The sequence below is a fragment of the Hyperolius riggenbachi genome, chromosome 3 (assembly GCF_040937935.1).
Source record: "Hyperolius riggenbachi isolate aHypRig1 chromosome 3, aHypRig1.pri, whole genome shotgun sequence".
NCBI classification, from domain to species: Eukaryota; Metazoa; Chordata; class Amphibia; order Anura; family Hyperoliidae; genus Hyperolius; species Hyperolius riggenbachi.
In genome coordinates this window covers 145,171,627-145,309,684 of record NC_090648.1, presented here as the reverse complement: position 1 = coordinate 145,309,684, position 138,058 = coordinate 145,171,627, and the positions used below count along the sequence as shown (strand labels likewise).

The following is a 138,058-nucleotide window of genomic DNA, read 5'->3' as shown; positions in this document are numbered from 1 at the left end:
ACCTCTTCTCTCCCTAAATCTAACCTCCCCTCTCTAATGCCTAGCACTAACCTCCGCTCTCCTCTCCCTAACATTAATCTCCCCTCTCCCTAATATTAACCTCTCCTCTCCAAAGGATAGAACTACCCTCCCCAGCCACTGTTAGGTCATATAAGTAACAAAAAAATACCTTTCTTTGTACACACTTACAAGACATTTTTAAAAATGTTAGTTAAATTGTTTAGCTGCGTCCTGACAAATGGTGAATCCTCAGAGCACATCAATTTCTAGGCACACTGTTGGTGGATTCCTCCTCTTCTGCATATTCCCTCTAAGCTGCAGGAAGCTCACTAAACTGGGTCTTCTGCTACCAGCCACCATGTAAAGTGGCCAGAGGAAGAAGCATGCCCCCCTGAGCTGGCACAAAGAACAATACTGTAGTGCTTTAAAGGGAACCAGAGATGAAGCACCCTCATGTATTTTACAATATATGAATGGGAACATGACAGTAAACACCTACCCTGCTCTCTGTTTCATTCTTCTCTGCTAAATCTGCCTGTTAAGCAGCAAAGCAGAGCCACAAGGGGGCAGACTTGGGCTTGAAAAGACATCACAGAAGACTGACTCAGCTATAATCATTCCGGGAAAAGCTAGACTGAATGCTCAGTCGGGAATTCTTATCAGGGCTGATAACGGGCAGATTTAGCAGAGAAGAATGAAACAGAGAGCAGGGTAGGTGTTCACTGTCATGTTCCCATTGATATTTATGGTAAAATACATGAGGGTGCTTCATCTCTGGTTCTCTTTAAAGAGAACCCGAGGCGGGGTTCTTGCAACTCAATCCGCACACAGAGGCTGGGTCTGCCTATAGAGCCCAGCCTCTGTTGCTATTTAGCTTCCTCCAAAGCCCCCCCCCCCCCTGCGCGCTGTGAGATCCCATAAATCACAGCCGCACTGTCGACACGCAGCGTGTCGCAGCGGGCTGTTTTTCTCTCTAATGTCAGTCTCCACTCTCCCCCGCCTCCTGAATCGCTCCGGTCCCCGCCCACGTCCCTTACCTCACCGCTGATTGGAGGGAAGGGACGTGGGCGGGGACCGGAGGGATGCAGGAGGCGGGGGAGAGCGGAGACTGACATTAGAGAGGTAAACACAGCCGCACAGCGCGGCTGTGATTTATGGGGTCTGACAGCGCGCAGGGGAGGTTTTGGAGGAAGCTAAATAGCAACAGAGGCTGGGCTCTATAGGCAGACCCAGCCTCTGTATGGGGATTGCGTTGTAAGAACCCTGCCTCGGGTTCTCTTTAAAGAGACTCTGTAAAGAAAAAAAAATCCCTCTGGGGGATACTTAGCTCAGGAGTGGGAAGCCTCAGGGTCCCAATGAGGCTTCCCCGACCTCTGAAGCTAGCAGGAATCCAGTGCTGGCTCCCCCGAATCCTCCCCTGTCAAGCTTGACAAGCGAGGATTTATTTACCTCTCTGGGATCCAGCACAGGATACGATGGGGCTAGGTGAGCCCCATCGTATCCGCTCTACTGCGCAGGTGCAAAGGACTTGTGTCTGCACAGTAAAGCAGATACGATCAGGTTCGGCTATTTCCGCCTTACCCTAATGAAGAGCCGCTGGTGCGCTTGCGCAGGATCGCGGAAGGTAAATATTTTGCCGCACTTCGTGGGGGGGGGGGGGGGGGGGGGCGGAGGACACACGGCACTGGATTGCTGGCCCACGGAAGGACGGGGGAAACTTCATTAGGAACCAGCGGCTTCCCCCTCCAGAGGTAAGTATCCCACAGAGGGTTTTTTTTCATTACAGATCCACTTTAACCAGTTCACCCCCAAGGGTTTTTACCAGAGAAATTTTCACCTGTCAGTGCTCCTCCCTTTTATTCCCTAATAACTCTATTACTACTTATCACAACAAAATGATCTATACCTCGTTTTTGTCGCCACCAATTAGGCTTTCTAAGGGTAGTACATTTTGCTAAGAATTTTTTTTATTCTAAATGCGTTTTAACGGGAAAAATAAGTAATTAATGGAAAAAAATTAATCAGTTTTCGGCCATTATGCTTTTAAAATTAAACGTTCTCTTGCGGATAAAACTGACACATTTTATTTGCCCAGTTGTCCCGATTATTAAACTGTTTAAATTATGTCCCTATCACAATGTATGGAGACAATATATTATTTAGAAATATAGGTCTTTTTTTTTTTTTTGGTCGGGTAAATAATTACAAGCCCCTATGTAGTAAAGTAAAATTAATTTTCCCTCATAAAATATAGATTAAAAACGCTCACTAAGGCAAATATTTATGTATTTTTTTAAAACCTTTTTTTATTGTACAAGTTTTTTTTTTGGGGGGGGGGGGGGGGGCAGGGCTTTGGAAGTGTAAGTTACTAATGTTATTAATATTATGTATGTGTCTGTATGTGTAATTATACTTTTTGGCTACAAGATGGCGCTAGTAAACACTTTCCCGTTTGATAGGAAGTGTTTACTTTTTTTTTTACATTTAACTACACTGTGACGGCTTCCTGTTTAATGAATGGACTTGGCCACTGATCGCGGTCACGTCCATTCATTCCAGGCATTGCGATTGGGTATCCAGACATGGTATCCCGATGGAAATGGCGGCGGGAGTGGCGCGCACGCGTGCGGAGGGGGGAACGAGCGACTTATTAAAACGTCCTGTTGCCATTAACAGGTTAAAACAGGATGTTTTAATAAGTCAGGATGCCATTAACTGGTTAAAGAAGAGAGCAGTGGGGGGGGCATGTTATGGAAGAGAGGCAACCCTCCTCCACCGGTCGCTGCTGATTAGGGATGATCAAGAGATGCTCTGCTTCCATTCGAGTTTATCAGCGGCAGATCTCCGCCTCTCCCCTGCACCTCTCAGTGAAGGAAGACTGAGGGCGGGGGAGAGGCAGCGATCTGGTCTGATAGACGTACTGAGAGGTAGAGCTGCAGCTGAAAGCTCTGCCTCTCACAGAAGCGCTGCCCAAATTGCCCCCCCCCCCCCCCCCGGGAGTTTGGGGGGATTTAGTTAGACTGCAGCCGTGGGGATGCAGCGTTTTAGGTAGGGCAGGTATGAGAAACAGATTTTTGAAGTAAAAAGTTGATTTTTAAGAGACTTTAAAGTCTCTTTAATGCAGGAAGAAGTGAAGGCAAGACTGAATAAATTAAAAATAGACAAGGCACCTGGCCCGGATGGCATACATCCTCCAGTCCTAAGCGAATAATGTTCAGTTATCGATTAACCCCTTTATCTTATTTTTTGTTATTCCCTTTCAACTGGCAGAGTTCCAGTAGATTGGTGTACAGCCCACATTTTCCCATTATTTAAAAAGGGAAAAAATCAGATCTGGGAAATTATAGACCTGTAAGCTTGACATCAGTTGTGTGCAAACTATTTGAGGGGTTACTAAGAGATACTATACAAGATTTCATAGTAGAAAATAATCTTATTTCTCAGCCTGAGCATGGGTTTACTAAAGACAGGTCCTGTTTGACTAACATGTTCAGCTTTTATGAGATAGTGAACGCTAATGTGGACATTAAGAATGCTGTAGATGTGAGATACTTGGACTTTGCAAAGGCCTTTGACACTGTTCACCACAAAAGTTGAGGATGCAAGGACTGGGGAAGAGTCTGTGTGCATGGATAGGAAACTGGCTAATGGACAGAAAACAAAGAGTTGTGGTCAATGAATCATATTCAAAATGGGTGACTGTTAGCAGTGGAGTCCCAGTGCTCTTCAATTTATTTATTAATGATTTAGTAGATGCAGTAGAAAGCAATGTTGCTATTTTTGCAGATGATACAAAATTGTGCAGAATCATCAACTCTCAGGAAGATAGTGTCATATTGCAACAGGATCTGGATAGGATGGCTATATGGGCACATACATGGCAGATGAAATTCAATGTTGAAAAATGTAAAGTCATGCATTTTGGTCGTACCAATGGTCTAGCACCATACAAAATAAACGGAATACAGATGGGGACATCAAACTTGGAGAAGGACTTTAGAGGATTTATCGACAACAAGTTAAATAATCGTATTCAATGCCAAGCAGCTAAAGCTAATAACATTTTGGGATGCATTAAAAGGGAAATAAAGACTTGAGATGCTAGCATAATATTGCCCCTGTTTAACTCTCTAGTAAGGCCACATCTGGAATATGGAATTCAGTTCTAGGTACCACATTACAGGAAAGATATTGCAGTTTTAGAGCAGGTGCAGAGACGAGCAATTAAATTGATACGAGGGATGGAAAGTCTTACTTACCAAGAAAGGTTACATAAACTGGGTTTATTTAGTCTAGAGAAAAGACTCTTTAGAGAGGATCTAATTAACATGTATAAATACATCAGAGGGCAATATAAAAGCTTGGTAGATGAGCTATTCATCCCTAGGCCTTCACAAAGGACTAGAGGACATGATCTGTGCATGGAGGAAAAACATTTTAGCCATTTATTTAGGAAAGGGTTCTTTACAGTAAGAGTGATTAAGATGGGGAATGCATTGCCACAGGAAGTAGTTATGGCAAACTATATCTGCATTTAAAGGGGGCTTAGATGCTTTCCTTGCATTGAAAGACATCCATGGCTACAATTACTAGGTAATGCCTAATGATGTTGATCCAGGGATTTTATCTAATTGCCACCTGGAGTCGGGAAGGAATTTTTTCCCTTTTGTGGCTAATTGGACCATGCCTTGTAAGGGTATTTCACCTTCCTCTGGATCAACAGGGATATGTGAGGGAGCAGGCTGGTGGTGTACTTTGTTTTCTGTTTGAACTTGATGGACGTATGTCTTTTTTCAACCCAAAAATAACTAACTATGTAATACTATGGATGATGATCGCAACGCTAAAAATAGCCTTTGGGATTACCTTGGCAATGCACGGTAATCTCCCTTCTGGCTGCAAGCCAAGCAGGAAGTGAGGCTCTCTAGTGCTCACTTCCTGTGGGTGAGATTAGAATTGCGTGGAAGTGTATTGAACAAAAATATGCTTCCGCGCATGCGCACCGCAAAGTGAACGCATAAACATTTTTAAAAGCTGTGTCACCATAAAGTTACATGACTTCTGGTCACTGCACATCACCGCACATGTTGCCCAACAACGCTCTGTTGCTTTTGTGTTAAATCGGGCACTTCTGGCAGATCGCATCGCGCTGTGCCAGGTATGAAATGCCCCATAGAATTTCATTGGTGTAGCGTTACCCTGCAGCAAAACACTGTAACGCAACACATCGGTGTGATAGGGTCCTTTAAGTAGAAGTGTCAGTTTACAAACACTAAGAGTCCCAACTTAGCAGACACAGAAAACAAAAGCCAATAAAATGGCTACTGACCAAAAGTGAAAGAAAAGTAAACCCGTTTCTATTATAAAGGCCCCCTAAGAGCCTGTGTACACAAAGCGCAGTTAAAATGCGCTACAAATGTGATGTGCAAATGCATCATGTTTCTAGAGCATTGTTGTGTCAGCAGAGATCTATGTCAACAGTCACAGGCAGACCCAACCCAATGAAAATCATAGTGTCCTCCTAGAGTGCAACACACAGCTTTACAGTGGCCACCATGCTGGATTCCAGTTTCCCACTCCTCCCAAAGTTGTGTCCCAGCATCCCAGTACTTCTGAAGTCTCAGATTTCCTCCTCAATGCATCCCAAATAATGTGTTTTGTGTTCTTGCTTTCCAGTTCCCCAAAACTGTGTTCCAGTCGTAATGCTGAATGTATAGAGAATGCTACCATAATGTCCTCCGTCATACTTGCCTTCCATGCCCTGTCTCTTGTTGTGCCCCTATGTGTGAGCTTACGTGCGGTGCATGCCTATGTATGTGTGCCTCTCTGTCTGGGTTTTTACACAGAAGCTGTATGAAATATGCATGTTCAGCGCAAATATGTACATGACAAAAAGACGATCCCTGCACATAAAAGGCCCCAGTGATAGCACTCACTGAAAAAAAGCCAGGAGCAGCACACAGCTTTGCTCAGTGTTTGCAGATGTTATCAGTTTAGGGGGTCAGTTTAACCCTTTGAGGTGAATTTTAGTTGGGAGTATTTTAATGATCAGCTCTACAGAAAATCCTATGCAAGTGTGGGCTGTCATATTTGCTTGATGGGGCTAGTTTCTAGTTCTAGTTTATCAATGGTTACTATACAGCTTCGCAGAGTGAATTGTTATGTGTGATGTTCATTTCTACATCCAGTGCAGATGTGTCATGGGGCTGGCAGAAGGCAGTCATGAGCAGGTCAGGCTTATATCATGATCATTTCCCTGAGCTATCTTAATATATACATCTACTGTTTGGGGAATAATGCCGTAATGTTTTGCTAGTCAGCAAGTTGAATTACATGGTGACTCATTATATTTCTTGAGAGCTGCTATAATTTTTTACTTTTCTCCAGCAGCCAAGAATGCTAAATTATGGTCTTATGATCTCCTGATGGGCATTATGGAACAGGTTGCTTTCCTTTGAGGCCTGGGACACACTAGAGTGATTTTGGGCGTGTTTTTGAAACTCTGACAATCGTCGGCTCTTTTAAAAATGCTTTGCTAATGTAAGTCTATGGTGTTGAGCCCACTAGAGCGCTGTGATTTTGGAAATCGCAAACGCAGGACATGCAGCATTTTGTGAGCTTTTGGACTCCAATACATAGTTACATAGTTATTTTTATTTTGGTTGAAAAAAGACATACGTCCATCGAGTTCCACCAGTACAAAGTATAGTATAGTATATTAGTTAGCTTAATCGCCAGAAAACGCAGCTCAAATTGCTACCAGAATGCTGACACAAAGCGCTTTCAGTGTTTCCCATCTATTAGAAATTACTTTTGGTCATTTCCTCCACAATGGCCCAGTGCAAACCATCTGAGGTCAAGTAGACTCATAAATGAGTTCATAAAATCAACAGGTATTGAGTTTGGACCAACCGTATTTACCAGCATCCTGGACATCCAAAACGATCCAGCACTTCTCTTTTATCAGAAAATTGCTTTATTGAATCTTACAAAACATACATAAAAGCTGCATAGTGGCACTATGCCACTCTGCAGCTTTTATGTATGTTTTGTAAGATTCAATAAAGCAATTTTCTGATAAAAGAGCAGTGCTGGATCGTTTTGGATGTCTTGGATCGCATACCTGGATGATACACTGGTGGATCCGTTGCATGCTTGACCCCTAAATCATTGGAGTTCTGTCCTATCTTCCTTTTGGGCTATTTACCAGCATCCTGGAACATCTTTTTGTAGATAATAGTTGGCAGTTCCTTTTTTGTAAAAAAAAAAAAAAAAAAATAATATACTCACAAGTCTTAAGAAGATTATACAAAATAGTGAAATATGTTCAAGGATAAATAGATGTCTCAATTAAAGGGGGCCCGAACGGTTCGCCGGCGCACGGTTCCCGGCGAACTTCTGTGGTTCGCGATCGCGGAGAACTGCTAACTTTTTCGGAAGTTTGATTCACCCCCATAGTGCATCACGAGGATCAACTTTGACCCTCTACATCACAGTCAGCAGGCACATTGTAGCCAATCAGGCTACACTCCCTCCTGGAGCCCCACCCCCCCTTATAAAAGGCAGGCAGCGTCACCCCTCAACAGCTCTTTTGAGAGCTAATCTTGTTCTTTTGATCTTTTTTGTGTGTGTGTGTGTCCCACAGACACTTCTGTTGCATAGACAGCCTTGGTAATTCCTACTGTGTGTGCCACTGCCAGGCCCAGCACATTAAGTGACTACCTGTATGTGTGACAGGTGCACATTGTAATACCCATCACTGCATATACCTACCTGTTTTTCACTTCAGTGCACCCACCTACCTACGTGAGCGCACGCAGTGTCACTGTGCCTGTCCGGTACCTGTCTGTGTGTGACAGGTGCACATTGTAATACCCATAACTGCATGTACCTACCTGTTGTTTACAGTGCACCCACCTACCTACGTGAGCGCACGCAGTGTCACTGTGCCTGTCCGGTACCTGTCTGTGTGTGAAAGGTGCACATTGTAATACCCATCACTGCATATACCTACCTGTTGTTCACTTCAGTGCACCCACCTACCTACGTGAGCGCACGCAGTGTCACTGTGCCTGTCCAATACCTGTCTGTGTGTGACAGGTGCACATTGTAATACCCATCACTGCATATACCTACCTGTTGTTCACAGTGTACCCACCTTCCTACGCGAGCGCACGCAGTGTCACTGTGCCTGTCCGGTACCTGTCTGTGTGTGACAGGTGCACATTGTAATACCCATCACTGCATATACCTACCTGTTGTTCAGTGCACCGACCTACCTACGTGAGCGCACGCAGTGTGATATTTAATACCACTAGTCACTGTACCTGTTCACGGTACGTGTGTGTGTGTGTGACAGCTGCACATTTAATACTTATCACTGCATATACCTACCTGTTGTTCAGTGCACCCACCTACCTACGTGAGCGCACGCAATGTCACTGTGCCTGTCAAGTACCTGTCTGTGCGTGAAGGCGCTAAGCAAGTTACACCACCTCATATGTCTGAGTAAGGCGACACTATGGATGTAACGTGTGAGGAAGAGGATGATGAAGTACCTGCTGTTGGAGCAGTTTTGAAGGTGTCTGAGGCAAGCGAAGCTGGGCAGGATGATTATGATGATGACGATGATATGGATGCCACGTGGGTTCCTAAGAGACGATATGACCAAGGGGACAGTTCAGAGGGGATGTCAGTCAGAGAGGAGTAGGAGGAGACGAGTTGCTGAAAGAAGCAGGGGGAGCTCGTCATCAGAAACAGCTGGTGGCAGTGTCCGGTGCCATGTATCGCGCCTATGGACAGCCAGCCAACATGCCCTTCAACATCAGCTGCTGATGCCACCATAGTGCCATCACCCCAGGCGGGCTCAGCAGTTTGGGCATTTTTTTATGTGTCTGCCTCAGATCAGAGTAATGCCATCTGTTCTCTCTGCCTCCAAAAATTGAGCCGTGGAAAGGCCAACACCCACGTAGGGACAACTGCCTTACGAAAGTCACATGCAAAAAAGGCACAAACTGCAATGGGAAGAGCACCGGAGGAAAAGCAGCACACAAAAGAAAAGCCACCCTCCTTTTCCTCTTCCTCCTTTCAAGTGCAGCATCTTCAGCCGCTTTCTCCCTTGCACCTTCACAGCCACCCTCCTCCACCTGGCCTCTGACCTTGAGCGGTTCCTGCTCCTCTGCCCACAGCAGCCAGGTGTCTGTGAAGGAAATATTTGAGTGGAAAAAGCCAATTTCTGCCAGTCACCCCCTTGCCCGGCGTCTGACAGCTGGCTTGGCGGAACTGTTAGCTCGCCAGCTGTTACCATACCAGCTGGTGGACTCTGAGGCCTTCCGTAAATTTGTGGCCATTGAGACACTGCAGCGGAAGATACCAGGCCGCAATTATTTCTCTAAAAAGGCGATACCCAAACTGTACCGTGAAGTTGAGAGGCAAGTGGTGTCATCTCTGGCACACAGCGTTGGGTCAAGGGTCCACCTGACCACGGATGCCTGGTCTGCCAAGCACGGTCAGGGCAGGTACATTACTTACACAGCCCATTGGGTCAACCTGGTGACTGATGACAAGCAGGGAGTACGTGGCTGTGCAGCGGACCAACTTGTGACACCTCCATGGCTTGCAGGCAGGCCTCCTGCCATCTCCTCTCCTTAGGGGGAGGAGGATGAGGACTTGCCTGACGTCACTGAGGAAGAGCAAGAGGAGATGGATAGTACGTCTGCATCCAACTTTGTGCAGATGGCATCTTTCATGCTGTCCAGCCTGTTGAGGGACCCCCGTATAAAAAAAACCTCAAGGGGAATAATGAGTGTCTCGGGGGGGCACACCCAAGGTAATAAGGTCGTTGCTTCATTGTGGACAGACCAAATTCGATCCGCTGGACAATTACTGTTGTTCTATCATTGAGCTACCATAGCCCGGCGACCATATGGGGTTGAAAACCACCACGGCCTGCACTCTCGTCATGGTGCGCACCAGTCCAGCATGGCCGTCACTACACAAACAGCTGTTTGTGGTGTGTTACACAGTGAGTTTGGTGTCAGTGTGAAGCAGTACTCTAATTACACTCCCTGATTGATGTATACACATGCAAGATGTTTTAAAGCACTTTAGGCCTGCAATTTAGCATTCAATGTGATTTCTGCCCTTAAAACGCTGCTGCTTTGCATCAAATCCAGATTTTTCCCCAGGACTTTTGGCGTCTATCCCACTCATCCATGCAAGAACTCAGATGTTAGACCCCTTGAAACATCTTTTGTGGCCAGCATAAGTGTTTCTAGTTTTCAAAGTTCGCCTCCCCATTGAAGTCTATTGCGGTTCGTGGAAGTTCGCGCGAACTGAACTTTTGCGGAGTCTCAATACTCAGAATTCACAATGTAACTTTGCCTTCTTAAAACAGGAGGTATTTGCAACAAACGTGGATCCACTGGCATATCTTTCTGGAATCTGATGATTATTAAAACGCACCTATGGGTGCACCTTGAACCCTATGACTAGTGTAATGCTAGGTACACACTATGAGATTTTCTGGCAGATTTACTGTCAGATCGATTATTTCCAACATTATTTCCAACATGTCTGATCTGATTTCCGAGCATTTTCCTGATCGATTTCCTATTGAAGTGAATGGAAAACGGACAGAAATTGATGGGGCAAATGCTCTGAAATGGATCAGAAATCAGATTGGACATGTTGGAAATAATCGATCTGACAGTAAATCTGCCTGAAAATCTCATAGTGTATACCTAGCATAAGGTCCCTGATGTGTTCAGTTTTTTATTCTCTTTCACTGTCAAACCATTGCTTTTTATTAGCAGGTTGTTCTGGAAGGGTTCCTAGCAGGTGATATGCTTCTCTTTTTCCGTCTTCTATCTCTTTTTCTTCTTTTCCCCTCTCAATCTTTCTTAGGCCTTGTTCACATTACGTTCAGCTCATCTTGGACTTATTTTGCGCCGTTTTTTCTTTCCGATTCCCAGTGCTTGGGTGGGCAGTTCTTTTTTGTGGTTATCAGTTTCCGACGCGTTTTTCCCGAGCGTTTTGGTAATTCACTCCCTGACGCAAGTCAGGAAGTGAACTCTTTGATCCAGAAAAGAATAAATACAATGTATTTATTCTTACAAAAACTCAAAGCGGTTTTGTGAGCGTTTTTCCTATACCTTCTGTTGAAGCGGAATCACCTCAAAAATGGCTCAAGCACCGCTTATCTAAACGGATCGGAAACGAACCGCTTAGATATGAACTATCTCATAGAGAATCATTGCGTATGCGCTTTTAGGGCGATTTTGAAAAATCACCAGCGCTTAAAAAATAACAAAAACGCCTGCAGTGTGAACAAGCCCTCACTCTGTTTCCTTCCTCTCTTTTGTCAAAACGCCTATGGAACATCTCATTGCATTTTAGCTTGCAATTGGTCAACCTACTGATCCTTTGGACTGAGATCTCAATAGTTGAGCTTTGTTTTTATATACCTACAAATTACTATAACATTCTTTGTCCCAACATGTGTTATTTGATTGGTACATTCTTCTATACTGTACATACACATGTGTGCGTTGTTTCTGATATCTTCTTTATAAATAAAGGACAGTAGGTAGTTGTGATAATTTAGCTTTAAACAAGCAAATGTGGCTTCCCATGATGCATCACTCCTGAATATGCAAATCATCTCTTTTTGCCACTTTAGGCAAAGCTGTACATCCAGAACTGCTGATGTATAGTAAGCCTGTAGCTGTCTGAGTATTGCATAGTACTTATAATTCTTCATAAAAACCTATCTATGGCAAACCGTACTGTCAATCCAAAAAAGTACTGTATATTTATATGATAAATTGTCACTTCAAAACAAGCCTGAAGTGATTTTGAAAAAAAAAAACAGATACTTACCTAAGGAGAGGGAAGGCTTTGGGTCCTATTGAGCCTTTCTGTTCCTCACGGTCTCCAGCACTGACTTCAGGATTCAGGGGTGTACTTATGCGAACGCAGAATCCTAAAGTGGTTAAAAGTCTCTGGGAGCCTGAGTGCTCCCGAAGACGGTCGGCTCCGTCCGCATGCGTACTACGGAGCCGCCTGTCTTCGGGAACGCTTAGGCTCCTGAAGACTTCCAAAAGCCTCCCATGGCAGAAGAGGGCAGTCTTTGACCCATCGGTCGTAAACTGCTAACGGGTGACAGCGCTGAAATGCGGGAACCAGGAGAGGAATGGGAAGGCTCTACAGGACCCAGAGTCTTCCCTCTCCTTAGTTATCTGTTTTTTATTTAAAATTTGCTTCAGGCTCAGTTCAAGTCTCAGTTTCCAGGACTGTGGAACAGATTTATTAATACCAGGGCAGGGAAATTGGAGCAAAACTGGTGCAAAAGTAGAGCAGATGTCAAAATCAAGGATTCTGATTGGTTGGTATTAGCAATTGCTCCACTTTTGCTGCGATTTTTCTTATACTGGTTTAGATAAATCTACCCCAGTATTAACAGACATAAAAATAAAATAGTTTGAGGCCCCGTTCACATTACAAACGCGGGTGGCCACGCATGCGGAACGCAACGCATGCAAACGCACGCCATCCGCGTTTGTGTGCGTTGCGTTTCTGATCCCATCACTGAAAAGTGAATGGGACAGCCAAGCGTTTTTACAAAAAATGCGTGCAGCATGCGTTCCCGGACCGCACAGGTCCGGAACGCATGCAGTGTGAACATCAGACATTGCACTCTATGCAATGTCTGATGTCGTGCATTTCGACCACCTGCACGCGTTTCCAAAACGCGGCTGGAAACGCCTGCAGTCTGAACGGGCCCTAAGTTGTGAAATTTTTGTGTCAATAATCAGGGGAAGACGGTTACCAAAAAGTCTACCAGTCATATATCACTGCTGAGAGATCATTTTATTTCTTTGTCGATCCAAGTCATTGACTTGAGACAGGATTGTCATTCACAAAATTATGGCAACATACGCTCTGAGACATCTTCTATCAAACATTTGCCTTGATATTCATGAAGGATGATACAGAATGCTCATGTTTTTTGGCCTTTTTTGTTTTCTTTTTATGAACTGGATAACTGTAATTTGGGAGCCAGTCACGGAGCTCATGCTTGATGGAACCTAGACATTAAAGGGAACCTGAAGTCAGAGGGATATGGAGGCTGACACATTTATTTAGTTTTAAACAATTCACTTTGCCTGGCTGTCCTGATGATCATCTGCCTCTTGAACTTGTAGCCAAAAACCCCAAACACAAAAATCGAACAAGATTAGCGGCATGCTTGTTTCAGGTGCGTGATCCAGACATTACTGAAGTCAGTACGATCAGCAGGAAGCCGGGCAACAGGTATTGTTTAAAAGGAAATAAATATGGCAGCCTTTATATCCCTCTCACTTAAAGTTCCCTTTAAGTGAACCAGAACCAGCAGTTTTCAAACCTTAAAGGGAACCTGAAGTGAGTAAAATTATTTAAAATAAACACATCACGTAGATGCAAATGGTTACATACATACCTCGCCGTCAGTTCCTCTCAGAAGCTCACCATTTTCTTCTTACAGTGATCCCTTCCAGTTCTGACAACATTTTCTCAGAACTGAAATATACCAGTTGCTGTCAGTTATATATCAGCAGCTGTCAGTTACAACTGAAAGTGTAAGGTAATGTCCATGTTTCCCTATGGCTCAAGTGCGTGATATTACAGTTTAACTGTGCTGACCAGGAAGCTGTTATGGGGTAATGGCCATTTTTAAAATGCGGGTCAGATAATTCTGTTGATCACCGTGTACAAATGGGACGCAGGAGAGGAGAAAGAGATTGAGGAGTAGACTACACATGAGGTAAGTATGACCTGTGTATAGTTAATAGTTATTTTGACTTTTTACTTTCAGTTCAGGTTCTCTTTAAAATTAAGCTGTCTAAATGTGTGCTGAGGAACACAGTCATGTTCATATATATATATATATATATATATATAGTGAGTAATAAAAGGGCTACTAATACATTTATGCCACAATTGTCAGGCTCTGTGAAGCAAGCATTATATACAGTATTATAAAGTACTGCATATACCACATTCTTTGTGTAGCTCCCACTCTATATAATGGCTCTTTTGTTCTTGTTATACTACTATATATATTGTCCATCTAGGCTTTGATTTGTGTTTGCATTAGTGCACTATATTTGTATATCCAGTGCTGCTCTTTAAATATATACATTTTCTGCATCATAACATTTTCTGTTTGTGCTGTGTTCATTTATTTTAATACTAGTAACATAGGTAGGTCAGTTTGCTGTTTTCTTATTTTGTGCTATGTAGGTTACTGAGAGTCCATGTTTGAAATCCCTAAACTATGCGTGTGGTCCAGAAAACAATGCCCCCTTCACTTGTTCTGTTGGAGCTGTGAAAATTCTATTTAGTATCATCAGTTTGACAACTTTACAAAACATTGTGCTGGAGGAACAGAATACGGTAGTTTGGATAAATTCACACTGAATATGTTGCGATGCATATGCGGCACTGCTACAATGGAATGCGGTGCCCCTGCACAGTCTAAACAACAATGTGAATGCTCTGATTGTAGAATCATTGCATCTATGTTATACCACAACGTACATAGTGTGATAGTATGCTTTCTGTTTCTCTGTTATGCTAGATAATGTAAAAAAGCCCATGTAACCTGTAATTTCCTGCTTTATGTGCTAAAAGCTGTGTAAGGTCTGGAATGTGAAACTGTTACATCTCCCACAGTAGTTCCTGGAAGTGTATAGTTGTTGCTACTGAATAAAGTCATACAAATGTACAAAGGGGAAAAAAGTGGAACTACAAAGAGACAAACAAATCAAAGAAACTAAGAAAACCTCTGATGTAGGCGGTCTCTTCTTCCTGACCAAATACAGTGGTATGCTGTTTAAAATATGAAAGATGTACAAGCCATAACAACAGAAAAGCAACAGGTAAATCCACATTTTCTGCCATTAAATCAGTACATTACTTAACCTGAAACACATTTTTTAGGTTCATTTTAATTGTTCTAGGCAACAAAATGAGATAGGAGTTTATTAACATGTACTTTCTGTGCTCCTAAATGAATATTTTGACAATATGAAATGCTTGTACCTCTTTATTTTTTTTAGCTTGTACATCAAAAAGTAATCGCTAACATAGTTATAAATATTATATTGATCACCTTCATTGGAATTCTATAGATGAATACGGTAAATACTGTACATTATATGGCTTTCCAGTTGTGGTCTATGCTATTTGCTTATGTCTTGATTTATAGATAGCCCACTGTTTACCTGTACTGTTACCATCATGTACACTATACACTGCAGCTTGTGGTACCTGTCTGTGTATATGTGGGACTTATCAGACATGAGCAGTGTGCAGTAACTCTTAGTGACTAACAAGAATCCATCTTCTACTCATCTGATTGCAGAAAAAGTAAGTCTGAATTGCTAAAAGTAAAGGGGCCCACTAATACTACAATCGTGGTTGTACAATCTTACAAAATTTATGTAGTAGAAGGGCAAATTGAGTGAATATACTGCAAATTAATACTTTGAGTCGTCCTTCATATTAAATAGAAATTATAAGATTGTACAATCAAGATTGTATCATCAGGGCCGGTCCCCCCATGAGGCGGGTTCCTCATGCGGCAAAGTTGGGGGACTCGGGGAGTTCACCCGCCTGGCTGTGGGGGGCCACCGAGCAGGAGGGGATAGTGGGCAAGAAGGGTGTATTGGGCACAGTGGTGGGGAGGGGGGGTCAGACCCCCCACCTGGGTCCCCTGATCTGTGCTCCCCCTCCAGCTATTAAGCGCAGCAGCAACGTAGTAATATCAGGTAGCGGGTGGGAATTACTCCACTCTTCCACGTTTCAGCATGCATTCCACTCTCGTCACTTCCTGCAATGCAGCTCACTGTACTGTAAGTGGACGGCACAGCAGGAAGTGACGAGAGTGGAATGCATGCTGGAACGTGGAAGAGGGGAGTCAGCAGGAAGAGGTGAGTCATCCCACTCGCTACCTGATATTACTACGCTGCTGCTGTGCTTAATAGCTGGAGGGAGAGGGCAGATCGGGGGACTCAGGTGAGGGGGGGTCCGACCCCCCCTCCACGCCTCTGTGCCCAATACCCCTTTTCTGCCCGCTTCCTCTTCCAGCTCGGCTTTCATAAGTTTTCCTCAGGTGGCAAAAAGTCTAGATCCGGCCCTGGGTATCATTGATGGACGCGTTTATGCAGCCGGAAAGACATACCTACACGCATAGTTTTAGCACACTCTGTCTTCTGTATTTGCTGGGTGCTTAATTATCATGAATCATGTATACTAGGCTCAGCTAAGCATTGTTGTCTATATCTTTCTGGGAAAGGGGAGGAGCTTAAAGAGGAACTTTAGTGGAAATAAAATAATGAATAAAATTCTACAATTATCATTTATAAATTATTTAGTCTATGTTTCTCCATTGTAAAATCTTTCTTCTCCAATTTTCATTCTGAAAAGGTGGTGACATCTTTAGTCCTGTCTGGTGATTGCTGTGGAATGTTTGTTTACTGAGAGTGCTAAATCCAGTAGAAAATATACCTGGCCTCCCTGGGTGGGGAAGGGAGATGGGTGAAAGAATTCAGTGTAATACACAGCCAAGGATAAGCATTAGTGGGGAGTTGGGGTTACAATTGACAGTTTTAGGCAGTGTTTACAAACAAAAAACATGGCTGCTAACCAGCATGTGATAGGCTGAGAGAAGCTCAGTCTGTGACTCATACAGAGCCTGCAGGGGGAGTGGAGAAGGTGTGTATAGCTTCTACCTATCACAAGCAGAGCAGCACATTCCTGCCTGAGTGCCTGAGCCCGACAAAGCTGTCAAAGGAAAGAAGATTATATAACAGAGATAATACAGCCACTGTGCAACTAGGAAAGGCTGCAGTAAGACAGACCACATTAGAACAGGTATAGGAACTTATAGGATAGAAGAAATAAGGCTGAAAATTTTGTTACAGAGTCTCTTTAAGGCTCAATTTACGGTGCAATTTACCCATCAGATCGACAGGTCGATGGATAATGTTCAGCATGTCTAATCTGCTCCCGAATGAGGAAGGGATCAATTTTCAGATCAGTACTGTACAAAATCAATCCATTTTTTGATCAGGAACAGATTGGACGCTCCTTCAGGGAATAAAAAAATGTACTGATTTCATACAAGGTACAATTGCTCTTTTAGTATCCAGGCCCTTTAAAGAAATCTGAAACATGCCATACTACATGATTTCCTCCAGTGGAGCCTATGGGCTCCATCGCCCACCGCTCCATTATCCCATGTTCAGCTCTGTTCATTTGGCAAGTCGTGGCCAGCCATGCTCTTCTGCCTATGCTGGACTGCACATACACAGAAGGGTCCCCATGTGTTGCCAGGAGACCTGGAGTGCCAGATTATCCCCGCCGAGCGTAGGCAGAGCACATTGTTCTCCACTGTGCTGTTGTCCCTCCTTCCCTCTGTATTGCAACACAACGTAAAGCATTCGGCCCTGAACTGTCTCCCAAAGGATTGAGTTCCAAACACAGCAAGTGCCAATAATTGTGTGTATGCACCTCTAGTGACACAAGCATATACTCTGTAAAGCGCTGAGGGAGATATCAGCACAATATACATACAAAATAATTACAAAATGACACCACACAAATATTTGTCAACAAGGTAATATTTCACTTTAACACCTGCTTCTTTTGTTAGTCATCGTGTAGTAGAAACATACTGTCAGCAGCCCCAAATCCTTTTACCTGATTCATATAAAAGCACAGCCAACCTTTGGCTGAAGCAGGAACAAGGTGGGAAAGAGTGGACATCACTGCTGCTCATCTGCCTTACTTACATTACCAAAAAAAGATTACTGCAGGTACCGGGTTTTCGTATCTTGTATGGCGGAAACAGAAAATTCCATCTAATAAAGCTTCATGCTCAGTCTCAGATGTTAATGATTTTAATATTCCACTTTGCATAGGACGTATTAGCAATAAATAAAATGCTGAGAGGGGTCCTCCATATTTAAAGTGCTGCTGGATATGGGAACATGGCTGGCCAGCTCTCATATATGCATGAAAACCAATGGAAGAGGAGAAGATGTTATGAGGGAAAGAGGAATGCACTGGAATGTGTGCAGGTATGAGAGTGAGGGGGGGGGGGGGGGGTACCTAGTGCTTTAGGTCTTCATAGTATACCTCATATGTTCTGTATGTTATGGCTTTATGGTCTTACCCGCTGATCCTATAACCTGGAGACTGTCTCCCCTTTCTGCACAAAGGCTGAGCTACTGGATGTGGACCTGCACAGAGGCCAGAAGAGTGCTTGCACACAGGACAATTAAAGCGGAATATAACCCTGCATTTCAACTTTGCTCTAAAACATTATTTACAGCATATTATATGCAACCAGCATTTTTTTTTTTACTAGACCAGCATTGGAAGGGTTAAACACAGAGGTTTAAAGTTCCATGGAGAGGTATGCAGAAGTTTAGATAGATACATTTAACTAAATAGAATGTAACAAGTGATACATGTTACACACTCTTTGGCTGTCCTCCAGCTCCTTCTCAGTCAGAGAGAGTGAGTCACATACCACACTTAGATACATTTATGTAAACAAAATGTATCTATGTAAGCTTCGGATGCGTCTGCAGTTCTCTCTAGGAACTTTAAAGCTCTGTGTAACCCTTCCAATGCTGGTCTAGTAAAAAAAATTCTGGTTGCATATAATATACTGTAAATAATGTTTTAGAGCAAAGTTAAAATGCAGGGTTATATTCCGCTTTAAGGAAAACTGCAGTCGGTTATAAATAATATTAGCAATGTTGTTCATCTGTCAGGATTTTTTTTGTCTGTGCCCTACCTAGCTGGAGAGATTTTTTTCTGTTTCCTGTTCTCAGTAGAAACACAGAAAACAGTGTCTAAACAGTGTCTAAACCGAACCTAAATATCAACAAAAACAACAGATGGTCTAGTCTTCCCCACTAGAGAACAGGTTAGACTGGAGAATGGAGATCCACAGCAGTGCTTGGTGCAGCTATGCAGCATAGATACACGTCAGCACATGCTGCATTCATCCCATTGACAGCAGATGCACTCTGCATTCCGGCATAGACAATCTACAGGAACAGCGTTCCTGTGCTTGGTAATATGCATTGTGCGCTCAAACCTGCATTTGCAACAGACAGTTAAGCAATTGTATGCAACTATGCATGCGCTGAGAAGCACCTACAGTATATGGTATGTACTACAGTACTAATTGTGTAATGCATCAGTAAATAAGCATACATTTGATTTGCCTACCATAAAGGACAAAAATGAGGTTCCTAAGAACTGGAAGAGAGGAGCTATTTGTAATGGAGAAAATCTGCACACACCTTGCACAATAGTCAAATAAGGTACTGGAGACCTTAAAGGACATCTGACCTGAGACAACGCTAACTTAGGTAAGCACAGTGGTATGTTCATGCTGGATCCACATCTCTGTGTTTTCCATCCCTATCTGTGTTCCCCCAGGTGCCCTTAATCACTCCTAGAAAAAATTGACTAAAGTTAAATTTCAGACAGGAAGAGGTGGGCTTTCTGTGCTGTGGGAGGAATCCTTAGCCAATAGTCCGATTTTTCATGTAGTAATTAACGGGACCAGGGTGTACAAAGAGAGGAACAAACAATGCACAGATGTATGTGGAGTCAGCATTAACATCTTATCTACCATACAATTCTTATGGGCTGAGTCCCACCACACATGGCATGGCACCAAACTCTATGTCATGATGTAGGTAGCACGGTTGGCATCAGTGTCACACTTGCGTGCCTGACTGGATAGCATCTAGTGACATCAGCAACCATGCTGGCTAAGTCATGACATCACGATTAGTACTATGCCCCATGAGCATTGAAAGACATGGGGTCACATGATAACTTTCTCTTGGCAATTAATTCACCACACCATGGCCAACTCCATTAGCCTTGTAGGCACCATACAGTGTCTGAAAATCCAATACTGTGCACCACCCATTCTGCAAGGTCTCAGGGGGAAGTACAAATTCACTATGTTTCTATGATCATTTTATGACCTAGTTATAATGCAAATCATACTATTCTTCACTTTCTTGTGATGGATCGGGGACTAATATTGGCAACAATATAATGATATGGTCTTATTTACCACACAACCATATTACAGTATATGCTTTTTGTCCTTTGATGAAGGGAGGCGTAATTACAATTCTTCCCTTGCCTACCGTAGGTGCCCTTCACAGCCTTGTGGCCCATCTTATAGGAGTCATAAAACAAGTGTGGTGGCCATGATGATTTAACACCCGTGCAGCCACAAAACAGCTGATCTGAAGTATAGTTCCCTGTATCGGAGGAAGGGAGGGTTAGAAGTTGGGGCCCCCCACAGCTCTAGGCCCCCTGCGTTCGCATGGGCTGCTTCCCTCTAGTTATGCCCTTGGATTCTGTGCAACGCTAAAGTTAACATCTGTTTTTTCCGCAGCTCACATGATGAAATAAAAGCTACGGTTTGAAGATGCAGCAAGTGAGCAGACTCGTCTTAGAATCCATGCTGAATAGTGTCATCCTAAATGATTGTAGATTGCTTTGGGTTATATGGAATGGAAAAACGATGTGCCGACATGCAAGCGGCCTGTTCTGTTTGCAGAGAGAAGCACTGGGCAATAAACAGCGTGCTGCAGCAGGAAGAACAATATGAGACAAAAGCTTCATATGTTGTTCAGCGATCCATCATGACAATCTCTAAATGATGTTATTGGGACAGCTGCATTGTCACTCAGCGATCAGAAATGTTCAGCGCTAACAACATGAATCTTGTGTGTAAGTCTGCAGCTCCCTGCTGCCTCTAGCTATTATTGATCTTGTATGATGTGGACTGATTTGTAGCTCTCACCTCACCTAGTCAACAGAAGCAAATCCAAACACTGGCTGTTCACAGATAGGACAATAAGGGTGGTCGGTGCATCACTGATGTATCACTTCATATTTTGTCCATGTGTTTCATAGCCTACATTGCTGCCTGGGGGAAAGAACTGCTGCTTCCATCGTATCTGCTATAAAATTCAATGAAGCCCTAGGCAAGGTAGTAGCTTTGGCTCTCCCTTGTGATATTCTTAGTAACCCAAGATGAGTGAGAGGTTAGAGGAAGTGGCAGTTGGGCCCCCTGACACCCATTAGGCCCCAAACACTTGCCTGGGTTGCCTTGTGAATAATCTTGCTCTGGTTGTATCGTGCAGCAATAAACAGTGAAAAAGGCAAACCATTCATACTATCATTGGCCTCATATAACAACTGGCCTGAATTACTATGACTCTTTTAAGCTGGAAAACAGGGCCAGTGCTACCATAGAGGGAAAGGGGGCAATTGCCCAGGCCCCCAGAGCCTGTAGGGGCCCCCAAGGTGTCCCCCTCCAACTTAATTGTTGTTCCCTGTGGGTCCCTGCAAAGTCTTCAGCAAAGTAGCATCTCGCCTGGCCCGGCTCAGGGGCCCTGGGGGGAAATTTGGCTGCAACAAAGAGCTTCTACTGTGGCTTTTTGGTTGGGAGGGTGTCTATTGAGGGGCCCCAGGTTAATTTTGCCCGGGGGCCCCATTGTTACTACAACTGGCCCTGCTGGAAAACATAAGAAAACATAAGTGATCAAGAAAACCTGAACTGGACTTTTTTTTTAAAATTGTCTACTATTAGATAGGTTTTCAACTCTTGTCTGGGTTACATCAGAACCTAATTGGGTTGGTGTCAGGTTACTGAATTAGTGGTTGGGTTATGTGCAGTGATAGGTAACTTCACTAAGCTTTTAGCAAACCACTCTGTATTCCTATATGACCCAGTGAGGTTTACAAACTTTTTTCCACCTAAAATCAGACCCTTTTTTAAGTTCAGTCTGGTGTTTCTGGGTGACTTAAAGTGTACCTGAGACCAGGGCTGTGGAGTCGGTAAAAAAATCATCTGACTCAGACCCCTCAGTTTATGAAACCTTCCGACTCCAGGTACCCAAAATCGTTCCGACTCTCTAGTCTAATTTTTCTTTTTTTTGGGGGGGGGGGGGGGGGGGGGGACTGAACACACCATGAACCATGCATAATTTTTTAACAATTAAAATATAGTATTTGCAAAAAAAAGTCTTATAGAGTTCTAAATAATAAAAGAATCACTGTTTCCAAATGTCTCAACTGTTACTTGGCTCAAACCTCTAGAGTTTGTACACCTGTAATTGATGGCTTTGGAGTTTCTCCAGTATCACATTTGGTATTATTACACTGCAAGTCAAAATGGGAGCTAAGTATGTAGAAACCCATGGAGAGCTCCTTATGAGCCAGAGCTGGTTAACTTCACTTAACTTCAATAATTGCTGACTGACAAAATACACTAGCCTGAAAAAGTCTGATTTTTCATGGGGTATGGATTTGTTTCAAAAATCATCCGACTCCTCAGTTTATTGAAACCACCAACTCCTACTCCAGACACCCAAAATTTCTCTGACTTCTCAACTCCACAGCCCTGCCTGAGACCAATGAAATACAAGAATTTATACTTACCTGGGGCTTCCTCCAGCTCAGTGTCTGTTTCGTCCCGTCCGTTCTCCTGCAGTGAGCTCCGTTTCAGTCCTCGACTAAGCCAGTTGGGGGCTACTGCGCAAGCGTGGCACTGGTCGTGCAGGTGCAGGACTCTACCGGTCATGGACGTGCAACCAAGGTCTACCGGGGCTGACAGCAGAATGGAGGGGACTGGATGGACACCGAGGGGGCCCACAGACTACAGGGCGCTGGAGGAAGCTTCAGGTAAGTATAAATCCTCATATTACATAGAAGAAATAAAATTGTACATTCAAGATTAAATCATTAATAGACACCTTCGTGTTCTCCAGTCTTCTCCAACCCTAATATATCAACCTCAGTTTCTTGTTAAGGAAGTTATTTCCCAACATCTAGAAGTCGCTTTCAGTGAATTTGATTTGCTGCTGAGGAGATGGAACTGCAGTACTTAGTAAGACGATGTTATACATCAGACGTTAGGGATCCTCAACTGCCCTTCCAGTATCCTTCGTTGAGACATTCATGCTCAACGTGGTAAGATGTATGCACAGCTGCACCAAAACACTTTCTGTTGTGCCAGAATTGCTTCTGGTGTACAGCCAGTCTAGCTCCTGAAAGCAGACAAGTTAAAAATGCCCTCCTCTTCCCCATGATATCATCACATAACATTCAGAACTAGGGCTCAGATATTGGCGTTCAATAGAAACCTGACGTTTTGGAGAACTGCAGGAAGGTTTAGTCACATCTACCTGTATGCAAGACCCTTGTTGGATAGAATGAAGGTTTGGGTAATTAGTGCAGATCTGTACACATTCCCAGTTGCCCGTGCGAGGCACTAAGGTCCAGTTAGTCTTTACCCCCACTTGGTCACGTACATGGGGAAGGCATTTGTCACTGTAACAACATATGGCCACTATAATGGGACAGCTAGCTCTCTTTAGAACTGTTTTTCAGGTTCCTGAGCTCCAATTCCAGTTGTCGGATGAGGAGGTCTCTCTGCCCCAGCTGCTCCTTCATACGTCGAATCTCATCTTGCTGGCGGTAGAACATGCGCAGCAGCTGCAGGGAAGGGAGCAGGTGAAAGATACAGTAAGAATACAGGCAGTGCAGTCGCATGCAGATCACACATTGCAATTGTTGGAAAGTACTGAATGTGAATGGTGAGGTGCTTAGCATGACAATAAAGGGAAAATTAGGAAGACAGCACTAGATGCTGGTCTTGGCAGGTCCCCGGGGGAAGTGGTGACTCACTGTGCCTCCAGAATATACATAGAGTGTATGCAGCCTGACAGCCATTTAGTGAGCGCCTCTCACAAAACTGCTGTCAGGTGCATAAACTCTGTATCTTTTGTACCTGGGTTAAAATAAATTGGTGTTATGCTTACTAACTCATCTGGTGACCAGAAACTTTTGTCTTTCTGCTAGACAAGTGCTTAGCATGAGACTGCTTCATGTGCTCAAAGTCCTAGTGTTTTTTCATAACCTAACTCGGTACCCTATATAGCACTTCCCACAATCTTTCTATATACAAGTTCACATCAAAATCATTAGTGATGGAGTAAAAATACCCTTAAAAAAAAGATGCATTAAAGTTGATGTACATGACTCCAAGACTTAAGGTAGTGGTTAACGATACCATTCCCAAGGCGACTGATTGTTCAATTCCATCTTTATGATCGATCAGAAACTTTAACAATTCCAAACAGATTGATAGAATTCAATCAGAAAAACAAATCAATTCCAATAATCTGATTTGATTGTTAACAGTTTTCCTGCCATTGATGGGCCCGAATAATTGCTCATCCAGGGGAAGATCGATAATGGCCACCTTAAGGCTAAAGATGTGCTATAAACCTTCTGTTCTGAGTGCATGCTGGCTCTGCAAGAGCAAAATGTATTATTAAAAATTCCTGCCACTGTTCTGAATTCCAGCAGTACCTTCCATTCTTGACGAATGCTGTAAGCTCAAGGGAGGACCTTCATATACCTTGTTATTTAAGAAAGCAACACTACTTTACATACATAAAAAGGTTGCAAACTGTTGAATTTTGACCATATAAATTATGCTACCGGTATGTATAGATGTTCATACTCCAGTTCCCTCAACATACTATTGAATTTCAAACAGTAGTGTAAGAAGCAACTGGCTAAGAACTAGCAAAGGGCCTGTATTTCAAAAGCACCAATTGTGCCAAGTAACTATGATAGCAATCATTTCACATAGCCAGAGATGCAATATTAAACATACACAATTGTTAAATACAGGAACTCGCTAATGTACAGTGAATCCAGAAAGTATTCACAGCAAATCACCTTTTCCAAAACATTTTTTGTTACAGCCTTGTTCTAAATGCCAGTGTTCTAAATGTTGTCAGTATACATGAATCAGTCTGAGGAAGGATTCATAGCCGAAAGCTTACACCTTTTCTTCTAAGTTAGCCAATAAATGGAATCATCCTGATTCAAAACTTATTCAGAACGAACTATTGCTGGCTTTTCCAGGTGAGATGTGTGCAGAACTCTACTTAGCTGTGACAATAATTCCAGTGGCTTATCTGACATTTATACTCACTTCATTCTCAGTGCGAGGTGGCACGTTCTCAAGCAGATCAATGCCGTTTACCACCAAACTCTTCTTGTCTCTCACTGGGGCTTTGAATGTCATTTTGTACTCCTTACGGTATCCTTCTTTCAGGCTCATCAGAACAGGGTCTAAAGACAGACATTGGATTAGTCATTGCTGCAATCATACAAGGGCACACTTGTTGAGAGAAGGCAAATAGCTACCCTCAAACAGCTGGCTGCAGGGTGGCACTCAGTGACTGGCATTTGTTTCTCTTCTGGACAAAGGAGGCAGTGAGAGGAGACACTGATGAATTACCTAGTCTATTCTTGCCGATTCTATACCCTGTTTATGCAAAAACTTGCAATGCTCATCCAGCACTTTAACCATACAGAAAGAATTAGCAAATGAGAGCAATTGAGTCGAAGTCATTCAGTACCGGTTTCTAACTTATTAGTCAAACAATACTAAACTTACAGTACATATTGGTTTTGACTTGCAGCACTGGATTCCCAGGTGAAAACTTCAGCCAGTACACTATCTCAAGGGTGGGCAAACGTCTTGAGTCGGGGGGCCACAAAGCAATCCTAAATTTGGCAGAGGGGCCGGACCATTGTATGTAATTGACGCGTCACACAAGAGAGAGGGAAGGCAGCACACACATAGGAGATAGGCAGGCAGCACAAACGCAGGCAGTATGAAACAAGCTGACACAGAAGAGAAGGAAGGCAGTACACACACAGGCAGTACAGAACATGCACACACAGGAGAGAGGGAAGGCAGCACGCACACACACACAGGCAGTACAGAACATGCACACACAGGAGAGATGGAAGGCAGCACACGCACACAAGCAGTACAGAACATGCATACACTGGAGAGAGGGAAGACAGCACACACACACACAGGCAGTATGAAACATGCACACACAGGAGAGGGAAGGTAGCACACACACAGGAGAAAGGACCGGCAGCACACACGCACGCACGCACGCAGTATGAAACACATTCATACAGTAGAGAGGGTAGGCAGTGCACACACTTCCTGTGTATAAAATGCACACACACAGAAGAGGGGTCAGGCAGAACACACACAGGCAGTATGAAACACACACACAGAAGATAGGGCAGACAGTATGAAACACACAGACAGGCACTACAAAACATACACACACAGAAGAGAGGGCAGGGAGCACACACAAAGGAGAGAGGGCAGGCAGCACACATATACACAGGCAGTACGAAACACGCACACACAGAACAGAGGGAAGGCAGTACACACAGGCAGTATGAAACAGACACACACACAGAAGAGAGGGCAAGCAACTGATAAGAAATTAGAGGTTGTAAACTCGTTGTGGCATAAAAAACCCACATTTGAGCACAAGGAACAGATAACAAGTTCAATAGTTCATAGCTTGTCTGTATGGGAGAAGAATAACATTTACAAACTACCCTCTTGTACCTGAGGCAGCCATACCTTTAAACATAGATTCTAACCATTAAAAACAAAAAAATGGGACTACAGGATTCAGGAAAATCCTTTTTAGGATTCGGGCCATAAGTATATTTGCTTATCTCATCAGTTTACTTTCACTTCAGGTTTGCTTTAATGAAAGTACAGTTTCAGTCATGCTGCTGCCCACTCCATGACTGCACATCTCTTACCTTTGTTGATGCCACTTAGCCATTCTTTAGCACTTAGAGCTGGCTCTATACCTGGGGTCATGGGGTATATATCTTCCTGGTAGGTTTCTGACTGCAACAAGAAAAAAACTTATGTTATTCTACAGGGATATCTGACATCTCCCTCTGCCCACAAAAACAATTATTATTATTGATTTATAAAACGCCAACATATTCCGAGGCGCTGTACAAAGTAAGAAACAAACATGGGGTACATAATACAGACAATGGTGTACACCAATATACAAGATACATAATTAGTGACAAAATACAAAAAATGATACAGCATACAGAATACAAAATACAGAAGTGGTGATGACAGTGATAAAAATAACATGATGAATAAAATGTACAATGATTTCCAAGACACAAAAAGGGGAGAGAGCCCTGCCCTTGCAAGCTTACAATCTAATCTGTATATATCTATATATCTATATATATATATATATATATATATATATACACACAGTGGGTTGCAAAAGCACTCGGCCCCCCCAAAACAATGCACCTAATGGGAACTCACCCTTCTTGGAACTATCATAGATATTGGCTCTATTAGATTCTTCAAGGTGACCAGCTTGTAAAAACGGAACACTTCACATGCTGATACATCTAAGCCATGCTTTGGCATTACCCCTATGAAAAAAATAACATCCTACCGTGAGAACTGTCTGATAAATAATACAGCTAAATAATCATTATTTATTGTTCCTTAGGGCTGGTTCACACTTGCTTTAAAAACGTATGCATGCGATGCATTTTTAAAGCCCTGCTTAAACACAGGAAGCGGATCCTATGTTAAATATAGGATCCACTTCCACTTGTTCCAAAACACGAATCCTACATGGATCCTCTGAATGTGAGATGGAATGCAGAGTCCCAACTTGGCACATTTTCCCGAACTGGACGGGAAACCGTGTCCAATGAAAGCCTATGAGAACAGACACTGTCCATTCTCACTAGGCTAGTCGCTGCATCACCTGTTTCTCCCACATCCGGGACACAACCGTGATGCCATACTCACGTGTCCAACCGCCCATCGCTGCCGAACGGTCCATTCAAAACAGCTGGTAGCCGGGGGAATCTCCATTGGGCTGCAAAATGGGAATCCTTAGCAACAGCAAGAATTCTCAGTGGTTCATGTTGGACCAATGAAAACTCGCCCTGTTGCTTGGGGGAATTGGCCTGCTGCAGCCTATGAAGAGTCGTAAGTTTCAGCTGGCCTTCGGTGACTTCGCTTGTTGAAGGCGACTGAGCAGCGGCAGGACAGGTGAGCGGACAGGTGGACGTGCATTGGCGGAACGGTCGGGTGTTTTTGTTGCAAGTGGATGCAGAACGGATGCGCTTACGTCTCTGTTCTGCATCCTCTCAAGTGTGTACCAGCCCTTCCCCATGATTTCACCTAAATGGGAAGTTACTCTTTCACTTGTAATTTTCTTCTCCTTTTGTATTTATATAGTCTTCAGAGATTACCTACATATTATGGTAGGATTTTGAATCTCACCGAGTCCTTTTTGGGGAGCCGCTGATCGGAATTCCATGAGGTACGTCACATATGGTTTCTCTGCTGTAATCTCATAATATCGGATATTTCCATCCCCCTTCATAGAAAAAAGAGAATTAGAAATATAGAAGAAGTCAGAAGGCGTTCTTAAAGTAACCTTTACAACTATTGTTGTAAGAAGCACCATATTGACATATAGTATAATGTTGTACATTGTTCAGGACACCCTTTGTTATTCTGGTTTCCACATCAGAAACAATCCCTACAACTATATATTGCTGTATATTGGCATGTAGCCTTTCCCTCCCAGTGATGCTGTTTATTATTCTCTTCCCAGAGCATTCTGGGAGACCAGATATTTTTTTCTACTGGCTTAGGAACACTGATTATACAAACATTCTGCAGAGATGTACCTGCAGTAAATATGTCACCACTGGTGATACATTTCAGAATGTAGAGGGTAAGGAAATATTTGACAATAGGCAAACACTGTTTTAATATACTGTATAAAGTAATATTGACAAAAAGAAGCAATTCGATTTATTATGTTATTTTCAGCACAGAAATACTCTATCTAAAATACAATTTAACAATAAATTTTAATGATAGTGAGACCTGAAATTTGTGTACAAATTCTCTATCAGGGGCGTAACAATAGACCCTGCAAGGGATGCATCTGCAGGGAGAGGGCAGAAGCCACAATGGGTTGTTTTTTTTCCTGTCCTGGGAGATTGGCAACTAAGGGCACAGAGAGAAATTGACTGCATGTGCTCAGCCACTGATAGTGAATCATACAAACTTTTATAGACAGTCCCTATTCAGTGTGCAGCAGGCTCTTGAGTACAGTGGCGTGCCCCCAACCTCTCTACCCCACCCCAAGTGCTCTGTATTGTAGTGATGCTGGAGGAGTCTGCAGAGCCAGTTCAGCTCCATCAGAGAAGGACATAGTGAGTGTAATAAGCTAAGGCTGGGAGCACACTCATCTGTCAGTTTTCTTTATGAGTTTTCTGCACACCATGGGTTTGATTCACTAAACCGTGATGTGACAAATAGCATACCTTATCAAAGATAGCACACCTTATCAAAGATAGCACACCTTATCAGAGTAGCATAGTGAGTGCTACGAACCCGTAGGGGCTCAGGGCAGGACGAGTGCCATTGCCAATTAGCAGGCATAAGTTCGTAGTACTCGCTATGCTACTCTGATAAGGTGTGTTAACTTTGATAAGGTTTGCTATCTTTGATAAGATGTGATATCTTTGATAAGGGTCTTGATTCACAAAAGCATGATAACTGATAGCACATTGGCTTCTGTGATAAAATGTGAATGTTTTCATGCATACAGACACATATGGGGCTTGATTCACTAAACCGTGATATGACGAATAGCACACCTTATCAAAGATATCACACCTGGAGCTTGATTCACAATCACGTGATAACTGATAGCACTGTTTACTATTCTCTTCCCAGAGCATTCTGGGAGACCAGATATTTTTTCTACTGGCTTAGGAACACTGATTATACAAACATCGGTGTTTGTGCTATCAGTTATCATGCTTTTGTGAATCAAGCCCCTTGTGTTCTACATTTATTGGACCAGTGAATTTTAGTTAATAAATGGCACATAGCAATGTAAAGTGTATGACAAGCAGGGGCAATGAAGCAGTGGTTGGGGTACAGTGTGATCTAAGAGAAAAAAGCATCCATACCTTTCCAGCTAGATACAGCATGTGCGTGTCCATGTCATAGAAAGGGAAAAGCATCCCCGACAACCCATCTATCTCTTCTTCTATCACTGGCTGGGACAGATCTTCCTGTAGATACAAGTCACATTATATACATATAGTGTTTAGGTGCAGCGATACACAGGTGTACAACTGCTTATTTATTCTGTTATCTGATTAGCACTGCAGTATAATATCAGTCAAGACTCAGTAGCTTCAGCAAATATTCATCTCTAAAGGTGCCCATCAAAGAGGAGCTGTAACCAAGGATTGGGCTTAATTTCAATCATCAGGGGGGTCTGTATGGCTGATATTGTGGTAAACCGCCTCCCACAGTATGATGTCAGGGACCACGGTCCTGACAGTTTCCTGTCTGTAAACCTTGTTGCATTGTGGTAAATAACAGCTGTTTCCAACTGCCAAGCAGCCAGTATCCCCCTCTCTGCATATGAAGATCTATGAAAAAGCAACCTTTTAGCCTATAGCAATGTTAGTGGGTGTGGTTATAGATAATGGCAGTTGGTGCTGTCTCTTTTTTTATTTTTTTCATGTGTGCCAGTAGTAAAGATGATGAAGTGCAGGCTCGTTGTGAATCAAACAATATGAGCAAATTACATGGTCAATATAAATTATTTCTTGACTTCTCACTATGCAATGTACAGTATTGTTTTCCCCACCTTTTCGCTAAAGTTTCTCTTTAACAATATAATCTCCCAAACAATTAACCATGCAATCGATTGGATTGGGTGCCATTAATGTCGCTGATTAACTTAAAATGATTGTGCTATCCATGGTTCCGTCTATCTGAATTTTGGATGGATTCTTTTAGTCTGATCAGATTGCTTATCATTTTTCGCTCAGTTGGTGGGGCCCAATGATCATTTCCCATCAATCGCAACAATCGGATCCTACAGTCGATCGGTCGAGAGATTATACGTTAATAGGCACCTTAACAGGGAGGAAAATATGTGATTTCAATTATTCTGATTTTTACCATTACTGTTGGTGCCCTACGATGCCGATTTGGATATTTCTGTAACTGCTGATTATAAAGTATTCTCACATTCAGTGGTCTTCAGAGTTTACTCAGAATGATGTAAATGAGTGTAGTTCTGTTAATGAGAGAGACAAAAAAAGAATATGCAGACTGATGTGAACTGACAGAAAGTCAGTTAGATAACCACTCTTTACAAATGTGGTGAGCAGATATTAAACTGAACATGCACCACATGATGAACCATGGCAGGTACCACTCCTGTCAGCAAAGAACAGAAAGCCAAAGCTGCAGGAAGCAAAGGCTCACCAAAACTGGACAGCTGAAGACTGAAAACACTCAACCACCTGATGTGATGAATTCCACTTTTTAGAGAAGTACACAAGTGGTTGGGTCTCATCTACTAAGAACAGAATGAAGTCATTCATCCATCCAACCAAAGGATTGTTAGTAGACCAAGCTGCTGGTGGTGGAGGATTGGGATATGGCAGAACAAGAGATCTGTGCAGCTGAAAAATCTCCAGAAATTGAGGTTGTGTCAACATGGCCATAATCTTAAGGGAATGTTTACAAAATCTTGTGGAACCTTCAAAGGGGACTTATGCTTTCCTTGCGTTGAAAGACATCCATAGCTATTATTACTCACTGGTGCATTCAGCCGGGGGTTACCGATGTCTGGAATACCCCCTTGAGACTCCTGTACCTTTAAAAAAAATTCCCTGAAATCGCTGAGGCGGGCAAGCTGGTAAATATACAGAGGCTTGCCTCCTGCAGGGTCTGTGGGAAAAACTCAGCTCTCTCACCATTGTAAAGACTGCATGTGGACAGCTACATAAGGTATTTCACAGGTGGAAAAGTTTTTTGACAGTCCCTAAACTTCAGGAGGGCTGCCTGCAGCTTGTGTGAGAGGCTGGCAGGGACATGAGACACATAACAGGCAAGTAGCCTCTGTGTGATGTGGGATTGCAATACAGATACGCTCTCTGCTCTATCTCAGTCTCTCTACTCCTCCTCTCTCCCTCATTCACCCTTGTTTCATTCACCCTTCCCCTAGTGCTGGATGGATGTATCCGTGCTGCCATGAATTGCACCTTTGTGACAAAAAGTGTGTCTTCTGATTTGAACATTAAGGCCCCGTTCACATCACAAACGCGGATGGCCATGCATGCGAACGCACGCCATCTGCGTTTGTGTGCGTTGCGTGGCTGATCCCATCACTGAAAAGTGAATGGGACAGCCACGCATTTTGGCAAAAAATGCGTGCAGCATGCACAGGTCCGGAACGCATGCAGTGTGAACATCAGACAGTGCACTCTATGCATTGTCTGATGTCATGCGTGTCGGCCACCTGCACGCGTTTCCAAAACGCGGCTGGAAACGCGTGCAGAGTGAACGGGGCCTTAATGTGGAGATATGTTTGCTTTCTATGCTGTGTTGTAAAGTAAGTTGTTAAAAGGCCCAGCACAACTGCAAGTTGTTGTTTGTCTATTCATTGCTGAAGATACTATTTAGATGGCAGTTGGTATTGGTATTGTTTTAGGGCTCATTCACACTATGTGCAGTGAGTCATGACAGACAGCACCACACATAATGCCTGCAATGCAGGTAGCATGAAAGTCTATAGACTTTCATGTTGCCATTCACACTACAGTTTGCTTTCCCGTGTGTTGCGTTGTAACTAAGTCGGGAACATTATCGCACACGACATATGCATTGTCATGCATTTTTTTTATAGAATGGAAGCTGCAGATCTATGCTATTTAGCACATTGCAATGCATGTATGAAATTGCGTTCATGCATGCGTTGCCTAGTGTGAATGAGCCTTTTGTATCACTTTGAGGCCTCTTGCACACTGCAAGCGATTCCGATTCAGATTCCGCTTTTTAATCAGTTTTTACATCCGATTCAGATTCCGATTTGCAGTTTGCTCCCTGCACACTGCAAATTGGAATCTGAATCGGATGTAAAAACTGATTAAAAAGCGGAATCTGAATCGGAATCACTTGCAGTGTGCAAGAGGCCTGAGAGTTTTGTAAAAACTGGGTACTAGCTGTTCCTTTTACAGAGGAACAGGTCTTTTGGTGCCAAATTCTTTTGTCCCTCTTCAAGCCTTGGAACTGATGTACTGATCTATACACTGACAATAGATGTACCCTTCTACTGGAATTGGTTTGTAAAACTTGAAATTTGTTTCTATCCTCAGAATTGATATGTAGCTTATTTACAGATGATAATATTATTATTATTTAGTATTTATATAGCGCCGACATCTTCCGCAGATGCATATATCCCTAAATCATATGGCTATCGCTTGCGCTATGTGACACTATGTGGCATATTCCACTGAATTGTCCAAACTAAGTCTATCTCCCGTTCCTCTCTCTGGGAGTTGTTCCAGCGCTGTCCCTCATTCAAATTTGCTGCTTCCAGAAGCCCTCAGAAACACTTGTGTCCTTGAGTACTTCTAAAGATAGGCAGCTCCGTAATACGCTAACGCACTTTTGTGCATGGGCAGTATGGAGCCACCTGTCTTCGGAAGCACTCGGGGGACATAAGTACTTCTGGACCTTCCAGGAAACCCCCCCTTAAAAATCCTGCATTTGCCCGATTACTAGGTAATGCCCAGTGGTTTTGATCCAGGGATTTTATCTGATTACCATCTGGAGTCGGAAAGCAATTCTTTTCCCTTTTGGGGCTAATTGGACCATGCCTTGTAAGGGTTTTTCGCCTTCCTCTGGATCAACAGGGATATGCGAGGGAGCAGGCTAGTGTTGTACTTGTTCTCTGGTTGAACTCGATGTAATTATTTAAATAGCCTACTTTGAGGGCAAATGGAAGGAGTATCTAGCTTTTGGTGTTCCTTATAAACCCTATAAAGTGCTCAGTAAGTATGCATCCTGAACAGTTTGACTATCACAGTATTAATATTTTTCATTGCATTTCAGCTCATATTTCTTTTAACCCTCTGGGCGATACAATTATATCGGCCAAGAGGTGGCGCAGCACTATTTTTTAATTTTTTTTATTTTTTAAATCATGTAGCGAGCCCAGGGCTCGCTACATGATAGCCGCAGCGCAGCGGCATCCCCCCACCCACTCCGATCGCCTTCGGCGATCAGAGTAAGCAGGAAATCCCGTTCAGAACGGGATTTCCTGCTGGGCTTCCCTGGTCGCCATGGCGACGGGGCGGGATGACGTCACCGACGTCATGGACGTCGTGACGTCATAGGGAGTTCCGATTCACCCCTCAGCGCTGCCTGGCACTGATTGGCCAGGCTGCGCAAGGGGTTGGGGAGGGGGGGGGCTGCGCGGAACGGCGGGTAGCGGCGGATCGGCGGCGAGCGGCGGCGATCGGAAGTTACACGCAGCTAGCAAAGTGCTAGCTGCGTGTAACAAAAAAAAAATTATGCAAATCGGCCCAGCGGGGCCTGAGAAATCCTCCTGCGCGACATACCCCGAGCTCAGCTCGGGATTATCGCTCAGGAGGTTAAGCATATTACACTTTAGGAAGAAACACGGAGTTCTGAATATAATGTGCATTTGAAAGAGTAACTCCATTTTACTACATTCATCTACAGTATATAACTAACACCATTACGGCACAAGCCATTTTGTAACATGCCATTAATATTATCTTACAACATCAGCCTGCAGCTCATACAACTTTCTGGTAAACTTGCTGGGAACGGTTACAACTGTATATGACATAGTGTGAAAGATTAGCTGGCACTTTCCTCTTTTGGTTTGTTTTGTTGGTTCAGATGTCTGCACAAATCCGGATGTAATATTTCACATATGCCTTCCCTTACTGCAATAACACATTGAACAAAACGGTCCTGCTTCTTTGAGGGCATAAAAGACATGTGTACACAGGGGTTGGAATAATCACTCCCATCTCAGCAGCAGCTGACAGCGATACTAAGCAGCTGTTGCACTTGAGCACATGAAAGGCTATAGAGTTGTCACCTGAGATTTATCACAGCAATCATGTGTTAGGGCTGATGCACACCAGAGCGGTTTTGAAGCGTTTTTTAAAACGCTTGCAGGGGGAAAACCGCTTGGCTAATGAAAGTGAATGGGACAGTGCACACCAGAGCGGGTCGTTTTTTCCACAAACGCAAACTCAGGGGCTGCAGCATTTTTTAGATTTCTGAGGTGTTTCTGCCTCAATGTAAGAGTATAGGAAAGTGGAAAACAGCTCTGAAAATCGTTAGATCAGAGCGGTTTTCCAGGCGTTTTTGTTACAGGAGCTGTTTAGTAACAGCTTTTACTGTAACAATATTTGTAATCTGCTACACAAACGCTCCAAAAAACGCTAGGCAGGTTTAGAAAACGTCTCTAAACATGCCTAGAATTGCTCTGAAATCTGCTTCAAAAACCTCTAGCGTTTTGCAGATCTGCTAGAGGTTTTTGGTGTGCACTGGGCCTTAGAATTACACAAGCCCAACTATCTTCCAACAGACCATATTTTGAAGATAGTTGGGCAGATTGTTAGGACGTGTGTAAGAGCCATATTTAGAATATTTGAAGATATAGAGATGAATTCATAAGCATTTTTTTATAGGTAAAGCTGAACTACAGTTTAAAGGACAACTGCAGTGAGAAGAATATGGAGACTACCATATTTATTTCCTCTTAAACAATACCAGTTGCCTGGCTACCCTGCTAATCTATTTGGCTGCAGCAGTGTTTGAATAACACCAGAAACAAGCATGCAGCTAATCTTATCAGATCTGACAATAATGTCAGAAACACCTGATCTGCTGCATACTTGTTCAGGGTCTGTAGCTAAAGGTATCAGAGGCAGAGGATCAGCCAGGATTGACAGGCAACTGGTATTGCAAATAAGGAAATAAATATGGCAGCCTCCATATACCTCCCACTTCAGTTGTCCTTTAAGACAGCATTATTTTTATTCAGCAAAGCCCTCATCTTGTGATTATACAAAAGAGTAATGATGTAACCATGAATCTCACCTACTAAAATAAATGCTATAGAGTATGCTGAAGGTGTGCTAATACTTAGTGCAGTCTAGAGATGCCAGGAAAGCTGTCAGGTGCATTGTGCCCTACCTCATGCCAATATAGCATTCATCCTCACCTGATCCCACAGCGCTATCTGCCGTGTATTCCACCTAGAAACGCCCGTTGTAAGAAGACGCTTCATGTCTGTCAGGAAGACCACACGGTTCACTTTGTGATTTTTACAGGATGCTGCCTACAAACAGAGATATAATAAATGTTATTATGTACATAAGGGATGATGTGATCGTACAAGCATTAGTGAGGTCTGTATACAGTAAACTCTATTGTGTATCCAGCTCTATAAATACTAAATAAACTATTCTGTGTACCCAACTCTTGTGGTAATTTACAAGAACTGTCTTTGTAAGCGCCACTTTAAAGTGAACCAGAGATGAAAATAAACTGACAAGATAAACAATTGTATCTAACCTGCTACTCCTAAAAATGACTTTTTTTTAGATACCTTATATACTCGCGTATAAGCCTAATTTTTCAGCACAAATAATCTACTGAAAAGTTATCCCTTGGCTTATATGCGAGTCAGTGCAGCAGAACAGATGGAGCAGGTTTTGTTACTGGCAGAGGAGCATAAGGATCGTGCAGTGGTGATCCTGTTCTTGCCAGGTGGCTCCCTTCCTTGTCCATGCCCCCAATCCCCCGCAACATGGTGTGCAAAGTGCGCTGCTCAAGACTACCTGTGTCCCCAGGCTTGTGGAATGGAGCGTGCAAGCAATGTGTCAGTGGTGCAATGATCGGGGATTCTTCCTGTGTGGCAATAGCTGTGTCTTATATCTATGACGCCATTTAATGGCATCTTGAGGCACAGCTGTACCATCCTTGGGTCATAACTGACTATGAGTAGGGTGGCTGACTTGTAATGGGGGCACATCTAGCTACTGTGGAGGGGGCTATACTGGTTAGGGGCTTCTAAGGGAAAAGTGGGTACCTCGGGTTTTATGCGGGTCAGCTTATATGCGAGTATATACGTTATCCCATAGTTTCATTTTATAGTTACCCATTTACAGAGTAGATTGCATGTTTTATTGTCTCAATGGTGGTTTATGGAGTGTCCCAAAGTTGTAAACCATGAACTGTTGACCTATCTCTATCTCTCCCCTGCACTCAGAAGTTGTATTCTGCCAGGAAAACTTTTATGGCTGTAATTAGCTTATCAATGAGGATTACTATATTCCTGACAAGGTAGCAACAAGGCAGAAGCTGTCTCTTTCAGGCAGCAAAATAAAAAACAACCTTGTTATTGTTTTGCACTGTACATGCACATAATTTTTTTTTAACAATAAAGTACATACACATGTTTATCTCATCATGTCACATTGGATACACTTTAAGGTCCATTTTTACAATCTATAGGGTTGATAAGAGAATGCTGTATTCCTAAAGAAGACACTACTGTATTTTACAATGAGCAATTTATCATTCTGGATTGTATTTGTAAAGCTCATTCAATATATTCTGTTTATGAAGGCTAATGCTATAACTCCATAGTAGAAAGGGTAAAAAATACATGCAACAAAATTGTACAAAACAAAAATATAAACTGGCAGCCAGTGATGACATTGTTTAGTAAAATACATTGAAGAACATTAAACATATAGCGTCTCTAGAGTATGTTGGTATCCTGATGAAACGTGAATCAAAATTCTGCTAACCTTATAAAATTGTAATAGAACCTATAGTTTTGTACTCTATGCTAGCGGCTCTCGTTACTTTATGGGAGTTTGCTGAATGTTATTATTGTTTGTACTGCTATGCTACTAGAGTTCAGTAAACTTTTTTTAACTAAAAATGTAATAGAATTGATGGGTGCTACTGATGTGCCTTTTGTAGTAAAATCAACATGAGACATAATGCTCAAATTGCACCTCTTTGCAATCCTGACAACAGTAGTCTATTTGGAGTATTGTTGCCAAAAGACTGATGAGAAATGCCCACCTTACTGTATGAGTAATCAGATGCACAGATCTATAGCCCGTTACTGGTTTAGAGTAGGTGATGAAAATGGGTAACTGGCAGCAAACCTACGTATATGCTCCTATCTGCCAGTTTCCATCAGAGCTGGGGCCCCCAGGATTGATATGAGCTGCGCTTAGGGATCACCGGCAATTCCAAAACACACAATGCTAATGAAAGTGCATGGAGGTGAATCCACAGGAGGAATTGCAATTTGGTCAAATTACAATCATGGTGCTTGCAGCACTTTTGGAACGTTTTGCGCTCCAATGCAAAGTATAGCAATGCTGCAAAACCCCTTTGAATTGCTGTTCAAAAGCATTTCTCCCAGAGGTCCATGTCTGCCTGCTTCTGGCACATTGCCCTGCCCCATCACCAAAAAGGCAATCAACACTTATGTATTGAGAGACAGAGAAGAGCCGATGACCTCTTTTGCAAAGCAGTTGGGCTACACGCCTGAGCCTGGCGGACACGGAGAGACCTGGCAGGTAGTTAAAACTTTAATTAAAACAGAGTATTGCTTGCAAAATCATTTTTGAACAGTGATTCAATAGTGGTTTTACAGCATTGGTAAACTTTACATTGGAAAATTTGAAAAATAAAATGCAAATGGTAAACGCTGTACAATCGCAGGCAGTACAGTGCTTGAGAAAGCAATCGCATTTCCGCCAGAAAATGTGGCAAAAAACACTCCACAAAGCAATAGCGCTTTCTCAACCTCTTCTCATAGTAGGCACCAGGCCTTAGAAGTACTGTGGAATAACCATGTTTATATGCACACAAAACACAGTAAGAAAGCAAAATAATGTTTACCATAAATCCTTGCAAGTTTGCAGCTGTACTAGAAGCATTGAATTTTTCTCCACAAAAGTAGAGTTTCCTTTTACCATAATCAGAAATTATTAAGCAAAAAGTCTAACATGTAAACCTCCACTGAATCTGAAAATGAAAGAAACTGAGCCAATCAAAGCCAGCAGCTGCCAATCAATAGGCTGGTGGCTTGTTAGTTACCCAGCAGCTAGAGGAGTCTATTGACTATATTACGATTTCCTCTGTGGATCACTGGAGCATTGCACATTACAAGAATTCTCTGGTGTGCAGTGCTGGTCATGTATGCGCTCAGTGATCACCTGCAGCACACGCCCTGAGCGAGGTTCCAACACACGCAGTTTCTTGTCTTTGCAAGTGGTGGCCAGTAGACTTCCATCTGTGTTAAATGACATGCATAGGATGACGTCTGTGTGACAGTCGATCATCTTCACTGCCTCCCCTTCATCCAGATTCCAGATTAGTATCTGTGTATGAAAAATCCCATTAAAGCGGTATGAAACTCAGCATTTCCTCTTTGTTCTAAAAGATGATTTACAGCATAAAATCTACTACCACAGAAAAAAAAATAGTAGCAAAACACCATTCAAACAGTTAAACACAGCACTTTGTTCTTTAGTGGGCAGCTTCTGGCCGTATCTGAAGAGGTGGTATCATTATATTTTGTTTACATACCTTTGTCAGACACATTTAGTAAACATTAGCAACCTGCCGAAACTGAGCTGTACTGAGCTGAAAAGCAGAAAGAGCTGAGAAGTGATCACTAGGTGGACATTAATATATAAATACAGCAGCTATGCAATAAAATGCAAAGGCAGCTTTCAGAGCAGATAAAATGTACTTTTGGCATTTGTAAACAGACAATATTACTTGTGCACAAAAGCAGATATGATAACCAATGGTCGTACCAATGGTCTAGCACCATACAAAATAAATGGGATACAGTTGGGGACATCAAACTTGGAGAAGGACTTAGGAGTACTCATCGACAACAAGTTAAATAATCACACTCAATGCCAAGCCACTGCAGCTAAAGCTAAAAAAAATTTGGGATGCATTAAAAGGGAAATAAAAACTTGAGATGCTAGCATAATATTGCCCCTGTTTAACTCTCTAGTAAGGCCACATCTGGAATATGGAATTCAGTTCTGGGCACCACATTATAGGAAAGATATTTCAGTTTTAGAGCAGGTGCAGAGACGAGCAACAAAATTGATACGTGGGATGGAAGGTCTTACTTACCAAGAAAGGTTAGATAAACTGGGTTTATTAAGTCTAGAGAAAAGACGCCTTAGAGGGGATCTAATTAACATGTATAAATACATCAGAGGGCAATATAATTGCATGGCGGATGAGCTTTTTGTCCCTAGGCCTTCTCAAAGGACAAGAGGACATGATCTGCGCATGCAGGAAAAACGTTTTAGTTATTTATTTAGGAAAGGGTTCTTTACAGTAAGAGTGATTAAGATGTGGAATGCATTGCCACAGGAAGCCGTTATGGCAAACTCTATACCTGCATTTAAAGGGGGCTTAGATGCTTTCCTTGCGTTCAAAGACATCCATGGCTACAATTACTAGGTAATGCCTAATGATGTTGATCCAGGGATTTTATCTGATTGCCATCTGGAGTCGGGAAGGAATTTTTCCCTTTTGGTGCTAATTGGACATGCCTTGTAAGGGTTTTTTCGCCTTCCTCTGGATCAACAGGGATATGTGAGGGAGCAGGCTGGTGTTGTACTTTGTTCTCTGTTTGAACTCGATGGACGTATGTCTTTTTTCGACCAAAATAACTATGTAACTGTACGGGTAGGGAAACGCATTTTTATTGAATGTTATGTCAGAGTTTTACCCCACTTTAATACATTTATCTGCCCCAGAAGCATTAGAGCAACTGTATTTGCACACCAAGAGCGCTTCTGAGCGCTTTTTAAAATGCTTGCGCTTTAAAAAGCGCTTGGCTCATGTATTTGAATGGGATGGAGCACACCAGAGCGATGCGCTTTTTTCCCAAACACAAACGCGGGTCCTGCAGCATTTTTGCTGATTTCTGAGGCGATTCAGCCTCAATGTTAAGTAGAGGACAGTGGAAAATCTCTCTGAAAAAAGCGCTAGATCAGAGTGATTTTCCAAGAGTTTGTGTTACATAAGCTGTTTAGTTACAGCTCTACTGTAACAAAATATAAAAAACCGCTACACCAAAACGCTCAAAAAATCAATAGGCATGCTTAGAAAATCGCTAGGCACATGCCTAGAATCGCCTTAAAAAAATCACTTAAAAAAGCGCTAAGCGTTTGCTTTTACGCTAGTGCTTTTTGGTGTGCACTGGCCTGGCCCATATTCATAATAATGTGAGATTACTGTCCCAAGTAAAAATTCTTACTCACAGGCCTGCTAATAATTATATCTCAGTACATGATAATAAGTCCAGGTTTGGCTTTCTTTTCTATTATTGTAGCTTATTAGAATATATTTTTGGAAAGAAAAAACAAAAAACAATTTTTGTACCTGGTTACAGTGTATCACAGGTGCTTATCTCCTCACTGCCAACAGACCCGTATCTCCTCATGCTCTCTCTCTTTGCCAGTAGTTAGAACTCAGCTCCACATAGTAGAAGATAGACCCCAGTTACTAACCACCTACGCTATGCACGCAAATTGTAAATGCTTTTTTTCTATATTGCGTCCTAAACCTCCTAAAAGAAAGCTGAAACAGGACTTTATAGGGCAGTACATTTTCATCAATTAGCAAAGCAAATTGTTTTGTGTAGTACATCTCTGTGTTTTTTTTCTGTAAATATATTTAGAGTACTTGGCTGATTAGGTCCTGTAGTTCCTTTTCTTGCTGAGATGTCAATGCACTTTTGCTGAATAAATCTGGTCATTGGTTGCTGTCTAAACATTGTGCTCCTGTCCCATCACCTCTATGACCAGAGATCACCTAATCCCACCCACCTCCTCTCTCTGCTGCTGAGAGATTTACTCTTTGCGCCAAGCACTACAGTTCAGCAGAGCCTTATCTTCCTTTCCCTGTATTTAACCCTTCCCATAGCATTTCCAGTAGCTTTATGTAAAGGTTAACTAAGAAACATGGAGAAAGTTTCTTATTGCAGGCAGAGGAGGGTGATGAGGGGTATTCATGTGTCTCATAAACACATTGGCAAGGGTGTAGGAAGCGTTATTGCTTGTTATACACAATGAGGAGAGAGGAACTGGGCAGGAAGATAATGAGAGTGCTGGGCACAAACGGTTGCCATAGCAACAGCAGAAGAAGGAGGTGGGTGGAGTCATATGGTGCTGAGGAGTGAAAGCTGATCATTATCTAGGGAATACCCACTCTCCTTGCAGCAGCAATTTTTGCGACAGGCTCCACCATAGTCACATGATTTACTTCTCCAAAAATAATTTCTCTAGAATGGCTGCATCAAATATGAATATTATGTGAGTGAGTAGGGCATAATATTGTGCGAATCAGGAGAAAAGGGCGCAGGAGCCCTTACTGAAAAAAGGGCAGCACTATAGGTACCTAATATAAAAGCCACGATTTGCGGCAAAGAGTGCAAATTTGGGCGTACTGCGGCACCTGCTGTTGGGCGTCTCCGGGCCGCAAATCATGCCTCAGCGCCCGATATCAGGCGCCTCCGGGCAGCCAAGTTTACCTTCTTTGATGCAAATTGCAGGTTTTCTAATGTTTGCGAGGCATATGGATATGCAATTTGTGGGTGGATGGTTAAGTGTTGGGGGGAGGGGGGGGTAAGGGTTAGGCATTGGTAGAGGGAAGTCTTATGGTTAGGCTTCGGTAAAGGGAGGTCTTAGGGTTAGGCATCGGTAGAGGGAGGTCTTAGGGTCAGGCATCGGTAGACAGAAGTCTTAGGGTTAGGCTTCGGTAGAGGGAGGTCTTAGGGTTAGGTATCGGTAGAGGGAGGTCTAAGGGTTAGGCATTAGTAAAGGGAGGTCTTAGGGTCAGGCATCAGTACAGGTAGGTCTTGGGGTTAGGTATCGGTAGAGGGAGGTCTTAGGGTTAGGTATCGGTAGAGGGAGGTCTTAGGGTTAGGTATCGGTAGAGGGAGGTCTAAGGGTTAGGCATTAGTAAAGGGAGGTCTTAGGGTTAGGCATCGGTAGAGGCGAGTCTTACCGCCCGTTTCCACCAGGAGCGGTGCGATGCGGCCATATCGCACCGCAGGTGTGCTGAAACACATGCACGGCAATGGAAGAGTTTCCACTGCGTGCATGTTGTGCGGAGCGATCCGATAATCTGCAGCATGCTGCAGATTCTCGCACGGTCGCATCCGCCCGCAGCTGCATCCCATCTCCTCAATTGGCTCACGGTTCGTGAGATGCGGAAGTGACATGGCCGGTGGCGGAAGTGATGCAATGCAGCTAGATAGCCGCATTCACATCACTTTGTAGTGGAAACCGCCCCTTAGGGTTAGGCATCGGTAGAGAAAGGTCTTAGGTTTAGGCATCGGTAGAGAAAGGTCTTAGGGTTAGACATCGGTAGAGGGAGGGTTCTGTGTGAGAGTAGGGTTAGGTTAAGACATGGTAAAATATCGGTTGAGGTATCAAAATTTTACTATTGGAATGAAGTAGTAGAATATCAGTAATTTTACTGATATTCTGCTAGTGGCAATCCCCTGGGCCCTTTTTTCCAGGCGCCTTTTTTTTTACATGTATGCAATATAGTGCCCTATACAGCTTACTAACAATAACAAACCAGCGAGGGTGAAACAGAATCTAAACATCTGACAGTCTACCAAGAAGGATTCAGCTAACAGGGTGTGGCTCAGTGAAGGCTTCTCATTCCAATGGTGCTCACACAGTGTTGGGCGGTATAGAGCAGATCAGCTATTCCATCTAAATGTAACACAGTATTATCCGCAGAGCAGTGTGTGTACCATTCCCAGCACAAGTCCTCACTGCAGGCAGTGCACACCCAGAGACCTACACAAGAGATTGCATTCCAGAGACGCTTGGATGCTGGAAGCTCATGCTGATAACACATGACTGAACCATGTAAAATATTCCCTCTCTAATCCATCTGAATCTAGAAACTAAATCCAAAGACTCACAAAATTTCATCTGCATCTCTATATTTTGCAATTGGCTGTATCTATAAACTAACCATATACTGACCTTGTAGTCATAGCCTGCACTGAACAATACATTGTTAGCTGTCGGATGCCATTCTATGAGTCCCACTCTTCTGCTGTGCCCGTACAGCTCCAGAACTGCTTCAGATATGTTCCTCTTCAGTCCGCCATCTGGAATTTCCCATATACGCACCTTGGAAATGCGCAGATTATTATTCTACATTGTTAATGCCATATTACACATATCAACATACTATTTGGACAGAAACAGAAGGAAAACAACTAACATGGTAGAGGATGCTTACTAGTTGTATATATGTATATATAATACTTTGATATAGATTTCACCATTGTGTACAAGGCCTCGTTTTCATGTCTGTGGTGTGGACAACACAAGTGGCCAATGCAATGCACGGCACTATACTGCTCTGCAATGATACCTGATGCGATTGTGATCCTATTATTTTGTAATGAATTGGATCTCAATTGCACATGCGCAGAAATGCAGGCAGTCTTGCGATTCTGCGGTAAATATGAATGGAAATATCAGATAGTGCAGTCTATGCACTTTCTGATGTCCCTGCAGATCGCCGATCGTTGCCAAAAATGTGGCCAAAATCAAGCAGGTGGAAATGAGGCCTAACCAACTAATTGTATAACCCTCCCCACTGAAGATGGAGCTGCACAGAGAGTAAAGAGAACAATAAGGTGAAAGATATATGGAGGCTTCTATATTTATTTCCTTTTAAACAATACCAGTTGCCTAGCATTCCTGTTGATCTTCTAGCATAAGTAGTGTCTGAAACAAAACCCTGGAACAAGCATATGGCTAAACCAGTAAAACCAGCTGACTCAGAGTACCTGATTTGCTGCCTGCCTGTTCAGGGTCTATGGCTAAACGTATTAGAGACACGGGGTCAGCAGGACTGCCAGGCAACTGGTATTGTTTAAAAAATAAATATGGCAGCCTCCATATATCTTTCACCTTGGGTACCCTTTAAGTGCAGTGCCAGGGGTGGATATAAATACACAGTAGCGTTTAGGGGAGATCCTCTGGGAATGGTTGTCCCAATAGTGGCATCTTTAGACAAGAGCCTCCAACAAGCACCCCTATAGGGATATCTGGCCCTGAGTATTGAAACAGGAAAGAAGGGTGCAGGAGCCCTTATGGGAAAAAAAACTGCCGCCATAGGTGCCCATTATAAAAGCGTTGTGGTAATGCAGGTAGGCAGAGCGCTGGTTATGCAATGCTGCAAATTGCATATCTGCATGCCTTGGCACCTGCAATTTTATTGGGCTTCCCCGTGGGGGGGCAAATTTATCTGCTTTGTGGCAAAACGCGGTGCTTCCGTTTACATTCTTTGCTGCAAATTTTCAGCCTCGCGACAGTGACTTCAGGTGCCCAAATAGAGGTAGGTTAAAGTTAGGAAGGGGGTTAAGTGTTGGGCATGGGGGGGGGGGGGTGTTAAGGGTGTTAAGTGTAAGTCACCACCTGGGGGGCTAAGGGTTAGGCATGGGTAGAGGGAGGTCTTAGAATTAGGCATCGGTAGAGGAAGGTCTTGGGGTTAGGCATTGATTGAGGTAGGTCTTAGGGTTAGGCATTAGTAGAGGGTGGTCTTAGGGTTAGGCATCAATAGAGCGTGGTCTTACAGTTAGGCATTGGTAGAGGGAGGTTTTAGGGTTAAGCATCGGTAGAGGGAGGTCTTAGGGTTAATCATTGGTAGTGGTAAGGTCTTGGGGTTAGACATTGGTAGAGGGAGGTCTTAGGGTTAGGTATTGGTAGAGGAAGGTCTTATGCTGGGTACACACGATGAGATTTCCCGTTCGATTTGTGGATCGATTCGATTAAATCAAACATGTTCGATTGGATTTCGATCGTTTTTTCCGTCGATTTTGCATACCTATCATGAAAAAAACGATCGAAATCCAATCGAACATGTTTGATTTAATCGAATCGATCCGCAAATCGAACGGGAAATCTCATCGTGTGTACCCAGCATTAGGGTTAGGCATCAGTAGAGGGTGGTTAAGGGTTAGGCATCGGTAGAGGGAGGTCTTAGGATTAGGCATCGGTAGAGGGAGGTCTTAGGATTAGGCATCGGTAGAGGGAGGTCTTAGGGTTAGGCATCAGTAGAGGTAGGTCTTTGGGTTAAGCATCGGTAGAGGGAGGTCTTATGATTAGGCATCAGTAGAGGAAGTTCTGGGGTTAGGCATTGATAGAAGGAGGTCTTAAGGTTAAGCATTGGTAGAGGGAGGTCTTAGGGTTATGCATCAGCAGAGGAAGGTCTTAAGCTCAACACACACCATACAATCTTGGTTGTACAGATTTACCAAATCTATGTAGTATAAGGGCCAACAGATTGAAAATACCTTGAATGATTGATTGGATAAGCTCTTATACTACATGTAAGTGGTAAGATTGAACAACCAAGATTGTATGGTGTGTGTTGAGCCTTAGGGTTAGGCATCGGCAGAGAGAGATCTTAGGGTTAGGCATCGGTAGAGGGAGGGTTCTGTGTGAGAGTAGGGTTAGGTTAAGACATAGATAAATATTGGTAAAGATCACCGATATTTTATTATTGGAATTAACTTTTATCGATATTCTATTGGCAATTCTCTGCAAGCTTTTTTCTACACCCTTTTTTACATGGATGCCCTGAAAATGTCCAGGAGACTATAAATTATTGAGTAACTTCTGATCTGAGATTGCGTAAGCATTCCTTGATCAATTTCAGGTGCATACATTATGAGATTGTTAGGGCTACAGTAGGATAGTTTTAATCATTAATCACTATCCTAAAGTTTAATGTAAATACCGGTAGCTACTCTTAAAAGTAGGGGTTATGCAGAGAGAGAGAGCAGAGTTCAGTGTGGAGTGATAACATATAACATGCACAAGCCACATACGACATTGAGCAAAGCTGGTACACTGCATGACTTACCGAAGTGTCCTCGGAGCAGGAGGCGATGATATTCTCAATGAACGGGTTCCACTTAATATCCAGCACTGTGCCCTGGTGCCCGCACACCTTGGGGTGGTTGGGCTCAATGCGTCCAGTCTGGGGGAGGCACAGAACATTTCACAGGTGAACCCTCTACCATGCAGACCTGGGGGAGGAGGACAGACAGATACACCTGTCAGTAGCTCCTCCCTCCACCTGCACATACACACACTGCCCATATAACCCTCAGTAATGCTAAATACTCTCCACCTCATTACAGTATTGCTGCAGCAAATGCTTCTCTTCTATATAACTCAAAGTTCAGAAAGTATTTTAGAAAATGTTTAATTCTTAGGCTACATTCACAGTGGCACATTGCATTACACATCTTGCAAAAGCAGTGTGACACATACTGTACAGTGAAGCATACATAACAGGCAAAGTATGCTTCACTGCACCTGTCAGCACGTGCATTATGACAATGCATGCACCTCTTTATGCTGCTGAATCCCATCGCACTGCTAACTTGGCGATGTGAAAGTACCGTTACAATATAATTGCATCGTGTTAGCAATACAGTGTATTGTTTAACGCAATGCACCACCAAATTGTGAACTCAGTCTTAAATACCCCTAAATTGTGTAATAAAAAAAACTGAATAACGACCATGGTGGGCTAGATTACTTCCTCCTCAGACTGGTTTCAGATTGTATTTTGGCGTCAGCAGTGCGGTGCATCGCGCCCTTTGCTACGCATCGCACCGCCTACATGGAACACCTTGTTCCTGCGTTGGGTATTGATAAAATACGCTTCTGCGCGTCATGACGTCAACTTTTTGAAAAAAAAACAAACCTTGTCTCCATAGACTAACAAGACTTCCGGACCGACGCAGATCGCAGCAGGTCTCCACAGGAGTCGCACAGTAACGTAGTTCTGCTCTAACGTCAAATTGGGGACTTCTGGCACAGCGTACTGCAACAAGGGAAGTATGAACTTCCCTATAGTGTTACATTAGGCAGTGTGGCAGTTTGCGGCACTGCTCCACGCCAGTGTGGAAGAGCCCTTTCTCCTGATGCTGTTTGTTGTGTTCGGGGTCCCTCCCGTTACCCATGCACAGCCCTCTTCTTTCCCCAGCCTCCCAGAAGATCCTCCAAACAGTTCCGAGTGATTCTGAGCTGCACAAGTTTCAAACTGCACATGCACAGTGAAAAGCACTTGTGGACGAGCACTTACATTTGCTGTACATGCAGGGTACGGAACTCGCGCCTGCACAGTTTTGAATCGCTCAGTGCCACTTGGAGGGACTTCCGGAAAAGTATTTGATGGAGGGATCCAGTTGAATACTTAGAGGACCTAGGAAGGGGAAAAGGAGGGACCCCAAAGACAACTAGCAGAATCACACGTCTATGGAGGAAGTAATCCAGGAGGTAAACTTCATTCATTTTTTCCTCCTAATTCAGTGGTACTTTAAACTTTGGGGATGTCTCTTTCTGCCAGAGGTGAATTTTTTGTAAAAAGTAGCTGTCCCTTTATGGAGCAAGACTCCAAAAGCAGTGAACCTAAATGAGTTTATATTAGGAAGCCTACATTCTATTGTTAGCCCTAGCGCATGCCTTTCACGTAAATAACCAATCTGTCCATTTCCAGCAGATGATTCTCTTTTTATTTAACCACTGCAATTTTCAGGATTTGGGGGTAAAAATCATTGGGACTGATTTAGCATGAGGGCCTGTTTCCACTATCGCGAATTCGCATGCGTTTGCCGCATGCGAATTCGCACAGCCAATACAAGTGGATGGGACTGTTTCCACTTGTCAGGATTTCTGAGCGTTTTCGTCCGCGGGAAAAATTTGCATGGCGCTCTGCCATGCAAATTTTTCCCGAGGACGAAAACGCTCAGAAATCCTGACACCAGAATGCGCATACCGCATACCGCTATGCGGGTGTATGCAAATTTTCATGCGAATTCGCATGAAATCAATAGAAGAGCACACAGGCACTACCATGGTTAAATTCGCATACAGCGTAATTCATGCGAATTCCGCATGCGAAATTCGCATCCGCAAGCAAATTTTTACCGCGGCCATTCGCACCGCACAAGTGGAAACGCAGCCTGGTGCAAAGAAAACTGGAGACAAAAGTGGCGATTTCTCAGGTAAGCAAATCAGGTTTCAGCTGTTAAGTTAAATGAGGATTCTGATTAGTTGCTCTACACAGCTGCTCCACTTTGGCTACATTTTTCTTTTCACCTGTATGTGGCTGGATAGTGTACTAGTTAAAGGACAACTGAAGTGAGAGGGATATGGAGGCTGCCATATTTATTTCCTTATTAGCAATACCAGTTGCCTGGCTATTCTGCTTATCTATTTGGCTAATGTTGTCATATCTGACAATATTGTCAAAAACACCTGATCTGCATATGCTTGTTCAGAGTCTATGGCGAAAAGTATTAAGAGGCAGAAGATCAGCAGGACTGTCAGGGAACTGGTATTGCTTAAAATGAAATAAATATGGCAGCCTCCATATACCTCTCACTTTAGTTGTCCTTTAAAGTGACACTTAAGTCTAAAAAAATTGAGTTTTACTCACCTGGGGCTTCCCTCAGCCCCCTGCAGCTGATCGGTGCCCTCTACGTGTCCCTCCGATCCTCCTGTCCCCGCCAGCGGCTACTTCCTGTTACGCCGTCACCGGCCGTCAGGCTGGGAACGCGAGTGATTCTTTGCGTTCCCAGCCACAATATCGCCCCCTATGCTGCTATTGCAGCAAGGAGGGCCTGACGGCCGGTGATGGCGAAACAGGAAGTAGCCGCCGGCGGGGACAGGAGGATTGGAGGGACACGTCGAGGGCACCGATCAGCTGCAGGGGGGCTGAGGAAAGCCCCAGGTGAGTAAAACTCATTTTTTTTTACACTTAAGGTTCACTTTAAGGGCTCTGCCTCAGACACAGGAGACCTGGGTTCAAATCTTGTCTCTTCCTGTTCAGTAAGCCTCCACCTATTCAGTAAGGAACCCTGGGGCAAGACTCCATAACACTGCTACTGCCTACTGAGCATGCTCTAGTGGCTGCAGCTCAAGCGCTTTGAGTCCGCCAGGAGAAAAGCACAATATACAGTAAATGTTATTTGTCTTGTCTATTGCAATAGCAACATTTTCAGTTTACCTACAGAAGGCAATAGGCAAAAAGCTGTTTGCATAACAGAATTGTATTTAAATAACATACCTGTCCAATTGGGTTTTTGATTTATAATAAAAATTAATGTTCAAAAAATTAGAAAAAAAATACATTTTTGCAAACCACAATTATAAATGTATTGAAGAGCAAACAGTAAGTTCTATAGGTTATGTTGTTATCCGATATTATATTAACTGCATATCTTTTTTCGATGAAATCAGAAATTGTAAATGGGAAGCATGTAAACTGACAGGTCTCTAGATACATTTTTTACAGAACTACAGCTGTTCAGTGACAAAGCTTCAGAACAACCCTGAAAATTATAAAGATGTGCACAAACGTTTTATGAAACATACTGTGTGTGTTTTTTGTCATTATGAAGACCTGTAAAATACAGCTAGAAACTCATTTCTTGCATTTGGACAGGCTTTGTTGTTACCTTGTGACTGTAAAACTACAGTAAGATCTAGTAATCACAGGCAGGGTTTATCAAAACTGTCCAAGGCAGAGCCGGATCATCCACAAGGCAAAATAAGTGACCGCCTCAGGCCTGTTGTTTCTGTTGGCAGTATCAACAGAATTACTTTAAACTGCAGTATAGTAAAGCAACCACAAGATGTCACTGTCTGTAGAATGATGTGAAGATCTCTATGGTATTGTAATTTCCTGTATTAATTTTGTGTGTTCCTCTCTGTTCCAAGTAAAATGTATTAACTGATGGTGGTGTATGTTTTAACTCCGCATGTTTTTCTTCAGTAAAGAGTTCTAACTTGTTACCCTGGGTGTCCATCTGCGTGCACACACTACTCTACTACATCAGTTTCCAGGGCCCAGTCAGTCACTTCCTCTGATACCTGCCCGCCAGCTGCACTCAATACCTAGAAGGTCAGTAGGCAAGCAGAGGGAGTGGTGCAAGCTGGTACCTCGACTAAAGTCTCTTTTCACCTTCTCTTATCCACGGAGTGCTGTGATGCCATTCCTTTAAGCTGTAGGAATTGCACACCATGATATGATACGTTTGTGCAGAGTTCTGTTTACCCCTTGGTGAACATGGCTAAGGCTGCCAACAGAGTTCCGCCGAATACAAATAAGACGTGTAACATGAGCTGAAATAAATACTAAAGAACTCATGGCTGGACTCCAGTTTCTTAAGTGTATAGCACTAAGCATTCCACAGGTTCAGTGGAAACCTATATGAAGGGCTAAACGTAGTCACTCAGATGGTGAATGGAATTCATGACATACCGCTAATTATCAGGGGTGCAGGAAACATGGTTATGTATGTACCTAGTAATTAATTATATGAATCACATGCTATATTTTACTGCAGTTTAAACCTATTATTCAGTCTCTTGAATTGTTTTCTGAAAAATTCTTGCAGTTTCACGCTTGTCCTTGTGCAATCACTTACCCGGGTGATACTGAGAGGTGCTACTCAGCACCCTCTTTATTGCTTGTAGCTTGTCCCTCCTTCCCCAGCCTCGATCACCCACACACAAGATTACATAGCAACACACTCTCCATTCCTTTTGATGCCATCACTTAAATCATAGATTAGTTATTGATGGCCCAACACAGACCCAAGTGCTTGTTCTCATCAGCATACTAACAGGAGAGGGCACTTGGGCTGTGCTGGGCGGAGCATATTTCTGCTATGCAATTCTTTCTCCTCCTCCCTGCACACAAGTCTCTATCACCACTGCCATGGCCCAGCCATGCAGTGTGGTATAGGCTCCACAGATAGCTTTAGTCTGTGCTAGAGAGAGGGAAAAGTATGAATACTAACCAAAAGAAAAAACAAAAATTGGCGACCAGCATCACACAGTATTGTCTGCTGGGATATCCAAAGACACAGACTTGTTGTCTGATGCTGTTGAAAAGTTTTGGATCGGATAAGTATGCGCTCAATGCTGTAGCCTATCTAGATTTCCCCAACAATCAGCCAAAAGCAGGGTGATATGCAGGAAGTGCAAACATGCTGGTTCCCAAACCTTACAACCAAAGACTTATGAATTGAGATTGCTTTATAGATCATGACCATCTCCATCCTAAAAAATAAGTCCCTGTTGCTGCATCCTCCTGTGTCCCTGTGTCCATGCGTCGTGCCAGGGCACGTGGACGGACTTCAGCCAGCAGAGGAGGATGGGCGCAGGGGGACAGGCAGGAGTGTGCGCTCGCTTTCATGCGCGGACTGGAAGGTGCGTGCCCGCGGGTTGGGGGTGGGGTGTCACATCCGAGGCCTAGCTCCTGTTTTTAAATGGGCGGCCCTTTTATCTAGTAGATCTATAAAACAATTGTTTGACTTTCTCTTGCCTGAGTCATTGGCCTCACTTCACGAAGCTTTATCAAACACTTTATCGAACGTCTGATAATTTACCTCATGCATAAAATTTAATTTTGAATTCACTAAGGTGATATATATTAATCAAATGTTTTATTGATAAAACGATAAATAAATCTATAACACCTTAGTGAATTCAAAATTAGATTTTACCCATGAGGTAAATTATCAAACGTTCGATAAAGTGTTTGATAAAGCTTAGTGAATTGAGGCCAATTGTGTCTCCTACTTGATAAATGTGGTACAATGAGATATTAGTCAATGGAGGCAGCGCCATCAATACTAAAAATCAGTCTTTGAAAATCATTAAAATGACATTCAGGAGTCAGCTAAAAATGGCTACGGCCAGAGCCTGAATGTCATTCGAATGATTTTCAAATAAAGAGCTGATTTTTACTATTGGTGGTGCCTGCCTCCGTGGACTGATATGCTGGTTGGCCACCTGATGCTGTGGCTTTAGGCATTGGCACACCGAAGATCCTTTATTCAAGGGTGCGCCCTCACAACATCTGTATGTAAAATGAGATATAACTTTAGTTCTACTACTCACCTGATGAAGTGGGATGACCAGGAAGGCTCCCCCGCCTGCACTCTCAGTGACAATCGCTAAGAACTTGCTGTTGACCGCACAAAACGGGTTGTCATGCACATTCTTGGTGATGGGTATACATTCATAGCAGTTCTCTCGATTTGCAACCTTCCCGTACACATTCCTGAATTTGGAGTTGCGGTACTGTGGGCGCCATGACATCTGTCAGAAGAGGATAATGGCATCAGTGGCATTGTAGCAGACTAACCACACTCTGAAATTTAAATCTATTTTAAAAGTAACTTGTTCTGGAAGGGAATTGCTCAGCCCGCACCACAATATTTCATGTCAGTACCGATCAAAATAATGGATGTCACTACTTTTGTGTGTTGCTGAGCAAGAAAAACAAATACGGTAGAAGGTAATGTGTGTGGTATGCGTGAACCTTAAAAGACACCTGAAGTGAGAGGGGTATGGTGGCTGCCATATTTATTTCCTTTTGAACAATACCAGTTGCCTGGTGTCCTGATGATCTTTCATGCTTTGCAGTTGAAAAAGTAGGTGACAAAGTACCATGTATCCTCGAATATAAGTCAACCTTGTGTATAAGTCAACTCCAATATTTAACCCTCTTAAGCTGGAATTTTGTTCTGACTTAAGTATAAATCTACCCAGCAAAGCTAATGGCTGCACTTGGGGACCAGGAAAAATTAACAGTTGCATTTCAGGACCAGGAGGTGTTAATGTCTGCACTGCATACAGTATTGCAGCCATTAACACTAGAGTTGGGCCGAACGGTTCGCCTGCGAACGGTTCCATGCGAACTTCCGTGGTTCGCGTTCGCGTCCCGCAGGCGAACCTTTGCGGAAGTTCGGTTCGCCCCATAATGCACATGGAGGGTCAACTTTGACCCTCTACATCACAGTCAGCAGGCCCAGTGTAGCCAATTAGGCTACACTAGCCCCTGGAGCCCCACCCCCCCTTATATAAGGTAGGCAGCGGCGGCCATTACGGTCACTCGTGTGCTGCCTGCGTTAGTGAGAGTAGGGCGAGCTGCTGCAGACTGTCTCTCAGGGAAAGATTAGTTAGGCTTAACTTGTTCCTGTCTGGCTGCATACCTGTTCTGTGAACCCACCACTGCATACCTGTGCTGTGAACCCACCACTGCATACCTGTTCTGTGAACCCACCACTGCATACCTGTGCTGTGAACCCACCACTGCATACCTGTTCTGTGAACCCACCACTGCATACCTGTGCTGTGAACCCACCACTGCATACCTGTTCAGTGAACCTGCCACTGCATACCTGTTCTGTTCAGTGGACCCGCCACTGTATACCTGTTCATTGAACCCACCACTGCATACCTGTGCTGTGAACCCACCACTGCATACCTGTTCTGTGAACCCACCACTGCATACCTGTGCTGTGAACCCACCACTGCATACCTGTTCTGTGAACCCACCACTGCATACCTGTGCTGTGAACCCATCACTGCATACCTGTTCAGTGAACCTGCCACTGCATACCTGTTCTGTTCAGTGGACCCGCCACTGTATACCTGTTCATTGAACCCACCACTGCATACCTGTGCTGTGAACCCACCACTGCATACCTGTGCTGTGAACCCACCACTGCATACCTGTTCTGTGAACCCACCACTGCATACCTGTTCAGTGAACCTGCCACTGCATACCTGTTCTGTTCAGTGGACCCGCCACTGTATACCTGTTCATTGAACCCACCACTGCATACCTGTGCTGTGAACCCACCACTGCATACCTGTTCTGTGAACCCACCACTGCATACCTGTGCTGTAAACCCACCAATGCATACCTGTTCAGTGAACCTGCCACTGCATACCTGTTCTGTTCAGTGGACCCGCCACTGTATACCTGTTCATTGAACCCACCACTGCATACCTGTGCTGTGAACCCACCACTGCATACCTGTGCTGTGAACCCACCACTGCATACCTGTTCTGTGAACCCACCACTGCATACCTGTTCAGTGAACCTGCCACTGCATACCTGTTCTGTTCAGTGGACCCGCCACTGTATACCTGTTCATTGAACCCACCACTGCATACCTGTGCTGTGAACCCACCACTGCATACCTGTTCTGTGAACCCACCACTGCATACCTGTGCTGTAAACCCACCAATGCATACCTGTTCAGTGAACCTGCCACTGCATACCTGTTCTGTTCAGTGGACCCGCCACTGTATACCTGTTCAGTGAACCCGCCACTGCATACCTGTTCTGTTCAGTGGACCCGCCACTGTATACCTGTTCAGTGAACCCGCCACTGCATACCTGTTGTGTTCAGTGAACCTGCCACTGCATACCTGTTCTGTGAACCCGCCACTGTATACCTGTTCTGTTTAGTGAACCCGCCACTGTATACCTGTTCTGTTTAGTGAACCCGCCACTGCATACCTGTTCTGTTCAGTGGACCCGCCACTGTATACCTGTTCAGTGAACCCGCCACTGCATACCTGTTCTGTTCAGTGGACCCGCCACTGTATACCTGTTCAGTGAACCCGCCACTGCATACCTGTTCTGTTCAGTGGACCCGCCACTGTATACCTGTTCAGTGAAGCCGCCACTGCATACCTGTTGTGTTCAGTGAACCTGCCACTGCATACCTGTTCTGTGAACCCGCCACTGTATACCTGTTCTGTTTAGTGAACCCGCCACCCACGATAATAACGTCGTTGCCTCATTGTGGTCAGACCAAATTTGATCAGCTGGACAGTCACTGTTCTGTCATTCAGCTACATCAGCCAGGCGACCATATGGGCTGTAAAGCCACCAAAACCTGCACTCTCGCCATGGTGCGCACCAGTCCAGCACGGCCGTCACTACACAAACAGCTGTTTGCGGTGCGTTACACGGTGAGTTTGGTGTGTCAGTGTGAAGCAGTACCTTAACCACTTTACCCCCGCGCGTACGTATTTCTCCGCCCCTTTTTCCATCCTTTAAAAACCAGGGACGGAGAAACACGTACTTTCCGCGTTCCCGACGCTGCCCGCGCTCCCGCTCGTAAACACGCCGCCCGCCGCTAGTAAACACGCCGCCGCCCGCTCGCCCAGAGATCAATGAATGGGAAAATCCATTCCCGTTCGTTGATCTAAGCCCCGCAATGATCAGCTGCTCTCCTATGGGCAGCGCGATCATTGTGAGAAAAAACTCACGTGTCCAGCCTCCTTATTCTTCCTCCAAGCTTCCGGAAGGAAGCTTGGAGGTCGCATTAAAACAAAAAGTTACTGTGGCCATCTTGTGGCTAAATAGTAAACTACACCCTACACATTTTTCACATACAAATAAATGACTTTTACACATAAAATTAACTCATTACCTCCCACACTCCCCATTTTTTTTTTTTTGTAATTAAAAAAAAATTAAAAAATTTACAATTAAAAAAAATACATAAATAGTTACCTTAGGGACTGAACTTTTTAAATATTTATGTCAAGAGGGTATAACACTGTTACTTTATAAACTATGGGCTTGTAATTAGGGATGGACGCAAAACTGAAAAAAATGCACCTTTATTTCCAAATAAAATATTGGCGCCAAACATTGTGATAGGGACATAATTTAAATGGTTTTATAACCGGGACAAAAGGGCAAATACGTTTCATGGGTTTTAATTACAGTAGCATGCATTATTTAAAAACTATAATGGCCGAAAACTGAAAAATAATTATTTTTTTCCCCACATTTTTCCTATTTTCCCATTAAAACACATTTAGAAAAAAATAATTCGTGGCATAATGTCCCACCTAAAGAAAGCCTAATTGGTGGCGAAAAAAACAAGATATAGTTCATTTCATTGCGATAAGTAATAATAAAGTTATAGACGAATGAATGGAAGGAGCGCTGAAAGGTGAAAATTGCTCTGGTGGTCAGGGGGTAAAACCCCTCAGTGGTGAAGTGGTTAATTACACTACCTGATTGATGTATACACATGCAAGATGTTTGAAAGCACTTTAGGCCTGTCATTTAGCATTCAATGTGATTTCTGCCCTTAAAACGCTGCTTTGCGTCAAATCCAGATTTTTCCCCGGGACTTTTGGCATGTATCCCACTCCGCCATGCCCCCCTCCAGGTGTTAGACTCCTTGAAACATCTTTTCCATCACTTTTGTGGCCAGCATATTTTTTTTTTTTTCAAAGTTCGCATCCCCATTGAAGTCTATTGCGGTTCGCGAACTTTAACGCGAACCGAACCTTCCGCGGAAGTTCGCGAACCAGGTTCGCGAACCTAAAATCGGAGGTTCGGCCCAACTCTAATTAACACCTTCAGTCCTTTATGTGCAGCCAGTAATGCCTCCAGACCCTCAAGTGCAGCAATTATTTACTCCCCTTCCTGAAGCCCAGTATTTCCCCCGCCCCTTTCCTTGTTAATTGTTGTGGGTAGTTTTTTCAGACCTGTGTTTTCATGGCATTTCCTTCATCAAGATAGTGTCACTTATGACTGGGTAAATTACTGCAGATGTGAATGTCACTAATACCGGTAGTACACACATTACTCAGTGTGCTCAGCATTGCTTGTGACTCGTGTATACGCTGGCCCCTATACTTTTGTTTAGTGAATCAGACCTAAATTTCTAGACATACAAATTACTATCAAAATTATTTTGAGTATTTTCTTGCATGTTGGTGGTTTAAAAATGCTTTTTACTGACATGGTGTGAAAATATGACCTAGGAGAACACGGAAGAAAAAGTTAATTGCATATGGGCCATTGTATCCAAATGAAGGAAACAGTGGACTGGACACGTCTTTCTGTTCTAGCTAGAAGATGGTTAACTGTTCTTCTTACTAAGAATCTTCTTCTCTTCTTTAGAATCTTTTAGAACACAAAATGGGTTCTGGTTGAAGCTATTTGGATATGGCTGAATAAATGAGTAGAGTCCATCTCATAAACTGGTTACAGGGTTGCATTGTTAAGAATTTGGAACTGGTTCCTAGCAATCAATGGGGTACATTTTGACTGGCTCAGACCTGGCATTAGTAATGTAGGTCTCAGTAGACAAGCGGTCACATTTTCAGCCTGAGTTCACGAAGTACAGCTTTATTCGTACACAACGTGACACTTAGCTGACAGGGAGAAACATAAGTACAAACTGCAGATAGCTGTTGTTCAGGGCAGCATTTATTACTGTCTTTGTAGCTCTGTTTTTCATGCCCTAGTTTCACACATAGTAACAACAAACAAAGCCCATAGCACAAGGCAAATGGAATTCATGAATGTGGCTTGAAGTCAAATATAACTATAAGTTTCTTAACTGAAAGCATGTTGTGTATCACGCATGTTGGAGGACACATTGTGCCTGAGGGTGTAGGGTGACAATGGATCCACTGTCTTCTACCCCTCTGCCTCCTCTTCTCCCCCTTCCTACAGTATTTCTCACAATGGTTCTCTATCTTTAGTATCTCCCACTGACATAAAGCGTTAACTATTTCCTCTATCACTGTCTGCTGTGCCATGACCTTTGACCAACAATTTTAAAGTCACCCCCAATTGGAAAAGAAGACTCTATATTTAGCCCGGAGAATTCTATTCACCCACGTTGAACACATCTCTTACTGCTTTCATGGAACCCCTTCCTCATCAGCCTACCAGGGCTGGTGTTCCTGTTTAATGATCTGTGCCAAGAAGAAGCGAACAAAAACACTATCGCTGATTGCTGGCAATGAGCAAGGCGCTGCTGCACAAGTAATCCTGTGGGATTATTCTCACTGCAGTGATTGTGGCGTATTTGCGATAATCACCACAAATGCAACATTTTCCCAATGATTGCGTCACGATTCTCATTTACTGGAATGAGAATCGCTATTCGCAATCTCTGAAAAATTGCGGAATGGCACAATGCAAAATGGCAATCGCAATCATAGGCAATTGCAATCGTTATTTTGCGTTCCCGGGTGTTAACGGGGCCTAAAGGTAACATAAATCTGCCCATATCACATGTACACAAAGATTCACATCCCTGGGAAAATAATCAAATGTGTACTTAGAGAAGTATGGAAGCTTTCATTACTGATTATGTTTTTAGTTGTTTGGCTGTCCTACTATTATTTTATTTCTCTTAGTAGTTTCAAAGTAATGACGTCATTTCCTATTACAAAACGTTTCATGGAAAGTGCTAAATATTGTACAAACTTCATTTCATTTGTGCTTTAATCAAAATGCAATGACCTGAAGGGGGCTGTGATGAGTACTTTATAAGAGATGTCAAATGAGGTCTCAAGACCTCATTTGGAACCTCTAAATGATTTAACATGGCTTTGTTCCCTCAATTCCATACTAAGCATAGAGGAATCCAAAAACAGGGAAATGCGAGAATGGAAATTTAGGACAGTGTGGAAAACGAAACAAGCACCCATTTATTTCTATGGACAAAAATAGATGTCATTTTCATTAATTATGTAAGTAAATAGCTTTATTTGGGATACTGACTGATCTAGGAACAATTTTAATTTTTAAAGGTACAGTATTACTCTTTTTTTTAATAAACAGATATGGCTTGAAGTGGACCAGAACTCTTGCACAGGACAGAAGGAAAACATATAGAGAGGCACCCTGTATGTACAGTATTTAGAGAGTTTAGCCTGTTTAAAGAGACACTGAAGCGAGAATAAAACTCGCTTCAGTGCTTATATTCAGCAGGGGCACGTGTGCCCCTGCTAAACCGCCGCTATCCCGCGGCTAAACGGGGGTCCCTTCACCCCCAAACCCACCCCTGCAAAATCAACGACCAATTTGGTCGTATATTTTGCTGCTCTTGAGGCAGGGCTAACGGCTGCAGCCCTGCCTCTCAGCGCGTCTATCAGACGCGCATCGCCGCCTCTCCCCCGCCCCTCTCAGTGAAGAAAGACTGAGAGGGGCGGGGGAGAGGCGGAGATATGCGCTGACAGACGCGCGTGAGTCAGGGCTGCGGCGGTTAGCCCTGCCTCTATGCGGAAGAGGGGATGCGCTGCACGGAGGGGAATTTGGGGGTGAAGGGACCCCCGTTTAGCGGCGGTTTAGCAGGGGCACGCATGCCCCTGCTATCTATGAGGTCTGAAGCGAGATTCATTCTCGCTTCAGACTCTCTTTAATTCCCCCTCATCTGTGAGTAAGCACAAGTTATAATTTGATCCCTCAGCAGTGTCAGGGGCCTGCCATGGCAGAGAGCTAATTGGTAAACACAGGATTTTAACAATATGTCTGCTTCCATGAAACCAGGAAGTAGAAACACTTTTTTTGCAGGATTTGAATAGCTGTAACAAAGAAATGATTTTTTTCTTTAAAAGTGATTATGCTGTTGCTTATCTTTTACAGCAGAGAGGAACTTCTGAGTTCAGGTCCGCTTTAAAGAGGAAATGTAGTGAACATAACATAATGAATAAAATTGCTTATTTTCAATATTCCTTTACGGTATAGATTATTTAGTCAGTGTTTGCCCCATTGTAAAATCTTTTCCTCTCCCTGATTTCCAATCTGAAATGTATCACTGGTGGTGACCTCTTTAGTTCTGTCAGGTGATCTGTGCTTAATGTTCTTTGCTAAGAGTTCTATATTGCTTGGTTGGCAGTTGGAAAAAGCTGTTATTTCCCACATAGCACCGATGTTCATAGACAGCAGACTGTCAGGACCATGGTCATGACATCACACTGTGGGAGGGGTTTCACCACAATATCAGCCATACAGATGTCCCTGATGATCTATTTGAGAAAAGGTAAAGATTTATCATGGGAGAGGGAGTATCAGCTACTGACTGGAATTAAGTTCAATCCTTGGATACAGTTCCTCTTTAAGTCATACACATATTGGGGTCAGAGAGATAACTGTATGACGTTAAAGTACCAGTGCATGTACAGATATAAAACATAAAGATACAAATAATTTGGAAACATTTAATCTGACCAGCGATTAGCACGTTTTTTTTTCATTATAGCAGCAGTGTGGAAACATTAAGGGCTGATGCACACCAAGAGCGTTTCTGAGTGTTTTTAAAAACACTAGCGCTTTAAAAAGTGCTTGGCTAATGTATCTGAATGGGATGCAGCACACCAGAGCGATGTGATTTTTTTTCCCAAGCGCAAATGCGGGTCCTGCGGCATTTCTACTGATTTCTGAGGCGATTTAGCCTCAATGTTAAGTATAGGAAAGTGGAAAATCGCTCTGAAAAGCGCTCTGAAAAGCGCTAGATCAGAGCAAATTTCCAAGCATTTTTGTTACAGTAGCTGTTCAGTTACAGCTCTACTGTAACAAAAAATAAAAAACGCTACACAAAAACGCTCCTAAAGTGGAACTGTGGTCAATGTGGAACTCTCCATCATTTAGTTTGGTTCTGCTCGGAGATTCAAACCTACTGGTCAGATGTACTTCATCTAATAAAACGTTATACTGACTTTGAAGTCCCCAGAGATCCTTGGATCTGCCTACTAGCCAAACCTATGCCTAAGATGAAATCTCATAACCAACGCCTGATCAATCATTTTCTGACAGCTGCGAGATGTGTTATTTCCAAACATTGGAGGGATTCCTTTCCTCCAAATGTCTTTGAAGTGCTAAACAGAGTGAGGTATACATATACATTAGAACATCTTACAGCTGTCATACAAGATAAGGTACATATATTTCAAAAAGTATGGAGGGATATGAATTTATAATTAGTAATGGGTAGAATGTACACTAACTTCTTGACCCTATTGGGATGGGGAATATATGGTATGGTAGGCTGGCAGGCCACCTTCTCTTCTCTTCTTTTCTCTTTTCTTTTCTGTATTTCATCTTTTCTTTCTTCTTTCCTTACCTTATTCTTAACCCTGTCTGGGGTCCTTCACCCCTTTCAGGAGGATGGTCTGGAAGGGTCACCTCATTTCTTGTCATATGATATCGGCTTTTAACCCCTGTGGACTCATTACAGTGAGATGTATGACTCCTTGTAGATTATCATTCTTGAAGCTACTAAAATTTTTATAGGATATATTTTTTCTCCACATGGCTATAGAAAATGGTTAATTGTTACTGCTGTTACTTTAGTTATGTCAAACTATTTTGCCTTAGCTTAATAAGACTATTCTTGTGGAATGTTTTCTACTATGCAAAAAAAAAAATATTTAAATACAAAAAAAAAAAACAAAAACGCTCCTAAAATTGCTAGGCATGATTAGAAAATCGCTAGGCACATCCCTAGAATCGCCTAGAAAAATCACTTCAAAAAGCGCTGAGCGTTTCTGATTATGCTAGCACTTTTTGGTGTGCACTGGCCCTGCTATACATAGTATAATGTATTATGATAATTTCAATGCTTACTGGTGTCAGATATTTAACATCTTCCCACTGTACACATTAACAAGTGACCATGTAGTGGGTCACTGCTTTCCAATTTGTCACTTAGGGCCTGAGCCCACTGCTGCGATTTTAAAAACACATAAAACCGCAAGCGTTTTTGAAATGCGTTTTAAGGCTTTAAATGAGTTTCAACGCATTAAAATGCATTAAACGTGTTTCAAAAATGCTTGAAAAGCGCATGTGCATTTATGTGTTTTTCAAAACGCAGCAGTGGGTTCAGGCCCTAAGGTAGTATAACATTATACAGGAGTACTACTTCAGCAGCTGTTACAAATGGGACTCTATTGAGCCCTGTGAGTCCCCACAGGATTCTACTAGTGAGCCGACTGCTTTTTCCCTTTCCTCATGTGATTTCCTCTGACTGGCCTATTGAGGGCAGGTGATGATGTCATCAGGGAACTGGAAGAGGTGGTACAGGAGGGCGTGGCAAAGGCATGTTGTGATGCAGGAAGTAGTGGTAGGTAGTCTTTGGGGGAGGGAAGGGATATGGTTACGCTTCTGAACCGGAAGTCCATCCATGTACAGGAGCTCAGCAGAGAGCAGCCTGTGAGCCATTGCTGCTGAGGTCTTAAGGCTTGATGCTATACAGCCTTGCCGCCTGTGTGTTGTCATGCACAGCTTCACCGGATATCACCATATTATGGCTTTTCCTGATGTCCTAATATTGATATATCCATCAGAATAATGTGTCATTATACCTACTACTTTTGGGTGGTGAAAGGGATCACAGCGAATATATTTACCTTCTGAAGGCATATGTTTCTATAAGTACCGGTTTTTGTACTATTGTTTTTTCTTTACTTTTCTTACTTGACTCTCTTTGAGCTACTCCAACAACATAGCATACCTGGCTTCCACACGTACTGTACATGGATATGAAGAATTCTTCATAAATATATATGTTCAATAAAATGGTAAACTAAGAAATCTACAGTATATAGTAGTAGTCTTTCTAATGTACTTTTGGCTTGTGCCTACCAGTAAGTCATATTATATCTGAAACAATGTGTGTATAGAACAGAAGAATCATACATGTGTTATTTGAATAACCCATCATATAAGAAAACAAGTCAGGGTTCTCTAGATTGTAGCACTTCCTTGGTTAGGCTATAGGTAATCAGTCATGATTGGTAGGAGCCTTGTTGTTTCCAAAAGTCCCATATAAATTTGGCTTAATTCTCTGCCTTCCATTCTTGCCACTACGCATTCATTTTTGCAAATGTAATTTACCTTTCCAATGACCTTTTCAGGTTTCCGGGACTCTGTGATCTCTTATTTGGCTGGCAATATGATGCAGTTGATTAATTTTTAATGGGCAGTATAAATGCTTTTATGGGAAGACCTAGTGATATCTTCCATGAGCATAACTTACAACTGATTTGTAGCGTAGCACTAATAAGGTTCTCCACCCCTTGCCAAGATCTCTTATGACAGCCATATAAGCAGCAATGTTTCTGTATCTTAACATCCCCTAAACAAAGCATCTTTTATCAGCTTGTGGGTACGTTTTGTGAACTCTCTGTGGGGGTGTAATATCACGTCAACAGTACTCTTATTCAATATCTTGATAAACTCAGTTGATATAGATGATTTTTTTTGAAATATATTATTATACACCCTTACCCATGTATTATCTGACACAGTGTAGTGTCACTACATCGCATTACTGTCTAGTACATTTGTATGCTGCTCCATCCAGATACGGATGCATCCAGCAATCTCAAAAACACGTTTGTGGTACCCCAAAGATTCTGATCGAAAATTCCAATCAATCGGAAAATTTGATTGTAATGCTCCAATTGAATAAAAAAAAAATATATGGTGTGTGGCCACCTTTAGGATTATATGTATTTGGTGATTTCCTTTTTGCACAATTATTTTTACTGTTTGCACTAAGCACTTATGGCACTATAGGTCTCATTGCCTCATAATTTATCCACTTTGAACCCGAGTTCTATAATTGAAGCGGTTCTTATTGAACTGTGGATATGGTATATATATTTATACTTTGATATGGATTGCTAAAGAGGAGGTTAATTATTGCTGTTTTTGAATGGTTTATGTGCTTGAAATACCTTGAAATCAAGCTGTAATTAAAACACTTTCCAACGGATGGTGCTGTGATTTGACCATTCCTTCCTCAGGTTCTATAACATAACAACACAGTTTGAAACATACCACAAATCCTATAAGTCTCATATCCAGCCGCTCAGCCCAATGGTAAATGATTTATAACCTGTGTTAGGCTACTTACTGTATAAAGATACAGCAAGACACTTTGTAAGTACCAAATCATATCAGGTCTACAGAATACCCAGAATACCCCTTAGGTACTTCTGCATGGGTGAAATAACCGTCAGAGCATTAAAGAGGCCCTGTAGTGACTTATAGTAGAATGTAGTAAATCCTGAATAGGATACCCACGTTTACAGTAAGTTCCCTGGTTTCAGCATCAGAAACACTTCCTATATCTATATATTGCTGTATATCGGTATGCAACCCCGCCCTCCCAGTGATGTCACAGCCTAGGTAGTATAGCTATGTGGAATTCTCCTCCCGAGGCATTCTGGGAGACCAGGTATTATTTCTACTGGTTTCAGAGAACAGAGTAAACAAACATAGAAATGCACCCAGACAGCACTAAAGATTTTAGAATGTAAATTAGGGAGAGGAAGGGGTAATGAAAGACTTTACAAGGAGCAAACATGGACTAAATCAGTTATAAATCAATGTTTAAATTATAAAATAAGCAATCCTCACAATTTTGCCACAAGTCTAGAACTGGCCCTGCCTCTAGGTATGAATATTCTATACTAGCCCACCTCTTATAACCCCCTATTCCTTTACATTGTAAGCTCACAAGGGCAGGGCTCTCTCACTCTTTTGCGTCTCAGAATTTGTTACATATTTGTTCATATTGGTTTTGGCACTATAATTACCAATTCTGTATTTTGTACCAATACTGAAATTTGTAGTGTATATTGATGTACACCATTGTCTGTATTATTTTGTACCCCATGTTTGTTTCTTACTTTGACAGCGCCACGGAATAAGCTTATGCTGGAGCTTTATAAATTAATAATAATAATAATAATAATAATAATAATAATAATATTCCACACTAGAGAGAAGGAATAAGCCCCTCTTCTATTTTGAAGACCCAGTGAGCTTTCAGTCTTTGTGTAACTTCTGCCAGTCACAATGAAAAGTCCCCACTGGACCAAGAGGCATTAGCCAGCTGATAATGAAGGGGATGCAGGATTACTAAGCCAGCTGCTTGTTGTGGCGGCTCAGAGCCTGTTAGGGGCAAATAAGGAACTCCTTAATTCATACACCCATGTATCAGGCCTCAGTCTGGTCATGTAAGCCTGTGGCATGGAGTTAACAGCGTGTGATGTGAGAGCTGGCAACAAGCAGCCTGCTTCTTGTCTTGTCTCCAGAGCTGCATGGAATGAAAGACTTCTAATGACTGCAGGGTGTACAGAAGCCTGAAAGAAAGAGAAAGATCTTATTCACAGATTTCTGCGGGGCTGCAGCTGAGTGAGGGGTGGTGGAGGACAGATCTGTGCCAAACATATTGACTACCACCAATCTAGAGGACAGCTGCCTCAGGCTACAGGCTGGCGAGCTGGCAGCAGTAGCAGCCTCTACATTGTGTGAGGTACTCCATCCGTCCATTTATATGCTGGGACTGCTGACCAGGTTATTTCATATGAGGGAAGATGCTTATACTTTACCAAAAGGAATCCATATACATACACTAAAAGGGCAAAGGAGCCTCTGACAGTAAAAAACACTTTTGTTAGATTTCATGTTATACTTGGCATAGAAGATAGAATCTGATTGGTTGCTGTGGACAAGCAGTGTCATTACTGCATTCTATTGTTGCTAAATCACTGATATATCTTGCTCTATTGATGCTATTTTCCTGTATTTATATAGCACTAATATAATGGGCCGGAACTAGACTTTTTGCTGCCTGAGGCAAACTTGCGAGCATGTGCCCCCCAGGGCCGGTTCTCTCATGAAGCAAGGTGAAACATTTACATCAGGCGGCAGAGATTACGGGGCAGCATTTTTGCACTAACAGCATGTAAACAGAGTAGGAAGAGAACGAGGCTCACAGCCAGCAAGTTTGCTATTGTGTTGAGCTGCAGCATGTCATGTGAGAACATGAAATGAAGCAAAGCAAATTGTTGGGTGCTGTGTGATCATTCCAAATTGGGTGGGGGCGCACCCTTACAAGTATGCCTCAGGCAGTAAAAAGTCTAGAACTGACCCTGCCCCCTCCCCCGAATTGGAATGATCACACAGCACCTGATAATTTGCACTGCCTGTTTTCTAATAAACATGTTTTTGGTTTCTGGGAGGAAAGCAATGCAAACATGGCGAGAACATACAAACTCCATGCTCTGGCTGGGATTCAAACCTGGGACTCTAGCCACCATCTGAGTTACCGTACTCAAGTACCACCTACAGTCCATGTTTTGCAGGTAGTTTTCATTATACCCAAGAGCTTTAATACTGTAACTATCTTACCAGTCTGGATGCATTTGTGGAGTTATTACTTATGTGAACATCTGCAAAGCATGCACTGTTGGTGGGACTTGAGAATGGGTTTAATAAACACAGTTATATCCATCTGCATACATGAATAAGAATAGAATGTGCTGTGTATTCTTCTTTAAAGCAGACCTGAACTCAGAACTTCCTCTCTGCTCTAAAAGATACAACAGCATATTAACCTTTAAAGAAAAGCATTCCTTTTTTACAGCTGATACAAATCCTGCAATACATCTGCAGTGTGTCTACTTCCTGCTGTAATGAAAGCAAACATAGGGTTAACATCCTGTGTTTACAAATTAGCAGTTATGCCATGGCAGGGAAGATCTCTAAGTTGACACAGCTGAAGAGATCAAATTACACTGGTGATTAGTCTCAAATGCAGGGGAATTAGACAGGCTCTAAATGCATACAGGGTGCATTTTTATATGTTTTCCTTCTGTCTTGTGCAAGAGTTCAGGTCCACTTTAAGAACCATTGGGCTTGATTCACAAAAGAGTGCAAACTTTTAGCACGACCGTTTTCGCGCGAATTTTCGCGTTCGCGCGCAATTAAACGTTTTCGCGCGAAATTAAACGTTTTCACGCGAAATCGTTATCGTTTTCGCGTGAAAACGTTTAATTGCGCGCGAACGCAAAAATTCGCGCGAAGTCGCCGAAAATTCGTGCGAAAACGGCCGTGCTTAAAAGTTAGCACTCTTTTGTGAATCAAGCCCATTGTGTTTGTATTTTCTCTTTTTTTTTCCTTTCTAGTGGTAGGTGACTGTTGCACTGTCATGTACTGTATATCAAGCACTTGGCTTTCAAGTTGAACTTGTAAATACAGAAGGCAGGGCTTGACTTGTGTTTAGGAGGGATGTTGGTGGACAAGAATGTGCCATTACCGGAGAGAGCTTGAAGCAGACCTCCAGACTGGCCATCTGGAGGAGCCATGTGTCTGAGAACAATCCTGACCTGCTTGCAGCTTTTGTAGGTTGCTCAGTATCATTCATCCATTAACCAATGGCAGCACAGCCTATGTGTATTATGCAGTTTTGCCCCATTAGTTGTCTGTAGTTGGAAATGGTGATAATATTGCAAGCTCCAGAAATATTGGTTTGTATAAAAGGTTTGCTCCTGAAGCCCAGTCTGACTCTGCTTTGTGTTAATCCAGATTAGGGTGGTGCCATTCTTAAATTCTAAGCTTTAAAATACATATCATCACTATAAAAGTACCGTAATTCAATAAGGGCTGAATTCCACTAATCCGGTGTGCGTTTTGCATAACGCAGACTGGCACTTATAGAGATACGAGTACACATCTGGATCCCTGTAGCCCTGTCATGCATAGCTATGGGGATTTGGGCACCTGCTGCAGTGCCGTCCAGAATGACGCCAGCATGCGATCTGGATGGCATGCTATTGTACGGAAAGGGCCATGTCCGGCTTAGATGCGGGGAAACTCTGCATATCCATACGTAGTGGAAACAGGTCCTTAGTGATTGCCATTAAATATTATGTTTCAACGTCAGTCTGCAGCTACTATAACTTTTATTTTATGTCACTCTGCTGGAAACTATGACAACAGTGTACAGCTTTATGTAAAAGATACCCCTAATCCTCCTCTCTTTTTATTTTTCATTGGTGCAATACTCAGCATCATTTAGCTGGGTTGCTTTAAGTCAATATCACATTCATACCACAGGGTGGCAAAATCTGATGTCTGTGATGCAATTTTCCCTGGCAGGAATGTGGAAGCTGGATTACATGAGTAAGGCTTGTTGACGGTGTTGCATGAAAGGGGGTGAAGTTTAGTGGTGGAGCACACTGGAGAGCCACTTCCCTTCCTCTCTGCTCTTGTTTTTATTTTAGTGTTGTAGCCCTGTACACAGATATGAGCTCTGTTGCCCTGGGGATTTTGGGGCTCGAACCCTCGGGCAACAGTGTGGGGCTGAGGCTATACAGATGCATCAATAGTTTTGAGACTAGTGTCACGTTCTGCTGCTAATCAGGGAGAAGGAAGGCTGAGAGAGTGGCATATGAGGAACATCACAGAGTGGGTGGGCTAAGGGGCAGGGGCGTAGCAATAGGGGTTGCAGAGATGGCAGAGGGCTTGAGGCAGAAATTGGAGGCCGCCACGGCTACACATGGTGAAGCCTGGCTGCAGTCCCTAGTGGATCAGATCCCCCGTACCCGGCTCCAGTTGCCCTGCCGGCTCCGGCCCAGGCAGCACCTCCCTCTCTTCGGCCCCAAAGATCCCGCAGGGCCACATCGAGGTTGTCACCCTCTCCTCTGCGGAGATCCACCAGGTCAGTGAGTGTCACGCAGCCCAGCTCCATCAGGCGGGCGGATTTACCCGACACTCCCGGCCCATCTGCGTCTCCCCTGTTAACCGTCCGGGGGGTGGAGCCACCCATGCAGAGCAGCTCATCTCAGCCTCCTCCGCATACCCCCCCCCCTCCGGGCCACACTTCAGGCTGCAAAGAAAGTCAAGAGATGCGCTCCTAAGAAGAGGAGTGACCCCCTGCCCGCTACCCCCTCCCATACAGCAGCTCTCAGCCCTCATGCCTAGCCCAGACTTCAACACGGCAGCAGCTGTTTCAACCCAGGGCACTACCCTTATGCAGAGTCAGGCTACTGCCACACTGCATTCTCAGGCTATAATTCCTCCACCGGCCTGGGTTATGCAACCATCTACCCCCCTCCCCACCCCAGTGGAGGCCCAGCCAGGTAACTCGCCTTATGCGATCCCCCCATGGGCTTGGGTGCTCCTAGCACAGGTACCTCCCCAGGTTTCCACGGCGGCACAGCAGATGACACTGGCTCCCCAGGAATCGCTGCAGCCGAGCTGTATTACGGCTGGACCCACGGCCTGCTCACCCGCACTGGCCTCACCTTTAGGCAGAAACTCTAGTGGGCAGTCATGGAGGGGGTCAGAGGGGTTTGGTTGTATCAGGTGTGGGGGCGGCAGGCCGGCAGCACATGTCACCCCCCACGGCTCTTTTATTTCCCCGCAGTCACCTTCTCCTGGTGTTGGCGGTTACAGCGGGCATCAAGGTGTTTCCACGATGGCCTCAACTCCAGTCTTTGGGACTGTCAGAGCGGCAGCACCTTCCTTGCAGGCTGTGTCGTCGGATGGCGGAAGTGATACCACCGCGCATCCAGTTGGTGAGTCTCAGCTAACCAATTTATCTACCTTGGCAGTTAATGTGTCAAATATGGCAGTTGAGGGCAATGATTTAACATTGATTGATAAATTAAAACAATTGATTGGGTCGTTTGAGAATCCGAGGCCTTTGGCAAGCACTCCTGGCCCAGTACAAGTAAGGGACAGGGCGGCCGCAGCAACAGAGGGAGGCTCTGTAGCGGCAAAAAGCACAGTCACATTAGGAGATTCGGCAAACACTATCACACAGCAGGTCCAAGATACAGCTACAGGGGAAGAGACGGGGGAAAAGAAAACCACGATATCGGACTAAGCCAAGGGTCAATCTTATATTTGTTTTGAGGGCCCTTTAGGGGCACGTTAAAGGAAAAAATATGGAGGAGAGAATATTTTGATATTTTCACATTGCTACCGTTGGAGAGATTTAATGTTGAAAAATGGGAGAAAGGCAAGGAACATAGGAAGGAGGAGGATGATGATCGAAGGCGCTACAGGTTGATCCCGCGTACCTTCGGTAACTGGCTGCAAGCATTTAATATACTAGGCAGCATAGTCGGGGAGAAGTACCTTGAGAAGTGCTCGGCACTTTTTTGCTATCTGGATTCAATTTGGGAGGCAAACCGATCATATGGAGGCTCAGCTTGGCTTAGATATGATGAACAATTTATACCGGAACTAGACTGGGATCATCGAGATATTGGCATCTGGATGAGAGTCATGTCAAGCAAAGGGTCGGGTACATATACTTCTTCGGGTTCAACTTCTTTTCAGAACAGCGCCCCCTCCACAGGGCTGGGAGGCTCTCCTCTATCAGCAAAGCGTGGCACATGCTGGGCATTTAACGACTCCCAGTGCAAATGGGGTAACAGTTGTCGGTTTCGGCACGAATATTCAGATTGCGGAGTGGGACACCCTGTGGGTAAATGTTTTAGGAGAGGCAGAAGCGGGACAAGAAAAAATCCCGAAGGATCTGGAAAAAGGGGTGACGCCAGTGGACTTAAAAGCGATGGCTCCATGGTTAGTTAAATACCCATGTGTTAAAGCAGCAGAATTTCTCAGGGAAGGTTTTAGTGAAGGCCAGGGCCGGATTTACCATAAGGCTCCTTTCCTATGCATAGTCCTGAGCAGAGTGTAAATGAGAGGTTACTCACCCAGCTCTCGACATTCCCCTGATGAGATCTCCCTTCAGACAGGGACACCTCTAGCTGCTTAATACTGAGGTTCCTCTAGCTACTTAATACTTGGGGGCACCTCAAGCTACTTGAAATTGAGGGTATTTCTGGCTACCTAATACTAAGGACCCCTGTAGCTACCTATGAGGGGCAAGAAAAGTATGGGAGAAGTGACAGCTGGGCCAGCCAGCACACTTGCGGTACGGTTCGGCAGAGGTTTGTTTGTTTATGGAGGGTAAAGTCTAAGGTGCCAGTACATTTGTGCCTATAGGCTCCTGTGAGGTAAATCCAGGCCTGGTGAAGACTTTATTATCCCATGTAGTCAACCCCCTCAGGCCCATACGGTAAAAAATTTGAAGTCTGCGCGCTTACACCAGGAAGTGATCGCAGAGAAATTGGAAAAAGAAGTCTCGCTAGGCCGCATGTCGGGCCCGTTCGTTCAGTCGCTGGTTGCGAACCTGGTGATATCACCTTTGGGTGTAGTTCCTAAAAAAGAAGATAATAAGTTCAGTTTAATACATCATCTATCGTTCCCCAAAGGGGAATCGGTAAATGATGGCATAGCGGCAGACTTATCCTCAGTCGTTTACACAACTTTCGATTTTGCTTTAGCAATGGTAAAAAAGGCGGGAAGAGGGGCGTTAATGGCAAAAACGGATGTTGAAGCAGCCTTCCGCCTATCACCAGTCCACCCAGATAGCCAGCATTTGTTAGGTTGGCATTTAAACGGAAAGTGTTTTATTGATAGGTGCTTACTGATGGGTTGTGCCATATCATGCGCTTATTTCGAGGCATTTGCAACCTTTCTAGAATGGGTGATAAAGGAAAGCACTGGTCTTTCAGTAGTTACACATTATCTGGATGACTTCTTTTGCACTGGCCCAGCAGAGTCCGGGTTGTGTGGTCTGTTGCTAGAAGGAGTCATCCGGGTTTTTAAGGATTTCGGGGTACCACTGGCGCATGGAAAGACGGAAGGTCCGACGACGATTTTGAAATTTCTCGGGATAGAGATCGACTCGGTCGCAGGGGTTTGCCGATTGCCTTCGGACAAGCTTTGCGAACTATTGGAGGAAGTTGATGCGGCCTTACGGGCTAAAATTACGTTTGCAGCAAGTGCAATCACTGATGGGAAAACTCAATTTTGCGTGTAAGGTTCTCCCGGTCGGGCATATTTTCTCTCAACGTCTCGCCATGGCCACAAGCGGTGTGTTAGAACCACACCGTTTTGTTAGAATAAACAAGGGACTCAAGGAGGATTTAGGAGTATGGAAGAACTTTCTTTCAAGTTTCACAGGGTTAGTATATTGGCAAGAAGCACCGGTAGACACTGAGAGGATTGAACTTTTCACTGATGCATCCGGCAGTCATGGCTTCGGAGCATTTTTTGCAGGCGCTGGTGTGCCAAAGAATGGCCCTCATCTTGGGTTAGAATAGGGCTGACAAAAAATTTGGCATTATTGGAATTTTTTTCCGATTTTGGTTGCCATTGAACTCTGGGGGAACGAGCTGCGCAACAAAGTAGTTCGCTACTGGTGTCAATAGGGCGGTTGTTGCTATTATTAATTCAATCACATAATCATCTCCTCCAATAATGACATTGTTACGGCATTTTGTTTTGGGAAGTCTCGAGTTAAACATAACTGTAAAAGCTTTACATTTGCCGGGTAAAAAGAACAAAATTGCAGACTCACTTCCTCGTCTGCAGTGGGACTGGTTCCAGCGCCTGGCACCAGAAGCAGAGGATCGGGGGTGGGAGCCCTGCCCGATGCACCTTTGGAAGGTGGTAGGTCTTGTTTGTGGGACTTGATTCAGAGATCAGTTGCCCCTTCGACATGGGTGGCTTCTAATAGGGTTTGAGAGAGCTGGTACCAATGGGAGAGATCATTTGACCCAGCATTATCAGATGAGAATAGACAGGACATTTATTTATGGGTAATGAGTCTGGCGTTTGAAAGTGGGGATTTTGCAGCGATTCAAAAATGCGCGTCAGCCTTGGCCTTTTTATGTAAAATCAAGGGCTGGAAAGATTTCACAAAACAGTTTTGGGTACAACAAGCGCTGAAGGGGTGGAAAAAACAAAAGAGTCAAGGTGGATAAGAGGAGGCCTATTACATGGGAGATCTTAAAGGCCTTACTGATTCAACTGTCAGTAGTTTGTTCTTCAAAGTTTGAAGAGGTTTTGTTTGGCCTGGCCTTTTCTTTAGCTTTTTATGGAGCTTTTTCGGATTGGATAATTGGTCAGTCGCAATTCTACTTTACATAGGGGTTTACTAAGGCAGGACGTGTCCATTGTAGATGATCGAGTTGAGATTGTGTTAATGTGGTCGAAAACGGACCAAGCGGGTAAAGGGTGTACGATTGTGTTGTACCCTCTTCATGGGTGTACAACGTGCCCTTTTTGTAAGCTTCAGGAATTTCTGGTAATAAGAACGGATATTGACGGTTTGCTGCTGGTACATGATAACGGTTTTCCCATGTCGCAGTTCCAATATTCGGCGGTGTTGCATCGATGTTTTAAAAATTTAGGTTTGGAGGGGTCGGATTATACTTCCCACTCATTCCGCATAGGTGCAGCAACGGAGGCCTCAAGGATGGGCATGCCTACCGGAATGATAAAAAAGGTGGGTCGATGGCAATCCGATAGGTATCGACTTTATATCTGACCACATAGTGTCCAGTTGGTTGGTTTATGTCATGGCCAGTAGAAGATTGCACAGATCTTTGTTTGTGGGTTGAGGGGATGTCTGGGGGCACAAACATAAAAACATTAAAAAAATATTTTTTGGGGGAAGATTGGTTGTGTGGGTTTGGGTTATAAGTGTGTCAATGTTATTGTTAGTAACGCGTAGAGTTGGCATTTTTCCTTTTTATTAGATTACTGGCATGTGTGTTTTTCCTTCCTCTTTTCTTTTGTTTTCTTTTTCTTTCCTCAGAATGGATCCCCTTCGTCGTCTGGTGCATGGGACACTCCTTCATGTACTGGGCCGCTGAGCACGCAAAAGTCCGAATGCATGGTGCTCTCATGGGTTTACCTGCGGAACAAGCCCAGGTTACCTGGTTGGGTGTTAGGGGTCTTTGTTGGGGGGATTTGGCAGACCAATTTTTCGACAGAGCAACAGCGATGGGCTTCCCTGATGCTCTGATCATACATGCGGGTGGCAATGACCTGGCGAGGATTCCCATGAGAGCCTTGATTAGGATCATTAAGAGAGACTTGCTGCATTTCAAGGCTGTTGCGCTGGGTATGATAATAATATGACACAACACAAAAACCTGAATCGGTAATAATACACAATAATATCCCCAAATGGGACTAAAAATTAACTTTTAATTAATTTCTCATTAAAATCAGTAAGGCGCTACAGTATAGTTAAAAAACATCCATGATGTCTGATTAAAGAGATGCTAGAGGAAACTATGGTAAGTACAGATATATACTGAGGAAATCCTCAGTGTCCTCCTAGCAAATCAGAAATTACATGCAAAACACTACCCCCACCATAAACCCGACATGTTTCACTTCCCGAGGGAAGCTTTTTCAAGGGAGATATACATAAGTGCTGAGTGCTAAAACGTGCTAAGGTGCAAAAATATATACAGTAATATCATTTCAGTACATCAAAGTAGCATGATGGCTATATGGTAGCAGCCAAACGCAACACTCCTCACACTGATCCTTTTATACCGTCACTAGGACCTAGGGGAGGAGTAAAGTCACCTGACAGGCATGCCCACCCTGTTAGAGACAACCTATTGGTCTAGGTGATGTGTATTATGATAATAATATGGTCAGAGATTATACCCAGATTCTTCTGGCACGGGGCACGAGATATCAAAGCCATTGATCGGGCGTGAATTGAAATTAACAGGGTCATATCGCGTTTAGTAACTGAGTTAGGGGGTCTAACAGTGCGGCACATTGCTTTGGAAGGCGTGCAGTGTTTCTTTAGGGCGGACGGGGTTCATCTCACGGACGTGGGGTTGGACATGTTCAATATTCATTTAAGAATTAAACTTGAGGTGGCGTTTGAGATGTGGCGGGCAGCGCAGAGTTAAGGCTTTAACTCGCACCTGCTGGTGGCGGAATTTCTTTGCCCCTGGGAGATGACAGAAGAAGATGGTTCTTCGGGGTCAAGCATTTGAGTGTTGAGCGGCATGTTTAGCCCGTGAGCCCAGAGTCAGCAAGGCGACTTGTGAAGATACCCCGGAGGCTTACAGCTGGATGTGCGTCACTCTCAGGGAGCAAAGGAATTGGGTTATGTTTACATGGTTTTACTGTTTGTTGTAAGCTGTGGCCGATATGCTATTAAATTAGTATCATTCCAATGTCATTCATGTGTGGTGGTCATTATGTATAGTATAGCTGGAATGTGGGAAATGAACGTCGGCCCAGTAAGCCGTTAAAGCTTTAATTGGAGTGTATATGGGGGGTATAGTTGTTCGAAGGGAGAGGGTACAAGCTGCATCTGCCATGGAGAAGCATGTGATCAGTTTGATCAGCTGATAGATTTGTAAGGTCCTGATTTGCAGTTATGACTTCCTGGTTTAACACATGATCAGGAACAGAAAATCAGAACCTTACAAATCTATCAGCTGATCCACCTGATCACATGCTTCTTCAAGATTTCTCCTAAGCAGGACCATCCCTACCTGTCACCAGTTATAGTCCCTTGGAGGACTTTTAGGAGGCATTAAGTTAAGCATCATTCCACAACGAAAACACTCCACAAGATATACCATTTTGGAGATGCTCTGACCCAGTCATCTCACCATCATCACAATTTTGCCTTTGTCAGATTCACTCAGATCCTTACTTTTTCCCATTTTCCTGCTTTTAACACATCACTTTGAAGAACCTGCTGTACACTTGCTGCCTAATGTATCCCACCTCCTGCCATGTGTCATTATAAAGGTAAGCAATGTTGTTCATGTTACCTGTCCATGGTTTAAAGGGAAACTGAAGTGAGAGGGATATGGAGGCAGACATATTTATTTCCTTTTAAACAATGCCCATTTCCTGGCTGATCTGCTGCCTCTAATGCTTTTAGCCATAGACTCTGAACAAGCATGCAGGTTTGACATTCCTGGAAAAAAAATCTTAGTTACATTCTTTTTTTTCAGGAATTCAGACACTAATGATGCCACTATGATTAGCAGGATGACCAGGCAACCGGTATTGTTTTAAAGAAAAAACATAGGGCGTAGTAGTTAGCACTGTCGCCTTGCAGTGCTGAGTCTCCAGTTCGTATCCCAGCCAGGTCAACATCTGCAAGGAGTTTGTATGTTCTCCCCGTGTCTGCGTGGGTTTCCCCCAGGCAATATTCTTTTCTCCCACATCCCAAAGACATACAGATAATTATTTGGCTTCCCCCTAAATTGGCCCTAGACTATGCACTACACGACATATACATAGACATATGACTATGATTAGGGATTAGATTGTGAGCCCCTCTGAGGAACAGTTAGTGACAAAAGACAATATACTTTGTACAGCGCTGTGTAATATATTGGCGCTATATAAATAAATAAATAAGTCTCCATACACCCCTCTCTTCAGGTTCCCTTTAGGCCCCTTTTACACTCAATACCTCGCCACACCCCAAAACCGCTGCATCCTGTTCAGTGGCGTAGCTAAGGCACTTTGGGCCCCGATGCAAGTTTTATATGGGGCCCCCCCAAGCACTCTATACATAACAATTGATACGGCGCACCAAAACCTGCCAATGGCAACTACAGTGTCAGAGGTGCAAGAAGGGGATGGGAAGCAGTGTGTTAATGATCACTACTATTCATAGCATCTGTAGAAGTCATTATTATGATCACAGGACCAATAGAGAGCTAATACTATAGTTGAGGGAGGGCCCTTTGGGGCCCCTCTGGCCCAAGGGCCCTGATGCGGTCACTACCTCTGCACCCCCTATTGCTACGCCCCTGATCCTGTTGCAGGAGCTGTATAGGGCTATCACACCGAATGTGGTGAATTGTAAGGCCGTGCGGTAACTCACTGCATGCAGTGCATTACTGGGCAACTTGCGTGCATACCCTGGAAGTGAGGCATACCTTCAATGAAAAGTATGCCTCACTGATTTGATTTGGGCTTTTTTCCTGAGTTTTTAGGCGCAGTGCGATTGTTAAGCCTGAATGTTGTGGCTGATCAGTGTGTGTGTGAGTATACATCAGTGTATGCTTCTGTTTGTTAGTGGAATTGGAATATCAATATTGAAGCTTTATTGCACGGTAGAGTGTCCATTCCTGTCATTATATTGATCTAGTTGTTAATGCTCATGTCTGTGGAAATATGATGAGAGATGAAAAGACCCCATTAGTGACAATAGAAGGATATACATCAGCAAGACTCCTGTCTAACCTCGGACATCCTCTGCCTCTCCCTCTGCACCTGACACACAATACATTCAGGAAGCTCACACAGCTCCATACTGTCAATGCCTAGCTTTCCTCTCCAGAGACTGTACTGTCTACTAAATGGTCCTCCTCCTCCTCTGTCCACATGGCCCTCTGTTATTACAATGCCAGGGAGTGTGAGTTCTGCCCCTAGCTGCCTTTGTTTAAATGCGAATCCTTTCTGCCTGATTACCAGGGAGCAATGTGCCAGCATGCACCGCATGAATCACTGGGCACCACAATCATTGTTCATGGTATGTAATAAGGCCTAGCTAAATATAGCTTCTAGTCACTGCTGGTAATTAGCCCTTTATACAGAAGTACATAAATGGCTCAGATGAAACGGATACAATACAGGTGTTTAGCAATTCTATTAACAACGTGTGGTACGGATAGTGTATTGGTTAAAGGCTCTGCCTCTGATACAGGAGACCTGAGATTAAATCTCCGCTCTTCCTGTTCAGTAAGCCAGCACCTATCCGGTAAAGAGACATTGGACAAGATTAACTGCTACTGCCTATAGAGTGTGCCCTAGTGGCTGCAGCTCTGGTGCTTTGTCTTGGTCTGTCTTGGTATGACAGCACTGTATACACATTTTGCTGGTGGCAACAGCGTTCCTCTTGTCTTGTTATAAGTGCAACCTCAGAGGATAATGGCTGGGACCCACAGGAACTGTTTCAGCCTCACTTTGGAACCACTGGAGATTCCAGCGTACTAGGCTAATGAAAGGTAATTGAGTGTTCCATCTAGCTAATGAGTGGTAGAGGTCTCTTCCAACTATTCACCTCAACAAGCTTCTCCTAATACCCCTCAACCATTTAAGCCTCTTGACCTAATCGTTGGACTCTAAAGATTATCTTTGGATCATCCTAAACACACCCACACAATACTAAAAATGATTGAAAAGTAAAAAACAATTGGGTGATTCCACAGGAGCGATTGGGATTTCCCCAAATCACAATTGCGGATCCTGCAGCATTCTTGGAGCAAATGTTTTTCAATACAATGTAGCGATTTTGCAATGATTTTATTACCCAGAACCACAAAAAAGAAGTACAAGTCGCTAGCCTAGCATTAAACTTAAAAACCTCAGAAATCGTTCTAGAAAAGGCTGCGAAAATCACTATAAAAAGCGCACAGCAATTGTGATTGTGTTATATGATTTCTAGGGGGCCTCAGCTCTAAGCTGCTCCGGAGCCAGGCAGCACGCTGACATTCCGGAACACAGGCAATCCAGTGAGGACTGAGCACCTTGTATCCGCGGCCAAGGGCTGCTTTGTTGCCTTGGAAATTGGAATGCCTTTTTATCTATTTTTAAATAAATAAGTTTTATGAGGAGATCGAAGTGAGGAGCGTGGATTACTGCAATCACTACGTGCAAATTGACAAGCAGACATCCGGTGAGTGTATTCACAAAGGGGGGAACGCTGTCTGTATCCTCATTGGTGAAAGCACGTTTTCCTGGAGTGTGACACGAGGTGGAGATTGCAATTGGTACAAACAGTGCTGTGCACTATATATGCTTTCTCTATTGTGTTTTCATTGTAGGGGTCTTATCTTTTGTGGAGAATAGGACTAAGTAAGCGCAGCAAGTACTTGTGAATCTATGTCCTTACTTATGATAATGACTTATCTTGGATGATCAACATGAGCCTCTGGAATAGGTTTTCCAACATGTCTGACTACTGCCTACAGATTGGCCTCAATTCACTAAGCTTTATCAAACACTTTATCAAACGTTTGATAATTTACCTCATATGTAAAATCTGATTTTGAATTCACTAAAGTGTTACAGATTTATTGAATGTTTTATCAATAAAATGTTCAATAAATCTATAATACCTTAGTGAATTCAAAATTAGATTTTACTCATGTTGAAAATTATCAAACGTTTGATAAAGTGTTTGATAAAGCTTAGTGAATTGATGTTGTATATTTACAATATAAAGGCTATATAAAAATATTCATGTGAATTTAGAGGTACAAGCAATAACTATATGCCTTTTCATAAATGCAGTTGTTTTCCTATTTATTGTGTTTTATCTTGCATAGTATGTCATGTAGCTTCTTGAAGGCCTAGGCAATCTCTATTCCATCCTACTAAAGTGTCCCCACCAGTGGTGTGATGGGTAGTCAGACAACACTGGGTGGCAACAGCGGGTCAGCTGATCCCAGGCCACACTGCATGCTGTTTACTCTGAGCTCCACAGTGTATCCTTACACATTCATCCATGTCGTTACACAAAGGGGTGATAGTACACTTGAATCAAGCCTGGCCCATTATCCGTTGTTGATTCTTCATGCTGTGGCTTAAGCAAGGGTCCTCTCTCATCTAAATCCATTTTAAGAGGATTTATCTTATAAAGTACAAAGCTGGTAGGGGGGATTATCGCCTGAAATTGTGGCCAGACCAGTCTGGAGTACTTTAGTGTGATTCTGTGCTAGAAGAATGGTCTTCCTGCAGACTCTTGTATTGAAGCTTGTACTTGTTCCAGGGCTGACTTTATGCTGGGTACACACAATCCAATTTCCCGTCGAATTGACGGGTAATCCGACGGAAAGTTGTATCGTATCGTGTGTACATGTCCAAACTGCTCCCGGTCAATAAATGGATCGATTTTTCCATGATAACTTCAGAAAATCAATCCGATTATAGATCGGGAGTAGATCGGACATGTCGGAAATAAAATTGTGCGATTCCTGTCAATTTGACAGGAAATTGCATTGTGTGTATTTAATGGGTGGAAAAATTGGAAAGCGGAGCAATTGCTATGTGATTTTCCTGTGCTCCTATACAAAGCTTCTATACAAGTTCAATTGTACAGAAAGTGCAGGTGGATGGCGATTGCGCTCAGGAGAACAGCACGTTTCAAATTGATCCCACTAATGGAGATGTTTTTCGCAGTTTCCATCTGTGCCTAGCGTTTTGCGATCTGCATGCGATCATATTTGAATCACAAAAATTAGTAGTGGAAAAGGGCCCTCAGTCTGCAAACTAACTAAAAAGCTACAACATGGACTTATTGGGGAATCCAGTCATACAAAAAAAGGTGTAAATAGAAAACTCTATTTACTTTGAATAAGAGGCTGCGAAAAATCCTGAGGCAGTTCAAGCTGTGTCCCACTGCTGTCCACCATTCAGACTGCTCCAAAACTGTTCCAGAGGGATTTTCGGTTGGAAATTTCCAGGGAAAAGACTCACATGCTGCACTGTGTTCATGCATGTGATAAATGAGGACAGTGGAAAGTGTAAATCAGTCTTCACACAAATATGGTAATATTTTTCAACAAAACAGTACAGAATTATATTGCAGAAATGAAAATGGTGCCCAGTTCTCGAGTTTACTTCAGATGGTGCACAAAACCAATGTGTTATAGAATACACTACACTGCTAGCCTAGACGCACAGAGACTGATTTGTTTTCAGAATGCATCATCAATGACTTGCAATATACAGCAACCAGCCACATCATTAAAACCAGTCACATAGTCACTTGTAAAAGGTTGCTATATATTAGGCAGCCAGCGAACAAACATGAAATGGAAGTAGGAAAAATGCAAAGTCAAGTGCCTGTGTGACTTTGAAAAGGACTAAGCAGGTGTATTCGGTGCACCTCCTTAGTAAAGGTGCTTGGTTGTTGGCCAGGAGGCAGGGGCAAACCCAGGATTTTCAAAGGAGGGATACCTGAGAGGTCTGACTATGGTAGGATTAGATTGTGAGCTAATCTGAGGACAGTCAGTGACATGACCATGCACTCTGTAAAGTGCTGCAGATGTCAGTGCAATATGAATACATAATAATAGTTAGAATGAGACAATGTTAATTTTTATTGGGAAGAGATTATGAGACAGAGACAGAAGAGTGGGAGAAAGAGATTGGGGGAAAGTGGGGGAAAGGTAAGAAGAGGAAATCAAGAAACAGGAAAGGGGGAAGAGACATGATTGATTGTCAGTGTATCTGTGAGGAAGAACAGAGTGAGGGAAAGAAAGAGAGCAGAGGGGGGAAATGAGATGCAGAAATGAAGGGAAAACACACACAGTACAGAGTAGGTGAGAAAGAGGCACATGAGAGAGGGAATGGGAGGCGATACAGAAACAGGTGAAAGCTACCTTACCAGGATTGCAATATTCTATTTTGCAGGGCCATTCTGTGATAATACACATACATAATGCACTGTGGAGGAGATATGGGGTAAAGAGCACAGAGGATAGCAGGGAGAAAGGGGAAGAAAGACATGCGGAAGAGCCAGCCACACACTTCAGTGAGAAAAATAGGTAATTGGATTTAAGACGGCTATAACATGAGCAGCCCAAGAATATTCAGCTGACTTATCCATCCAGACCTCCCTCAGTGCTTCTTCTCCTATCACTACAGAAGTTGGCTGATTGTAACCATTGTTATCTGTATCCACTGGCCTCTGCAGCATATTCAGTGAATACAGATATTAATGAGGACAGCCGACATCTGTAATGAAGGGGAAAGTGAAGCCTTCTTCAAGGTCCCAAATTACTTCTTTTTAGCACACAGCAGGAGCCCAGGCTGTGCTCATTCCTGGCTCTTTGCTCTGTCAAGTTTCCCAGAGCTGCTCCATGCTCTGTACACACGTTGCTGCTACATCCAAAGTCAACTGTAGCCGGGAGGAAATGGCGGTGAGGCGGCACATAGTACAGGCAGCAGCGCGCCGGGCTGTGACCTGCAGGGTGCCTTCAGACATTCTGGTGTGTCAACTTATGCCTGTCCCCAGACACTGCACCGACCCCAGTCTGAGGGGGGATTCTGGGCACGAGTAATCCCCACATAAACTTGCCTATGAGAAGGTGTCTGTGTCAGGAGTCAGGACACTAAAACTGACAATGAATGGTAAGCATCAGTTAGGGACTGGTGTCAAAACTGACAGGGTTAGGAAACAGCAAAGTTAACTTTAGGTTTAGAAGTTTAGGTTTAAGCATCTGCAATAGGTATATGTTGGCTGTAGTTAGAGCAATCCTGGGAGGGAGTTGGGGATGGGTGGGATGTTTGTTAGCTGTCAAGAAGTGCTACATCTTAGATGAAGGCTTAGGTTTCATAGAGAGAGTTTAAAGTTAGGGTTAAGCACGAGACTCGCATGCAAGCAAGTTGTATAGGAAGTTTGTCATTTTTTTTTTTGTATAACAAGGTGGTATAAATTGTTGTAAGAAAATAAATGAAGTGCCCAGCTTCTTGGTGTGCCCACATTTGTTATTATGTGCCCAAGCCAGTTATAAAGTGGGGGTGCAATTTATTTTTCGCGAAATAACTTTCTGTTACCATTGAGATAATAAAATAACTTATTGGGAGTACTTTTTGAATCACACAGGAATGCCAGTAACAAATGGGGATGCCCACTGTAGCTGTAATGCGATGGTAATGGTTTAGCCCGCTATTTATCTGGCGCCAAATTTCCCCTCAACACCTTTTCAATTAGACGCTGCCATAGATGCCCAAACTACCACCGCTAGCGGGCGCCTAATTTCCTGCTACCGACTGTGCATGCACATGTTTATCTGACCATGTCACATCAGGTACACTTTATGCTGGGAACACACGGTACGATTTTCCGTGCAATCGATGGATCAGATAGATAAAATCTGTCATGTCTGATATTGCTCCCGATCCTTTCCGCGCTCGATTTCTCATAGTGGTGAATGGAAAAGGATAAGAAAAATGAAATAAGATAAAAGAATCGAGTGCAGAATCGTGCCAAAACAAAAACGATCGGGTCGTAAAAATCGCACACAAAAAAGTAACGTGTGTACCCAGTATTAAGCAAACAAATACAATTTTTGTGGTTGATTTTCTGTGTGACAATGAGACCACGATAGCTACAATCAGCTTATATAAGCCGAACAGGAATTACAGAAAATAGGTGCATACGTGAAAGCATATGATGATGGGCTGTAGGTGTTCATAGAGAGTTCAGCAAGGAAATATAAAGCTAAGGGAGCGTACTGGAGCTCAGATACCGCTGGCAGAATTGCTGTGATAATGGGGATGTTTTTCTGTTCTGTAATTCAGGACTGATGTGGGACCATCTAGTTTATGCAGCAAATACTTATGTCATTTATAGAGCAAATCTTCCAGCAGCTGTAAACAAGATGCTATTATCCCCCACTCCAGAAATGATGTATAAGCATTTTGCTGCTGGTGATGTGCGAGATGTCTACGTCTGCATGGAAGTAAATGTGAGCCACTAATCATTGCAGGCCTGTGTATAATCTAACTGCAGAGAGCCCAGCCAACCTTACATTTATTCCAGTTCAACTGCACTAAAAAGAGATGCAGCAGAAGGTCCAAAACATGATAAAGTCTCATGACGCACCCAGGACTGAATCCATTCTACATGTGTGCTAATGCACTTAATGGATTCCTTGTATTTAACATAATTGGGGATTTTACACTTATGGAACTGACCAAAAGGTCGAAAGTAGAGTGTCTTCTTTACAGTAGGACAAGGGGAAAAATATATTTCTGTTTTGCATATTCAGTAGCTGTGCATTGTGGGTAACCACAGTTAATCACTTAAAGAGGAACTCCAGTGAAAATAATGTAATAAAAAAAGTGCTTCATTTTTACAATAATTATGTATAAATGATTTAGTCAGTGTTTGCCCATTGTAAAATCTTTTAAATCCCTGATTTACATTCTGACATTTTTACTGTTGGCAGATGATGCAGCTGCTGCATGCTTTTTTGGCAGTTGGAGACAGCTGTAAACAGCTATTTCCAAAATGCAGCAAGGTTCACAAACAGGTAACTGCCAGGAGTACGTACTCAGAGTTTCTTGTGGGAGGGGTTTCACCACAATATCAGTCATACAGCGCCCCCTGATGGTCTGTTTGTGAAAAGGAATAGATTTCACATGTAAAAGGTGGTATCAGCTACTGATTGGGATAAAGTTCAATTCTTGGTCGGAGTTTCTCTTTAAAGCTGAATTATAACAAGTACCTTCTGTTTGAAAGGGGACCTTAACTGAACAAAGGAAAAAGAGTTTCACTTACCTGGGGCTTTGACCAGCCCCCTGCAGCATCCTGTGCCTACGGTGTGCCAAAACGATCCTCAAGTCCCCCGTTTCGAATGCATTCACGTCAGTGAGTGTGCGTCCTGCGCAGGACAGCTGCATGGGGCTGGTTGAAGCCCCATGTAAGTGAAACTCTTTTTCCTTTGTTCAGTTAAGGTTCCCTTTAAAGTCCATCGAAATCGAATCTAAAAAAAAATAAATAAAAAAATAAAAAGCCTGCTACTTACCTAAGGAGAGATGAGGCTCTGGGTCCTGTAGAGCCTACCTGCTCCTCTCTCGGTCCCCGCTCCATCACTGGCTCCCCAGGAGCAGTATTCGACCAATTCGGTCAAATACTGCTCTGTTCCCCACTGCGGGGGACTTCGGAAGCCCAAGTGCTCCCGAAGCCGGGCCGCTCCGTACTGCGCACGTATAAGCTCCCTCTCTCACTCCTGCACATTATGGAGCTGTTAAAAGCAGTGTATAGAGGATAGTGGGTTGGCACTACGTTGGACAAAACAGCGAGCTGTGCTTTGGTTTGCCTTGTTAGTAGCCCATAATCAGCTTTAGCGTGCTCTGCTTTACAGTTCATAAAATGTAGAAAAGAAGAAAGTGCGGAGAAGGCCGGAACTGCTAAAATGCTGATTTATTATATCAAAAGGTAAGTGCATACGTCATGTGAAAATGGTCACATAGACAAGATTGCTGTGTAGACATAGCAAATTGGAGTGGGCTATCTTCTAGTGCGGTAGGTGCTGGGTGCTTAAGCCTGACGGCCGTTTCGCGCATCCTCCGTAGACGCGCAGACGTGCACGAAACGGCCGTCAGGCTTAAGCACCCACCGCACTAGAAGATAGCCCACTCCAATTTGGTATGTCTACACCGCAATCTTGTCTATGTGACCATTTGCTATAATAAATCAGCATTTTAGCAGTGCCGGCCTTTCCCTCGCACTTTCTTCTTTTCTATATGGTATGGAGCTGACTGTCTTCGGGAGGACTCAAACCGGGGCCAGCAGGTAGTCCTGACCTTTCAGCCTCCATACCCCAGTACAGGGGTTCCCTGCTTCTGTGCTCCCCAGTCCAGTTTCTCTATGGGGCCCCATGACTTGTAATTGCAACCCTGACAACCGACTACCATTCATTTTTAAGCAGTGGAGGTCCACTAAGGACAAAAAAGGGAGGGAAGACTTTTCAAAAGGGGACACAAAAAAACTGTAAAAACGCAAAAGGGATTCTAAGCGCTTTATACTCTATCCAAAACTAAAATATATTTCCCCTATATAAGAAATGTAACTTAGCAAACAGGTAAATACATAAGTAAATGAGTTCTTATAATTGCGGACATCTTCATAAACTGGTTGTTCTGAATGATAGTGTTACAACAAAATTATATTTTGTTGGGGAAAAGAAATCTTCATTCTTCACCAGAGAAATTACCGGATATAGTGCAAGGAGCAGTGGCCTAGCAATAGGGGGTGCAGAGGTTGCAACCACACTGGGGCCCTTGGGACAGTGGGGCCTTGAGGGGCCCATCCTCAGCCACAGTATTAGCTCTTTATTGGTCCTGTGTTTGTAATGATGACTTCTAAAGATACTTTAAAGTGGATCCGAGATAAACTTTTACTCATTGCTTAATTGTATTCCTTTCATATAGTTTTTAAGGACATTCCTCAAGCCAAATACTTTTTTTATTTTGTTTTAATACTCTAATTCCCTATAAACTAAACAAGCTTCGCCCACAGCTTCTTTTGTGCCATGGCACTGTAGCAAGGGCTTATGGGAGCTCAGTCTGGGCAGGAGGAGGGGGTTACTAGCCATTGATTCCAGAGGCAGAGGGGAGGAGGGGGGAGGAGAGCGGATTAAAATTTTCACACAGGCAAGCTGATAGCATCTCCAGCCCTCAGCCGGTGACAATGTGACAAACAGAACATGGCTGCTGTCATTGTATCACTGAAGAAATAATCATTTTATTGAAGCTGTATGCAGTCAGATTTGCTGTGTAAATTATCTAAACTTTAGATAAGATATATAGACACGTTTGAGCGTGTGAGCTTCCTTATTACCTGGCCATCGCAGGAAAATTACCCACAAATCCAACTGCCGGCTTTACTTGTGCAATGACTAAGCATTAAGAGCATTACTCAGGGGAATAGTATCCATTTGCCTGAGTGTTGCTCCTGAGGATGGGCGATGGAGAGTGAGGGTTTGTGCCCTGGAGCTGTCCTCCTTCAGCACCATAGCAATGCTGCCTCACTCCCTCAGGTGATGCACAGGCACCCGTCACTGTCACCTGACGTCCACAGCCAGCCGCCGGTAAGGCCACAAAGGTCCTGGCACTTACCCGATGTCTCCCGCTGTATGCCATGCTCTCCTGTTGCTTCCCATCTCTCTGCGCCGAATGCCAAACTTTATATTGCAACCAATCACTAGCTCTGCTTTTCAAATGAAAAACACTTTAAGGCTAACATTGCCTTTGTATATTTTTCAGCTTTGTAAATAGCTTTCATAGGCAGAAGTGTAGCTTAGGGTTTTCAGAACCAAGGGGCAGAGACAGTTTTTTCAATCTTAATTCACCACCGCACCATGCTCCCTACTACCCCTGGTCAGTCCACGCCTGCCCTCCTTCCAAAGCTCCACAATCTACCCCATGGTAGTACTGAGCACAGCGGCAGCTAAAAAGCAGTACCGATATCTAAAAAACGTGAAACATCGGCGGCCGTGGAAGGCAGCAGCACCCCCAGATGTCTGCGCCCATGGACAAATGTCCCCCCTTGCCCTCCCTCACCAGCTATGCCATGCAAAAAGGGTCTTAAATCTTTGGCTGTTTGCACAATGTTCAAATTGAACTGCATGCTTGGTGGGCAATTTAATGCAGCCGAATGTCAGGGCTTGAAACCCTACACGTATCAGCATTTGACACATAATGCGGTTACCCAATGGCAAAAAAAGTAATGCAGTAACTGAGCTCAGCCCCGGCTGCACTCAGATGTGACACTGTATGGTGACCGCCTCTCCCCACTCATGCAAAGCTCTAGCAAGTACCCGGTCGGTGCACAGGAGCAGCTGACAGGAGGTAAATACACCATCCTCAGCCTCCCGTGTGCAAGAGGCCTTACTGTACAGTTTTGCTTTAAACAGAACACGATGTAGAATGGCACAATGGAAGTTTCAAATATATTTACAAACAAAATAGCATTTACTGTATTTTCTGGCGAATAAAACTACTTTTTAACCAAGGAAAATCCTCTCAAAAGTCGGGGGTCTTATACGCCGGGTGTCGTCTTATAGGGTGGGTGCTGAAACTTCCGAGGATCTGCGGTTGTCGAAAAAATGGTGGGGGGACCTCAAAAACATCCACGGCCGCATCCCCGCCATATGCGGTGACCATATGAAAGCAGCAAGGGCGGTGCTGTACAAGTATGGTAGAAGAAAATGCACTCACCAGGATTTGTGGAAAGAAGTGACTTAACGCGGTCCCGATGACGAGCTGAGGGGGCACCTCACTGGAAAGATGTAAGTGAAGGGCAGAGCATGTTGCAGGCGTCCGGGATACCCGGGTAAAGGAAAAAAGAGATAGAGCGGCGCTGTGCCTAGAAAAAACACGCCTCTTTCACCCATCTGGCACGTCCTTATATCCTATTACCGTACCTCCTTCTCTGCCTCTAAGATCTCGCACCTGAGGACTGCAGTGAAGCGGCGCAGACGCGCATGTGCAAGATCTGAGAGGCCGAGAAGGAGGTAATCGTATTCAAGGGTGGGCCAGAAGGGTGAAAGGTAGTCCAGACCGCTCTGATAGTTGTGGCGACAGGGATAGCTGATCAATCCAAGCAGGCTTTGTATACAACAACCAGCCAAACGCCGGTAAGGTACATCGCTTGCCATGATTGGCTGGTTGTTTTATACTGGGTACTAAATACAATACACAGTATTTGTACCTGTTTATACAGTATAGCACCAGTACATACAGTACAGTATGGAAATGTCCAACAGTCAAGAGGGGAAGTCTCATACGGCAAGTATATCCCAAAATTTTTATTTTAACTGGAAAAGTTAGGGGTCATCTTATATGCCGTAAAAGATTTAGATTTAGAAAACTGATTAGTCCACTAGGAGATGATATGATGATATGCACATTTTGATGAATGACAGCAGAAAGTGTTCTGCTGTGAAGCAGTGTCTGGACACAGGATAAAATTGCACACGCTCCTTCCTGCACGCGGTTTTTGTGAGCAAATAGGTTACTTTGCTAATTGGCTGCCCTTGAGGGTTGGGGAAAGGAAGGAGGAGGGGCCCCCAAAGCCTCTGGATCCCCCCTAGGATGGCAGGAGTCGCAGGGTTGATTGTTATGCCCATGAGACGAGTCCAAATAAGCAGGATGGGCATTTGACTGGCCAAGTCCAAGTTGCTGCATACAATTTACATGCAGGCTGCAAAAGCTTTTTTTTTTTTTTTTTTGCGCATCCCTCAAACCCTGAAACGCCGTCCTTTCTAGATGCTGCATGCAGCTTCTGGGACCCCAATTGCCATGGTTCTTTAACAAAAATTCAGGATGTGAATGAACTAAACACTGCATGATAGTAAACAACGCACCCATCAGCACATCATTTCCAAACTTCCGGCGGCCAGTGCCGGCATCGTTGTGAACCAATGGATGACGCCCGAGTGATTCGGGCCTTAACTTCATCCTGGGGCTCAAAAGATGAGAGCGAGCAGGGCAGCTGCAACTTTCTTTGGGAAACGGATGCATATTAAGTTCTGTGCACTGGGAAAAGAGCAGTTTAAGTTGTGGTGAAAAGCCTCAAGTTAACGTTTAACTTATTTTTAAATACTGCCAGCATAATTATGGGAGTCTGTCATTAAACTGACTTCTGTCATCTGCTGTAGGGCTGTCATTTTAACCCTCTAAGCCTGCTAACAGATGAGAGCACAGCTATAACATAGGAGAAGACCAAGTATTATTCATACTTTGTATGTTTGTACTTCTGATGTATATGCAGCTCTTTTTTATAGTTCAGTTTTAGATTATGTCCAACAGTCTGCAGTGTCAGAAATTCAGCTCAATCTTCATTAGAGCCAGGCAGAGCAGACAGTGCAGTATCTGCTTTGGAGGTGGTCCATTGTGGCCTGTAATGAGTTTGGAGGAAATGCATCCAGAATTTTGCGTTCTGCCAACTGCAACAGGTCCATTGCAAAACAGCAGGTGTGAACTAATCCTATTAATAACATATGATCAGTGAACATGTCCATTTTGTGATCCACAAAAGGTGTCAGTTTTCCTGCTCAAGTATGAACTGAGCCTAGGACACAGGCACAAACACACCCAGATCTGAAAGAGTTAGGCAGGCTGCTTTCCCACTGGGGCGCTGTGTTGCACACCCTATAAAAATAGGATTGCAACGCAACAGAGGGGAAAGGTTACACCATTACAATATAATTGCACAGCATTAGTAATGTATAGCCCCCCCCCCCCCCTTCCTTTTGTTTTTAACATATTTTTATATTTCTTGCTCCTTTTGTCTTGATAAAGTTAATTTTGAATACCTTATCTCATATGGTGTAGTCTTTCACAGTGCTTCTTCTTGGTGATAGTTCCCTGCATACCGAAATCATACCTCCCAACTTTTTGAGAAAAGAAAGAACACTTTAAGACACACCCCTGCCACACCTCTAACCACGCCCCCACCTGCTTATCACAAATAATTCTGAATCAAAGATGTACTGTAGTTTTATCATTCAAACCACACTAGTCCTCTCTATGTCTAGTTTTTCTTCATGTTAACATAATAGGAAATATATCAATGTAAATGATGGTAATAAACTCTAGAGTCAGTTAAACACCTTTTTCAGTTGAAAAATACCTATAATAATGCAGATCTGTACATGAATTTCTGAAAGGGGGACAAATGTATGCGGCAAATCACAATCCTTCAAGATCGCTCCGGGAATTGCACAAACAGTCATAGTACTTTGTTTTGGAAAGTGCAAGGGGTTCCTCAAAAGCACCACTAGTGGGCCCCGGACCTAACAGCTTGGGATCAAGGTAGGTTGGTATCTTCAAAAGGGAGTAAAATCAATAAGGCATATTGCATTATTATTCTGGACCCATTTCAAGGCATTTGAAGAACAGTTAAATACAAATACAGTCCACTACTCCCCAAGAAACCCTCAGTTATATAGTAACCTCCACAGTCTACCTGAGTTTGCGTTTTGTAACATCTAGAGTCCATCTCTACAGTTTAATTTGCTGGTGAAATCTAGTACTGATAGATACGCAGAATTGTACAGAGGCGCCAGTAGGATAAAAGTCACTAAAAAAAGTTTAAAACTTTCGGGCTGCGGTGGTGGATCAGCCAACCCAAAACAGACACATGTACTGTCGGATTAAAGTAGTAAACAATTTATTCATATACTCCCAAGAAAAGTTGCAACGCGTTTCGCAGGCAAAGTCCCTCTTCTTCAGGCAATAAATAACAGGAGGTGCCAAGCAATTTCTTGACTCCGTGCTGTGTATCACTCCTGTTATTTATTGCCTGCGAAACGCGTTGCAACTTTTCTTGGGAGTATATGAATAAATTGTTTACTACTTTAATCCGACAGTACATGTGTCTGTTTTGGGTTGGCTGGTCCACCACCGCAGCCCGAACGTTTTAAACTTTTTAGTGACTTTTATCCTACTGGCGCCTCTGTACGACTCTGCGTATCTAGAAGTCCACCCTTGGTGGAAGAGTGATATACCCTTAATTTCCTCCTATCCACAGAGAGCGACGTCTTAGTCCTGGGGGGGACAGGCTTGTTCTCCCCACCTGCCCTTTCAGTGGTTGCCTTTGAGGTAACCTTGTGAGTATAATACTTACGTTTCATATTACATCCCCCCCCCCCCATTTTCTAATACATACTACACTATATTGGTCTCTCAGTCTTCTACCTTTTTATATCTAGTACTGATAGAAGTCATAGCATAAAGCGACTGTATTATTACTGATGGCTAATGATCAGTCCTCCAAGAACAGGAAGTAGATACAGGACTAGGGTCCCACGGTAATATAGCAAGACTGTATGACAGGTGCTTCCACATGGAGGGACCCAAGACAAGTATGCATCAGAAGGTAAATCTGAAGACCCCCAGAGATCTGCAGTTTGAGATTTGCTGCGATGTTATAAAGCTCATTACACCAGCAGCTTAAATATTCTCCTTTTTTTTCTATTGTCGGTGGAAAGTTGGAAACCCTTAAAGAGAACCCGAGGTGTGTTTAAAGAATGTTATCTGCATACAGAGGCTGGATCTGCCTATACAGCCCAGCCTCTGTTGCTATCCCAAACCCCACTAAGGTCCCCCTGCACTCTGCAACCCCTCATAAATCACAGCCGTGCTGTGAGGCTGTGTTTACATCTGTAGTGTCAGTCTCAGCTGCTCCCCCGCCTCCTGCATAGCTCCGGTCCCTGCCCCCGTCCCTTCCCTCCAATCAGCAGGGAGGGAAGGGATGCAGGCGGGGACTGGAATTCTGCAGGAGGCGGGGAGAGCAGCAGACTGACACTATAGAGATAAACACAGCCAGCTCTGACAAGCTGTTTGTTAGCAGCGTGGCTGTGATTTATGAGGGATTGCAGAGTGCAGGGGGACCTTAGGGGGGTTTGGGATAGCAACAGAGGCTGGGCTGTATAGGCAGATCCAGCCTCTGTATGCAGATAATATTCTTCAAACCCACCTCGGGTTCTCTTTAAATTAGATTCCATAAAGTTAGTGTTTAGAACAAATGAAGTTTGATGGAAATATGATAAGTTATTCAATACACACATATACGGAATATACAGTAGTACATTTATTCTCAGTAAATATTTAATCTTGGTTTAGAAAGATATTTATCAACTAATTTACCTGGTCCTAAAATAAATGACCTTCAGTTTAGTGGAAGACGGAGACTTAAAGGACTCAGTCCATCTGTTTATACACTAGGCAGTGGTGCCACTCATGTATAGTTTATGATATAGTTAATGGATAATTGCTACTTACTATGCTATGCACTCTCCAGGGACATTAAGGCTCATTTGTATTGGAGGAGAGGAAAGTACAGCTGTTGACCACGGCAACCAAATTATGTTTAACCTGCCAGTAATTTTATGGGGGGAGGGATGAGAGATGATGGCTGACCTGTTGGTTTCTAAGAACAATGCATTACATGATATAAATAAAACTGATTTAATAAATGCAGTATATTCTCAATGGTGCTGAAATGAACATACAGTAGTTTCCATTCTCAATGTAAAGTCTCTATGGAGAAAATGGTCCATGCTAGTGTATTGGAAATCTTTGTGAGGTTACAGTTTATGGAGATTAATGGTACATTCTAGCTGCTATGCTATGGCTTGTGCAGCAGAAAAAGAGGCAATGCTGATCCAGAGGTAGGATCAAATGTCCTGTCCTGTGTCTGATTATATTGTAGGCTTGCAGAGGTGAGTTTAAAGGTCACATTGGAAAGTGCTAAAAGTGTACCGGAGGCAGTATAAAAAAAAAGTAAAAAATAATGAAATCTAAGTAATTTCATGAACCACTATCGGAAACATTTTTTAAAACTTAAAATATATGTACCCATACTTACAAGAAGTGCATTTCCCCCACAATAGAATGCACTATAAATTACCTTTCTCCTTTGTTGCTGTTTTTTACAGTAGGCAGTAAAAGTCTAAAAAATCTGACATGTTTTGGACTAGTCCATCACCCCATGGTGGATTCTCAGTTTTCCTTTATTCTTTACAAAAGCACTCCCTGGACAGAACCTATACAAAGATGTAAGCTATGCTGTGTACTCATTTCATACTATTCTGGTAATTGGACTGAGCAAATGCCACTCAGTAAGTGCTTTTGAAAATAAAGACAAACCTGAGTGTCTCCAATGAGGAGATGGAGTAATCCAAAACCCCTGTCAGATCCGTCCGATTTTGACGGCCTACTGTAATGTTATGTACACACTGAGATTTTCTGGCAGATTTACTGCCAAATTGATAATTTCCAACATGTCCTATCTGATTTCTGATTGATTTTCCATAGAAGTGAATGGAAAAAAATCGGAAATCAGATTGGACATGTTGGAAATAATCGATCTGTCAGTAAAACTGCCAGAAATCTCATTGTGTGAAATAGGTGCAAACGACAGGGACATAGTGTAAAAGTAATTTGTAGGGCATTTTAATCTGTGTCAAATGCACATATACATACACATTTTTTAATTTTTCACGATAGTGGTCCTTCAGGTACAGAATAATGAAATCTTCTTGTATGGACTTTAGATCAAGGAGGCTCTTGCTTAGTGTCAGTTGTAGTTGCATTAAAAATGCTGATCTCATTTCTCTGTTATAAAAGGTAAAGGGTAATTGCACTTGCAAAGTACACTTATCGTAAACCCCCTTCCCCCTTTCCACAGACCTCTGATAGCACTTGATGCAGACAAACAAACTAAAAAGTCTTAGCTCTTCAGATTACACATCTGCGCCTGTGGCTGCAAATTACATGGGTGGTGGTGGTGGGGGAGGAGGGGGGGGGTCATTCAAGGATGCTGAAGGGATATGCTATGTATGGTCAGGGCCAGATCTAGACTTTTTGCTGCCTGAGGTAAACTTGTAAGGATACCTCCCCCTCACCCCCCACCCTTCTTTTTCGATTTGGAATGATTGTACAGCACCTGACAATTTACTCTGCTTCATTTAATGTTCTCACATGACACGCTCAACACAATAGCACACTGGCTGGCTGTGAGTATGTGACAGACATACTGCTCACTCTCAACCACTTCATTCCTCCTCAGTCAGGGCAGCAGTGCCACCTCCTCCCTTCTGCTGTGTAAGTCAAATGAAACACTGCTGTCCTCCTGTCCCCCCCCCCCCCTCCTCACTCACTGTCAGACTCCTCACACAGCACAACAAGCTACTTTTCACCAATGATGACCTCTTGACCTCACTTTCCTTTTGCTTCTCCTCCTACTCTGACTGCATGTTGTTATTGTAAACACGGTACAAACATGCTGCCCCTGTAATCTCTGTGCCCGATGCAGATGTTTAACCCTGCTTCATGAGAGAACCGGCCCTGAGAATGGTTATCCTTTAAAGTTTTTGTGCTATGCCCCACATGGCACATATTCTGTCACTTTGTTCTGTACTCTGTAGTGTCCCTTTCCTTTTCTGACTGCTGCAGACTGGCACCATGAGGTACCTCCCTACTGCAGCACTCTTTCTGCATACACACACACAGCACTATGTATGGGTGGATGCATAGACAGATGCTAGAGGCAAGATATCAGAGGGTGTCTAATGAGAGGCAGGCGGATGCAGAACAAGGCCATGCCATCGTTATTATCCAGAGGACAGGGGCATGCATAGAACAGCAAGGTCACCCTGTATTACTCTCTACAGCCTTGTTCCAGCCACGCTCTGCTTGTCTCCTGTATACAGCTGGACAGCCTCCAGCCCTGGAGCAAATAAGGAACTACAAGTCCTAGCAAGCTCTCTTAGATTCCTCTCTGAAGCCAATCTTTCACACATTCATCTTGAGTTGCTTAAACAAAAACATATCTGTAGTCACATGTATACTTCTCTGCCCAACTTGACATACAAATTACAGATGACTGATCAAGAATGCATTGCTAGTTAGGCAGATTATGAGTCCAGAGTGTGGCTGGCAATCTGACAGATCCCTAATGAATGCAAGTCAGACTGTTTCTGTGTTCCTATGCAGCAAGGAGCTACTGACGCCAGCACTACATGCAATCTGTCACGCTCTCAGTGCAGGTTATGATGTCAGGGAGTTTAGCAGGCAGAACACAGTCATGACGTATGTGTTTATGCTGCAGGTGCAGATGTATGCAGGCTTTTTGCCTCTGCAGGGGCCTGGGCATTAGAGAAATGACTGACGCCACCTGAGTGCTGGTTGTAATTTGTTAATGCCCTTGAACAGGAGAAAAAATAGTTTTGTAGAGCATGAAAAGTGTTTATAGGATCTTTAATGACTTTATTGATAATTCCCCACCAACAGGAAGTCAGTAAATGTCTACAAAAGGCCAGAGGTAGGAAATTAAACTAGAGCCACTAGAGGGCACAATACAGAAGAGATGGAAGGACTGTGTGACACAGTGAACACGATGGATCCTGGTGGCAACAAGACAGGTAACTATGCCAGCTCGCTTCCATCCGCGAGCGCTCTCCATATTGCCAGGGAGGCATTCAGGGAGGACTGGCGTACCTCTGCCCTGGCCAGCCCTGGTGGCACCTCTCTCTCCTTGTCGCCCAGGGCGGCGTGCCCTGGCGGCACCCCCATTAGTACGCCACTGTCTAGTGCTGCAAGTTAGTTGCCCACTGTGTTGCTAGCCAGAACAACTTTTTTTTAGTAGTGAAGTGAGTACAACATCTTCCCCTCCCCAAGCGCCTCACCAACATGTTAGAGCTCTGACTGCAGCTCGCCTCAAAACATGCAGACAGTCAGAGCTTACATACAGTTACAGTAGGTGATCTAGTTTTAGCAGGCAGAAAATCTGACTTACCACATGTGTGAGGTGAGCTCCACTCCAAGCTCCAATTTGTCAGGTGCTGGAGAGAGAAGCAGGATGCACAGTCACTACACTACTGGAAAAAGCAGTTCTGGCAGGAAAGACAGGCAGGGCAGTGCTGCACTCACAGCACCAGTCCTGATGTCTGATTATGTTGACTGTCTGTAGAGGGGCTTTAAGACTTCAAAGGTCCATAAAGGTTCAAGGGAAAAGAGATGAAGGGAAAGCCAAATTACAGTATATTATAATCCTTTTTCACTCTATCCACAACTAAAATTACATTTATTTCTAGAGTAGGGTGTTAATGTTACACTGGCATAGGCTGATATTTTTTTTAGCATTGTTATTGGCATACGCTTGTGGTATGCAGTATAAAAATGGTTTCCGACATGTAATCTCTATTCATCATCAATTTTCTCCTTTGCTCAATCAGCAGAGCAAGAATGACAATTACATTGCTGTATGTAGAGGTATCTAATAAGCTTAACCTTTTTCTATAAGCTGATCAATGAAGGGTGATTATGACTGCATGAGAGATGTTACTGTAAATTATACACAACTATGTACTGTGTAAAAATGGACCTAAACGATAAAGCACAGCTCACATTAACTAAAGCAGGACACCTCAGAATACCTATATAACATTATTTTCAATAATATTGTACCTCTGAACTACAATAGATTTTTTTTATGTGCTCAGAAGTTTCTATTTCCTTTTTGTTTTGCAGGGGCCCAGGACATAAACGTTAGATAGCAAGAAGATCTAGGCTTAATTGTTTTTATTTGACACTCATTTCAACAATGATAAATGTAATTTTCAGTCAGATACAGTTTGCCTAAGTGAGCTAGGGGATTGAATTACAGTAGTTGGATAAGAGAAATATTAATGTACATCTAGAGGGGAGACCCACTCAGCAATCGGCAAGTATGGCTGCCCCACACCATCATCTACACTTCTTCATACCATCACTGTTATCCACAATTCATCTTATCATCATCTTCATCCACACTTCTTCACACCATAATCTCTTCCACACTTCTCCACACCATCATCTACACTTCTCCATACTATCATCATTATCCACACTTCACCAAACCATCATAATCCACACTTCATAATTTCATCATCTTCATTCACACTTCTCCATACTATCATCATCATCATCATCATCATCATCATCAATGTTTCTCCATCCCATCATAGTCGTCCATACTTCTCCATACCATCATCATTATCCACACTTCTCCATACTATCATCATCGTCATCCATGCTTCTCCATACCATCATCATTATCCACACTTCTCCACCATCATAATTATCCACACTTCTCCACGCCATCATCATCATCATCCACACTTCTCCATACCATCATCATCATCCATACTTCTTCATACCTTCATCGTCGTGCACATTTCTCTATACCATCATCATTATCCACACTTTTCCACACCATCATCATCATCATCATGCACACTTATCCATAGCATCATCGTCATCGACACCATATTCGCCATCCACACTTTACCATATCATCATCTTCATCCACACTTATCCACACCATAATGGTCTTCCACACTTCTCCACACTGTCATCATTATTCACACTTCTCCACACTGTCATAATCCACACTTCATCATATCATCATTATCCACACTTCATCATATCATCATCTTCATCCACACTTCACCATACCATCATCATCATCATCCACACTTCTCCATACCATCATCGACATCCACATTTCTCCATACCATGTGGCCATCCTGAGTTGCTGAATTACACTTGTCCAAGTATGTTCTTCTTTGTGCTTAAAGGATACCTGATCCAAAGCAAAGCTACCTAAGGTAAGCACAGAGGTATGACCATGCTGGATCCATTTACCTCTGTGCATTGTCAGTTCCTGTAATGACTACTTAACTTCTTGAGGACCACAGGTTTATCCCCCTCAGTGACAAGGCGATTTTTTACAATTCAGCACTGCACAGCTTTAACAGTTTATTGCACGGCCATATGACTTAGCAAATCCAAATGAATCTTACCTCCTTTGCTTGTCACAAATAGAGCTTTATTTTGGTGGTCTCTGATTGCTGCTGCGATCAGTAGATTGTTTTTTATTAATAAAAAATGATTTTTTTTTTAAATAAACCTATTTCTTTTATTCCCCACTCCTAGATCAGCCCTGCGTGCGATCAATACACTACACTATGCCTACATGGCATAGGACTAGCAGGGATTAGAATGTGAGTTAAGTGACAAGGCTGTCACTTGTACAGTGCTGCGGGAGATCGCAGCGCTGTTTACATTTATTACCCCTTTGTTTGAAAAACAGCCTGCCAGCCGTGATCATGGGCTGGCAGGCTGATCTATATGTCCCCCTGTGCCGGCTAACGGGCACTCGTGCATACACATCAATACCGCCAGGGAGGTTAACAGGAAATAAATATGGCAGACCCCATATCCCTCTCCCTTCAGTTGTCCTTTAAGTGCATATGATTGGAATTATTTTCATCTTGCTGATCATCTCTACTCCATATGCCATCTTTTATTAGTTCTCTCAAGTACGGGGATCGCAACTAAATCTGATATCTTTATCAATACTAGTATCCAAGCCTAAACAGCATTGCACTGACATCATATATATATATATATATATATATATATATATATATATATATATATATATATATATATAGTATATCAGTATATGGTCATCATTACACTCTCCACACCCTACTAGATCATCATTTTAAGGCTGTACTCAAATACCACTGCAAGATCAGTTTTGCATCATTTTTGCATATCTTTCTGCATGGGTTACTTTCTTCTGCCACACCAGTATGAGCCTTTCTACCAGTCAACCAAGCAGTTATTCTTCCAACTATTTATAGCTCCATATGTCAGATTGTCTATCAAATTCCCCATAATAACTATACATCTACTCCTACTCATCACCTCACACATCTCCCACTGCCAACATGTTCACACCTCTCCCTGCCTATACATCCCCTCCTACACCTACACATCTCCAAACAACCATAATACCACCCACCTGTTGTACTTCCTGTAATTAGATAGCCCTATAACATTTTAAAGGACGTTTCCCTGTATAAAAATACATCCTTTACAGCAATACATCAGTTTGGAGTCATCTATAAATCTACACATTTTAATAAAAATTGTTTTCCCCAGAAATCTACACATTTTTATGTCTACTGACAGTCATCATCTTAGTTTCTCTACCAGGGTCCATTACCTGTTCTCCTGTCTCCCACTATAGTTTGAGGCTGACCAGTTCATATTTCAGCACTTCCATTTAACCACAATATGATCTTTTTGAAATGCATTTAGTATAAATCAGTGTCACCGGTTGATTTTCATCTTCACTTTCTTAAGCTTGCTAGTATCTCACTCTTACTTTCACAGGTCTAAGAAGTGGTTTCTCTTTCTATTATTTTTCATCATTAAACTTCAGTCAACCATAGCATCACCAGAGGTCCGATCTCACTCCTATACTGATGCGAACCAGCCTAAATTTGAAGTTCTATTCCTACATCTTATTGAGTCCCTATGTCTTTATGTTCTTTCTTCCCTTTCCTTCTATTGCTGGTAATATATTTCACTGAAGACTTTGCATTTATATCCATAAAGCAATATATTTGAGTTATGTTTTGTGAAGAACTATTTGACTCACCGATAGTATAAATTTGCTGTACCTTACGTGGAAAGCTCCATTTACGTTGTTTTTATTTATAAAGTGCCTACATTTTCCTCAACGCTGTTCAGAGTATATTGTCTTGTCACTAACTGTCCCTCAGAGGGGCTCATAATCTAATCTCTACAATAGTCATATATCTATGCACCAGTATGTATCATGAAGTGCATGTATTGTATCATGGTCTAGGGCCAATTGTTAAGGGGAAGCCAATTAACTTATCTGTATGTTCTTATGGGAGATGTGGGAAGAAACCCGCACTGACATGGGGAGAACATTCAAACTATTTACAGATAGTGCCCCGGTTGGGGCTCAAACCAGGTTCCCAGTGCTAAAGGGCGAGAGATCTAACGACTACGCCACAGTACTGCCACGTTAATGATAATGCAATTTTCTCATTTGTTCACCATGTTTACTATAGCAAATTTTGCTTTGTAATAGACATGACTCTACCTTTGCCTTTTCCAATAAAATTGTTTGACCTATACCGGTCAATCTGATCACCACTGTTCATCAATCACCACGTGACACTTATCAGCTCATGAAGATCCAAAATCCTTGCTTATTCCGGTATACATTAGGTTCCTCTGAGAAGCCTACATCTATGAAGAAGATACCAATAGAGTGGTTTATCTTCTTCCATTATCCTGATCATTATCTCCTCTCCTGGGATATAAACATGCGTCACATAAAACTACTCCTTTACCAACCAGGTTTACTTGGTTCAAGTTAAATCATCTTATGTACCCGATTCTCAACTTTCAACTCATCGACTAATTACCAGAGTATTCTATACAAAATCACTCCACTGAGAGACATTTTCCAATTACCTAGATTTCAAGATGAATTAGCGTTTTACATTATTTTACATAGAAAAATGACTTCATCCATGATCCATGACAACCGCATTGCTATTTCCCTGTGTCTTAAAATACCAAACTCATTTTCCTTACACTGCACCGGATTGCTGTCCTCCCACACGATTTCATGTTTCCAACATGTAGCCCACTTCTCTCTGCTAATTAACCGTGTATTTTCCAGCCCTATTCAGTACAGCCAACTTTTCCTGTCAGAAACTCAGAACATTCTCCTTGACATTCAGCTACTTCTCACCCACGCCTTCCAAGCACAAAGTGTTAAGCAGCAGGTTGTAGAGGGGTTTGGTTGGATAGCCATATGTTGCGTCTACAGATGTCCCAGGATTAGGGAGGGGACTGGCAGGCACCCCTACATTGGAAGCAGTAATATGTGATTTTTCTCTATAATCCTTGGCTGCTTGGAACACTTCCAAGAGATTAGGCGAGCTGTTGTTTGTTCTGTACTTTGTTGCATGGTAATGTGTGAGAGTTTGGTGAGGGCATAGAGCTGCATAAGCCTCCTGCAGTCTCCAAAGTCCAAGGGTATAACCGCAATGACTTCTAGCATCTTATGCAATGCATTTGGAGGATCGTTAAAAGCACACTATACACCAGGGGAGTATAAACTCTTCTGCACAGCAAGCTTTTAATTTTTCTCCAGATAGTTATAGCATCCATTCCATCCTATGTAACTCTGCCTATGCAGGTCCCTGCTCCCTGGCGTGTGCCTCCCTGTCTCACACATGCATCATCACTGGCGTTCCCTTACCTTGGTGACAGTCATACAGGGCTGTGTCAGAGCGTGGGGACCAGTCTTCCAGGCTGCTCTATTCTGACTGCGGCTGCCTTCAGACACACTCACACACCACATTGTGTGTGCTTCCTCCCCTCCTCCTCATTATTCCCATCCTTTGCTGGCTGAATCGTGATGTCACTCTGCATCCATACTGATCAGGCAGGAAACAGCAATGCTGATGTAAACCCTTAGTCTGCCGGAAACTGAAGAATACTGCATATAAAAAAATAATAAGCATGAAAATACAAGGATAAAGATTTATACAGGCGATGGCATGGTTAACACTTTCATGCTCTGCTAAAATACATTAAACATAGAACTGCTGTTTGTTACACATTCCATGCAAGTGACACCTCAGTGGGAAGAGAGAGCAACAAACTTCTGTACCTGAGAGATGCTTGTCTGTCACTCAGTACCTGAGGCATCTGACTCCACAGTGGCACACTTTGAGCAGTGCTACCACTACAGTTATTCTTGGTACAGCAAGTGCAGCCAGTCTTCACCACTGCTTGGTAAAGCTGAGGTACAGGTCATAGATATTATGTTTAAGGGTACGCTCACAGTAGGTGTTGCATTGCGTTCCCTGTAAAAAGCAGGAATGTAATGCAACAAAATGTAACAGTCAATGAAAAGTATGCTTCACTGTCACTGTTAATGTGTATGATTTGCGGTAGCACACTGCTGAAGCAGGAAATTTGGGTGGCCACTAGTGGTGGAAGCTTGGGCACCGCCATAGGTGCCTATTGAAATAGGGTGCCCAAATTACGCCTCAATACTGTTATTTCAATAGACGCCTCTGAGAAGAGGAGAGTTCTGTGTGAGAGTAGGCTTGGCCATGGTAAAATTTCAGTATTAAATACCGATATTTTACTACTGGGATTATTGGGCTCACAAAAGTTCCACGCACTTTTTTTTTATTTATTTATTTTTTATATACACTGCATTAGGATGCTGCATGTAAAAACCGCAGTGGCTGCACTGTAAACGTTGCATCGGTGTTGCATAGCAGTGCCACGTTCTGTGTTACAATGCGGCCGTTCTGTTGCACCCCAAGGCACCACAGTGAATGTAGCCCAAATCTACACTGATATCGAGGTTTGGATTAGGTCCTTCTGGGAAATACCTCCATAATTTTATTTCTTCTTCTTGTATAATTAATAAGTGCTGAATTCTGCAAGTTCAATGCTTCTAGTTCTTACTACTGGAAACAAACTGAGCATTGATTCCCCATGACTGGAATTGGGTACTCTATATATCCAGCACATCACCTTTGCTACACTACCTTCCATATGTACATTTTAGTGCAGTCATAATATATAGGTTGTGTTATGCATACACCTATGCATTCAAATGAAACCACAATCAGGGGGAGTTCTGCAAAGCCATCTCTGAAATGTGCTGCAAGAAAGTGATTCCTGCAGAATTGGCAGCACTGTTCCCAGTAATGCAGATACATTGATTGAGACAATTTGCCAAAAATGGATTTTGGATTCTGCAAGCCTAGCAGCTCTGAATATTCCATGCTGTTAATTTTGCCTTGCTGAACATACAGCGCTTCAGCGAGAGAATGTATATATTGTGCTCAGGATGCACGCATTGTGTCTACAAATATACACGTGCGCCGATACACATCTTAGTATATTGAATAGAAGAATACAATCATTAACCATGATGTTGGTACTATATAAATAAAAACTAATATAATAATAATATAGAATATAATAATAATATAAATAATAATAAAAAATAATAATAAAAAATGATTGTAGGTAGGTATACAGAGGTGCCAGTAAGAATAAAACCGTTTTAAAAAACATTTAAAAGGGGGAAGTATGATGGACTTACCTCCCTCGTAGAAAAAACGTTACTAATGTAACTAAACGTAACGTTTTACTGTCTGTTTTTTCTACGAGGGAGGTAAGTCCATCATACTTCCCCCTTTTATTCTTACTGGCACCTCTGTAAACCTACCTACAATCAGTCTAGTCCACCCTTGGCGGAGGGGTGAATCCCCATCCCTTTCCTATCTACAGAGAGCGACTTCTTATACCTGAGTGGGGTCAGGTTCTAATTAGTGTTGGGCGAACATCTAGATGTTCGGGTTCGGGCCGAACAGGCCGAACATGGCCGCGATGTTCGGGTGTTCGACCCGAACTCCGAACATAATGGAAGTCAATGGGGACCCGAACTTTTGTGGTTTGTAAAGCCTCCTTACATGCTACATACCCCAAATTTACAGGGTATGTGCACCTTGGGAGTGGGTACAAGAGGAAAAAAAATTAGCAAAAAGAGCTTATAGTTTTTGAGAAAATCGATTTTAAAGTTTCAAAGGGAAAACTGTCTTTTAAATGCGGGAAATGTCTGTTTTCTTTGCACAGGTAACATGTTTTTTGTCGGCATGCAGTCATAAATGTAATACATATAAGAGGTTCCAGGAAAAGGGACCGGTAACGCTAACCCAGCAGCAGCACACGTGATGGAACAGGAGGAGGGTGGCGCAGGAGGAGAAGAAGGCCACGCTTTGTGAGACACAACAACCCCGGCCTTGCATGAGGGCAAGAAGCGTGCGGATAGCATGCTTTGTACCGCCATGCAGTCATAAATGTAATAAAGATAAGTGGTTCAATAAACAGGGACCACGCGGCAACGCTAACCCAGCAGCAGCAGACGTGATGGAACAGGAGCAGGCGCAGGAGGAGAAGGCCACGCTTTGTGAGACACAACAACCCAGGCCTTGCATGAGGGCAAGAAGCGTGCGGATAGCATGCTTTGTACCGCCATGCAGTCATAAATGTAATAAAGATAAGTGGTTCAATAAACAGGGAGTGGACCACGCGGCAACGCTAACCCAGCAGCAGCAGACGTGATGGAACAGGAGCAGGCGCAGGAGGAGAAGGCCACGCTTTGTGAGACACAACAACCCAGGCCTTGCATGTGGACAAAAAGCGTGCGGATATAGCAGCAATGCTTTTTGCCGCCATGCAGTCATAAATGTAATACAGATGAGAGGTTCAATAAACAGGGCCCGGAAACGCAACACCATCCCAGATGTTCATTGGTCATGTTACTTGGTTGGGGTCCTGGAGTGTTGCGTAGTCATTTCCAATCCAGGATTGATTCATTTTAATTTGAGTCAGACGGTCTGCATTTTCTGTAGAGAGGCGGATACGCCGATCTGTGACGATGCCTCCGGCAGCACTGAAACAGCGTTCCGACATAACGCTGGCTGCCGGGCAAGCCAGCACCTCTATTGCGTACATTGCCAGTTCGTGCCAGGTGTCTAGCTTCGATACCCAATAGTTGAAGGGTGCAGATGGATGGTTCGACACAGCTACGCCATCTGACATGTAGTCCTTGACCATCTTCTCCAGGCGATCGGTGTTGGAGGTGGATCTGCACGCTTGCTGTTCAGTGGGCTGCGGCTGCATGGGTGTCAGAAAATTTTCCCACTCCAAGGACACTGCCGATACCATTCCCTTTTGGGTACTAGCTGCGGCTTGCGTTGTTTGCTGCCCTCCTGGTCGTCCTGGGTTTGCGGAAGTCAGTCTGTCTGCGTACAACTGGCTAGAGGAGGGGGAGGATGTCAATCTCCTCTCTAAAGTCTCCACAAGGGCCTGCTGGTATTCTTCCATTTTGACCTGTCTGACTCTTTCTTCAAGCAGTTTTGGAACATTGTGTTTGTACCGTGGATCCAGAAGGGTATAAACCCAGTAATTGGTGTTGTCCAGAATGCGCACAATGCGTGGGTCACGTTCAATGCAGTCTAGCATGAATTGAGCCATGTGTGCCAGAGTCCTACCAGAATCCTCATCATCCTCTTGTGAGCGTTGTGATAGTTGTTGTGATGCATCATAGTCGTCACCTTCCTCCTGGTCTGCTTCTGCTGACCATTCGCGTTGAATTGTGGAAGTCCAACGTGCACCGCTCTGGCCCTCGTCAGTGGTGGCATGAAATTCCTGCTCCAACTCCAGCTGTTCCTCCTCCTCTTCTTCGTCATAGCTGCTGGGGCCAGCGTTCCCTGAGGCGGATGGCCTGATGTTGGTACCATCACGCTGATCGTTTTCTCCTTCAGATTCCTCCAGTTGCATCATGACAGCTGTTTCCTTGATTTTTAACATCGACCTCTTCAGTAAACACAGCAGTGGTATGGTAATGCTGACTGAAGAGTTGTCACTGCTCACAAGCAACGTGGATTGCTCAAAATTTTGGAGGACTTGGCAGAGGTCCAACATGTTGGCCCAATCGGATCCACAGAAGCTTGGCAGCTGGCCGGATGCGCCTCGGTACTGCGCCGTCATGTACTGGACCACTGCACTCTTCTGCTCGCAAAAGCGGGCTAGCATGTGCAGCGTAGAATTCCAGCGCGTAGGGACATCACACAGCAAGCGATGGTGGGGGAGATTGAAGCGCTCCTGCATCTTGGCGAGTGCCCCCGAAGCAGTACTGGAATTTCTACAATGTTTGGACACTCGACGCACCTTCAACAGCAGATCGGGCACGCCTGGGTATGTCCTCAGGAACCGCTGAACTACTAGGTTCATCACGTGCGCCAGGCAAGGGATGTGTGTCAGCTTAGCCAACCTTAAAGCGCGAATGAGATTACTCCCATTATCACACACAACCATGCCCGGTTTCAGGTCCAGCGGTGCCAGCCACAAATCCGTCTGTTCCTTTATTCCCCTCCAAATTTCCTCCCCTGTGTGCTGCTTATCCCCAAGGCAGATTAGCTTCAGCAACGCTTGCTGACGCATGCCAACAGCTGTGCTGCACTGCTTCCACGATCCTACTGCTGCTGGGTTAGCGTTTCCGGATGAGGTACAGCTTTGAGATGCGTTGGAGGAGAAGGAGTCAGAGAGGTAGGTGCTGCTGTTATCCAGTGGGAGGGACGGCGGTGCAGCTGTTTGTGGCGTGGGCAACACCCGTGCCGTAGCAGGTGAGGAATCGCTGCCAGGCTCCACAAGGTTCACCCAGTGCGCGGTAAGGGAGATGTATCGACCCTGGCCGAACGCACTCGTCCAGGTGTCAGTGGTGAGGTGAACCTTGCAGGCAACGGCATTCTTCAAGCTTCGGGTTATTTTGCTGACCACGTGCTCATGCAACTCAGGCACTGCAGAGCGTGCAAAGTGGTAGCGGCTGGGAACCACGTAACGTGGGATGGCCACTGACATCATGCCCTTGAAGCTGTTTGTCTCCACCAATCGATATGGCAGCATTTCGCAGGCCAGAAGCTTGGCTATGCTGGCTGTTACTGCCACGGCCCGGGGGTCATTTGCTGGCAATTTCCTCTTGCGCTCAAACATCTCCGACACAGACAACTGAACCGTAGCGCTGCACACGGAAGGGCTGTTGGTTGTTGTGTTTGATGAACACTGGGAGACCTCAAGAGCACTACTCCGGAAAGTGACAGTGTCAGCGTCGTCTGATGTTTGTGAATGTTGTGAACCACGCAATGGCTGGGCTACTGCTGCTGCTGAGGCGGGTCTGGTGAACCCAAGGGAGGCAGTGTTGTTTCTGGTACCCTGTCCTGACGCGTTTGCCCAAAGAGTGGGATGTTTGGATAGCATGTGACGGCTCATGCTGGTGGTGGAGAGGTTGTTAATATTTTTCCCCCTGCTCAGGCGGGTCTTGCACACCTTGCAAATCGCCATGGTAACATCCTCAGTGCAGTCTTCAAAGAAAGCCCAGACTTTGGAGCACCTGCCTCCTTGCTGGTGATTTCTGTTTGCTCCTCTTTTGCCTCTCACTTGAACTTCCACGCTTGTGGTGCCTGAAATTGCGCGCCGCCTACCTTGTGGCACAAGGCGAACTCGTGCAGCAGTGTGTTCTTCAACAGACTCATCTGTGCTGCTGCTACGACGGCGATGTTCTCGTTCACAAACAAAATCTGGGTCTCTGTCCACATTGTCCATACCCTCCTCTTCCATCTCCTCAAACTCGTCATATGTCATTGTGGGCCACCGCCGTGGAGTAGAGCTCCCCACAACAACCTCTGCGCAGCACACTCCAACGTCGTCTTCCAGATCTTGTCGGCCGACCTCCTGCAATTGCAACCCCTCCTGCCCAAATTGCTCTGGGATTTGGGTTTCCGAGTCCTCTTCGGACTCGCCTTGTATTTCAGTGCGCGGTGCATTTCCCACAGTTAACGGTTGTGAATCCAGGCACAACATTTCTGGCTGTTCCTCCATTGACCTTTGAAAGGTGGAAGTTTGTTGGGCTGGGAATAGCTCCTGCGAATACCCCATTGTGTCCTGAGGTAATTCATCGGACTGGTTATCTGGCAGTTGTGTGCGTGGTGTCGCTGCCGGTTGTGTCAGCTTTGTGCCCACTGGCTCCTTGTAACTGGCTGAGGACTCGGACCTCGTGCGTGATGTGCTGGTGCTGCTTAACCCACTGCTGGACGCTTGAGAGGTCATCCAAGTAATTATCTGGTCCTGTTCTTTTGGATTTGTGAGGGTTGTTGTCCTGGACAACATGGGCGGTATTGAGTGGGTTTTCTTGGGTGCTCCCCTGTGGCCTGTACGTGAACCGTCAGGGGAAACACCTCTTCCCTTGCCCCTCCCTCTTTCACCGGATTTCTTCCTCATTTCACTTATCCTTACAGTACACGCTGACTGGCAGCAGTACAGTGGCAGTACAGAAATGCTATACAGTACCACTATTCCCAGCAGCGACACAGAGCACAATGCTATACAGTGACGGGTGAGCGGTGTACCACTATTCCCAGCAGCGACACAGAGCACAATGCTATACAGTGACGGGTGAGCGGTGTACCACTATTCCCAGCAGCGACACAGAGCACAATGCTATACAGTGACGGGTGAGCGGTGTACCACTATTCCCAGCAGCGACACAGAGCACAATGCTATACAGTGGCGAACGAGCGGTGTACCACTATTCCCAGCAGACACAGAACAGTACACAGAATGCTATATAGTGTGGCTGAACGAGCGGTGTACCACTATTCCCAGCAGACACAGAACAGTACACAGAATGCTATATAGTGTGGCTGAACGAGCGGTGTACTACTGTTCCCAGCAGACACAGAACAGTACACAGAATGCTATATAGTGTGGCTGAACGAGCGGTGTACTACTGTTCCCAGCAGACACAGAACAGTACACAGAATGCTATATAGTGTGGCTGAACGAGCGGTGTACTACTGTTCCCAGCAGACACAGAACAGTACACAGAATGCTATATAGTGTGGCTGAACGAGCGGTGTACTACTGTTCCCAGCAGACACAGAACAGTACACAGAATGCTATATAGTGTGGCTGAACGAGCGGTGTACTACTGTTCCCAGCAGACACAGAACAGTACACAGAATGCTATATAGTGTGGCTGAACGAGCGGTGTACTACTGTTCCCAGCAGACACAGAACAGTACACAGAATGCTATATAGTGTGGCTGAACGAGCGGTGTACTACTGTTCCCAGCAGACACAGAACAGTACACAGAATGCTATATAGTGTGGCTGAACGAGCGGTGTACCACTGTTCCCAGCAGACACAGAACAGTACACAGAATGCTATATAGTGTGGCTGAACGAGCGGTGTACTACTGTTCCCAGCAGACACAGAACAGTACACAGAATGCTATATAGTGTGGCTGAACGAGCGGTGTACTACTGTTCCCAGCAGACACAGAACAGTACACAGAATGCTATATAGTGTGGCTGAACGAGCGGTGTACTACTGTTCCCAGCAGACACAGAACAGTACACAGAATGCTATATAGTGTGGCTGAACGAGCGGTGTACCACTGTTCCCAGCAGACACAGAACAGTACACAGAATGCTATATAGTGTGGCTGAACGAGCGGTGTACTACTGTTCCCAGCAGTGACACACAATGACTGGGGGGGACCCTGGCTAGCGTGGCTGGAGCGCGAACTACCCTGCCTGCCTACCCAAAGCTAAACCCACAGACAAATGGCGGAGATATGACGTGGTTCGGGTATTTATTTACCCGAACCACGTGACAGTTCGGCCAATCAGAGCGCGTTCGGGTCCGAACCACGTGACCCGTTCGGCCAATCACAGCGCTAGCCGAACGTTCGGGGAACGTTCGGCCATGCGCTCTTAGTTCGGCCATATGGCCGAACGGTTTGGCCGAGCACCGTCAGGTGTTCGGCCGAACTCGAACATCACCCGAACAGGGTGATGTTCTGCAGAACCCGAACAGTGGCGAACACTGTTCGCCCAACACTAGTTCTAATGCTCCCCACCTGCCACCAGTGGTTGCCTTCGCGGCGACCTCTGTTTGTGAGTATAACCATTGTGTTTTTATAGTTACCTACCATTGACCTGAATTACTACACTATATTGGGCTCTCGGTTGTTTTTTGTCTTTATTCAAGCCAATGATAAAAAACGGTCTAAAATGCCAGTGCTTCCACAGTAGGATCATCTAATATTTGTATGACTGTTAAGGTAGCCATACATCTAGCGGTGGTGACCAAGAGACAAATCTCTCAGATTCAACCAAGAGACAAATCTCTCTCTAAATGAATCTGATTAGAGAAAGATCTGTCAGCTGCCCATACACTGCAGCCCGATTCCCAATCAATTTCAGCATGAAATCTCTTGGGAATCGGCCAAGCCCACCGCATCCACCACCTCGCCTCTGTACCCCCAATGTATAATCGTGCTGTTAGTGTGCGTTTATACATTACCTGTCCTGTGTCGCCGGTCTTCTATTAGCTGCATACATGCGGCCGGAGTGGCACATGTGTGATGTCACGCGCCGGCATGCTATGCGCCATGTATGTGGCTAATAGAAGAATGAAGGAAGATGGACGGACACCGCGACACTGGACAGGTAATGTATAAACGCACATTTATGCATAGCAGAAACAGCGCCGGGGGTTTCATCATGGCCGTTGTTCATCCCGATATCACTCGCTGTCACCACCACACACCCGATTGAGCAAGTCGGCCAAACATCTTGCAGCATGTCCGACTGATTAATGCCGTCAATTTCGCCCTGAAATTGGTCGCAATGTCGATTGGGCATGCACTCAGAGGCACTGATTTTCATCCGATTATAATAATTGAATCAGATGGTCGATCGGCTGCCAAGCCGCCTGATATATGGCCACCTTTATTATTCTGCAGCACCCTTCCAAATGTACTCTACAGTTATCTACAGTATTTCAAGCTAAAGAAGCAGTTACATTTTACCTCCTTTTTCTCTAATGCTGTCAGAGAAGCCAAATGTTCCTTCTGAGAACTGTGTCAGGTTGCAGTATTAGTCTTGGTTTCTAGAGCAATGTCATGCACACATGTACTGCACCCTGGAGTATTAGCCTGCTGCTGAATCATAGTGGGTTCTCTGACTTTGTGCCCCCTTGTGGCATTGCCTTGTAACTGCTAATAACACTGTTCAGCTAATAGGTTTTGAATGTGCAGATTCACTAAATGCATTTGCGTTAAAATTGATTAGCAAGCAAATTTTAAAAGAAATACCATGCCAGAATGGTAGTATTATAAAGACACTGCATAGTTACATGCATCAGAACAGGCTGCTGAGCTGTAGAAATGATGTAAACAGCTTATGCACACTAAGAGCACTTCTGAGTGCTTTTCAAATTGCCAGGGCTTTGGAAAACACTTAGCTAATGTTACCTATTAGGGTGTTCCCACAGCAGCATTGGGATATTTTCAAAATAGTGAACGCGCTGCATGTAGCATTTTTTGGAGCAATTCATGCAGCTTAAATGAATGAACAAAGACGCTCAGGGCCGGATTTCTGGGAAGGCCCGGGAGGCAATGGCCTAGGGCGATAAAAATCAGCAGGGCGCAGGACTTGGAGAGATAAGAGGTCACATGTCAAAGTAAATCACCTCTCCTGCTTTGCTCTGGTCTGCCTGAGTTCCAGAGATTCCTGCATCTCTCTCACTTGTGCAAAGTGTGTGTTATGGCAGTCTGCATCTGCGGTCACCTGTATGATGAGAGGGGACAAACAATCTGCTGTGAGAAGAAAAATATATGGGCTCAAGTAGCAGAACTCTTGAGTTCCAATTAATTTTTTTCATGCAGCACGCATTCACTGGCAGGAATTAGTAGCTCTCCCCCTCCCTGACGTTAGTTTATTACTAGTAGGTCAGTGCTGTTAAAGACCTCAGATCTGTTAAATTTATGGCTTGTTTTTTTTCTCCTATAGAATGACTGCAACATTCTTTGTGCTACAGTTTAACTATTTCCTGGCTTTTTTTGCCAGCAAAGTGCTGTGTTAACCATTAGCGAAAGCAGGATGTTTTGAAACAGAATGACAACTGTGTTACATTTATTTATATTTCCAAAACAATCACTGCATCTCCTGCTGACTGTATATATAGCTGTGTACCCTAACATCTTGTATACAGGAACAAAGTCTGAAGATGGCTCATTAGCCAAAGACTCACTGTTTTTCTTTTGGTTAGCCAATAAAAAGTGTTATTCTGTTACAAAACTTCCTGCTGACTGATTTTAAGATCTGTCTTAAGTGCTAAATTGTCACTGTTTAAAGTTCACCTGAGCTAATGCTAGGTACACACAATGCAATTTTCTGACAGATTTACTGTCAGATCGACTATTTCCAACATGTCCGAACTGCTTTCCAATCAATTTTCTGAATGATTTTTCATAGAAGTGAACAGCAAATTGATTGAAACATTGATCGGAAATCAGATCAGACATGATGGAAATAATCAACCTAACAGTAAAGAAAATTGCATCATGTGTACCTAGCATTACACTTCATCTATGCCAGTGTGTATAGTGTCGGATCCTTCTACTTACCTGTTCTCTGTTTTGGATGGACTTCTCTGCATTGTGCTGCCGTCACCTGTTTGTGGCTCTGACTGCAGCCAGTCGCACAGATGTCAAAGAAGCAGCTCTGTCCACTGGGGCTCCTTGTAATTTCGCACTCCTGTACGGATGTGCACAGGAGCCGAGGGAGTGTTATGGGTATGCGTACTTGACAAGTGCTGTTCATACATCAGCATCATTTCTGAAGTATGCAAGCCCAGAACACTATCACCTGCTGTGCATCCAGACAGGAGTGCAAAATTACATGGAGTGGACAGAGCAAGCACTGCTTCTTTGTTGAACAGGGTCAAAGCAGCAAAACAGAGGGGGGGCCATTCAAACTAGTCAGAGTTGGACAGAATGGGGGGGGGTTGGTGACAGCCAGCCTAGGGTTCATTCTACAATTGCTCTGAAAATGGCTTCACAAAATCGCGACCCCAAATCGCTAAGTGCTGGCGATTGCTATTGCGATTTTGGTGTGCACTAGCCCTAACATGCATGTCGGCGCTATATAAATAGTAATTAATAATATCTGTGCTAAAGGCTATTATCTGTACAGGGCTTTAGTTACCTGTGCTTTGCTGGTTTCTCCCTCTGCTCACTAGAGGGCAGAGCCGAGACAAGGTCCTCCTGCACCCAAGGTTGAGGGACCAAAGTGCGCCCCTCCATCCCTCCCACTCCAGCCGTTAGACACTGCTTGCTATTAGACTAAGAGGCGCCCCAGGGCCCCTAACCCCCCAATACGTTAGTCTCTAGTTATTTAACTTGCAGTTACTGCCATGCACCCCCTTTTCTTATTTCTCTCTGCTTCAAACACAATAGGGGAATGATAGCTGAGTGAGTTTTGCACCCCCCTCCTGCACTGCTCCCTGAGGCTGGAGCCTCTCTCGCCTCTGCCTCGGCCCTGCTATAGGGCACTACTTGTCACATCCAAGCTGCTACAGCATATGTATTGGCGGCCATTTGTCCAGATAGGCTGGCTGCAATATTGCTGTGGTCAGCAGCCAGAATGCCTGTAAGGCTGATAGGGGAAGCTAGGCCTGGGGGACACATCTGGATAATGAGGTGAAGAGGGGCCTGAATATGAGGTGAGGGAGGGTGAGCAGAGGGAAAGGATGGAGTCCTGTGAGTATAATCATTTTTTCATTAATAGTATAGTGGGATTCTCTCCAGAAAAGTTTAATTTTAGCGTTGGATTCTGATTGGGGAGATTGCCACTAACTTCCTGTACCAGCCACAGAGTGCAGGAATCGATTTAATATTGCTACTGATAGGGGCAGTGACAATAAAGGGACTCACTCTAGTGTGGGTGTGGTGTTGTTATACGGCTTTCTTAGACTTATTTTATAGGTGCTAGAGGACTCAGCAGGAAACCTCATACGGTAATGTGATTGTGTGGACTGCACCCTCTCGAACTGCTAGTTTTCAGATAGGTTGTAGTAAACTATGCTGTTATTGGAGAACTAACTGTTCCCTATAAGGATTCCTGCTGGGCAACCTAAACTAGACTAGCACCAACTCACCCACCACCCAGAAACTAGGCTAGCACCAACTCACCCACCACCCAGAGACTAGGCTAGCACCAACTCACCCACCACCCAGAGACTAGGCTAGCACCAACTCACCCACCACCCATCACTCAGCAGAGAGACACAAATAATTCATCAAGATATTTAGGGCCAAAAAGTTGCCACCACGGCTGCATTCTCCTCCTTAGACAGAGGGTGCACACAGAGGCATAGCTGTATTGCGATGGGCCCCCCAGCAGAGATCTGTCACCTGCCAGAATGGGAGTTCCTGAGCACAGATCCATCACCTGACCTGACCCATATGCTCCCTTTGCTCTCTTCTATGGAGCTTAGAGAGGAGGTGGGCAGGGTTAGCGCTGTGTTCACAATAAAAAACTAGCTGCTGATCCCTCCCAGTGCCAGCCCAGCTACTACATGTGGGTGATAATCCCATTCATTAATTTAAGTCCCCGTGACAATGATCGCTGGCATCAATGAGATGCCTGCATTCATTGTAACTAAAAAGTAACACGTCTACGTATTACTTCCTGTTCTAGTACACTAATAAGAAATAATGCGCAAGGACATCTTGTGGTCAAATAGTAAAATTACACCTACATACATTAATTTGAATAAAAACATCCACACTTACATTTAAAATTAACACTTTCCTTACCACACTCTCCCATAGTACCCAAATAAGATTTTTGCATAAAAAATAACAATTAAAAAAATACATTAATAGTTACCTTAGGGACTGAACTTTTCTAATATGTAAGTCAAGAGGGTATATTACTGTTATTTTTTAATCTATGGGCTTGTAATTAGTGATGGACGTAAAACTGAAAAAATGCACCTTTAAAGACCTACACTTACATTTAAAATTAACTCCTTCCCTCCCACACTCTCCAACAGTACCCAAATAAAACACATTCTAATTAAAAAAAACAAAAAACAAAAGCATAAATAGTTACCTTAGAGACTGAACTTTTTTAATATGTATGTCAAAAGGGTATTGTAAGGCTTGGTGGTGTATTCTCCACAGTCAGCATGCAACGCATGAGCTGACGTGGAGGAGGTACACACACTAGCACAAGGAAACAGGCTATCCCTAGTATAGTGGAGGGGAGGACTGACTCCAAAAGGAGATTGTGGCGCACAGAGCCGGTGCAGATCCGACAGCCACAAACAATGCTTTCGCTATAACGTCTCAGAGCAAAGTAGCGCTGAGCGCATAAACCAGAACTGAGGAGATCAGGACAGGTAGACAGAATGAATGCTTGCTAGCTAGCCGCTACTTAGTGACAGCAAGCGTCCACAACAAGACAGACTGGAATGAGGCAGCCAATGCGTTGCAGCGATGGCGTGCCTCACAAAGACAGGACAGGATAGTCAGGAAATAGCAGGATCAAGATAGATGAACGTAACACAGACAAATATACAATAAGTATGTTTTCCTAGCGTATTACAATTACAGCTATCAATGAAACTATTTGTAACGTCTGACTAACATATGTATATATCGGCAATGAACCGATATATGACATAAGCGGGAACGCTGACTAGGACTGGAGTAATACAGGGAACAGGACTCAGAAGGATTCGCTATCTCTTCGCAGAGATGAACGCAATCCACAAACGGTAAAAGGACAGGATTCAGAAGGATTCGTTATCTCCTCGCAGAGATGAACGCAATCCACAAACAGGACCAGGAACAGGATAACTAGCTCAGCACGGGTGATCAACGTGCTAGAACTGACTAACTGAACACAGGATATAAACAGTTCGTGTACGTATATATCAGCGTCACTGATGTATCAACGTAACACGAATACAAGGAAAATAATAAACGTGCTGGTATGCATATATATGGGCAATGAACCAATATATGATGCAAAACCAGCAAAGTATCTTTAGAACAAGAAACACGATCGGGGGCTGAAGCGACAGCAAGACAGGCTTAAACTGAAGCTATGAAAACCCGAGGAGTCCTGCAGGAAGCAGATCTTTATACTGAGGTCATCCAATGGGAGCAGACATGCAGATTCCCACACAGGTGAATGATAATCAGTCACAAGCTGACAGCACGGAAAGGCAGACAAAGCTATGCAGCTTGCATGGAAAGAGATCAGAACTGCCTGAGCTGCAGCACTACTACTTCCAGCAATACCTGCTGCAGCAGCGATCATGACAATACCCCCGCCCTTAAAAGCGGATTCCAGACGCTTTTCAAAACTGACCTTCCCAAGGAGACAACCTAACTGATAATTCATGATGACCGGGACAGCCCGGCAAGACCAAATTCCAGAATCAGTCATCACAAGACTGGACCCATCAGAACCAGAACCTACAGAACCATGCCCATCAGTACTACAAGTCTCAGTGTGACACCCATCAGAACCATGATTTCCAGAAGAAAGCCCCCCGAAGCTCTCTGAGCGATACCCACTGCCTTCCAGGGATCGTCCAAAAATGCCAAAGCCTTTGCAATGCCCACCGGAACTGTCTTTACCAACACAAAACCCACTGTTGAACCAGTCCAAGGTACCAGGACAAGCTTCTTCAGAGATCTCCCAGAACACTTTAAAGCTCCAAAGAGATCCCAAAAGGTCAGAACGCCCTTTAGGCTCACATGGAGAACTATCAAGAATCCCCATGGAACCTATGGCAATTCCCGAGTCAGGGTTACAAGGACAAACATCAAGATCAGGGCTTTCAGGGACCAGAACCATCTCTGGGCATGCAGGCAGACTGGCAACATCAGAACATGTCTCCCCTAAGGAAGCATCTGAGTACGCTAACACCTTAGACACACTTGGGCATTCTGGCACACAAAGCACATCTGGGCACACTGGTACAAGAGAAACTTCTGGGCATGTCAAGGAACTGTGAACCTCAGGGTCAGCCAAGATAGGACCGAAACCAGGACTGGACAAAAATTCATCATGACTAGACTTCACAAGCACTGGACTCTCACTAAAGAATGCAGGAACAGACTTGAATGTCGCTGATTCTAGCAAGGTTGTTAACAAATCAGGTTCACGGGCATCAACAAGACAGGACAAGTCTTCTGATGTATGACCTGAGCTAGATAGGAATTCCAGAACTTCCTCTGGACTGGACAGAGACTCATCTAGTACCTGGGATTGGGGCTCCAAAGTAGCTGCAAAACAAGTCAATATTACAGCATCCCCCACTGAACTGGGCAAAACTGAGGAATTCCCTGGACAGGAAGGGAACTCTGGAAACTCTGCCACAGCGGCCAGAGAACCAGAATCTTTCAGGATACAGGGCTGGGTTTCAGGAACACTCATCAGACCGGACTGAAATTCTGAGATTTCTATTATTTTGACCAGAGAATCAGAATTATCCATGTTACAGGGCAAGACTTCTGAAACATTCAGAGGACAGGGCTGGAGTTCCTCGGCTGTTACAACACTGGAGAGGGACTCAACAACATTGGTTAAATCAGACTGTGTACAGGGCAAGGTATCTAACACACTTGCTGACGAGGACAATATTTCAATGGCTTCTGCTTTGCTGGGCAGAAATTCATCAAGTTTTATTAGAGCAGACTGTAATTCCAAAACAGCTGCTAGACAAGTCAATATTACTGCAACACCAACTGAGGTAAGCAGTGCCTCAGACTCCTCTGCTAGAGGGTTTGAAGTATCCAAAGTACTGGGTGAAGCATAATACTCTGCGACCACAGCTTCACTGGACAGGATCACTGAACAGTCCATATTGCAGGGCAAAACCATGGAAGCACCTGCTGGACAGCATAATGATTCTGTGACCTGAGTTTCATTGGAGAGATCTACTGCACAATTCATGGTACAGGGCAAATTTACTGGAACATTTTCTGAACAAGGTAATAATTCTGCGATTTCAGGTTCACATAGCAGATGCTCTGAGCTATTCACGATACAGGGCAAATTTACTGGAACATTTTCTGAACAAGGTAATAATTCTGCAATTTCAGGTTCACATAGCAGATGCTCTGAGCTATTCACGAAACTAGAGCGAGGTGTAGAAACAGGAAGATCAAGACACAATGTTTGCGCATCTGAATCACCATTCATTTGTAACATTGGAAAATTCAGATGCTGGGGTTCTGAGGTTTCTAGACAGGATTGCTGGGACTCGGAAACTGATGTAGTGCATCTATTGGCATCTGCTGGATCAGACAGGAGTTGAACTTTATTAACACAGGTAATTTCTGCAGAAGTGTTTGCAGAGGCAGGCAAGATTTTTCTGGTGTCTGTTTCACTGAACAAAGACTCATGAGTACTGGCTAGACTGGACTCGGAAGTCAGCAGGACCTCTGGATTCTCTGCTGAGAAATTTGTGCAGGGCAAGGTTAAGAAAGTATCAGTGGCTTCTGTTTTACTGGGAAGTAACACTGAGTTATCCATGGTACAGGGTGGAGTTACAGGAACATTCACAAGACATGGCAGGGACTCAGTAACTGGAGAAGTGGGACAGTCTCCAATTGACAGTGTGTCTTCCCTGGTATCAACTGATTGAATCGCATAAAAATCGTCCAAAATCATTTTCCACACATCGATCAATGGAGCCACAAAGTCATACCCACACACACCAGTTTTTATTAGGTTATAGGCAGACTTAATGCATGCATTCAATACTAATTCACTTTTTGCACTGTAAAATTGACAAAATGAACTTGAATCATTCTTCCATTCATTGACCAGAGCTTCCATCTCTCCTTTCTCAAATGGAGGATTCCAAGCATACTTAACAGGCAGATCATAGTTTGCAGATATGATTGTGGCAGGGACATATATTGGGTTAATTAGCAGGTGATTGGCAGATTCCTTATTCTTAAGAATCTCCAATACCTGTAGCAAGTGTTGAACTGTAGTGTATGCAAACTTTCCTTGCTTCACAAATAAGTTGATTTGTTCAATACTCTGTAATATCTCCTCATAATCATACTCAGATAATTCTTTTAAACAAAAATCTTTATTTTCCCTAGCCAGTGATGAAAGTTCATTAGTAGTTTCGTAAGTCCATTTAACTCCCCTGAAAGACAATTGCATTTCATTATCTGTTAATGGCAGAATCTCATTATAGGTCTCAGTCGCTAAGGATAACGACTCTGCAGATCGGACACGTTTCTTAGAACGTTTGCGTTTTGCCTTAGACCCTGCTGTTTTTGGTGATTTATTCAAGGCTGCAGGAAAATTATCAGTAACACTTTCTGCTTGCTGATCATTTTTGCAAGCAATTGAAGGAGCAGCTGATTGGCCTGCTGCCAGGAGTTCATTTAGAGGAAAAGGCAATGGATCTATGCGCAACCAGTTATGGATCACAAACGCTAGAAATTCCAGCGGTCTCTCTTTCAAATCGGAATGATTGAGAACATCAAATGCCCACTGAAATAATTCCCCTTTAAACAGAATATAACTTAATTGGAGTGCCCAGGTTGAAACAGGAGTCGCTTGGAGATCGGGATTGGCCAGGAACCTGGCACATTCAGAGAAAAACTCATTTTCTGTTTCAGAGTTAAGTTCTTCAAATTTCTTAAAGGAACAGGAACCATAATTAACAGTGTCATACTTTCTGGGAATCCCCCCCACAATGGGGATTGGTAATGGGGTTTTCATAATGTAAGGCTTGGTGGTGTATTCTCCACAGTCAGCATGCAACGCATGAGCTGACGTGGAGGAGGTACACACACTAGCACAAGGAAAAGGCTATCCCTAGTATAGTGGAGGGGAGGACTGACTCCAAAAGGAGATTGTGGCACACAGAGCCGGTGCAGATCCGACAGCCACAAACAATGCTTTCGCTATAACGTCTCAGCGCAAAGTAGCGCTGAGCGCATAAACCAGAACTGAGGAGATCAGGACAGGTAGACAGAATGAACGCTTGCTAGCTAGCCGCTACTTAGTGACAGCAAGCGTCCACAACAAGACAGACTGGAATGAGGCAGCCAATGCGTTGCAGCGATGGCGTGCCTCACAAAGGCAGGACAGGATAGTCAGGAAATAGCAGGATCAAGATAGATGAACGTAACACAGACAAATATACAATAAGTATGTTTTCCTAGCGTATTACAATTACAGCTATCAATGAAACTATTTGTAACGTCTGACTAACATATGTATATATCGGCAATGAACCGATATATGACATAAGCAGGAACGCTGACTAGGACTGGAGTAATACAGGGAACAGGACTCAGAAGGATTCGCTATCTCTTCGCAGAGATGAACGCAATCCACAAACGGTAACAGGACAGGATTCAGAAGGATTCGTTATCTCCTCGCAGAGATGAACGCAATCCACAAACAGGACCAGGAACAGGATAACTAGCTCAGCACGGGTGATCAACGTGCTAGAACTGACTAACTGAACACAGGATATAAACAGTTCGTGTACGTATATATCAGCGTCACTGATGTATCAACGTAACACGAATACAAGGAAAATAATAAACGTGCTGGTATGCATATATATGGGCAATGAACCAATATATGATGCAAAACAGTATCTTTAGAACAAGAAACACGATCGGGGGCTGAAGCGACAGCAAGACAGGCTTAAACTGAAGCTATGAAAACCCGAGGAGTCCTGCAGGAAGCAGATCTTTATACTGAGGTCATCCAATGGGAGCAGACATGCAGATTCCCACACAGGTGAATGATAATCAGTCACAAGCTGACAGCAGGGAAAGACAGACAAAGCTATGCAGCTTGCATGGAAAGAGATCAGAACTGCCTGAGCTGCAGCACTACTACTTCCAGCAATACCTGCTGCAGCAGCGATCATGACAGGTATGTTACTGGGGATCATTTTCTGCTTTAGTATGTCACAGTACATGCTGGCATTCATGAGTCCCTAAATGATCTGTAGCTCCCCAGTGCCATCAGCACTCATGCAGCTTCAAAACAAGACACTCCCACCACTATACTTTACAGTAGGCAAGACACACTTGTCTTTGTACGCCTCTCCTGGTGACCACCACACACACTTGACACCACCTGACCCAAATAAGTTTATTTTTATCTCATCATAGCACAGGACAAGATTCCAGTAATCCATGTCCTTGGTCTGTTTGTCTTCAGCAATCTGTTTGTGGACTTTCTTGTGCATCATCTTTAGAAGAAGCTTTCTTTTTGGATGACAGCCGTGCAGACCAATTTGATGCAGTGTACGGTCTAAGTGCTGACAAACTGACCCCACTCCCTTCTTTTGCAGCAATGCAGTCAGCACTTATACGTCTATATGCAAAACACATACTCTGGATATGACACTGAGCATGTGCACTCCACTTTTTTGTTTGACCATAGTTCTGAGAGGATCCTGTCCTGTTTAACCGCTGTATGGTCTTGGCCAGCCTGCTGCAGCTCCGTTTCAGGGATTTGGCAATCTAGGCCATCTTTATGTTGAGCAACAATTATTTTCTTAAGATCTGTCCCACACTTCCCTACTTGCTTGGCACCATCCCTGCCATTGCTAAGGGTCATGAAACTTCCCCTGTGCCAGCAATACCTGATACTACATGGGTAACTGGCCTGGTGGTTATTAGTCCTCCTGCTCCCCACTCTTAATAGGGCTACAGCGATGTAACTATAGCTTCTGCAGCCCCTGCTGTCATCAGGGGCTTGCCTCTTTCTCCCCACCCATCTGAATAACAGAGCACACAGCAGAGTACAAATACTTACTTCAGCACCGAGTCCTCTCCTCCTCTTCACTACAACCTACCGCTGTGCAGCAGTGCCTCTCCATAGGCTGCTGATGTCACATGACATGCATGGAGAGTCCATGGGGGGATGCTTCTGCATGGTGACCGGGTGCAGTGAAGAGAAGGAGAGGATCTGGCTGTAGAGTAAATATGCAGTCAGGTCCATAAATATTGGGACACTGCCACAATTCTAACATTTTTGGCTCTATACACAACCACAAAGGATTTGAAATAAAACCAACATGATGTCTTTAACTGCAGACTGTCAGCTTTAATTTGGGGGTATTTACATCCAAATCAGGTGAACAACAGTGTGGGATTTACAACAGTTTGCATATGTGCCTCCCACTTGTCAAGGGACCAAAAGTAGTGGGACAGAATAATAATCATATATCAAACTTTCACTTTGTAATACTTGGTTGCAAATCCTTTGCAGTCAATAACAGCCTGAAGTCTGGAATGCATAAACATCACCAGATGCTGGGTTTCATCCTTGGTGATGCTCTGCCAGGTCTCTACTGCAACCGTCTTCGGTTCCAGCTTGTTCTTGGGGCATTTTCCCTTCAGTTTTGTCTTTAGCAAGTGAAATGCATGCTCAGTCGGATTCAGGTCAGGTAATTGACTTGGCCATTGCATACCATTCCACTTCTTTCCCTTCAAAAACTCTTTGGTTGCTTTTGCAGTATGCTTGGGGTCATTGTGCATCTGCACTGTGAAGTACCGCCTAATGAGTTCTGAAGCATTTGGCTGAATATGAGCAGATAATATTGCCTGAAACACTTCTGACACTTAGGCCAATCATGAAGCCTTTCTTCAAAATGCAGCCAATCGTGATAAAACACTCTGTAATGTGAGGAGTGGCTCTGATACCTTCGCAGGCGGGTCTTAGCACTCTCCTTTCCACTTTCCTTAATTATGCAGCGAGTAGGCCTGCTCTGATCTGCACTACAAGTGAAAGTAGCCTGTACTGCGCACCACACGCTACCAAGAGTGTCATCACTAACAAGGGAAGAGATACCCAGGAGTGAGTACAATTACACGGAAGGGCTCTGACGATACTTTTATCGGTGATTGCAAGGTGGAAGTGGTAACGCTGCATCCCCTTTTGTTTACATTCACATTATTCTTCATTTTTCCCAGGCTGCTTATTTGTACAGAACTGTGTATCCAGCGCTGGTGCCATTCTTCTTGTCTTACAAATCAGGCATCAACTCACCTGCAACCAGCCTGCAGAGAGCAGCCAACCATGGGTTTCACACTAACATATGGCGCATGCACCGCCCACTTTTTACTTTATCCAGAGTCAGTGTCACGTAGGGGCCAAAAAACATATTTACTATAACAGAAGTTTGATTATATCCAGGTTTACTGTACCAGGCGTTGCTCCCATAGTCGTATGAGATTGGCTGGGACCTGAAGAGGTCGTTTTATATACCCGTATGTTTACTATACCCGAGTTCATTATAACAGGATTACATACCTCTCAACTTTTTGAGATGAGAACTAGGGACACTTAAACCACGCCCCTGCCACATCCCTGATCACGCCCCGGCACACCCCTAGTCATGCATACCATAAAGATTTCATTTGAAAAATATGTTGTATAATAATTTAATACACACTGGTCCTTTCTATCCTGGTGCATTTTCCTTCGTATTAACATTTGAAAATAAGAGATATAGCAATTTAAAAGATGGGAATAAAGTTTAGAGGCAATTGAACACATTTTTCAGTAGAGAAATACATATATTTACATAGAAAGAGGGACAAAGTCCTAAAAGCAGGACAAATGAGGAGGAAAGAGGGACAGGGGGACAGGGCTCCCAAAGAGGGAATGTCCCTCCGAAAGAGGGACAGGTGGGAGCTATGGGATTATAATGGGGAGAACATACAAACTCTGTGCAGATAGTGCTCTGGCTGGAATACAACCTGGGGACTCGGTGCAGCAAGGCAAGAGTGCTAACCACTATGCTGCCAACGTAACTGTTCTTACCCATGAACGTTAGATACACCATGAAACCATCAATGTTATTCTAAAGACACTAACTAGTGATTTACTTTTCCTCATTCCTTGTAATTAGACATCATTTAATGGCACAATATGTTAGTCCCATGGCCCAAGCCCTTCTGAAAGGTTTGCACATCTTTTATAGACTTTTATGTGTCATACAGCGCTTAGATGTCAGTCACTGTCACTACTTCACATTGTAACAAATGACGGCTTTATTACCATACTCAGCTGCAGCACAAAACCCTCTCCTCTAATTATTCCAATTACACCTACACATCCCCTTTCCCTGTGCTTAATGACGTCGCTGTGCCACTCAGTGTCACCTGCAAGACCTTCCCCACGCTTTCCATTTGTGATCACTGTGCTTTTACCTAGCAGCAGAGTATACATACACTCGTTATTTCTCAGGTTCACCAGACTGAAGCATTTGTTTTCAGCTCGGAGATCATGGAACTTGGAAGATCTCATTGCCGAGTGGGCGTCATTTTGTTGTCAATCAATACTTGTAGTGCCTGACAAGCCCAGTGTTTTAGGGGTTAAAGGAGAAATCCAGGATGTATTAAAGCGGACCTGAACTCAGAACTTCCTCTCTGCTCTAAAAGATAAGCAACAGCATTATAACCGTTAAAGAAAGATATTTCTTTATTACAGCTGATACAACTCCTGCAATAAATCTGTAGTGTGTCTAATTCCTGCTTTCATGGAAGCAGACATAGGGTTAACATCCTGTGTTGACAAATTAGATGTTCTGCCAAGACAGTTGACACAGCTGAGATATCAAATCACAAGTGTGATGAGTCACATATGATGGGGAATTAGATGAAAGTATCCTGCCAATTATATCAGTTAATAAAAGTTAATTTTTAAATGTTTTCCTATAGTTTCAATATGGTTTGAAAGATCATTGAAAGCAGAATTTATGTTACTGAAACTTACTAGAAAGTGAAAGAGGACCCATAATGACACATAGCAGAACATAAAAAATGATTCAGGATACTGTTTTCAGCATCAGAAAGCCTTCATATAATTATATATTATTACTGTATAATGGCATGTAACCACGCCCTCCCAGTGATGTTCAGCTTAGTGCTAGGCTAAGATGTCACACAGCCATCATCACTCACAGCACTCTGGGAGATCAATATTCTCTACACACAATCACTTTTACATTAATCAGCAGCTAGTATGGGTTTGCTCCTCTATACAATATACCAATAAAGCCAACAAGAAGTATCGCTACACAATAGAGTCCCAAGGTTGCACAAATAAATAAAGTCTGCTGGTTTGGACACTTCCTCCAGCTTCACACCATTCTATTACTAAAGGCCCTTACCCACATCGCGATTTTTCAGACGATTTTCCCAGTGATCTGCGATTTTTTTCATCGACAAGTAGTCGTTTCCACGATCTGGTGATGTGAGTACAGGCACACGATCACATGAACGTCGTTTAGCATCGCACGGCGATAACGACAGAGCGGGTTGGATCTTTGACAACTCCCGTGCAAAGTACCACGATCACTTGAAGTCCCGTTTGCGCCTGTTGTGTGCTGTCGTGTGACATCCCGCATGCCCGTCGTCCAAAAGATGAATCGAGAGTGCTAGTCATCAGGGAGACATCGCTGGATCCATCTTCCTGCGTCATGAGGTGAGTTTGTAGCTTTAGGATTGGGCAGCCTCCACCACACCACTTGCTTGAAACTCACCACACCATCCTCTTAGACCTCCAATTAGGTCTAGCCACACTTTGGGACCAATAGTAGGGTCGTCCCTCACATCCCTGGCTGCTTATATCAATTGTTAAGATATCTATGCCTCTCCTGAGACGTTCTTCTATTTCTCTCTGTGTAAAAGGTTTTTACTCCTATATACCTCAAATAAAAAGCCTCATATAGTTTATGTAAACCACTGGACTTTATTTGTGCAACCTTAGGACTCTGTTATCTAGCACTACCTCTTGTGGACTCCAGGAGAGCATCTGAACTTATTACTTTCTATACAGATGGTGGAAAAAAACATTCCATGGTGCTTTACCTTGCCAGCAGTAAAAATGTTCAGAATCAGAATCTTTATTTTGGAGGACACAGAATGCCAGAAGGAACAAAACACATGCAGGGAAAAACAAGGTGGCATAATTTCCAAAAAAACACACAATTTAAACACAAGAATTTAGGCGCATCTATGTACAATGTGCATCAGTGAAAGCATGACATTGTCCAACTTGAAGAGGGGGTGGAAACACTGGGGGGAGAGTTCAGAAAGTTGACAGGGGAATAAGCTGTTCCTGTTTCTTGAGGTACAAGTGGAGATGGACCGATCAATGTGGCTGGGTTTGAGAGATTGTTGGTGATCCTCAATGCTCTTGTCATTGGAGATGGATGTGCCCAGAAGGCAGACACAGAGAACTCCTTCAACTTCCTTGCCATCAATATGGATTGGAGGTGGGGTGGAGGCGGGCTTCCTAAAATCAATGATCATCTCGACAGTTTTTGCGGTGTTTAGGACCAGGCCGTGCTCCCTGCATCAGTGGCAGATTATCTCGACCTGGTGGCGGTATGCAAAGGCCGAGGATGGCGAAGGAGCGATCAGGCCAAAGGGGACTGGAGGAAGCCCCAGGTATGTATACATTTTTCCTTTTCATTAATCTCAGGTACACTTTAAAGAAAAAAAACATTTATTTGTTACACCTCATACAAATCCTGCAATAAATAAATATGCGGTGTGTCTACTTGCTGCTTTCATGGAAGCAGACATAGGGTTAACTGTTTTCCTTCTGTCCTGTGCAAGAGTTCAGGTCCACTTTAACCATTTTTTTGCCATAATGCATCCTAGCCAGGATATGGCGTATTAAATTTAAAGTGAAATCAAAATAAAGTAAGAGCATTGCTGGATTCTGTCCTTCGCTTTTTGGTTGGGGGAAACGACTGTTCTGCACTCCTAGACCCAATTCTGCAAATTTTTCTTTTTCAAGTGCTTTGTGACTTCACTATACCTCCCATTGAGCCAAAGCGCTCAGAAAATGGTACATGTAGCACGTTTGTGATTTTAATAAAATCACAACGCTCACATGTGAACACTGTCATAGGGAATCATTACATAAGCACTTTTAGAGCGATTCGCAAAATCGCCAGCCCTTAAAAAAAATCAGCATATAGTATAAGCTGATAGTGTGAACAAGCCCTTAATTGAAGGTATTAAAAGAACTTTATAGGGCAGGGAAAACCACACCACTAAACACCAGGGCATTAGGAAATGGAGAACCACTACACACCAGGGAACCTGCCCGCAAGGACTTGGATTTCTCAGGCAACAGTTCAGAGTTCCCCGAACTTCCTTGATGCATCAACAGGAGATCCAGACCATCTCTTCCAAGCACTGGCCAAATCCATTGCTCTCTTTCTGTACCCCGTCACTCCATTGTGCATAGTGCATCATCCCTCCGCCCCTCTCCATAGCAATAGAACAGAGCTCAGCTCTTAACTGTCATTCAAGGGTTGGAGTCCAGATCCCTGTAGGAAGATATCCCCTCCCTGCCTTCCCCCCACTATCCCCCATGCCACTGCATGGTGATGGCAGGAAGACATGAAGGGCCTGAGCATAACACACTAGTATAAGCCCACAACTGCTTTCAGGTTCTAACACATTAATGTGTCAATGAAGGCTTCATAGTTCCATGTGTTTGACCAATCACATCGATACAGTGGCATAGCAAGCAAGCAATAGGGGATGCAGAGGTAGCGACTGCACCAAGGGCGTAACTATGACCCATTGGGGCCACCTACAGAAATTCTGATGGCCACACCCTCCCCCTGGGGCCTGCTCAGGGCCTTTTTGTGGGGTTGGAGGGGTCACAGTATGAGGGGAGAGCTTGGCCACACTTTGGCGGGGAGGGGGGTCTCACCTCTGGCTCTCCCCTCTGTGCTCCCCTCCAGCTTAAATCAGTGTCTGTGCAGCGGCGGGCAGCAGGCATATAGACATACCTTCCGTGCGTTCCACTGTGGATGTTCCTCCTTCTAGCTTCTTATGCTACTTCCTGTATAAACAGGAAGTAGCGTCAGACACTAGAGCGAGGAGCATCTGCGGTGGAATGCAAGGAAGGTATGTGAACGGCTTTTCTGCCATATACTATAAAAAATGTAAAAAGACCCTAATACCGTATCTTAAAAAAATGTATAATTCAATTCTCGATGGCAAAACCCCTGCCTCAGAATTTTTACAATCAACAATTGCTGTCATTCCCAAACCTAAACGTGACCCTCTTGACATAAAAAACTATAGACCAATATATCTTTTAAACGTCGACTATAAGATTCTAACGGCTATACTAGTGGCTAGATTAAATAAACGATTAGGACCCCTAACTCATAGAGATCAGGTAGGCTTCATCCCTCTCCGCCAAGCCCAGGACAATGTTAGAAAAGTTGTTAATCTCCTCAACATAGTAAAAACTCAAAAAAAAAAAACCTTTGCCTTACTTTCCCTCGATATGGAAAAAGCTTTCGATACTATAGACTGGACATTTATGCACCTAACACTACAAAATCAGGAATCAATGGCCCCTTTTTACAAGCTGTCAAGCGTCTCTACTCCAACCCTTCGGCCCAACTAAAACTCCCCACTAATTCCCCTGTCCCCATCCCAATTCAAAGAGGGACTAGACAAGGGTGTCCCCTCTCCCCAGCCATCTTCACATTAATAATTGAGCCTTTAGCCAACAAAATCCGATCTTCTCCTGACATACAAGGCATCCGAATTAAGAACTCAGAGTTCAAAGCAAACTTATTTGCTGACGACCTGCTGTTAATCCTCACATACCCACAAACCTCCATCCCTAACTTGCTCCAACTAGTCAAACAATTTGGGCAACTTTCTGGCCTTATCTTAAATGTTAATAAATCAAAAGTCCTTTTCACTAACCTCCCCAGACAGAGCGCGGAAGCTTTAGCTACCAAACTAGGCCTAGCTTACCGAAGTAAACACATCACCTTTCTGGGTATCAAAATTTCGACAAATCCAAATGACCTTTTTGTCCTGAACTAATAGCCAATGCTATCCGAGCTGAGACAGGATCTAGCCAAATGGAATTCTCCATCAATTTCATGGTCTGGTCGAATTCACTCAGTAAGAATGAACTTATTGCCACGTCTCCTCTACTTGTTTAGAACGCTACCCATCCAAGTAACTAAAACATCTCTTAATGACCTTCAGTCCTCAATTTTCAAATTCATAGCCAACAACAACAAAAGCAGAATCAAACAAAGTACTATGTACCGTAATAGAGCCCGAGGAGGGTTGGGTGTCCCTGACCTCTATAGCTACTACAGAGCATCCCAAATTGCCCAACTACACTCCCTCCAAAACCACCCTCTGTGGGCTGATATCGAGAATGAGCTTTTATCCCCAATCACCTTGGCAGCCCTCCAGTGGTCTCATCACCCCTCGCCTGCAAAATACAAACAACAATCCCCTTTAACTGCTCACTCCCTAAACATATGGAACAGGCTAAAATTCATCAAAAACCTACAATCAGGCATTCCCCTACAACTCCCAATCTTTGGCAACCCTGACTTCCCACCAGGCTGGAACTCACGCTCTTTTCAATGATGGATATCACACGGCTTCCTAACCCTATCTAACCTCACAGTGAATGATCAATTACCAACCTGGACCTAATTCTGCTCTCTCACATCCTTCCCACCGCAGGAACAATTTAGAGCACTCCAAATATATCACTATACATGGCCGTTTTTAGGTACGTGCGGGGCGTGCAATTGCCCGGGGCGCAGTGTGGCAGGAAGGAGAAGGGGGGCGCAGGTCAGAGGAGGTATTGCCCATGGTTGTAAGCTGCATCGTCTGTTGCTATGACGCTACGGCTCTCCCTCCTTGCTGTGGCCAGGGTACGCATAGTGCCAAGCCATCCGCCCCTTCCCCTCTCACCAGAAGATGCGGCCACCCTGAAGCTCCGCCTCCCAGCACGGTTTGAATGGAGCGCGGTTTTGCTGGAGGCTGGAGCTGATGGGGAACAGTAAGCTCCCCGGCCGGGAGCAGGAGGCGATTTAAAAATCCGGATGTTGCTGTGGCTGGGTGACAGGCTGACTGCACACGTCCCCAGTCTTACTTGATAGCTGCTTTCCCACTGTGCAAGTCAGCACCGCAGCTGCCCCGCATTGCTCAGTCTGCCTGTCTGAGCTTATGTGTATGTAGCTGGCAGGGGCGGCTGCAGGCTGGAGAGAGCCTGTAACAGCAGGCAGGCAGTCCCGGGGCAGTAGCAGTGATTTTCTGTGACGTCAGCCTTCTGAGCCCGGAGCCAGGACAGTGTGGAAGAGAAGGTGTATACACAGACCAGAACCCCCTCCCCGAAAATAAGTTTTTCTGTTGTGCAGCCGGGCTCAAGACTGCGGATCCTCCCTTCATCTACTTGTGACAGGACCTGTCTCCATTAGTGTGTGAGTATATACACAGTGTATATAGTTTTCTGTGTATATATTCTAAGTACATATAGTGCACGTTTTTGTGGGTATATGCAGTCTGTGTGTATGTACAGTATATGTATGTGTGTGTAGTTTGTAAGTATAGTGTATGTGTTTGGCTAGATTGCATGTATAGTGTGTATATGCATATATTGTGTGTATAGATTTCATGTACAGTATGTTTGTGTGCTGCGTGGGTATTTTACTGAGTGTGTAGTTTGTAAGTACAGTATATGTGTTTGGAAAGTTTGCATGTATAATGTGCATGTGTATATACATAGATTGCATGTATTGGGTGTGGGTGTATAGATTACATATACAGTATGTGTGTGTGTGTAGTTTGTGTATGTGTGTATAGATTGCATGTATAGTATGTGTGCTGCGTTGGTATTTTCCGTGTGTGTTTGTAGTGTGTGTGTGTATAGATTGCATGTACAGTATGTTTGTGTGCTGTGTCGGTATTTACAGTGTGTTTGTAGTGTGTGTATGGATTGTATGTACAGTGTGTTTGTGTGCTGTGTGGATGTGTACAGTGTGTGTGTGTGTGTGTGTGTGTGAATATATGTAGTGTATTTAACGTGATGTTCCCTCCCTGGAGCACTGTAATAACAGCGCAGGAGATTTGGGCGCAGCCGGCGCCACCATAGACCGTAATAGGAATTATGGCTATAGCGGCGCAGCGCACAGAGTGTAACTTCGGCGCCGTCAGAAGACGGAGCTGGAATTACTTTTAAAACACTGTAATTTGGCTTCCAGCATTAGCTGGAAGCCAAATTACATAATTCCCCACTATCCACGTGGACCTAGAGGGGAAATAATATTTAAAGTGGCCGGGACTTATGCGGCAGCAGGATCAGCCATATACCAGCTGTATTCTGCACCCAAGTCTCCCGGCGGCCGGTTATCTCGTACGTCCCTTCCTCCCCAGCCAGCACCCAGTGATTTGATATTCCCACCCATCCCAGTCAGCACCCACCACAGCCAGCATCCAATGATTTAATGTTCTCTCCCACCCACCCCCTCACATCACTGAAGAGGTGGGAACAGTGTCAGCGGCCCAAACTCTTTAGCACCTGTACATACTAGTGCACTTCTGTCCACTTTTCAGCAACACGTAACATAGATGTGCTGATAAAAAGCAGACAGAAGCGCACCAAGTGCAGCTGGCAGTGGGTTTGTGGTCTTTTTTGGGCCGGGGGGGGGGGGGGCGTATTTTTTTTTTATACTCGTCCTGGGAGCAATTTAATCTAGAAACTGCACTGTATATACGAACAATGATCAAACTCCCTACTGCACCACTAACTTCTACTACATATGAAAATTGGTGCGCTCACAGACCACTGGAGGGCGGCCTAATCTCATATCTATACTCAATAATATCCCAATCCCTAGACTTTACTAAAACTAACTCAATGAGAGCCTGGGAAGAAGACCTAGGTCAGACACTGATTATCAAGCAATGGTCAAATTGCTGTCTCACTCTAGCAAAAGGCAGCAGCTATTTCTCACACATAGAAACAAATTATAAAATCTTGCATCACACTTATATCACTCCTCAGAAATTACATATCATCTCCAAAGATAATTCTCCAAACTGCTTTAGAGGATGTGGGCAGAGAGGTGACCTTGCTCATATATGGTGGTTCTGCCCTATTGCTAAGAGATTCTGGGTCCAAGTTGCTTCCGCCATTGGCACAGCACTTGAAACATCCCTCTCACCCGACCCTTTTCAATTGCTATTAGGTAATAAACCACAGAAGTAGAAATATCGGGGGGGGCGTGGCTGCCGGCGAAGCTGATGGCAGCATAAGAGGAGCGCTCCGTACCGAGTCTCCCTAACAGCGGCTACTACGCGACCTTATCCACCCTGTGACCACAGCCAAACATGGAAGAGGACAGCATGGAGATCGACGCTTCTAAAAAAACGGAAGAAGATCCAAGGCAGACCCCAAAAGCTGATGGATTTCTTCCCGGGCAGGCAGCGTACCACAAGCCAAGATGGCGCCGGCACTAATCCCACAGCGCCTGAGTCCGCAGCGCGGACCACCAGCAACGATAGCCAGACGGGCACCGAAGAGAGGAACACAATCGGAGGCTCAGGAAGCTCCTCTCCTTCCTCAGTGTCACCTGAATCGAGGAGCCCGGTGAAATCCAAACAAAGAACGATGGAGCGGGAAGAGAACGGGGAGGAGGTAGGACTGACACACCACAGCTCATTAACCCCTTCTGCCCCGCATCAGATCAATATAGAAAGTTTCCCCACCTCAGACGTACCGGCCTCTCAGGATTTCATAAAAGAAATCTTACTGTCATTCAAAAGAGAAATCTCAGTAGAGATTAACATACTAACATCCTCGTTTCAGAACTCCCTCAGCTCTCTAGGGGAAAGGGTGTCTCATACAGAAGATCACGTTGCAGCTCTCACAAAGGAGTTTAACAAGGCAATTGAATGTATGGACGCTCAATCTAAGGAGATTACATGGCTCAAATCCAAAGTCACTGATGCAGAAGACAGGAACCGCCGCAATAATTTAAAGTTTCGGGGAATAAAAGAATCTGTACCCCCTGAAGGTCTGTGTGAGCACATTAAATCTATACTTAAGAGTACCCTCCCCTCCCTGCCTGAAATAGAGTTATCATTAGACCGTGCGCACAGACTCCCCAAAGCAAAATTCCTTCCTGACTCAACCCCTCGTGACGTCATAGCGAGATTTGTATTCTTCCAAACCAAAGAAGCCCTTTTGCATTACGTTAAGAGCAACGGTGCTCTCCCAGCACCCTTCAATCAAATACAGCTATACACGGATCTCTCACAAGTGACTCTGCAAAACCGCAAGGCCTTGACACACATCACTAAAGTCTTGCGTACTCATCAAATTCCATACAAATGGGGTTATCCCACCAAGTTGTTGATTTCATACGGTGGAAGCAAATTCTCAATCACTAACGCGGAGCAAGGGCTCCTTGCCCTTAAACGCCTAAATCTTCCACCTCCACCAGATCTCCCACCGTCGCCTAGTTACAGCCTACCAGACTCTAAACTTCCACAGGAGTGGCAAAAGAGAAACAACAGGTAGACATGACACACTCCAGTTGTCCGTCTCCTTCTTTCGCCAAGGCTTGAACTTTGCCTCAGTCCAGGATTGAACTGGCTCTGATACCCCGACTAGATGCTCTACAGGTTTTCCTGCATCATCTCAATTGTTATGTTGATTTTTTATAGTTATACCTGTACTCAAAACTACCTCAACCAAACCTATCTTCAATACTCCTATCACAACTCAGTCATGCTACCCCTCCATCTGCTGCTCAATCTCTATAGCAAAACTAAAGCCTTAAACCTCCCACGTCATGTCACTTAAGATAGTCTCCATCAATACTAATGGTTTGAACACCCCATACAAAAGAAACATGCTCTGGAAAGAAGCTAGCCAGTCCAAAGCATCAATCCTTTTTGCACAGGAAACTCACTTAGTTGATTCGTTCTCCCACTTACTACATCATCCTGATTACCCCCACATTTTCGTTAGCAATTTCCAGAAAAAAAAAAGAGGGGTGCTGATAGCATTCCACAAAAGTCTCTCCTTAACTATCATAGACACAGTGAAAGACTCGCAAGGACGTTTTATTATTATCACATGTAAGATTAATGATCGCCCTTATACCCTGGTCTGCCTCTATGCCCCAAATCAAGGCCAAACCTCATTCCTGAGAAAGCTCTTTACTCTTGTTGACCCGATCAAACAAGGAGACACTATATATGGTGGTGACTTCAACATCAGCGCAATTCCTTCATTGGACTCTACAAATGCTTCCACCAAATCAGCATCCCCCATGAGCAAACTGATGCACAGAGAAGGCTTATATGATCCATGGAGAGCATTGCATGGATCAGAAAAGGACTACTCTTTCTACTCCGGAGTGCACCGGGTTTATTCTAGGATTGACTACTTTTTAATGGATGGTAGAGTATTACAGTCAGTATCGGACTCTACTATAGGGGTAAGGGTGTGGTCAGACCACGCCCCTATCTCTATCACTCTATCTCATAATGCCACAGGGATTAATAGACCACCTTGGAGAATGAATATCTCAGTTTTAAACAATACAGCCAGTAAAACATACATTGCTGATTCTCTCAGAAATTATTTTGAATGGAATGAGAAGGATGAAACTAGCTGGGTTACTATCTGGAGTGCCCATAAAGCCTTCATTAGGGGGACTCTTATCAAATTAGGAGCCACACAAAAGAAACGTAAACAGGCCCAAATCTCAACTGCGCTAGCAAAAGTAAAAGACCTTGAGGCAAAACATAAATCTAGTCTAGACCATAAGCTACAGACCGAATTATTTCAAGCTCGCCACGAGCTTCGTCTATTGCTCCTGCACCAATTCGAGCTTAATATGTTACGCACAAAAACTAAATTTTATTCACAAAGCAACAAAACGGGGGCTTTTCTAGCCCAAAAATTTAAACAAAGACAGGCTAACGCCCGTATTCCCTTCCTTATAGACCCTATCACAAAAAATAGAGTATCAAACCCCAAGCAAATAGCGAATATCTTTGCTTCATTTTATCACCAGCTATATAACTTACACAATTACCCCGCAACTCCCCAACCTAAAATGCCTCAAATATCAGAATTTCTATCAGCATTAAATCTCCCCGTGCTTTCTACATCTCAGCTAGAATCACTAAATTCTCCAATCACAGCCATAGAGTTTGTTTTATTAATTAAGCACCTAAAAAAAAAACAAGGCTCCAGGCCCGGATGGATTTGCAAACGAATACCTTCAGGCTTTTCCGTCTATTCTAGCTCCCAGACTCGCAAGAATTTTTAACCACTTCAGATCCACAGGGCAGATACCTCCGGAGTACCTCTCGGCAAATGTAGTTGTACTTCCCAAACCAGGGAAAGACCTAAGTAACCCCGCTAGTTTCAGACCTATATCCCTATTAAATGCAGACACAAAACTGTATGCCAAGGTTATAGCACAGAGACTCTTAAATATCCTGCCTTTATTGGTGAAAAATGATCAGGTCGGATTTACCAAGCATAGAACGACATCTGATGGCACGCGAAGGATGATTACCCTCCTCCAGCATTTGGAGAACGGTCGAACGCCTTCTCTGTTCCTCACTTTGGATGCAGAGAAGGCGTTCGACCGGGTCCATTGGACATTCTTGGACTTAACCCTACAAAAATTTGGCTTTATGGGGGACATACATAAAGGTATAATGGCACTATACACATGTCCCTCTGCGAGAGTGAACGCTTCAGGATTTTACTCAGATATTTTCCATATATCGAATGGGACTCGGCAGGGGTGTCCATTGTCCCCTCTCATCTTTACTCTGATCATGGAGACCTTTGCCGAGTCGATCCGAAAGAACCATGGCATAAGGGGCATTGAAATAGGTGGGAGCTCACATAAAATCGGCCTGTTCGCTGACGATGTGATTCTTACCTTGACCAATCCCGTGATCTCACTACAGAATGCGGTGCAAGCCCTACAAGATTTTTCCAACGTCTCTTATTACAAAGTGAATCACTCTAAATCCCTTATGCTTGATATCCATCTGCCTAAGGAGACAAAAAAGCTCATAGCCAATACACTCCCCTTCCCCTGGGCAGCGAAATTGGTTCAATACCTGGGAGTTCAATTAACCAAATCAGTTAGCAGTCTGTATAAAGCGAATTACGCACCCCTACTCAAATCAGTAAAAAAAGACTTAGAAAATTTGTCTAAAGTGGAAGTTTCCTGGGCTGGAAGGCTAAATTCCTTTAAAATGCTGATTCTCCCAAAAATACTGTATTTGTTCCGATCCATCAATATCCCAATAAGGAAGTCCTTTTTTTACTAAACTACATAGTCTTATATCTAAATACCTTTGGGCGGGAAGGAAACCCAGAATTAAACTCAAGACCCTGCAGATTCCTAAATCAGAAGGTGGTATGGGATGTCCCAACATGGAATGCTATTATCATGCATGTATTTTAGATGTCTCCAGTCAGTGGTGGAATAATGCTTTGCATAAGTCATGGGTTGACATTGAAGAATCTCTTTCTCCAATCCCTTTAAAAGATGCCATTATAAGCACTTTATTAAACACCAAAATTCCAAGACCAAATATACTCACATACACTGCGACTTTAAACTCATGGAAATTTTTTAAGAATTTAAGCCCCGCATCTCCCTCCCCTTCGACCCCCATCCACTTAGAGTTGAAATCTATAGCTAAAATCATGGGGAACATAGACTTTACTAACTGGCAAATGAGAGGTATCACCAACATTAATGATATATGGGAGGGCAATAACCTCTGGAGCTTTGACAAAATTCAACAAGCTCACAAAATTGGCTCAAACCAAATTTTTACTTATATGAGGCTTAAGCACTGGGTCACATCGATCAAATTCAAGATCCCAAGCCTACCTCGACATATCGTCTCCTTCTTAAATAGCAACACCCCCTTAAAAGGAGGTATAACAATGTGGTACAACACCTTCATGTAAAGCACAAGTATTTCACTCACCTCATTTGTAAAAATCTGGGAATATGACCTTCAATCTCCATTAGACATGGGTAGGATACGTCGATCCCTCCAAGCCGCCTCTACATTATCTAAATGCCTCTCCCATTGGGAAACACTTCAAAAAATATTTTTAAAATGGTATCTCACACCCCGTAAATTAGCAACTTTTCAACCTTCACAGTCCCCGCTCTGCTGGAGACAATGCGGGCATACAGGCACACTCCTTCACATCTTGTGGGAATGCCCCAATTTACACCATTTCTGGAGCTTAGTACAAAACAAATTATCTAATTTCTTAAATCAACCATTCACACTGGATCCAGCACTAGCAATACTAAATGTTGGTCTGGAAGACATTGAAATTAGACACAGGTTGGTAGCATTTCACATAATGGCTGCGGCAAGACATTTAATCCTATCCAACTGGAAATCCACTGATATCCCATCAATCACTCAACTAACACACACAATCCAACACAACCTTGCCTTAGAATCTCGCCTCCGACTTCCAAATGATATTTATGAACCGGAACACATTATGTCACTCGAATAAATAAATGGGGAGTTCCTTAACCCTTAACCCTTTTTCAACTTTCTCAACTTATGAGGCTATAATTGACTCATTTCTAGGGGCAGGTATGACTGAGCTTTATATAAAGGCGAACACCAGAGGTAGTCGTTAGCGTTGTTAGCGTTGTAAGCGTTGTTAGCGTTCCTTGTTAGAATTTAAATTCAGGTAACTAGTTCAAAAGAGTTACCTTTACCTATATGAACATAGCTATAAAGTACTGGCAGGAATCTGTCAGCAGCATTATTCTCAACTAGAGTTATAATTCAATATTATATTTCCAAGCAATCATTATCAGAGCAGGGACAAGGTCCTCCAGCACCCAAGGCTGACACACCAAAGTGCGCCCCTCCATCCCTCCTACCCCAGCCCTCACACACTGATTGCTATTAGACTAAGAGGGCCACAGGGCCCACAACCTCCCCAACACCTTAATATCTAGTTATCTGGCTTGCAGTCACTGCTATGTATCCCCTTTTCTTATTTCTTTCTGCTTCATACACAATTAGGAATGACAACTGAATGAATTGTGCGCCCCCTCCTGGAGCCTCTCCAGCCTATGCCTCGGCCCGGCCCTGATCATTATGCAGTCTAGCTAAGAGGTCCCCATATAAATACTCTCCCCTTTAATCAACCACGCAGCTATGGGAGTGGGTACAAGAGGAAAAAAAATTTAGCAAAAAGAGCTTATAGTTTTTGAGAAAATCGATTTTAAAGTTTCAAAGGGAAAACTGTCTTTTAAATGCGGGAAATGTCTGTTTTCTTTGCACAGGTAACATGCTTTTTGTCGGCATGCAGTCATAAATGTAATACATATAAGAGGTTCCAGGAAAAGGGACCGGTAACGCTAACCCAGCAGCAGCACACGTGATGGAACAGGAGGAGGGTGGCGCAGGAGGAGAAGGCCACGCTTTGTGAGACACAACAACCCAGGCCTTGCATGAGGACAAGAAGCGTGCGGATAGCATGCTTTGTACCGCCATGCAGTCATAAATGTAATAAAGATAAGTG

General features: G+C 43.8%; 1 protein-coding gene across 3 annotated transcripts; it reads right to left on the bottom strand.

Annotated features, from left to right (window-relative positions):
- Positions 1–22,211: 22,211 nt before the first annotated feature.
- CORO2B (coronin 2B) lies at positions 22,212–101,526 on the bottom strand. Of its 3 annotated transcripts, XM_068275053.1 has the most exons (13): positions 101,427–101,469; positions 90,094–90,171; positions 52,924–53,124; positions 46,862–46,978; positions 43,963–44,112; positions 39,136–39,300; positions 36,111–36,227; positions 30,001–30,105; positions 28,289–28,385; positions 27,308–27,420; positions 26,767–26,857; positions 25,109–25,248; positions 22,212–23,595 (listed from the first exon to the last, which is right to left on the bottom strand). In XM_068275053.1, the coding sequence occupies exons 3-13, from the start codon at positions 53,122–53,124 to the stop codon at positions 23,464–23,466; spliced, it is 1,428 nt and encodes a 475-aa protein (XP_068131154.1). In that variant the 5' UTR covers positions 90,094–90,171; positions 101,427–101,469; the 3' UTR covers positions 22,212–23,463. The 3 variants fall into 3 exon arrangements, with proteins under 3 accessions (XP_068131154.1, XP_068131153.1, XP_068131152.1); XM_068275052.1 differs by lacking the exon at positions 90,094–90,171 and having other exon boundaries at positions 101,427–101,526; XM_068275051.1 differs by lacking the exons at positions 90,094–90,171; positions 101,427–101,469 and adding an exon at positions 100,754–100,773.
- Positions 101,527–138,058: the final 36,532 nt, after the last annotated feature.

Bases quoted from the DNA above. Each gene is read 5' to 3' on its own strand.
- CORO2B (XM_068275052.1), bottom strand. The intron at 36,228-39,135 runs GTGATCACTGAG...CTCTGTTTGTAG, and splicing joins GCTCAGGGCGTGTGCTGCAG to GCAGCATCCTGTAAAAATCA. The intron at 26,858-27,307 runs GTGAGTTCCCAT...TTCTTGTTGCAG, and splicing joins CTATGATAGTTCCAAGAAGG to TCAGAAACCTACCAGGAAGA.